Source organism: Rhinatrema bivittatum, chromosome 8 (assembly GCF_901001135.1).
Source record: "Rhinatrema bivittatum chromosome 8, aRhiBiv1.1, whole genome shotgun sequence".
In the NCBI taxonomy this organism is placed as follows: Eukaryota; Metazoa; Chordata; class Amphibia; order Gymnophiona; family Rhinatrematidae; genus Rhinatrema; species Rhinatrema bivittatum.
Genome location: NC_042622.1, coordinates 239,774,624 through 239,896,519, shown reverse-complemented (window position 1 = coordinate 239,896,519; position 121,896 = coordinate 239,774,624). Strand labels below are relative to the sequence as shown.

General features: G+C 45.1%; 2 protein-coding genes and 1 long non-coding RNA gene across 5 annotated transcripts; 2 read left to right on the top strand and 1 right to left on the bottom strand.

Annotated features, from left to right (window-relative positions):
- Positions 1-1,939: 1,939 nt before the first annotated feature.
- Positions 1,940-75,642, top strand: ATCAY (ATCAY kinesin light chain interacting caytaxin). Of its 3 annotated transcripts, none has more exons than XM_029614298.1 (12): positions 1,940-2,076; positions 2,905-3,083; positions 34,508-34,569; positions 54,801-55,022; positions 55,466-55,651; positions 56,250-56,352; positions 56,942-57,073; positions 58,009-58,095; positions 58,935-59,033; positions 67,198-67,233; positions 70,585-70,620; positions 75,300-75,642. In XM_029614298.1, exons 2-12 carry the CDS (start codon positions 3,001-3,003, stop codon positions 75,307-75,309), a joined length of 1,056 nt encoding a protein of 351 aa, XP_029470158.1. In that variant the 5' UTR covers positions 1,940-2,076; positions 2,905-3,000; the 3' UTR covers positions 75,310-75,642. The 3 variants fall into 3 exon arrangements, with proteins under 3 accessions (XP_029470158.1, XP_029470160.1, XP_029470161.1); XM_029614300.1 differs by lacking the exon at positions 1,940-2,076 and adding an exon at positions 2,145-2,217; XM_029614301.1 differs by lacking the exon at positions 1,940-2,076 and having other exon boundaries at positions 2,829-3,083.
- Positions 54,874-96,934, bottom strand: LOC115098025. The gene is made up of 4 exons (XR_003858392.1): positions 96,581-96,934; positions 84,393-84,465; positions 56,997-57,117; positions 54,874-54,991 (listed from the first exon to the last, which is right to left on the bottom strand). It is a non-coding gene; the product is annotated as an uncharacterized LOC115098025 (long non-coding RNA).
- Positions 96,224-116,471, top strand: NMRK2 (nicotinamide riboside kinase 2). The gene is made up of 8 exons (XM_029614302.1): positions 96,224-96,396; positions 108,964-109,054; positions 110,396-110,444; positions 110,626-110,782; positions 113,503-113,574; positions 115,124-115,230; positions 115,847-115,932; positions 116,014-116,471. Exons 1-7 carry the CDS (start codon positions 96,371-96,373, stop codon positions 115,930-115,932), a joined length of 588 nt encoding a protein of 195 aa, XP_029470162.1. The 5' UTR covers positions 96,224-96,370; the 3' UTR covers positions 116,014-116,471.
- Positions 116,472-121,896: the final 5,425 nt, after the last annotated feature.

Sequence of the window (121,896 nt, the reverse complement as noted above, 5' to 3'; positions counted from 1 at the left end):
CACTTGAATTGTAAATGCATCTTAAGCAGGGTATAGCACTATAAAAAACAAATAAGTATAATAGAAAACACAAATACAATATGGCAGTCATAACACAAAATCCATAAACAATACCACAAGGCAGCATTAAAAATAGAGAGGTCCATATTCAAATGCCATTTGGATGATTAAGTTAATAGTTATCCATCTAAATAACTTATCCAGGTATATTGAGTGCTTATTCAGCTAACTAATTACCTGGCTAGAATTTAGCCAGATAAATCAGGGGCATTCTTGGGGCAGGCAGGAGGTACTCTGGGGAGGAGTGAAGTTAGCTGGATAAGTTAACTGGCTAACTCTGATATTTGGATTTAGCCAGTTAACTTATGCGGCTAATTCTGGTTGGGCCATAGAGTTATACAGAACTGTCTAGCTTTAAGATAGCCAGGTATATGCAGTGGTACAACTGCGCTGCTGAATATACCCTGTTAGTTAGCCGTATATGATAATCCAGCTAACTAGCCGAGCCACTCAGTGGCTGAATATTGCCTCATATAGTATCAGGAAACTCAGTAAATAAATCAATCTCAAAAGCTGTTTGAAACAAAAATGTTTTCATTGACTTTTGAAACCAGTCAAAAAGATTTGAACATGTGGACTAGGGCAATTTCAGTTGCCTTGCCAGTGATCCAGATTTATCCAAGTCTGAATGACCGGAAATAATTCAGTCCATGTAGTTTGCCCTACTTCATCTCTAATAATTCAAAACCCTGTATGGATAAGGTTCAGATTTAAATTGAACTGGTTTGTTTATCCCTATTTTTAACACTCCTGCAAAGCTTTACTTGTTATTTCCCCAGGCTTGTAAATTAAATGTAACACATAAAAATCATGATATAAATATACATAGGGCTGTCTTATGAAAAAAGACCAAGCAGGTTAGGAGCTGGAGAAGAGAGGACTGAGAAGGGATATGATAAAGGTTTATAAAATCATGAGTGGGGTAAAACAGGTAAATAGGAACTTGTTATTACTCCTTTCAAAGATTACCAGGATTAGGGGACACTTCATGAAAGGAGCTGGTAGCAGATTTAAAACAAATATAATATTTGTTTTTAGTGAATGCACAATTACTCTGTGGAATTTGTTGCCAGAAGATGTAGTCAAAGCAGATAGTAGAGCAGGATTCAAGAAAGGTTTGGACCAAGTAATCTGGGGATCACCACTTTATTTCTGGGAGTGCACAGCAGGGAATGGATCTCCCCATAAGAATCTGCAGGATAATTCCAAGAGACCTGCGTGGCCACTGTGGACGACAGGACGCTGGACTCCATGGATCATTGGTTTCACCCAACATGGCACTTTTTGTGTACTTTTGTTGTAACAAGGACCAGAGCCAGCCGGGGGCTAAAACTGAAATAGGATATGTAAATAAAGGAGGGGTTAGCTGGACAGATTTTATATGCCAGAACTGGCTCTTGTTTCCAGGTGCTGTGTTTCAGCTTCTGTAGGAGGAAATAGTATTCTTTTTCTGTTAGGGCCTAACTACTCCATTTAAATCCCTTTTCCCCATATCTTGCTGAAGAGGGTTTTGTAATTGACATTTTGCCAGTAATCCGTCCAACCAGAGGAGATTTGACACTGAAAGGGGAGTGGTGTTTTGAGTTTTTCATAACCTCTCGCCACTGGCTCCACCCCATTCCCCCCCACCTCAAAAGCCGTGTAATTAGCAATCTTTAAAGGATAAGCGTCGACCAGCTGGGAGCAGTAGATAAATACAAAATCCGGGAGGAAGCTCCAGGAAAGTGATGCTAGAGCCAGCAACACCAGCATGAGGCTGGATGAAGGCAGCCTCCATTTCCCCAGGAAGAGAAAAGTGAAAGCGGAGAGCTGCAGCTGCACAGCCTTGCCCCGCAGTATGTAGGGCTCCGTCCTGCCCCCCCCCCCCCCCCCCGCCTGTAACGCGCAGCTGGCTCCTGCTCTTCTCTCGGCGTCCAGAGAGTTCCATCGCCAGAAGCCCTCCCCGAGCCAGTCATGCACCGCTGGAAGGCAAGGGGGCTCTCTATTGTTCGTCGGGAACAATAGGCGGATTGCACTGTAAGTAGGACCTTCCATGACAATGACGTTTGCCAGCTGCATGGGGGGAGGATCGGGGGCTGTTTCTCGTGGGCTGATGCTGTTTTGAAATGGTCTGGGGAGAAAGATGTGACTGAGCGGCTGCTGCCGTCTTCCAAGCAGGTGGGAGAATACCGAGTAACAGCGCCGGAGCGATAAACCCAAAATGGGCGATTACATTATAGTATCTGCGGCTAGGTTTACGTAATGCGATTCACTGTGTATCCGTGCAATGGAAAAGAGCAGGTTATTGAGGTCTCCGGGGAAGGGAGCGCATCTGGAGCAAAGGAAGGGGCACAAAAGGGCAGCTCTTAAAGCTTGCTTTGTCGATCGAAGGCGTTGGGGAGTATTGCTTTGGTAAAAACGCATCTGCCTGCAAGGAACACATATCCTCTTGCCTTGCCTCCCGAGATCAGAAAGATTGAGGGAGGGAGGGAGCGAGGAGGAAAGATGGAGGAGGGAGACGAACTGGGTTTCAGCGAAAAGAATGCGAAGATAAACACGGGCACGCCTCCTCCGCAGTGCGCGTTATCTATTCGCTGAAATACGCGGGCAGAGACGCGCAAGCAGGGTTGGACAGAAGTATTAATTACCCCCCTCCTCTTTGGCTTTGGTTTCGGAAGGCACTTTGTTTGTGATACAGATCTGACATGGGAGCCTGTCCCTTTTTCTGGGCGTCCCGATAAAATATTTCATGCGGGTGATCACATGGCCCTTTGGAAGAGGGGGTCGTGGTTGCCCCACTGCAGTGGCCTCCCACGTAAAGGCTCGCTGCTCTCTCCTCTGAACCCGTGTTTGTTTTGGTCCTAGCCGAATTCCTCTTGTGCTGGTTCTGGATCCGCCTCGCCCTTCCGTGGATCGCTCAGCCCCCCCTCTTCTCTGCCTCCCGAATCAAGCTGAAGCTCCATGGGGACCACGGAGGCCACTTTAAGAATGGAGAACGTGGACGTGGACGTGAAGGAGGAATGGCAGGATGAAGACTTTCCCAGGTGGGTTCTTGCCTGTGGATAATAATCTCTAAAGACATTTTTCTCCTTTTCAAAAAAAAACAACCCCTGAAACGCGCAACCAGTGGTGAAGACGAGTCCTGGTTTCTTTCTGGTGAACTACTGGATCTGAGTTCAGGAGGAATTGCTCGTCAGGGATGGAGCAATATATCAGAATGCCATGGGACCCGTTTCTTTCTAGCGAGTTGGGAAGGGTCATGCCGGTTAGCTGGTGTTCCGGATTAGTAGGGTATATCAGAAAAAAATGATATTGTGGTTCCTATCCCGGGTTAGAGATGGAAAAAAGATGTATTATTTATAATTTCCCTTTATGTGCTTTTTCACCTTATCCGCCTGTGTTGCTGGAAGGGAAAGTTACATCTCTAAGTCCCCCAGCATTGAGAAAACAGATGTGTACATAATGAGTGCCTTTGTAGGTATTCCATAGAGTACACCTTTCCAATCTCGGTATATCCTTTACGGAAGGTGGATGAAATAACTTTTGCAGTAAGTTAAATTTTCTGTTCCTCTATGATGCAACTGTGCAATCTTGTGCTCCGGGAACAAAATTTCGATCTGGCATAAACGTAGATCCCGTCAGGTCTGTATTCTCCACGCACCTGTCAGCATCTCCCTAAAAGTATCCCCCTATTCTGAAGGCTCATCGGAAGACCCTGTACTAACCGTGAGCTTATGTCAGAGACTGGTTTGATTCAAAGATCTAGGGTAGATCCAAACTTGATTTATCTTTTTTTTTTTTTTTCCAATTTAAATGTTATAATCACCGACTTTATCTGGAACATTAAACTAACTTTGTGGACCTACTCAGGAGCAAGAGGCATTAGTTCCATATTAAATTGCTGTGAAGCTGCAACTAAGTGCTCAGGAGTAAAAAAAAAAAATAGAAAAAGAACAAATCTGTGCATTTATTTGGCCTCTAATTTCCCATCTGCACATCCTTATGAGGAATTCGTCGATTTCTTGGACACAAGTCTGTTCAGACACAAGACTGTAAAGGCAAATGTTATCATATTGTACAGAGACCGCAGTGATAACAGTATCTCACAATGGCATTTATGGTTTAAATACATGCTTATGTTTCATTATCTGGCATTGCTGTACACTCCACTCCGTGCATAGCCTTATGTGTTTCAGCATGCACCGCACCTCGTAAAAATAACGAATGCGTTCACCTTGTGGCAGGCAGTGATTCAGAACCCTGGACAAGGTTTATGTAAATATTGTAGGGTCCTCCCGTAGGCAAGCTGGAGCAATGGATCTCAAGCTTTTTTTTGTCACGATGCACCTGACAGATGATGCTCATGGCACACTACATTCTGCAGCTAAACTAAAAAAAAAATCTAAGTACTATTTTATTTTTAAAAATGATGCAAGAGAAAGAAAATATTCTTTAATTTCAAGAACTGCTGGTAAAAAAATAATTATTTTATTTTTTCACATAAGTTTTTAACCTTCATTTCATCAGTGAGAAATCTGGGACTAATGTGTAGACAAATTCTTGTGCAGTTCACTGTCATCTTCAAGAAGTTCTGAGACCTTTTCTGGAGTGTACACAGAGCAGAGCTAGACGTTACCCCTTTCAACTCACCATACGAAAAATAAATAAAAATGTGGTATCCTCTCAGGGTTAGTACTTCAGCATCTCTCCACTGCCACTTTGTGAAATAACCTGCAAAAAAGACAGTCAGAAGCCATTTAGCAAACCTGCCATACCATCAGAGCACTAACACCCGGGACCATAACAGCAACAACCCTAACTATGAAAAGACAACACTGCAAATATAGAACATAGAATGCTTCCTGTTGGAATAAACAAACCAAACTGGACTGCTAAAGAATAGATCCCTACACAGAGCCTACCTGCTGGCTAGCAGGATCCCTCACCTCTGTCACACTTGCAGACTGACCCTTACCTATTACAGAGTAAAGGACCATGAATTAAAAACAGAAACATGCACATATTGAAACTGAGAAGCCAGGCACTCTAGGGCAGCTTTCAAATTGTGTGCACAGAAGTATAAAGTCTGTGGGTAGTTTTCACCCACAGATTTTATGCCAATTTCCAAAGGGAAACTATTGCCTTTTGAAAAATGAGTTGGAAAAAGTCCATGCACAGACTTGCACCTGCTATTTGTTCAGCTACCTTTTCAGACTAAAAAACACACCGATTCTCCTTGATCTGCATTCTCCTGATACAGAAAGCATAGGCTTGCTCTGTCAACGTTTTTGTAATACACCTCCTACCTCTTGGTGACACACTGGTAGAGAATGCTGCCATAGCTCCCAGTTAATCTCTGACTTTTCCCTAACTTCTTTGCACTCGGAGATCTCCTGTACTTGTCTCATGCTTTCTTGAAATGTTGTTTTTTTCTCTAACCTGAGACAGTGGACAGTGGTAGCCTGTATGTCTTAAGGAGGTCCCTGCCTGTCTAAAAGCAATAATTCAGGAATCTGGCCAATATTTTGTACCTGAGCTGTTATTTTCCTGTGCTCAGGGACTGAGGAATTGGGGGTGATATGGGTTTCTAATGTACATTTTCAGTTTGGTCTGTCATTTACACTTTCCCCCATCATACAGACACATTTCTGTCAATCAGATTTTAGCATAGTTTTATTGGCATTTAAAACACCTGCACTATTCTTTTGTAGCCATAGGTCCACAGGTTGAACTTCTGGCATGGTCAACTTACCCCAGGATTCATCATTCTGCTATAAATATAGCGGAATAATGGCTCGCGGGAAAAAAAGGGGCGGGTTGAAATTATGCAGCTGGCCGCATTGTGGCGATGCGTTTTTGCCCACCGCGGATGCAGCAGGGCCGCACACTTTCACCCCCATAGCGCCACGGGGAAAGGTGTTATTTTCCATGGTCCTGTTGGCAATAATGTGGTAAAAATTATTGCTCCACCCAAACCCCACCCACACTCCTCCCCTTCCCGATTTAAATTGTACCGCCATGATGCGGCCAGTATCGCGTGCGTTAGGGCCTTGTTGCGCATGATAAAGCCCTAATGCATGTGATAATGGCACATCGCAGTTTAAAGAATGACCCTGTAAGTTTGTCATTCTTCTTCTAAAGCAACTAATTCAATAATTCGAGATATGTAGAGCATGGATGAAACCTGATGTGTGTTTTTGTGGAAGGAGCTTCCCTATGAACCTTCCAAAGGCCTTCTCTCTTTACAGACTCCAGCTGCACAGTCTCTGTCGAGTACCTTTTTCTTTACCCCCACTTACAGTTCTAAGATTCACATCTACCTTTATCCCTCAATTTCCTGGGGAAGTGTAGAGTAAATAGTTGCAGCTTAGAGAGTAGAATAAAAAGCAAGACCCAAGGAGATTGCGGAGGAAGAGAGGCAGGTGCACTTTTGTTGGCAGACATCTTTAAATATTCAGTCTTGTTACAGCTGCAGTGTCACTTGCCTCTACCAGTGAAGAGTCACAGACACCCTGTGTTTGCAGTACAGTCGGATTATTGTGCAATTCAGGTTGAGGGTAATGACCTTGCCAATTGAACCATTTAATTGAGGAAATCATGTAGTAGCTAGCTGTGTGATAGCATGTTGTTCCTCTATTCATTGATTGCTGGGCTCCATTTATGAAGGACCCAGCTGCAGCACCAACCTAAGTACCTCTGTCTTGTGTCCCTAGCATTTTTTATTTTGCTTGTTATGCAGGCCATGCATTAACTTAAGAGTCAGTCAACTAGCTACCTGTGTCTCTGTATTATTGAAATTATTTTTCTTATTGCCAGAATGTTTATACCACAATACTACAAAATATATATGAATTATTTACGTTAGAGGTGGCCAACTCTGGTCCTTAAGAGCCATAAACAGGTCAGGCATTCAGAATATCTACAATAAATATGCATGAGATAGATTTGCTTAGTGGAGGCGGTGCATGCAAATGAAAAGACAGCACTGCAAATATAAAATATAATATGCTTCCTGTTGGAATAAACAAAACAAACCAGACTGCTAAAGATTCCTACACATAACCTACCTGCTAGTTAGCAGGATCCCTCACCTCTGTCATATATGCAGAGCACAAACTGACTCTTACTGTGAAGAAATATTTCCTGATGTTGGTTCTGAGTCTTCCCCCCTGGAGTTTCATTTCGTGACTCCTAGTTCTACTGTTTCTTTTCCAATGGAAAAGATTTGATGTTTGCATCTTAAAAGCCTTTCAGGCATCTGAAGGTCTGCGTCAGATCTCTCCTGTACCTCCTTTCCTCCAGGGTATTCATATTCAGATCCTTCAGCCTCTCCTTATAAGTCTTCTGATACCAACCCCACACTAGTTTGGTCACCCTTGATGTGGAGTCTGCATTTTGAATTTTACATTTTGTGGTTGTGCATACCAGAGTTAGAATACTATTTATTTATTTAAAAACGTGTATATTCGACTCAAATACGTAGTTCAGAGCATAACACATTAATTCAAAAGCAAACACTTGGCTTTTCCCTTCAAAGGATAATTTTATTCTTGAAGACTCCCATTTCTGAAGATAAGAAGGTAAGAAATGTCATGCTGGGTCAGACCAAGGTCAGTTAAGCCCAAAATCCTGTCTCTAACAGCAGCCAGTCTGGGTGAACGAGTAAGCGACAGGTCCCAAAAAGATCTATTCCTTGTTACTCACTCCCAGGGATAATAGTTTACATAAGAACATAAGGCTTGCCATACTGGGTCCGATCAAGGATCCATCAATCAAGCCCAGTATCCTGTTTCCAAAAGTGGCCAATCCAGGTCACAAGTACCTGGCAGGATCCCAAGGGGTACACAGATTCCAAGCTGCTTATCCCAAGAATAAGCAATGCATTTCTGCAACTCCATCTTAATGATGGTTTTGGACTTTTCTTCCAGGAACTTGTCCAAACCTTTATTAAACACAGCTACACTAACAGGTTTCACCACATTGTTTGGCAACAAATTCCAGAATTTAATTATGCATTGAGTAAAAAAAAAAATTCTCCTAATTGTCTTAAATGTATCATCTAGTAACTTCATTGTGTGTCCCTTGGTCTTTGTACTTTTTGAAAGAGTAAACAATCTATTCACATTTACTCATTCTACTCCACTCATTATTTTATAGACTTCTGTCATATCTCCCCTCCAGTCTGAGAAGTCCTAACCTCTTTAGCCTTTCCTCATAGGGGAATCATTCCATCGCTTTTATCATTTTGCTTGCCCTTCTCTGTGCCTTTTCTAATTCTGCTATATCTTTCTTGAGTTGTAGTGATCAGAACTGCACAAGTACTCAAGATGAGGTTGCACCATGGATCGATACAGAGGCTTTATGATATTCTCTATTTTATTCTCCATTCCTTTCCTAATAATTTCTAGCATTCTATTTGCTTTATTTGCCAAGTAGAGTAGGCTTTCCCTGTACTTTTACTCCAGGAACTTGTTGAAGCCTTTTATAAACCCTAAATTGTGCATTGACTGAAAAAGTATTTGTTCTAAATCTGCTGATTGTCAATTTCATGGCATGTGACCTCTTGATTTAGTATTACATAGAAACATAGAAACATAGAAATGACGGCAGAAGAAGACCAAATGGCCCATCTAGTCTGCCCAGCAAGCTTCACCCATATTTTCTCTCATACTTATCTGTTTCTCTTAGCTCTTGGTTCTATTTCCCTTCCACCCCCACCTTTAATGTAGAGAGCAGTGATGGAGCTGCATCCAAGTGAAATATCTAGCTTGATTCGTTAGGGGTAGTAGCCGCCGCAATAAGCAAGCTGCACCCATGCTTATTTGTTTTACCCAGACTATGTTATTAGCCCTTATTGGTTGTTTTTCTTCTCCCCTGCCGTTGAAGCAGGGAGCTATGCTGGATATGTGTGACGTATAAGTCTTCTCCCATGCCGTTGAAGCAGAGAGCCATGCTGGATGTGCATCGAAAGTGAAGTATCAGGCACATTTGGTTTGGGGTAGTAACCGCCGTAACAAGCCAGCTACTCCCCGCTTTGTGAGTGCGAACCCTCTTTTCTTCTCCCCTGCCGTTATTTGTTATGCCCGTCAGTCGCAGATGGCTGCGACCGTGCGTACTTTTTTCCTGCATTGCTCTCCTGCCCTCCCCGGGGCTGCTTGCGGCTCAGGCCAGCTTTCACCGCTGTGTTCCCCAGGACTCCTCATGGCGGCCTGGATGCTGCCGCCATCTTCCTCAATTCTGGGCCTTCCTAGGCGCGTGCACACTCCACTGGTGTTATAATTAGTGAGGTTTGGGTAGACCCTTGGACACTGTGGCAGCTGACCATGCCCAAGGGGGGCAGTCCCGTGAGGGGCCACAGGTCAGGCTCAGCTTAGGACACACAAAACAGAGATTGATCTTTTATTAGATAATGTGATGAAGCCACCAGAGGTCGCAGTAGTGAGCAGTTGAAGTAGCCTGACTGGGCTAGTATCCCTCAGGCGCTGGAACAGCGACTCCTCTGGTAGCAGTGCTGTAGTGGAAAGAACTGAGAATAATGAGTACAGTGGAATAAGCACAAGCCCCAGTATGGAGAACCCCAGGATAGGGAGAGCAGGCCCTCGAGGAGCGAGTACCTGATCCCTGAGAGCTGAGAGGCTTGAAGGTATTGTACTCACACAGCAGTTCCACGTAGGAGATGGCACAGGGATGGAACAGAGGCAGGCCCTCGAGGAGTGAATACCTGGTTCCAGGGAACAGCTCTGAGGTGAAGATGGTAGTACTCACTGGTGTTGTAGATAGCGAATCCTTCCAGGCAGAAGAGAAGGTAGGAGCAGCCAGCAAGTCAGGGAACATGATGGTCTAACCTCGCCATCTCCTTCACTGATTGTTCCTGTATCAATAAAGATGGACAATCAAGAGTTCCACACCTTGTTCCCACCAGCCCCTGGTGAACTCCGGGGCCGGTGGGAACTTCATTCTAAAGCAGCTTACAGAACATCTTCAGATCCCTATTATCTAGTCTTCGGTACCCCTACTTCTGTCCTCGATTCATGGGAAACCTCTTCCTGGTGAAGTTACCCACACTACAGCTCCCATCCACTACAGCTCCCACACTACAGCTCCCATCCACTACAGCTCCCATCCAACTACGCACTGGGACCTTGCATGTGGGGACCATTTTGTTCCACATCTTAGACAAGGCCATCCATCCCGTAGTATTGGGGCTGCCTTGGCTTCAACAGCACACCTCACACTTTGACTGGGCCACCCTACAGCTCTCTCATTGGGGTCCTGCTTGACACAGGAATTGTCTGGAACCCGCTTCACCACTGCCTTGTATGGTAACCACAACCACTCTTTCTGGCCTTCCGCCGCAATATGCATCCTTCTCCGATGTATTCTCCAAGAAGGCCGCAGATACACTACCTCCACATCACTCATATGACTGCGCAATCAACTTACTACCTAATTCGGAGCCTCCACGGGGCAGAATCTCTCTCACAGATGGAGACTCAAGCCATGTTAGAATACATTCGAGAAAACTTGGCCAAGGGATTCATTCAGCTCTCCAAGTCTCCTGCAGGCGCAGGGTTCTTCTTCGTAGGCAAAAAAGATGGCTCCCTGTGCCCTTGCATCGACTACCGTGGCTTAAATGAAATAACCCTCAAGGATCGCTACCTGCTGCCGCTTATCTCTGAGCTCTTTGACAGGCTTCAAGGAGCTAAGATCTTTTCAAAGTTAGACCTCCGCAGGGCCTATAACTTGGTCCGGATCCGCAAGGGCGATGAGTGGAAAACCTCCTTTAACACCCACGATGGACACCGAGTACCTCATAATGCAGTTTGGGTTGTGCAATACACCCGTGGTATTTCAAAACTTGATAAACGAGGTTTCAGAGATATGCTATACCAGTGCGTAGTCATATATCTTGATGATATACTAGTTTTTTCACAAGACCTCGAAAGTCATCGCCGGGACATCTCTCGAGTTTTACAGCAGCTGTGGGAGAATCTGCATCCCTTTTCTGGGCTATGTGGTATCTAGTCAGGGGTTTCATATGGACTCTCAGAAACTGAAGAGCATCCGTGATTGGCCTCAACCTACAGGCCTTAAGGCCCTCCAGAGATTCCTTGGCTTCGCCAATTACTATCGCTCTTTTATCCACCATTACTCCACTCTGACTGCACCACTCACAGCCATGACTCGTAAGGAGGCCAATCCCTCTCAATGGACACCTGAAGCTGTGATGGCTTTTCAAGATCTCAAGGCCACTTTCCTTAAGGAACCCTGTCTCTGTCATCTGGATCCTACACGTCCGTTTGTGGTGGAGGTCGATGCCTCCAATGTTGGCATTGGAGCCGTATTAAGTCACTACTCCACTACTCATACGCTGCACCCCTGTTCTTTCTTTTCTCAACGATTTTCGCCAGCAGAACGCAATTACACCATCGGGGACAAAGAACTGCTGGCCATCAAGTTGGTGTTTAAGGAATAACGATCCTGGCTTGAAGGGGCATAGCATCAGATTACCGTATACACGGATCATAAAAATTTGGAATATCTGCATCAGGCCCAGCGTCTAAACCACCACCAGGCCTGCTGGTCCCTCTTCTTCACACGATTCAATTTCATATTGATTTACCATCCTCGGGGTTGTGCCTGCAGCCTGAACAGACTGTCCGCACCTCCCACTCCTCGGGACCACGCTTACATATCACAGTGCCTGCCAGAGCTTCCCGCTCCTCGGAGTACCGCTCTCCGGCTTCCCTGGGGCTTGCATGCTTCCCCGCTTCTTGGGGGTGCACCTATGTACTACATTGAAGCTGCCTACACTTCTCCAATCCTCGGGGCGGTGCTACATCACTAGTGGCTCAACTCAGGCTTCCCTGTTCTGTGGGCTAGCCAATGGCATTATGTCTCCATCCTATGCTGTGTAGCTCCTCCCTTCAGGGTTGCTTCCGGAGTACCTCCTGATTGACCAAAGCCTCACACTACCCACTCTGCGGTCCTCTTGCATTCCTTTCCTCAGGATCCCTGCTCAGGCATACCCTCCAGTCTACTCTCCACGGGGGGGGCCTCTCCTAGTGCCGTGGGACATCTCCATTGCCTCACCCAGAGCTCTCCGCTGTCTCTGACCTCGCCTCCCGACGGTGAAGACCTGTGGGGGTCCTTCCCACATGTAGTAACAACTTGCCCCTCGGGCCAAGGGCCCACATACCCACAAATCATAATATTATTTAAAAGGGCAAATAACTGTCTTTTATCCTTACCATCCCACTCATGATTTTATAAACTTCAATCATGTTCGCTATAGTCATCTCTTTTCCAAGCCAAAGAGCCGTAATCTATGTAGCCTCTTATCATATGGGAACTATTCTATCCCCTTTATTATTTTTGTCACCTTCCTCTGCACCTTTTCTAATTCTGCTGTCTTTTTTGAGATGAGGGTGACCAGAACTATGCACACTACTCAAGGAGTAGAGGAGAAGCCTAATAGTTAGATCAGTAGGCAGCAAACCAGAGAAGCCAGCGTTCAAATCCTACTGATGCTTCTTGTAACTTTGGATAAGTCACTTGACCCTCTATTGCCACAGGTATAAACTTAGGGGTCTATTTACTGAAGACTTTCTCCCATTTAATTTCTAAGGAAAAAGTGCTTACTAAATGGGACCATTAGATAATAAGCTTTCTGGAATAGGAAAATATTTATAATCCTTGAATGTAATCCGCTTTGAAGTGATAGAACATAAGAACATAAGAATTGCCATACTGGGTCAGACCAAGGGTCCATCAAGCCCAGCATCCTGTTTCCAACAGTGGCCAATCCAAATCACAAGTATCTGGCAAGTACCCAAACATTAAATAGATCTCAAGCTACTTGTTGCGGTCTCCACCGCTTTCCCCCTTGTTGCTGTACTCAGGGCTCACCTCCGATGCCGGGAACGCCGCTCCCGCGGCTCTGCTGGGCCTTTGGGGCGTCCGCCATTACTGGATCATCTCGCTGCTGCCACGCACACGCGCGAGGACGCGCATTATGGTCGCACGGTCACCGGAAGTCTGGCCCCGCCTGGACTAACTACGCCACGCCCCAAGCCTGATTTAACCGGCGTTCATCTGCCTTCTAAATATGATTTGTAATGAACCCTTAAGGAAGAATATACTGCAGTTTGGTCAGTCAAGGTCTTAGATATTTCCTTCCTATGGCAAGCAAGAAGGAAGCGTATTTTCCTCCTAGATGGCTGCTTCATTTTAGTGTTTTTGATCCCAAACTGCCACAGCAAAATCATAATAGTTTTTATTCCTCTTGTGCATTAAAAGATGTCCAGGTGGAATATAAGTGAAGGAGGATGCAGAGTCACCCCCACCCTGGACTAGCCCAGTGTGACTGTGATGATACTAGAGAATGGCTGAGCACAGCTACCTATGCCAAAAACCTTCATCTTCCTCAGTGCACTGCACACCATTCACAAGCAGGCAGCAGGTGCCATATGTGGCAAAACTACAGTGTCATGTGATCAGCACAGTCCAGAATGATGAGACCTGACTGAGCCTTAAGGGACTGCTTTATTCAAGGAATACTGCGGGCAGACGCACAGGCAGCAGTGCTGACTATACCAGCTGTCCCCTGGAAATGAAAACTATAAAGAGACTCTTTTTTTTAAATTATTTTGGAAGGAGTTGTTTTCCCCTCTTTCAAACTGTAATATTAATGCACTCACTGATATCCTTAACTCTTTGAAGCCCAAACACTTTCATACCTTTCAGGGAATTAGGGTTGCCAACTGTTCTGAATTTTTCCAGACTGCACAGATAATTGGGGTACTGTATGGAAAAAGAACAAAAAGGATGAGCTAAAATGTTCAGAAATGTCCTGATTTTAGCTCTCCACCTGTAGGTTAGCATCTGATCCTCCCCTGTACAATGTACTATGTGCTTTGATAGCTACTCTATGTTCCATATGTGTTGGATGCATTTATTTTGTGTCACTTACATAGGCTTCAGTTTGTGATTTAATCAGAGGCCTAAACATTTTTACAAACCTTTTTCAGTGTAAAGAAGTTCTAGAACTACAGGTCATGATAAGAGGCTCTGAAAAGGGTAGACTCAGGCATGACACCAGGAAATATTTCTTCATAGAAGGGTTGCTGGATGCATGGAACAACCACCTTGTAGAGGGGATAGAGACAAAACCAATAACATTTCAAGAAAACACGGGGCAAGTTCAGAGCATCTTTAACCGCAAAGAAGTTAGGAGAAAGTCAGAGATTACCTGGAGTCTATGGCAGCGCTTCACAAACAGCGCGTCACCAAAAATTCGACATAGCAAGCTTATGCTGTCTGCATCTGCTGCTTGAGGAGAGTGCAGAGCAGGGGGTATCTGTGGGCTTCTTAGTCTGAAAAAAAGTACCTGAACAAATAGCAGGTGCAAGTCTGTGCATGGATGTTTTCCAACTCATTTTTCAAAAGGGAATACATTACCTTTGGGAATTGGCATAAAATCTCAGGTAAAACTAATCCCAGACTTTATACTTCTGTACACAGTTTGAAATTTGCCCTAGAACATGGACGGCCACAAACAGGCCTGGTTTTCAGGATCTCCACAATGAATATGCATGAGAGAGATTTGCATGTGGTGCCTCCATTTTATGCAAATACATCTCATGCATATTCATTGTGGAGATCCTGACAACCAGGTCTGTTTGTGGCTCTTGAGGATCGGGGTTGGCCAACCCTGCCGTAGAAAGTCTGGCTTCTTGGGGTTTCAGTATTTGCATGTTTCTGTTTTGAATTTATGGTCCTTTATTCTGTAACAGGTAAGGGTCAGTCTGTGCTCTGCGTGTGTGACAGAGATAAGGGTTTCTATTAACTAGCAGGTAGGTTCTCTGCAGAGATCTTCAGCAGTCCAGTTTTTTTTTTTTGTTTTGTAATTTATAATTTTATTGAAGGTCAAACAATAAAAACACAATATACAATCTTCACAACATTTTAAAGTAGACATTCAGTTCACTTTTAACAAGAACATCACCCTCCACCCCTCGCCAACAGCTAATGTTCCAGATAATAGGTTATTCATGAATTCTAATACTAAAAGATTATACTTAGTCTACATATGGGGAACAAGTGACTCCCCTGTTTAATATCCAACCCAGGCTGTAGTTATATGATGTTAGGTTCCATATTAGGAACTACCACCCAGGAAAAAGATCTAGGCATCATAGTGGATAATACTTTAAAATTGTCGGTTCAGTGTGCTGCGGCAGTCAAAAAAGCAAACAGAATGTTAGGAATTATTAGGAAGGGAATGGTGAATAAAACAGAAAATGTCAAAATGTCTCTGTATTGCTCCATGGTGAGACCACACCTTGAATATTGTGTACAATTCTGGTCACCGCATCTCAAAAAAGATATAGTTGCGATGGAGAAGGTACAGAGAAGGGCGACCAAAATGATAAAGGGAATGGAACAGCTCCCCTATGAGGAAAGGCTGAAGAGGTTAGGACTTTTCAGCTTGGAGAAGAGACGGCTGAGGGGGGATATGATAGAGGTGTTTAAAATCATGAGAGGTCTAGAACGGGTAGATGTGAATCGGTTATTTACACTTTCGAATAATAGAAGGACTAGGGGGCATTCCATGAAGTTAGCAAGTGGCACATTTAAGACTAATCGGAGAAAATTCTTTTTCACTCAACGCACAATAAAGCTCTGGAATTTGTTGCCAGAGGATGTGGTTAGTGCAGTTAGTGTAGCTGGGTTCAAAAAAGGTTTGGATAAGTTCTTGGAGGGGAAGTCCATTAACGGCTATTAATCAAATTTACTTAGGGAATAGCACTGCTATTAATTGCCTCAGTAGCATGGGTTCTTCTTAGTGTTTGGGTAATTGCCAGGTTCTTGTGGCCTGGTTTGGCCTCTGTTGGAAACAGGATGCTGGGCTTGATGGACCCTTGGTCTGACCCAGCATGGCAATTTCTTATGTTCTTATGGGTCTAAGCCTTAAGATGTCCGGTCCCAATAAGATACAAATGTATAAAGTATACATAATTGAAAAAAGAAAATGATGTAGTCACTCCTACGCCAGGAGATGCCTTCTCTTCAGTTTGCTTGCTATTAAAATGTATGTGATGTCTCATAGACCTACACCCTATCCCAATCTAAGAGCCGCTAGGCAAGGTTGCTAAGTCCAGTTTGTATTATAAAATACAATATACTTCCTGTTTTTCCCAACAGGAAGCATATTGCGTTCTATATCTGCAGTGCTGTTTGGATCCTGGGTATTAGTGCGCTGATTGTATGGCAGGTTTGCTATATAGATTCTGAGTATCTTTTTCTTGCGGGTTTTCATGTTATTTCACAAAGTATCTGGCAGGGGAGGGATTTTGAAATGCTGTTACTGAGAGGATTCCAGATTTTGAATATATTGTTTTGTATGGCAAGTTGAAAAGAGAAACCTCCTAGCTCTGTTCTTTATAAACTCCTGAATAGGTCAGAACTTCTTGAGGTTGACAAGGTCATTGCAAGTCCTGTACAATGACATTCAACCCTGTATGAAAAAACTGTGAGCAGCACAGTAGAGTTCTCACTGATGAAGTGAAGATAACAACTTTTGTGAAAAAATAAAACAACTTTTTTTTTCCAAGTAGTTATTAAAATTAAAGAATATTTTCTTTCTCTTCCATCATTTTAACAATAAAATAATTAGAGTCTTTATGTTCAAGCTGCAGAATGTAGTGTGCAGTTTGTCGCACATGTGAGCATCATCTATCAGGTGTGTAATGACAGAAAATAGATTGAGAACCACTGGTCTATGGTACTGTAACAAGAAGTAAATTGGGCAAACTAGATGGATCCGTATCTGCTAATATATTCTGTATTTGCTTTTTTTCTAATGGTGAATAGTGGCAATTAAAGTCACATGTGTGTAAACACCATCAGCGAAGATATTAAACAGCATCTGCAAGTGTTTGGAAATTCGACGGTTCAAAGTTGGCAACCCTACATGGAATCCTATCAGTGTTATTATAAACAAATGCCAAGCTTGTAAAACCAAGTGAAAGCTTGGTGTTTGTAGTGTTCAGCGTCATCTGGAGATGACTAAGTGAAGTATCAGACACCAAGAGTTAAATCCCTCCTTTCCCATTTGAACCTAGAAACATGCTGCTGCATCATGCCTAGAGAGAGAGCTGAGCATACAAAACTTAAGCCAGCGAGGCACCTCAAACTGTATGATTACCATGCTGGGCCACCTGCTAGAGGGCATAACTCAAGCAAGCAAATATCCATCGTTCTTAGAAGTAGGACTGAGCTATCATGGCTACTCAGTGATGTCTGAACCATGCCCAGTCCTATGGCCCTAGGCAGACCAATGTAACACCCAAACCCACCCTGAGTTGAAAGCGCCCCTCTTACAGTGGGAGATATATAAAGTGATGCAGGCATGATGAATGCATTGCCATTTTCAGCATTTGCAAAATTCACATTTGTGTAGTACGCGTGTATGAAAATCTACCTATACGGGTTTTTCCAGTAGACACAAAATGGGAGAAAAGCCTTAATGAATCTGGCCTTAGCCAGTTAATTCAACTCCTCCCAGTTATCCCATTGGAATGCCCCTAACTTACCCCATCATTCCACTATAATTAAAGCAGAATGATGAGTCACACACAGAATAAGGGGCGGGGTGATAGTGTGCACCCGGCCGCATTGCGGTGCTGTGTTTTCGCCCACCGTGGTTGTAGCTATGGCTCACACTATCGCCCCCATACCGTCAATGGGAAAGGTGGTGTTATTTCCGGCATTATTGCCGGTGATAATGTCTGAAACAGCAATACCGGAATAAAAGTTTTTCTCATCCCGCCCAGCCCTGCCCCTTTCCCTAATTTAAATCTTTCCATGGCGATAATGGCCCATCACGTTTTAATGAGTGACCCTGTTCACCGGATAAATTCTAGCCGCCTAACATTTTGCATATGGACCTCTATATGTTGAAGGGGAGGAAGCATTCTACTGCCCAGACATTTCAACTCATCAATCCAAGACCTTTCATTTAAATTTTATTTTTATTTCATGATTCAGAATTATAAGTAAAGAACACAAGTGTACAGATTCCATTATTCCTAGTGCTTTTATAATTCATCAGTCTTAATTTACTCTAAAACCAATCTCCTTCCCTCATTATAGCAATTTTGTTTTAATTTGGTGTTATAATTAATAAGGCAATTACACATTGCAAGGTTGGATTATTGTGTTTGTTGCTAGATCACTGGAAGTTGCATTAAACCATGGTAGTGCTCTAACACGCATTAGTGCATATCGCGTGATAGAGCACAATTGTGGCGATATAAAGCCATATATGTGATATTTTGCATGTCCCCACCCTGGCTCCCTCCCCTATTACAATGACTTTCTTTGCATGCAATTTGCATGCATGAATAATGTAAATGCATGCAAAGAAGGTTTTTATTAGGCAATCTGATGCCTAATATTGCAGTCAGTCAGTGGTCAGCCGCAGTAAAATAACTACATCTATTTGAAAAGCAGTAAATGTGAAGTGGGAGGCCTGGGACCCTAACGTGGGTGCAGAGGCTCCCACCTCACATTTAAAGAGTTGGCCTCCAAAAAAAATTATAGTGGCAAAATGGGGAAGTTCAGCGGGGGTCAGTGTGGCTTGTGTGGCCTTGTGTTGACCAAGGGCCGCCACACAAGTTTAAAAATAGATGTGTCCACGCGGCAACAGCGCTAGCCCCCCCAAAAAAGGTGTCTGAAAATAATCAGTGTTGGCTCAGTGCCCTCCTTCCCCCTCCCTCGTGCTCTCCCCACTCCAGCCCCCCTTCCACACCTCTCAAAACTTTCAAAGGAATGTGGGATCCTGCGCTGGGGCCCAGGGAGCCCCCTCTCACCTGGCCCAGTTGGCACCATTTTTCAAATTGGTGCCGACCTGACCTTGCCCCAGCCATGTAACTGAGGCAAGATCCGGGGATCGGACCTTGGCCATGTGGTCTGGCTCTGATCCCTGGACCTTGCTCCAATCACTTGGCTGGGGCAAGGTCAGGTTGGCACCATTTTGAAAACTGACGCCACCCAGGCTGGGTGCAAGGAGGCTCCCTGGCCCCAGCACAGGATTCCACATTCCTTTGAAAGGTTCAGGGAGTTGGGGCGTGTGGGGCACAGGAGGCGCCTCCACCTATTATTTTTAGACACCCTTGGGACAGGGGTGGAGAGCCGGGGCCATTGCCACTATTATGTTTTGAGGTGTGGCCCCTTGGTTGCTGCAAGAGATGGCACCTCCCACAGGGCTCCGCCCTGTGGGGACTTGCAGTGATAGGCTAGCTCCAGTGCAGATTCAGAACTGGAGCGATAGTTCTCACTCTGATGCTGGTAGTTGTAGTAGGAGAGAACCCCCAAGGAGCGGAGGTCCGGGACAAAATAAGGCCCCTGAGGAGCGGGTACCTAGGTGTCCTTGAAGCTCGTAGGCAACCCCAGAGGGTAGACAGGAGCGAGGCAAGGCCCCTGAGGAGCGGGTAACTTTGGCATCCTTGTTGGTAGCAGGTAACCTCGGAGGGTGTAGAGGAGCAAGACAAGACCCCCGAGGAGCGGGTACCTAAGTCGTCCTGGAGCGAGAGAACACAGAGTGGCAGCATCTGGTAACACAGAAAGATCAGCATGGAGGGTTCCTTGCTAACTCATATTAGGAATCGTGAATGGAGTTTAAATACCAGAACTCATGAGGTTCCCGCCATGACGCACATAAAAACTGGGGCTGCACGAACGCACGTGCCCTAGGTTAGAGACTTCTACGAAAACTAAAAAGTCATGGGATAGGAGGCGATGTCCTTTCGTGGATTACAAACTGGTTAAAAGACAGGAAACAGAGACTAGGATTAAATGGTCAATTTTCTCAGTGGAAAAGGGTAAACAGTGGAGTGCCTCAGGGATCTGTACTTGGACCGGTGCTTTTCAATATATTTATAAATGATCTGGAAAGGGGTACGATGAGAGAGGTTATCAAATTTGCGGATGATACAAAATTATTCAGAGTAGTTAAATCACAAGCGGACTGTGATACATTACAGGAGGACATTGCAAGACTGGAAGATTGGGCATCCAAATGGCAGATGAAATTTAATGTGGACAAGTGCAAGGTGTTGCATATAGGGAAAAATAACCCTTGCTGTAGTTACACGATGTTAGGTTCCATATTAGGAGCTACCATCCAGGAAAAAGATCTAGGCATCATAGTGGATACTACAATGAAATCGTCAACTCAGTGTGCTGCAGCAGTCAAAAAAGCAAACAGAATGTTAGGAATTATTAGGAAGGGAATGGTTAATAAAACGGAAAATGTCATAATGCCTCTATATCGTTCCATGGTGAGACCACACCTTGAATACTGTGTACAATTCTGGTCGCCGCATCTCAAAAAAGATATAGTTGCGATGGAGAAGGTACAACCAAAGTGATAAGCGGGATGGAACGGCTCCCCTATGGGGAGGGGCTGAAGATGTTGGGGCTGTTCAGCTTGGAGAAGAGACAGCTGAGGGGGGATATGATAGAGGTCTTTAAGATCATGATAGGTCTTGAATGAGTGGATGTGACTCGGTTATTTACACTTTCGAATAGTGGAAGGACTAGGGGGCATTCCATGACGTTAGCAAGTAGCACATTTAAGACTAATCGGAGAAAATTCTTTTTCACTCAACGCACAATAAAGCTCTGGAATTTGTTGCCACAGGATGTGGTTAGTGCAGTTAGTGTAGCTGGGTTCAAAAAAGGTTTGGATAAGTTCTTGAAGGAGAAGTCCATTAACGGCTATTAATCAAGTTTACTTAGGGAATAGCCACTGCTATTAATTGCATCAGTAGCATGGGATCTTCTTAGTGTTTGGGTAATTGCCAGGTTCTTGTGGCCTGGTTTGGCCTCTGTTGGAAACAGGATGCTGGGCTTGATGGACCCTTGGTCTGACCCAGCATGGCAATTTCTTATGTTTTTATGTGACTCTGGAAGAAAGATGGTGAACGCTATCGCCCATGCCGGACCGAGGACGCCGGAGGGGTCGGTGTGACCCTGGTCAGCAGGACCAGCTAACCCTTGGCACTGGAGACTGAGGCGAACACGGAGACGATGAAGAGACGAGAAAAGGCGCTGTGTCTTCACCACTGGTGGTCTGCGGTCCCCCCGGGAGGAGCCCGTAGGGACCCGACTGCTGGGACTTAGGTGGACTTAGGGAGATCAGGGTAACGGTGCAAAGGCCAACTGGAGCTTTGCCCTGGAAGCCTGCGGATCCCCCAGGAGGAACCCGTAGGGACCCGGGCCGCTGGGACTTAGGTGGGCCCTTGGAGACGGAGTCTTGAAGGAGTCCTAGGTCGAGTGCCAGAGGGTCGTCACTCACCAGTCCGAAGTCGTGCACCAGAGAATCACCGCTTGCCAATCCAAAGTCAGGAACCAGAGAATCACCGAAGCCACTCCGAAGTCAGGAACCAGAGAATCACCGTAAGCCAATCCAAAGTCAGGAACCAGGAACACCAAGACAGAACAGGATCCAAAGCTCAAGGACTCACCGAAGCAAGCAGACTGGACAGCGCTGGAGGACTTTGCCAAGTCACTGGATGAGCAGAGGAAGCTGCCTCTTATACTTCCCCTGCCCTGGCTGATAGAGAACAGGTGAGGCCATTTAAAGGGATGGGTCCCTTTAATTCTGTGGAGGGGGCGTGGCCTCGTGCTTAAGCATGGCGGCGGCCATTTTGGATTTCCTCCGCGGAGGGGAGACGCCACTGGGGGGAAGCAGGACGGCTTCCCCTGCAACGGGCAGCGCCGGAGGCTGCACGGGCACGATGGCCCGAGTCGGAGCCCTCCCCCGGGGCTCCTGCGGCGAGGGAACACCGCAAATCAGGTAGGGGGCCGCGGTCATGAGGCGCCACAGCTGCGGAGCACAACAAATGCTCCCACAGTCTTACATGTGATGGTCAATTAAATATTTAAAGATTTCCTGCACAATAACATGGCCATCTATTTGGATGACACCCTCATCTTCTCCAAGACACTAAAACAGCATCAGTCACATGTGAGACAGGTCTTGCAATGATTGCAGCAGCACCAACTCTATGCCAAGCTGAAAAAGTACTCCTTTCAGCAGAGGGAATTATCCTTCCTGGGTTACATCATGTCACAGACTGCACTCTGTTGTGGAGGTGGAACCTTGGCCCAAGGTAGAGTTGGCGCTACCCGTGGGGAAGGCCCTCATGGGTCTCCACCATCAGGAGGCAGGGCCGAATGGGAAGTGAAGGCCGACTGGAGGTTTGCCAATACCAGCCCTTGTTCCCCGCAGGTTGAGTCCTTGAGTACCGGGACCAGCTGGTCTTAGATGGGCCTCCATGTGGTTGATCCCGGAGAGAGTGTCCAAGGCAGGGAGCCAGGAAATGGCGGAGACGTAGGGTCCAAAGGAGCAAGGTTGAAGATGAGGCCAGGTTCCAGAGGCCCAGATAGACAGAAGCAGACAAGCAGTTAGGAACAAGTTAAGTCCGGGCTTGCGAGTAGGCGGGTGCCTAAGAAAGGCCAAGTCCAAGGCAGTCAGCTGGAGATAAGATCAGGTTCAAACGGGCAGGTGGCTGGAAACAAGGTCAGGTTCAAGCAAGGATCAAAAGCCAAGGAATCTGTCCAGAGCGTGGTAAGGAACAAGCGAAGGTCAAAGTCAAGGAATCCATCCAAAGGGTAGTCAGGAAACAGGAAGCTGGAACTGGAGCACAAGGACTGGAACAGGAACAGGAACACTGGAACAGAATCAGATACTGGAACAAGAACACGAATGAGAGGCAACTAAGCACATGATAGGAAGCGTGGAGACCTGTTGCAAAGGCAAAGACTGAATGGCAGAGCCTGCCTTAAATAGTAAGGCTGCGAGGTGTCATCATCTGGGGCCACAGGAAGGTTTCCCGCCGCGGCCCTTTTAAAGTCAGCGAAGTTGCATGCACGCGCGCCTAAGGCAGGCAAGCTGGAACTAGGAGATGGTGGCGTCTCCGCTTGACACACATGGGGAGACCCGACCGGGACAGGAGGAGGCTGCGGAGCCTGGGAGCATAGCAGGAGCACAAGCACGTATGCGACTGCCTACCATTGCCAAGGAGGAAGGGCCAGGTCCAGAACCCGGCGTTGGGGATGAGTGGAGCTGGCTGCGGGCCTGCGGCGGCCAGGAAAAGCAATACACTCTGTATGGACCTGGAAAAATTGAAAGCTATCTTGGACTGGCCTTGACTGGTGGGACTCGAGGCATTGCAGTGGTTCCTAGGCTTCACCAATTATTACCACCAATTCATCCACTGCTACTCCTCCTTGGTGGCACCACTCACAGCTCTCATGAGAAAGGGAGCAGATCCCCGCATCTGGAATGAAGAAACCGTGCAGGCCTTTTCATACTTAAAGCATGAGTTTACTCGCAACACCCACATCCCACCAAGCCATTTGTCATCGAGATAGATGCTTCCATTCTCAGAGTGGAGGCTCTCCTCTTGCAATATGACCTATATGGGGCTCTGGTGTCCTGGGCATACTTCTCAAGGAAGTTCTTTCTTGTGGAGCAAAATTACACCATCAGGGACCAGAAGTTATTGGCCATTAAACTAGCCCTTGAAGAGTGGCATCACCTACTGGAGGGGTTCGCCATCAAGTGACAATCTATACCGACCATAAAAAAAGCTCAGTGGATGAATTCCTGGCAAGCCCAGTGGTCATTATTTTTTAATCATTTCGATTTTGAATTGCGGTACCAGCCCACAGAGAAAAATCAAAGTACTGATGCCCTATCGCACTCATTCTAGGCCAAAAGCTGCCCAGACCTGCTAAGTCAAATCATAGACCCAGGAAGGATCATGTTGGATACTGCCATGACCACAAGGGAAAACAGTGGTTCCATGGCTCCTTCGGGAACAAGTTGTAAGATAGATGTATGACTCCTGCTTGGCAGGACATCCAGGATTCGGTAGGATGCTAGAGTTGTTCACCCGCTATTACTGGTGGCCTCGTCTATGACAAGATGTGAAATGCTACATGGAGTCTTGCTTGACTTGTGTTGCTAATAAGAGCCATAGAGGGCAGTCCTGGGATCTGCTACAGCTGCTGCCCGCTCCCAAAGAACCCTGGATAAATCTAACTACGGATTTTATCACTGACCTTCCTGCCTCAACTGGAAACAGCACTATTTGGGTAATGATAGATAGGTTCTCCAAGATGACCCACTTCATTCCACTCCCAGGATTACCCTCTGCATCCGAATTGGCCCAGCTATTTATCCAACATGGTTTCCGACTGCATGGTCTACCCTGCTATATCCTTTAAGACCGAGATATCCAGTTCATGCATACTATTGGCAAGGCGTATGCAAGACATTTGGGATCATGTTAGACTTCTCGTCTGCCTACCATCCTCAATTTAATGGACAGACTGAGTGGTTGAACCAATCACTCAAGTCATTTCTACACTCCTTTGTAAATCAATGCCAGGATAACAGGGTCTCTCTGCTTCCCTAGGCGGAAGCCTGCCATAATAATCACATTAACAAATCTACTGGTTTCTCCCCTTTTTAAATTAAATTTTTGATTATTATATAAATAAAAAATAAGGAAAAAAGGTCAAATACAACCACATAAATCCTCAGCAATCAAATAAAAGGTAAATTATCTGTTATCCCTTTCAAATTCACATCAAAGAGGATGGATAGAGGATTCTTAACTGTGCAAAATTAACTAATATTTATTTATGACCTCATATCCCTCCCTTCCCATCTCTTTCTAATCAGTTTTTCTAACAAAAACGCTCCAAGTGAGAGAGTTCCTCCCCTTTTTACCTGGTCTATGGACAGCATCCCCAGATACCCATGCCTTTAGCATCTCAGTAAAATGCCCAGCTGCCAACATAAAAGGATAGGAGTTACTCAATGTATGGCATTCAATGCACCAATTTCTGGATCAAGTTGCTGAATGCTCAAAAGTACTAGTGAACAAGAAGTGGCAGCCGGCACATCAAGTCCGACCAGGGAACTTAGCCTGACTAAGCCCTCGAAACTTGAGGCTTCGTATGCCATCCCTCAAGTTTGCACCATGGTTTATCGGACCTTATAAGCTAAAGCTACCCCCTACACTTCATATTCATGACGTGTTTCACGTCTCCCTGTTGAAGCCAGCTGTCTTATCCTGACCCTTGAGACCTCTGCCTCAACCTGCTGACATCCTCATGGAAGAAGATAAGGAGTACAAGATTGCCAAGATTCTGGTCTTAAGGAGGATCCAAAATAAGCTACAATACCTCATAGCCTGGAAGGGATATGAACCTGAGGAAAACTCTTGGGAGGCTGCCTCCAACCTACAAACTCCTCAACTAATCTGGGAATTTCACCAACGGTTCCCCACGAAACCCAAACCTGGGAACTTGGAGAGGAGGTTTTGGAGAGGAGGTACTGGGATCCCAAGGATCCCAGCTGCCTTCCCTGACTCACTGGTGTTCATCTCCCTCCTCCTTGCAGAATGCCATCATTATGCCACACATAAACACACCTACAGCAGGGACCCAGCAACAGATGTGACATCACCTGTCTTTGACTATTTAAGCCTGCTCAGCTCCATGTTCCTTGCCTCAGCAACAGGTTGTCTGGGTGATCTACTCTTCAGTGCATGTTGCTACTCCTTGCACTGTCTGACCTTGCGCCTATTAACTGAGTTCCTGTATTCCTGCCTCCTGTGCTTTGGTCTATGTTCCCTGCCCAGTCCAGTCCCTCTGTGTTGTTATCTGTCTCTGTCCTAGCCTTTGTCTTGCCCCGTCTCCCCTGGCTTCTTGGCTATGACCCAGCTTGCCCTTTGAATATTCTAATTACCCCCTGGATTTTGACCCTTGGCTTTGGACCTGACCATGCTTGTCTACTGGCCTGGGGGTTCAACGACTTCGGAGATCGTGCCGGAGGAGATATCCCGGATGCCTCGTTGCACGACCGCAGATCCGCCCGTGCTGGTAAGCTGAGCCGGTCGTACGGCTGCATGGCCGCGCCGCGCAACAGTACCCTCTCTTTTAGGCCTCCTCCCAGGAGGTCTGGGTTTCCGGGGATAAGCACTGTGAAACTGGCACAAGAGATTTTTATCAAGTATGTTGGATGTAGGCTCCCAAGTATTTTCTTCGGGGCCAAAGCCTCACCACGATATGAGATACTCCCAGCAGTTCCGGAAATGATGAACGGCCAAAATTTCTTGAACCTCAAAGATCTGATCTTCCTCAGTTGACACTTGGGAGGGTTCAGGTTATTTGCGAGAAGGCCAAGAAAGAATGAGAAGTTTCAACAAGGAGACGTGAAAGACATCATGTATCTTGAGAGAGGACGGTAATCGCAGCTGGTAGGAAACTGGCCCCATGCGCTGCACTACAGAAAACGGGCCAGTATAGAGTGGTGCCAACTTATGGATGGAACTCTAAGGCGGATGTTACGTGTGCACAACCAGACCTTTTCTCCGGGATGAAATAGGGGCGCTGGTCGTTGATGGCGATCAGCTACCTTCTTGGCCCGTAGGCCCGCTTTACGAATCAAATCTTCAGTCTGTCTCCAGAGATTGTGCAGATTGACCGCTGTCAATTGAGCGACCAGGGAGGGTACAGAGAGGGGTAAGGGAAGGGGGGGTTAACGGTTGTCTCCCATATACTATCTGGAAGGGAGAAGTGCCTGTAGAGGAACTGAGGTGGAAATTATGAGAGAATTCCACCCACGGAAGAAGATCAGCCCAATTGTCCTGATGAGTATTGGTAAATGTCCTTAAGAAGGTTTTAAGGGTACGATTGAGTCTTTCCACTTGCCCATTGGCCTGGGGGTGATAAGCACTAGTGAGACCCAGCTGGATATTGAATTTCCGGCAAAGGGACTGCCAATATTTAGCCGTAAATTGTACGCCTCGATCAGAGATGATGTGACAAGGAAGTTCGTGCAAATGGAAGACATGGGAAATAAACAAACGTGCCAGCTCTGGTACAGATGGGAGGCTGGGAAGTGCCACAAAATGAGCCATCTTCGAGAATCGATCCATGACTACCCAGATGACAGCACAGCCATTAGATGTGGGAAGATCTATAATAAAGGGAGCAGGTAAAGGTTGCAGAAGTCCCCACGGTCGTCCTACAGGTGGTTTGTGTTGGGCACAGATGGGACAGGATTCCACATAGGATTTTACATCGTGTGTCATAGATGGCCACCGGTAATATCGTCTGAGTGGGTCCAATGTACAATGTTGGCCTGAATGTCCTGCTGTTAAAGAATCATGGGGCCACTTCAAGACTTTCTGGTGATGCCTAGAGGGAACTGCAGTCTTCCCAGAAGGTATAGGTAAGGTCGCAGCTAGTAGAATCCAAGCTGGATCTATGATGTATGCTGGTGGGTCTGGGGTTTCATTGGCTTCAAAAGAGCGGGAGAGCGCATCTGCCCTGGCGTTTTTTTTGGCTGGCCGATAACGTAATTCAAAATCAAATCGGGCAAAGAAAAGTGACCATCAGGCCTGACAAGGATTAAGACGTTGTGCCCGAATCAGATATTCGAGATTTTTATGATCTGTGAAAATCGTGATTCGATGATGGGCCCCCTCCAACCAGTGTTGCCATTCCTCCAAGGCTAACTTGATGGCAAGGAGTTCTTTATCCTCTATGCCGTAGTTACATTCAGCGGACGCGAACTTCCGTGAAAAAAAAGAACAGGGTCGTAAGGTCCCGGAATCTGCCCTCTGGCTTAGCACTGCTCCCACTCCCAGAGAGGAAGCATCCACTTCCATAATGAATGGGCGTTCTGGATCAGGGTGCCGGAGGCATGGTTCCTGTAGAAATGCTTGTTTAAGTCTTGTAAAAGCTAAACATGCCTTGGGTGGCCATTTCTTGGCGTCAGATCCCTTTCGCGTAAGTGCTGTTAGAGTAGCTACCAGTTGAGAAAAATGTGGAATAAAATGTCAATAAAAGTTTGCAAATCCTAGAAATCTTTGAAGACCCCGGAGGGTGGATGGTTGGACCCAATCTTGGATGTAACGCACTTTTTCAGGGTCCATACGGAAGCCTCGGCAGGACACGATGTAGCCCAGGAAGGGTAGACTCTCTTGCTCGAATGCACATTTTTCCAGCTTTGCGTAAAATTGGTGGGCTCGCAGGCATTGTAACACCGTTCGTACTTGTTGTCGGTGAGTCTGAAGGTCACGGGAAAAAATAAGAATGTCATCAAGATAAACAATCACTGAATCATATAGGAGAACTCTGAAGATCTCATTCATCATATGCTGGAACACTGCGAGAGCAGTACATAGGCCAAAAGGTATGACGAGGTACTCGTAGTGGCCGTCCCAAGTATTAAAGGCCATCTTTCATTCGTCCTCTGGCTGGATACGGACGAAGTTATATGCTCCACGCAGGTCCAGCTTAGAAAAAATTTTGGCAGCTTTAAGACAATCTAACAGTTCTGTGATGAGTGGCCAGGGATATCTATCCTTTTTTGTGATGGCATTGAGTCCTCGATAATCTATACATGGCCTTAAGGAACCATCTTTTTTCGTAACAAAGAAAAAACTCGCACAGATTGGTGACGAGGACGGTCGAATTAATCCTTTTTCAAGGTTTTCCTGTATATATTGGGACATGGATCTGGTTTCTGCTGGAGAGAGAGGATACATCCTTCCCCGTGAGGGAAGAATGCCTGGTAGTAAGTTAATAGCGCAATCAAAACTTCGATGTTCAGGCAGGATCTCAGCTTTATTTTTGGAAAAAACGTCTGTAAAATCCTGATACTGTGGTGGAAGATCCACTGAGGTGGTAGCTAGGGTAACGATTTTTGGAGGATATATGGGCTGTAGGCATGTTTTGAAGCATTGAGAACCCCAGCTGGCAAGCTAGAGTGTCTTCCAATCAAGCACAGGAGAATGTTGCTGAAGCCACGGTAACCCCAAAACCATGGGATGTATCGCTCTGTCCAGGACATAGAAAGAGATCTGTTCCTCGTGCAGAAGTCCGTTGCGGAGATATAAAGTGCGGAGCGGAGATATAAAGTCTCAGTCATAAATCCGATATGTCCCGGCAGAGGTTCTCCATAGATAGAAGAAATGTATGGAGGATGGTCTTGAGCGCAGAGGGATAGCTGTAGTTCTTCCACCAGGGCTCTGGTGTCAAAGTTCCCACCAGCCCCAGGGCAGGAAGCAGGCAAATAGGCTGGTTGGACAATCCAAGTCAAAGGCAGGCAGCAGGCAAGCAGGCAAAGTCCAAAAGGTAATCCGTATCAGGGCTGGCGGTAGGCAGGCAGGCAAAGTCAGGCAATCCGGGTCAGAGGCAGGAGGCAGGCAGGCAGGCAGAATCGGGCAGTCCAAGTCAGAGGCAGGTGGCAGGCAGAGTCAAGCAATCTGTGTCAGAGGCAGGCGGCAGGCAGGCAGAGGCAGGCAGCAGGCAGGCAGGCAGAGTCGGGCAGTCCAAGTCAGAGGCAGGCGGCAGGCAGGCAGGCAGAGTCGGGCAGTCCAAGTCAGAGGCAGGCGGCAGGCAGGCAGAGTTGGGCAGTTCAAGTCAGAGACAGGCGGCAGGCAGGCAGGCAGAGTCAGGCAATCCGGGTCAGAGGCAGGCGGCAGGCAGGCAGGCAGAGTCGGGCAGTCCAAGTCAGAGGCAGGCAGGCAGAGTCAGGCAGTCCAAGTCAGAGGCAGGCGGCAGGCAGAGTCGGGCAGTCCAAGTCAGAGGCAGGCGGCAGGCAGGCAGGCAGAGTTGGGCAGTCCAAGTCAGAGGCAGGCGGCAGGCAGAGTCAGGCAATCTGGGTCAGAGGCAGGCGGCAGGCAGGCAGGCAGGCAGAGTCAGGCATCCAAATCACAACCAAGGCAGAGAGATAGCTAGGCAGGAAGACCTGTTGCAAGGCAAAGACCGGCAGGCAGGTCCCAGGCTTTAAAGGAGGCTGTCACTGATGTCATTTCCTGGGGCTGGGACACTTCCTGATCCCTGGCCCCTTTAAGAGGCGGGGCGAGCGTCTGGAGGGCTGCTCATGCCCGCGTTCAGCGACATCGGAGATCGTGCCGGAGGAGATGTCCCAGATGCCTCGTTGCACGACCGCAGATCTGCCCGTGCTGGTAAGCTGAGCCAGTCGTGCGGCTGCAGGGCCGCACCACGCAACACCAGCCAGCGGAACCCAAGGGCTCACCCTGCAGGGGAGATGGTTGGTACAGGCAAAGTTCGGTGTGGACTTTACGGGCTTGCTCATTTGGTAATGCCAACCACACCACAGCACAAGAGTCCACATTCCTAACAAAATCCCTCCTTGAGCCACAAAACTTCCATTTGGTTTTACAATCACTGATTTTTAACAACATCACCTATTGTAATTCATTATACCTTGGTTTACCAGCTTATCAGTTACGGCTACTTCAAGCAGTACAAAATGCAGCAGCTTGGCTACTTACTGGTACAGAACTACATGATCATATCTCACCCATTCTATACACTCTTCACTGGCTTCCGATCATCTTAAGGGTGCAATACAAAGTTATAATGTTAATTTATAAACTGTTACAAAATGAATCATCATTATGGCTAAATACTGTTCTCTGACTTTAGAAGTCTACCAGACAGCTACGCTCTTCCATCAAGAATCTTTTAGAAATCCTCAGTCCGAAACTGGCCAGACTAGATAACACCAGGCACCATGCCTTTTCAGTATCAGATCCTTACCTTTGCAATGCAATACCTGATGCTCTACAAAATGATTCCTCTACTTTGAATTTTAAGAAGGCTTTAAAAACTTATCTTTTTCAATGGCGTTTACCTAATTATAATTCTCCAAATTATGGTTTAGTTAGTTATTTGTTAGTTATTGTCATCTTTTATTATGATTGTACCTCAATGCCTTATGTTTATTTTAAATTATGTAAGTTTTTATTTTTGTTAGCCACCTCAAATTCTTGTAGAGTGTGAGATATAAACTTTTAAAAATAAATAAATAAAATGTTATGGAAGTAGAGGCAGGATTCGGTGTCGTTGGAATTGCTGGAAGGGCCATCACTGGAAGTAAGGTCTTTTTAAAGCACAGGAGTTGCGCCTTACCAAAGACTGATGTTCCTGTCCTGCAGAGAGGGACCGAACTAGCACGTGTTGTTCTTTTATCTGAGCTACTGTTTCTTTGAACTTTTCTCCAAAATGATGGTCACCCAGGCAGGGAATGTCTTCCAATTTGTTGTGGACATCATTGCAGAGGCTACTGGCTCTCAAGCAAGCCATGCAGTGTGCTCTGATGGCAAATGGTGAGGAGCATGCCATGGTATAAAACACTTCATAGATGGATCGAATAAAATGGCGAATATACCCTTCAGCATCCAAAAGTGACTGAGGGAATGCTTTTCTGTCTTCAGAGGCTGGAAGAAAAGATTTTAGCTATTGAATATAATCATGTAAGTTCTGAACCATATGGAATTGGTGATCAGAAATTTTTTCATTAAGCATAGAGTTTTCAAACATCTTTTTACCCAAAATTGTCCAGGAGCCTGGGCTCTTTCCCTAATAGAGTACTCGAGTGTATCCTTGTTTTATTTGACTTTTAAGAGCCGAGTCTACCACAACTAATTGATGGGGCAATTGCATTATTATAAACGCCACAGATTTTTGCCCTCTATATTTTAGATCTAGGTTCCTTCCCACATTTGAGGGAGATAGAGATCATAGTAGAGAGCTCGGTCCCCTCCAGGGTCAAGATCTTGGAAAGATGGAACAAAAAATTGGCTATACTCCACGTTTCATATTGAAAACAGCCTTGCCCACATAGGCTGGGCTAACTTTCACAATCAGGGCGGGGAGAGAATGGAACTTCCTTTTGTGGGAGTAAATAACCATCTTTAACTATTTATTAAGATTGAAAACCAGTTACAACAGAGATAAGGAGATTCTCACTATTCCCTAGCTCAGGGAGTCATATTACTATGACCATCAGCTTAGAGCTATGGAGGAGATATAGCCCTTGTAAGTCAGAATAGACCCACCCAAGGCGCCCATACTGAGCTCTAGGAGAACTCTTATCTTTGCTGCCTTCTCATATCCAGGTCATCAATATAGGGTGAAGATTATCAAAATAAAATGGAGAGAATATCTATGTCTTTTATCACCCTTGTCAAAGGACTCTCAGGACTTCTGCGCTGATGGCTCCTAGGGACTTTTTCATTGATGGTCCCTAGGGACTTTTGCATTGAAAGCTTCATGAGTGCACAATCTTTGATGGTATCATGATTGCCACAAGCTTCAATGGAGCTGCTCTTATGTGGACAGTGCTCAGAGCAGCATTTGTGTCGATGGCACCATGAAAAGATTGCAATTTGATATTGTTGATGGAGGTGCTTGCATCAGCGGCAATGAGAGGCACTTGCTTTGTTTGACAGTGTTGAGAGGCACTTGGTTTGGCAGGGCTGAGCAGATTTGCATCAACAGCACCAAGAGGCTTTTGATTCATTGGCACAGAGAAAGAAAGACATTTGCTTTGATGGTGCCAGAGTCAACAGTGCTGTAAATGGTGCATGTGTCAATGGCACCTTAAGTGATGCTTGCGACGACACATTCGCCAACAGTGCCACCACAGGCAAGAATGACACACATCTCACAAGTGTTGCGCCTCAACAGCACCCTAGGTTGGCTGTAAAACAAATGGCTCCAGCACAGGCTGCTGCTGCAATGGAGCTCCATTCATTGTTGCTGGTCTATGGGGCTGAAATGTTGGTGGTGCTGGTGCCTCAGATGTGCTAAACACTGGAAGGTGCACTGTGCTCCCACAGCCTGCTCAACCATGAGGCCAAGGCGGTTCTGGAATTCAGCGCCATGGGGAGGGGAAGCCTTGCACGTGGAGCTCCATTCGACATAGCAATGGGGAAGCTGGAAGTCCCAGGTGAAGAATCCCAGAAGCCACTGGGAACTGTCCACTCATATCCACTCTTCTTGCTTCTTGTCGTCTCATTTTTCTTTCTTCTATTTATTTATTATTTATTTTTGGTAGGAGGGCAGCACAAGTGTTGCAAATGGGCTGCTGAACAGCTAAGAAAACATTAAATACAAGCATGAAGGCCAGAAAATAAGACAAGAGCTTTTTTTTTTAGGTATTCTGAGGAGAAAATCTTTCTTCTGTTTTTTTTTTTTTAAGTAGCACTGAAAAGTTTAGGGATTGCTGATGCAGCGAGGCAACTAAGATTTATTTTATCAAAATTATTAGAGAAATAAATGAGAGCATTAGAGATACACATCAGTGCTACTGCTTGGATGAATAAAGACAGGTGTTCACGAGGCAACGCCTATGCGGGAATTCCCACACATGCTCAACAGATCAAAAATTTCTACTAGCTAAGAGAGAAGGATCTAGTTGGTGCTGCCAGATGATGTTACCCATATTTCATGCCTAATTTAGCCCTGCTTAATGATGAAAAAATGAAGCTGTAGAATTAAGGAACATGATATAAAGCTCCAAGGCATAGACTCAGGAATGCCAGGAAACATTTTTCATGGAAAGGGTGGTGGATACCTGGAATGCTCTCCTGGAGGGGATGATGGAAATGAAAATGGTAACAGAATTCATGAAGGTGTAGAATAAACACAGAGGATCCCTATTGGTACAGAGTGGCAGTTACAACCCTAAATGCCTTGCTGGGCAGACTGAATGGGCCATTTTGGTCTTTATCTGCCATCATTTACTATGTTATGTCTAACTTTAGGGCAACCCTATGGCCCGACCAGAGTTAGCTGCGTAGGTTAAGCAGCTAATTCTGAATATCGTAGTTAGCCACATAACTTATGTGGCTAACTCTGCTCTCCCTGGAAATGCCTTCTGCCTGCCCCTGGAACACCCCTGACTTATATGGCTAAATTCTAACCGCATAACTCATTATTTAGCCGAATAAGGAGATGAATACTGCCAGGTAGCCATTTAGACAGATACATTTCCAGTTATCTGTCTAAATGGCTTTTGAATATTGACCTTTTTATTTTTAAAAATTTATATACATCATAAATCAAACTTATAGCACTAGGCAGGAAACAAGCAAACATATATAATCATCAAATACATCTAAAATAAACATAAAATCAAATTAAAATAACTTGAGACCACAATAATAAACATAATAAGTACTCAGATTCTTATATTCACAGTTTCTCAATTTCTCTCAGTTTAGTGTCTGCCAATGGTGAGTTTTTTGCTAATGGCAGGCTAAATGCATAGACATGAGTAATTAGGTGTGGATTGATGGTTCATTGAGTGCTGTAGCATGGTTGGGATACCAATATGTTCCAGCTGATTAAGACTCATAGTTATAAAAGGACACCTTCTATTGTGTGTAGTACAGATGCATTTGTGAAATTCAGTAAGAGGTTACAATGTACTATTTTCTTTATCAGATATATGGGATAAATTCTGATAACTCTCTTTTGTTATCCATATGTGTTTATCTGCTTGGAACTCATTTCATGGTTTATTGATGGTGATGATGATGGTGCTCGTCTATAGACCTCTTCCCGAAGACACAGGGATGGATTCACTTTGCAGTCCAGAGGATGAGAACACATTCTGTGAGTACTAATCTCTTTACACATACAGTATGGATTCTGAACTATTATGGATCCAAATAGCATTATGGCAAATGAGCATAGGTGTGGGTGTATATACATTCACAATATATTTGTCATTATTCAGGTCAAGCCCTTAAAAACTTCCAGCTATACTTTTGGTTTCAGTTCCTCTTTTATATTCTTTGATAGGTGCACATTCAGTATAAAATTTCTGACCACAGCCAAGTTTCACAAACCCTGTGGCACTCAGTCTCAGTTCATAACTATGGCTAACGGATAGCTTGCTGAATTTATCATAAAGATTCATAGATTAGAAACAGAGAAACACAAGTCCCATAAATTAAACCTTCTTTCTCTTTAGTCTGGTACTGGCTTCGTGGTACTTGGTTTCCCGTGGGCCAAGTGCACTGGCTCCTGAATCCTGCACAACGTGTCACGTCAGGGAAACTCTACCTCCATGTGCAAATATGAACAAGCTCAGACTCTCATTCATATTAGAGATGCCTCTTTATCACAAAGGTCATGCTACTCACCCATTGTTAGAGAAATGAATGTAACTAGTGAACAAAATGTGGCACAATAACTAAGAAAATGTGCTCCGTAGAGACATAAGAGAAGCATATGGTGTATACTTCAAGATGTAGCAATAAACATGGTCAAAACTCTTTATTAAAAAATGAAATGCCTCACTCTTGAAAGCTGTTTTATACTGACTAGAAGGCTAGCGCCTAGTTGCTGAAAAAGCTAAGTGTAAATGTATCTTTTGTTATGAGTTACATATGGAACTGACCACAAATTCATATTCTCCTAGATTATAATATACCTGGTAGATTATAATATACCTGGTAGAAATCCCTTGTGTGTCAGGGAAGACTATAGTGATAGGGGTATACTACCGTCCACCTGGTCAAGATGGTGAGATGGACAGTGAAATGCTAAGAGAAATTAGGGAAGCTAACCAAATTGGTAGTGCAGTAATAATGGGAGACTTCAATTACCCCAATATAGACTGGGTAAATGTATCATCGGTTCACGCTAGAGCGATAACGTTCCTGGATGGAATAAATGATAGCTTTATGGAGCAATTGGTTCAGGAACCGACGAGAGAGGGAGCAATTTTAGATCTAATTCTCAGTGGAGCACAGGACTTGGTGAGAGAGGTAACGGTGGTGGGGCCGCTTTGCAATAGTGATCATAATATGATCAAATTTGATTTAATGACTGGAAAAGGAACAGTGTGCAAATCCAAGGCTCTCGTGCTAAACTTTCAAAAGGGAAACTTTGATAAAATGAGAAAAATTGTTAGAAAAAAACTGAAAGGAGCTGCTACAAAAGTAAAAAATGTCCAAGAGGCATGGTCATTGTTAAAAAATACCATTCTAGAAGCACAGTCTAGATGTATTCCACACATTAAGAAAGGTGGAAAGAAGGCAAAACAATTACCGGCATGGTTAAAAGGGGAGGTGAAAGAAGCTATTTTAGCCAAAAGATCTTCATTCAAATATTGGAAGAAGGATCCAACAGAAGAAAATAGGATAAAGCATAAACATTGGCGAGTTAAATGTAAGACATTGATAAGACAGGCTAAGAGAGAATTTGAAAAGAAGTTGGCTGTAGAGGCAGAAACTCACAGTAAAATCTTTTTTAAATATATCCAAAGCAGAAAGCCTGTGAGGGAGTCAGTTAGACCGTTAGATGATCGAGGGGTTAAAGGGGCACTTAGAGAAGATAAGGCCATCGCGGAAAGATTAAATGATTTCTTTGCTTCGGTGTTTACTGAAGAGGATGTTGGGGAGGTACCCGTAATGGAGAAGGTTTTCATGGGTAATGATTCAGATGGACTGAATCAAATCACGGTGAACCTACAAGATGTGGTAGGCCTGATTGACAAACTGAAGAGTAGTAAATCACCTGGACCAGATGGTATATACCCCAGAGTTCTGAAGGAACTAAAAAATGAAATTTCAGACCTATTAGTGAAAATTTGTAACTTATCATTAAAATCATCCATTGTACCTGAAGACTGGAGGATAGCAAATGTAACCCCAATATTTAAAAAGGGCTCCAGGGGCGATCCGGGAAACTACAGACCGGTTAGCCTGACTTCAGTGCCAGGAAAAATAGTGGAAAGTGTTCTAAACATCAAAATCACAGAACATATAGAAAGACATGGTTTAATGGAACAAAGTCAGCATGGCTTTACCCAGGGCAAGTCTTGCCTCACAAATCTGCTTCACTTTTTTGAAGGAGTTAATAAACATGTGGATAAAGGTGAACCGGTAGATATAGTATACTTGGATTTTCAGAAGGCATTTGACAAAGTTCCTCATGAGAGGCTTCTAGGAAAAGTAAAAAGTCATGGGATAAGGTGGCGATGTCCTTTCGTGGATTGCAAACTGGCTAAAAGACAGGAAACAGAGAGTAGGATTAAATGGGCAATTTTCTCAGTGGAAGGGAGTGGACAGTGGAGTGCCTCAGGGATCTGTATTGGGACCCTTACTTTTCAATATATTTATAAATGATCTGGAAAGAAATACGACGAGTGAGATAATCAAATTTGCAGATGACACAAAATTGTTCAGAGTAGTTAAATCACAAGTAGATTGTGATAAATTGCAGGAAGACCTTGTGAGACTGGAAAATTGGGCATCCAAATGGCAGATGAAATTTAATGTGGATAAGTGCAAGGTGATGCATATAGGGAAAAATAACCCATGCTATAATTACACAATGTTGGGTTCCATATTAGGTGCTACAACCCAAGAAAGAGATCTGGGTGTCATAGTGGATAACACATTGAAATCGTCGGTACAGTGTGCTGCGGCAGTCAAAAAAGCAAACAGAATGTTGGGAATTATTAGAAAGGGAATGGTGAATAAAACGGAAAATGTCATAATGCCTCTGTATCGCTCCATGGTGAGACCGCACCTTGAATATTGTGTACAATTCTGGTCGCCGCATCTCAAAAAAGATATAATTACGATGGAGAAGGTACAGAGAATGGCTACCAAAATGATAAGGGGAATGGAACAACTCCCCTATGAGGAAAGACTAAAGAGGTTAGGACTTTTCAGCTTGGAGAAGAGACGACTGAGGGGGGATATGATAGAGGTGTTTAAAATCATGAGAGGTCTAGAACGGGTAGATGTGAATCGGTTATTTACTCTTTCGGATAGTAGAAAGACTAGGGGGCACTCCATGAAGTTAGCATGTGGCACATTTAAAACTAATCGGAGAAAGTTCTTTTTTACTCAACGCACTATTAAACTCTGGAATTTGTTGCCAGAGGATGTGGTTAGTGCAGTTAGTATAGCTGTGTTTAAAAAAGGATTGGATAAGTTCTTGGAGGAGAAGTCCATTACCTGCTATTAAGTTCACTTACAGAATAGCCACTGCCATTAGCAATGGTTACATGGAATAGACTTAGTTTTTGTATACTTGCCAGGTTCTTATGGCCTGGATTGGCCACTGTTGGAAACAGGATGCTGGGCTTGATGGACCCTTGGTCTGACCCAGTATGGCATTTTCTTATGTTCTTATGTCACATTTTTATGATGAGAATAATAAAATATACACTTACCTGCTCCTGTTCTCAGTTTAAAAGCACCACTACCCTACAGAATTAATTAAAATGTGATTTACCATGAAGAATTCAAAATACATGTAAGTCATTGACATTATTCATTTAAAACTTATCTTTTTGGACTGGATCTCAATACATTGTATTGTGTGGATTAAGAAAGTCTGTGAATAATACCAGAAAAAGGCTTGCTTTCTCTGGGTCTGATATCCCCTAGCTACCTGACCACACAAGTTGGCTGGATAAAATTATCCGTCTAATCTGGCTGAGATATTCAGCGGAATAAACTATGCCAGATAAAACTGGCTAAACTAAGCCAGATAATACTGACTACTGGCGTTTATTTGGCTAAGTTAATTGGACAAGTGGCTCTGCCTGGGAATGTCCTCATTCTGCTTCTCAGTTAGGAGGTTATTCACTAAGGACTGGATTTGAAATCACTTACGCGGGTAAAACCCGGACCTTACGCGCACCAGGCCAATTTTCAAAGGACCCGGCCACGCGCGTAAACCCCTGGGACGCGTGTAAGTCCCAGGGTTAGCAAAAGGGGCGGTCCGGGGGCGGGGTTGGGACTAGAGGCGCCCGGCACAGCGGCCATTTGTCGCTGTGCCGGGACGCTCAACTTGCTCCTGCTCAGAAGCAGGAGCAAAAGGTAGGATAAAGAATTTGGGGGGATTTAGGATAGGGATAGATGGAAGGCAGGATAGGGGAAGGGGAAGGGAGGTTAGGCTAGGGGGGGTTGGGAAGTTCCCTCCCAAGCCGCTCCTTAATTGGAGCAGACTGGGAGGGAACTGGGGAAGGCCCTGATGTGTCGCTGCGCAAATTTGCAAAATTATTCCCCCCCTTGCGTGTGCCGACCTGGCATTTTATAACACGCGCACATGGACACGCGCACACAATGTTTTAAAATCTACCCCTAAAGGTTTTCTCCCATTTTGTGTCTAAGGGAAAAATGCTTTGGAAATGACCCCCTAAGTTGGCTAACTTTTGAGTTGAATAAAAAGTTAGCTGGCTAAATGGCAGTCACTGATTGTGCCCAAATATACAAATGGCACCACTTAGCCAGTTGAGTCCGACCTTAACCAGCTAAGTGGTGCTGAATATTGGGCCTTCTGCTTTTTTTATTTTGTGGTTCCAAGTTATTGTTGTCATGAGTTAAATACTCTACTTCAGTTTGGCCCCAATTTCCTCTTCAATTGTGCAATCAAGTGTTATGGTTATTGGTGTTTGGGTGGATCCTTGGACACTGTGACAGCTGACCACGCCCACGGGGGGCAGTCCCGTGAGGGACCACGGTGTCAGGCTAAACTCCGCACAAACACAGATTTGAATCTTTTATTAAACAGTATATGGAACCACCAGAGGTGGCAGTAGTGAGTAGAGGTGTAGAGCCCGGCTGGGCGCGTCTCTCACAGAACGCTGGAACAGTGGATCCTCTGTAGGCAGTGATGTAGTGGAAAGAAACTGAGAGTTATGAGCACACAATAGAATTAGCATTCAGAGTCCCAAGTAGAATAGGAGAGCTCCGAGACAGGGAGAGCAGGCCTTGGAGGCTCGAGTACCTGATCCCTTAGAGCAGAGATACTCAGCAGCATTGTACTCACTAGCAGTAGCAGAGATTCCACTAGAAGAGAGGTCTGGCACTGGAGGAGAGGGCAGGTCCTCGAGGAACGAGTACCTGTTCTGGTGAAGAGATGTTTTCTGTACTCACAGATGGTGACTGTAGTTAGTTCTTCCAAGTAGAAGGCAGAGGTTGCAGGCAGCGACACAGGGAACATGGGCCCTCGAGTAGCGAGTACCGGTTTCCTGATAGCACCTGAAAGAAGCAGAGAGGCCCCCGAGGAGTGGGTACCCCGTTAGTGACCCCGAAGGTTAGTAAGAGTTCCAGTTAGAGCTAGAGTGGCAGAGTAGCTTAGGAACGGAGAGCGAATCCCATCCGTACGAATTCCATTGCTAACTCAACAAGCTAGCAAATGTAGTAGGCAGATATACCCTGGAGTCGTGACGTCAGAACAGGGGGACACCCCTGAGGTTCGCGCCAACGTGGAAATAAAGATGAGGGCATGTGCGTGCGCGCGCCTTAGAGGTACCTTGAATGGGAATGGCGGGAGGCAGCACCATAGGTGGTCTGGGGACGCTGGAGAGGTCGGCAAGCAGACGCTGCGGCGGCCATCAGTCCAAGGTGAGCAGGAGGAGCCGCAAGTATATAACCATACTTATAACCATCACCTGCTACTGTAACAATGCTACTGTAAATATTCATTAAGTTATTGTTATTAAGTTATTAAGTAATTATCCCTGTACAAATCTTTACGGCCCACCATTCCTTTTTTTCTCTCTCCCAGTTATCTTATCCCTGTTTTTTGTAACTGCTTCCCCTTGCACAAGTTTAGTTCTACTGTTCTATGCACCCCTGTTACTATGTAAACCAGCATGATGTGACTTGTTCATGAATGCCGGTATATAAAAAACCTAAATAAATAAAATAAAATAAATAAGTAGAGAGAGGTAGGTAGGGCGAAGCCATCGAAGACCGACGGACGCAACATCAAGATGGAACTTGTTAATGCCATTTCCCCACAATGGGAAAATGTTGACTTGAGAGGCCTCTACTGACAGCATTTGCTAGAAGGGGCTTGATGCACTAATCATTCAATGAGATCTATTGCCAGCTTTTCCACATAGCAGGTCATCAATCTTTGCTATCTCACCTGCAGTTGCTAGCAATAGAGCCTACTTGTGCACACATTTCCTGATTTTGGCTTTTAAAATTCACCTCATAGTGTATGTAGGCCAAGACCAATCAACAGCTTTGCCTAGTGTTAATTAATGTCTTGAGTCTGTTGCTAAATGATTACATGATGCAAGATTAAAACTTAACCCAGATAAGTTGTCTCAATTAAGGATTTGTGGAAGAAACAGAGAACTTTCTGTGTTTCCACAGATTTTTGGATTTAGTCTGAGGTTAACGTCACTGATGACTAGGCTGGGGATGAAGTGTGGTGACTGATTATGTTCCACAGATATTGATGATAGTCCATGCTGTATTTTGTCATCTTCCACTGATTTATCGATTATGCCCTTTTTTGATTAGATTTAGCAATTTTACTAGTAAAATAATTATTGCAACTCCTTTTACTTGGGTTTACCACAGACTAGTATTAAACATGACCAATTATTACAACAGCTAGACTAATGGTCGGTGGACATAGGAGGGATCATATTAATCCAATACTGCAGCAGTAACACTGGAAGCCAGTGTTACTGCTGCAGTATTGGATTAATATGAGAACTGCCTTAAATTTTTTAAGGAAAGCTATTCACAAAACAAATCTTCTGTTGTGTTTTCTGATCAATAACAAAGACATTTTTTTTAATTTGGAGGAGTCCAACCCGAGTCTGTTCTCTGGCTACCCCAAGACCATTCACATGGCACAGGAAAATGTGAAGCGTGTGCATGGATGTCTATCAGGGCTCAGAGGTACAGATGCTTCAAATTATTCTCTAAAGCATCTTCACTTGAGGAAAAAAAAAAAGCATAAAAAAATGAAAAGGTCAGTTTCTTCAGAAAAGGGGACTAGATTTGTCTTCTTCCTTTTCCCATTCACATAAATCATCTCATTTATCGGGAATGGCTCATTCCCTGTGAGAAAACTGTTTCAGTACTGTTGTCGATTACTTCTACAGCACCGAGCTACACAGCACCAAAGTTACCGATACCAGTACCAGAGCCAAGACCATCATCGGTGCCAAAACTATCCAGGCACCAAGGTTGTCCAAATTCTCGGCGCTGACATCAAAATAAGATTCTAGAAGAAAGAAAGAAAGCAGGAGTCAAGTACTTCTTGACACACATTACGTTCTCCATCAGTATTAGTGCTTGAATTGGATTTCTCTTCTTTACATTTTCCTCCTCATTGAGAGGCACCAATTTGTTCAGAAAATGTGGCATGACTTTGTGAAGCATTATATGAAAGAAATCCTAGCACAAGAAAAATCCCCTTGAGTACTGGAAAAATGATCACATAGACTGCAGTCATTATATTAGGATTCTGTGATGTCAGAAGAGGTGTGAACCTGGGCCGAAGTGAGAGATGGTACCGCCCACAGGGAGGAGCCCGTGAGCCTCACTGTCGGGAGGCGAGGTCTCAGCAGAGGAAGGCTCAGAATGAATAGAGTCTTTATTAAAGAGATAGAAGCACTACCCATGGAGCGGGGGTGCCAGAGAGAGAGAGAGTTCACACAGACCCGGAGACACAGGGTCGATGAGATAGGTAGTGCCCTGAGGGAATACCTCTGTAGCGCTGGTAGTAGTCCATGAAGCGTGTACACCAGAGAGGTCTCCTGCAGAGATGGTAGTGGCCCGCGAAGTGGGGTACACCGAGGAGACCTTGAAGGAGATGGTAGTGGCCCGCGGGGTGGGGTTTACCAATGATATCCTCAGTACAGATGGTAAAGCCTACAGAGTAGGAAATACAGATGAAGTCCTCAGAAGGGGTGACAGCGGTCCATAGAAAGAGGAGCACAGTCGAGGCCCTAGGTGGAGGTGGTAGTGGCCCACAGCGCGGGCTACACTGGTGAGGGTCCTCGGTCGGTCTGGTAGCGGTCCGCAAGGCGGGGTGCATCTGTGAGGTCCTCAATAGCATGGTAAAGATCCGTAGAGCAGGCACTTCTAACGGAGCTCTCTGTAGTGCTGGTAATGGCCCGCTGCGCGGGGTACACCCGATAGGCGCTTGGTAGGTAGAAGGTGATCCGCAGGGCGGAGTACTCACGAGGAGCGAGTTGGTTCCAGGAAGCCCCGAGGAACAAAGCAGACAGACTTCCAGGTGTCAGGCCTTCCAAGGAGTGGGTAGCCAGGACGAGAGATAGGCCCCCAAGGAGTGGGTACCTGAGACATCCACGTTGCAACTGGAATTGGAATGCAGGATCCCCGGGAAGCGAGGCAGAAATAGCAAGGATGTCACTCTTTGCCAAATCGTCTTTGGAGAGGGCCAGCAGGTTTAAATATTCACAGATCCTGACGTCATCTGGAAGGGACGCCCCTGAGGTTCCCGCCATGACATGGATAAGACTGGCCTGTGTGTGTGCGTGCGCCTAGAGAGCTCAGATGACAAGATGGCGGTCGGCAGCGTCCGTGTCGACCCGGGAGGCCTGGAAGCGGTAGGCAGGTTGTAAGTAGCTAGTGGACGCTGCCAATCTACCCCATGGAGTTAGGGAGGTGAAGAAAGAGGTGAGCAGAAATGGTCACAGCCGTCTGTAACCAACGGGCGTAACACATTATTATTGATTCCTGTTTACCAGGAACCAACAAAGGAGGAATACAAATCTCATTTGAAATACAGACCTCCAGTAGACATTGGATATTCAGATTCAAAATCCCGTGAAAGTTTCTCTGATCACTTCCCAGAAAAACCTGGAAATACCACCAGATCCATATCCAGAAGCAGAAATTCCATCCCACCAGAGGATCTTTCCTATCTAGTGTTCATCCAAAAGATGGCTGAATCGATTGTTTGAAATCCAAGATGAAGCAGATCAGACAGAAGAATATTCTGGAATACTAACATTTATAATGGTACCAAAGCAGCCAGCAGCAGTACCAATGAATAAAACATTGAAGAATCCACAAACAAAAATATGGTCCACACCTCTTTCGATACCACCAGTGGCACAGAAGATTGATCTTAAGTATAGGGTATGGGATTGTCCAGGCCATAACAAGGTACAATTACCTCATGATTCTGTAGTGGAATCAGCATTATGAAGGGCAAAAAACAACAGTTTTATTCCTATACTCCTCCAGGGAAAGAAGATAAAATGCTCGACACAATAGGTAATTTAAGTGTCATTTTTGACTTGTCGCTTACTTTTTACCACAAGTAAAATCTGTTGTAAAAATTCCTTCTATAAATTAAATTTTCTGCAATGACAAATATTTTCTAAATATTGATGACTTCCTCTCCATTCTTCAGACCTTGATTCTAACTTGCCTAGATTATTACAATACTATTTATATCGGATTGCCAGCTAGTATATTAACGGCATTGCAATCCCTATAGAATGCAGATGTTGGGATACATAAGGGGTGCCTGGTGCAGTGATCTTCTTTTATCGTTTTCATTTTTACACTGACTTCCAATCTCCTGGTGCATTAAATTTAAAATACTAACAATGGGGCAGATTTTAAAAGCCCTGCGTGCGCGGAGCCTATTTTGCATAGGCCCGGCGACGCGCGCAAGCCCCAGGACGCGTGTAAGCCCCGAGACACGTGTAAGACCTGGGGCTTAAAAAAATGGGTGGGGCGGTCCGGGGCGGGGGCATGGCCAGAGGCCTCTCCACTGCTGCTGGGCCTGGGGATCGTGCGCACACATCATAGACCCTGCTAAGGTCATCCTGGCTGCTAATTACCCGGTCCCACCTAGTAAGACGGTGGTTCCACGCCAACTTCGCCAGAGAGTGCTTTGCTGGGGCCATGACTCCCTCACCGCAGGACACCCCGGGCAGGCCAGAACCCTGGCCACACTTCAGCGATTTTATTGGTGGCCCACAATGTGGAAGGATGTACAAGCTTATATGGAGTCCTGCCCTACTTGCGCTCACCATAAACCTTCCAGGGGACGCCCGGTGGGCCTCTTACAACCTTTACCAATTCCTAGTGAGCTTTGGACCCACATTGCAACAGACTTTATTGTCGACCTTCCATTCTCTGGAGACAACAACATCATCTGAGTCATTGTGGACCGCTTTTCTAAAATGGCCCACTTTGTTGCTCTGCCTGGCCTTCCATCGGCTCCACAACTTGCTCAGCTATTCATGTGTCATGTATTCCGGCTCCTTGGCCTTCCTAAGCACATCCTGTCTGACCGTGGAGTTCAGTTTACTGCCTGTTTTTTGGAGGTCCCTCTATAAGAAATTCAATGACTCTCTGGACTTCACATCCACTTACCACCCTCAAGCATAACAGATTGCTAGCTCCTCCCTCCAGAGGAGCTCGCACATAACTCCTATCTGCTTGCTCTGCCCATCCGGCATCAGATTCATAACAGATTGCTAACTCCTTAGCAAAATCCATAACACCCTGTGCTACTAGTCTCCAGGCACTGGCTACAGCGGGTTCCCGCTCTAGCTCCTAGCCAGCGTACTACAGTTCGTGTCTCTGCATCTGCACCTCCTCTCCTCGAGACCACTCTCACGTGGTCCTGCTGTACTCCCTTCAGAGCTGCAGTGGCCTTGCACTCCCTGAGACTCTTTCTCCTCCTCCCTCCAAGAGTGCTCCTGTCTCAAACTGTGCCTAACCTCTCTGACACTCTCTGCACTCACCCACCTACCCTCTTTGGGACCAGCCACACAGGGGCGCTCTTAAGTCCTCCTAAGTTCTGCCAAGGGCTCAACCTGCAGGGAACGAGGGTCAGCTCAGGTGAAGTTCCAGCTTGCCTCTGTTCCCGGCAGCCTCACCTCCTGACGGTGGGGACCTGTGTGGCCCAACCCTTCAGGTAGGAACAACCCCACCTCAGGCCAAGGGGCCACAAGTCCTAACACTGTTAAAAGCGGTATAGAAGAAATTTTCAAATAAATAAATTCCTGGATATTCCACTCTCGCAGCTGCTCTCACCACCTTGATAAGAAAAGGCACAGACACCCAGAGTTGGCCTCTGGAAGTCATCAATGCCTTCCAGGAACTTAAACGGGCTTTCTCTCAAGGTCCTTGCCTGAGACATCTGGATCCTGTACGTCCCTTCGTGCTAGAGATAGATGCCTGGACTCTAGGGGTCAGGGCTGTCCTCAGTCAACATAATGCCAAAGGGACTCTCTTGCCATGCTCCTTCTTCTCCAGGAAGTTTCCCCAGCTGTGAGAAACTACATGATTTGTGGACTTACACGCGTCCCAGGGCTTTACGCGCGCCGGCGGCCTATGCAAAATAGGCGCGCCAGGGCCCTGCGCGCGTAAATCCGGAAGGATTTACGCGCGCGGGCCTTTTAAAATCCGCCCCATGGCTCCCTTTTGATGGAGAATGTGAGAGTCATCATTGCTTCTGCAACTCCAGCTCCCCGTAGAAAAATGGTAGTACCTAAAAGGCTTCAGTAAAAAATGTTAAGATGGGCTCACGATTCCCCCCTCGCAGGACATCCTGGAGTAACCCGCTCTCAAATTGTTTCAATGCCATTACTGGTGACCACAGGTGAAGACAGATGTGAAAAACTACATGGATTCTTGCTTGTCCTGTCTGAGTGCAGCATAAATCTGCCCATGTCTGTCCCTGAAAGCTGTTACAGTCAATGTCAGTCCCTAAGGAACCCTGGACCCACCTCTTAACAGACTTCATTGTGAACCACTTTCTCTGATATGGCTCTACTGCAATATGGGTCATAGTGGACAGATTTTCTAAGATGGCACATTTCATACCTCTCCCTGGACTCCCTTCCACTTCTGAGTTAACCCACTTGTTTATCCGCCCCTATGTTTTTAGATTATACAGGTTACCTTCTCATATTCTATCTGATAGGGGCATCCAATTCATGGCCCACTATTGGAAGGGACTCTGCCAAAAGTTTGGTATCACTCCTGAATTTACTACGGATTACCATCCCCAAGGCAACGGGAACATGGAGTTAACTGGGTCCTCAAAACCTTCCTCCAGTTATACATCAATAAGAAGCAAATGACTGGGCCACCCTCCTACCCATGGACTGAGTTTTCATATAACAATTATGTGAGCAGCGCAACAGGCTCCTCCTCATTTCAAATAGTCTTCGGCAAACACCCATGAATTCCTATACTACTTCCTCTCTCAGTGGTCTGCCCCACAGCCCAACTTACTGCACAAGAACTTTGGGACCTATAGGTACAAACAAATCAACTTATATCCAAGGCAGCTGCCCACATCAAGAAACATGCGGATACCAGGCCAGCTCCTCAGTTCCGCCTCCATAGTCCATCTCTTCGCCTGGCATCTCGCTTCATAGGTCCTTTCCCTGTTCTGTGTAAGATGGGACCAGTGACCTATACATTCAAACTTTCCACCACGTTAATAGTACACAATGTGTTCCACATGTCACTGTTGAAAGCACTGGTTCTCTCCTGGCCATCTTGACAATCTCCCAAACCTACCAAAGTCGCCTCCTCTGAAGATACACAGTTAGAGGTTAAGGAGATTTTGGGTCTCGCAGACTTCACAACAGATTAGAATACCTAAGGATGAGAAGAGAATTCATGTGAGCCAGCAGCCAACTTCAATGCACCCCTTCTGGTGAGGGAATTCCACCAGTAATTTAGTAATTTCCTCTGAAACCAAAGCCTCAGATCTTGAAGAGAGGGCCTAACAGGGAGGGTACTATTAAATTTTGTGGCTTGTTGGTAGGCCCCATGAGCCACAACTCTTACCAAGATGTCCTGAGCAGCTGGTCCCCTTCTTCGCGGCAGGATGCTGCCATCACCGCTCCTCCCACAGGCTTCTCTAGGTTCGCGCACTCTGGATCACATGCTACTTAAAGGGCCTGCGGTGGGAAACTGCTCGCGGACATCATCCCTCCAGCCCTATAAAGGGACCTCCAGGGCACCCATTCTTCACCTCAGCAACAGGTCGACAACTTTGTAGTGTGAGTTACTGCATCTGCGTTCCTGTGCAACCTACCTCAAGTCTCCAACCCAGTTGTCTCAGCCAATCCAATCCCTGTCCTTACTTCCATTGTGTACCCCCAAACTGACTCCTGGACTCAACATCAGCTTGGTTTCTGACCATTCTTGTCTTCTGCCTGCCTCTGACTTCAGCCTGGACTCTAACCATTCTTGTCTGCCAATTGCCTCTGACCTAGTCTGACTCTGGACCTATGATTTAGCTTCCTGCTGTTAGTGTTTGAGGTAGTTGAGGGTGGATCCTTGGGCCTGTAGCAGATGACCACGCCCCCGGGGGAAGATCCCGAGAGGGACCACCGGTCAGGCTCAGAGTATGGAGACAGACACACACTAGTTCTTTTATTAAACAGTATATTGAACCACCAGAGGTGGCAGTAGTGAGCTGAAGTGCCCGGCTAGGCTTTAGTCCCTCAGATACTGGAACAGCGATCCTGAATAACTGAGCTGTAGAGAAACTGTATATAGTGAGTAGGCAGGGTATGCAAAGTTCAGGAACAGAACCTTGATGGTAACACTCACACAATAGTTTCATGGAAGCAGCCCAGGAGCTGGAAAGAAGCAGGCCCTCGAGGAGCTAGTACCTGGTTCCAGGGAACGCTCTGAGAGAGAGAAGGTAACTCACTGATGTTGTAGGCAGCGAAGACTTCCTGGCAGAAGTGTATTCAGTAGCAAGTCCAGGAACGAGGGCCATCGAGGAGCGAGTACCGGTTCCAAACTGCGATCTGAAAAGCAAAAGAGAAAGCGAAGCCCCCGAGGAGTGGGTACCCCTGGTAAATCTGTGGAGGCAGAGTAGCTTAGGTAGAGTAACCCTTGCTAACTCCATTAGTTAGCGATTTCAGAAACCTTAAATATCCGATGCGAATGATGTCACCTCAGGGGGACGCCCCTGAGGTTCGCGCCACTGCTGGTACTTCAGTCGGGGCCGCGCTGCGCGCACGCTCTTAGGCTCCAGGGAAACATGGTGGTGTTCAGCGTCTAGCCGATCCAGGGACGCCAGAGGAGGATGGCAAGAGGATGCCGCGGCAGCCAAACTTCCAACAGGTAAAGAGGGAGTCGCCAAAGTGGTAAGGTGGGCGTAGTGGATACATCGGGCAGCGACGGTCGCAACAGTACCCCCCTTCAAAGGGCGAATTCCTCTGCGGATACCAGGCTTGGGTCTTGAAGGATGTGCGAGGTGGAACTGACGAAGCATCTCTTTGTCCAGAATATTGGTCCGAGGCTCCCAAGAGTTTTCTTCGGGGCCGAAACCTTCCCACTTCAGAAGGTATTCAAAAGTATTGCCTCTTTTACGAACATCCAGGACCTCTTCGACTTTGAATTCTAAGTCGTCTTCTGCATTGATGACAGGTGGATCTTGAGGTTTGGAAGAAAATTCGCTGAGAATGAAGTTGCCTCCTGCCCCTGAATCCACCAGGGCAAGAGTCTGAACCGTGACCGGTCCATAAGTCAAAGAGACTGGAAGAGACAGCGGAGGAGAGGACGCGGTATGGCCTAAGAACAGTCCTCCTGCAGGACTTAGGCCCGTCCATTTTCCGGACGAATGGAGCATGTAGAGACATTATGGCTGGGCTGACCACAGTACATGCAAAGACAGCGCTTCTTCTGAAGTCTTCTTTCTTTGGAAGTCAAATGTCCATGACCAAGTTACATCGGTTCATCTTTATCAGCAGCAAGAATTACTGGAACCATCCGAGGTACGGATATAGTACTAGCCTGTTTCAACCCAGGTAACACCTTAGGCCGGAGTTCCTTCACTTTGTCCTGGAGCCGGTGATCAATCCGAGTGGCCAAAGCTACTAATTCGTCCAGCAAGTCAGGTGTTTCGTGAGCAGCCAGCTCGTCCTTTAAATGGGTATCCAGGTCTCTGCAAAAGAGTGTCTTGAGACATTTGGGGTCCCAGCGGAGTTCTGCCGCAAGAGTTTTGAACTCGATGGCAAATTCAGCCAATGATCTGTTGCCTTGCTTCAATTCCACCAAAGCAGAACCGGCTACAGCAGTTCGAGCAGGGTCATTGAAAACGGATTTAAACAAGTCCATAAATCCTTCTATATTCTGCAAAATGGGGTCCTTGTGCTCCCACAAGATAGATGCCCAAGACAAGGCCTTACCATTCAGGTAAGAAAGGATGTAGGTCGTCTTAGAAAGAGCCGTAGGAAATAAAGATGGCTGTAAGGCAAAATGCATGCAGCACTGGTTTAAGAAGCCCCGGGTCTTCTGGATTTCAACAGAAAAGCGGATTGGAGCCACCAGTGGTACAGCAGTTTTTAAAGTTACCTCCTGTAACTGACCTTCATGGTTGGAAGCTGTGCCTTGAACCTTCTGTGTGTGTAGCTGATCAAACGCTGAAGTAAGTTTCTCCAAAGCGTCTTGCTGCTCCACAGTGCGCTGGGCCAGGCCCGGTATGGCCTGCAAGGCATTGAGTTGTGCCAGATCCATGGAGTTAGCAATCTGTTAGTGTTTAAGGTAGTTGTGGGTGGATCCTTGGGCCACTAGCAGATGACCACGCCCATGGGGGAAGATCCCGAGAGGGACCACATGTCAGGCTCAGAGTATGGAGACAGACACACACTAAGGGGCAGATTTTAAATACTTGCGTGAGCGCGTACTTTTGTTCATGCAGCAGGCGTGAACAAAAGTACGCTGGATTTTATAAGATACGCGCGTAGCCGCGCGTATCTTATAAAATCCAGAGTCGGTGCACGCAAGGGGGTGCACATTTGTGCAACCTGCGCGCACCGAGCCCAGCGCGCGCTGCCTGTTCCCTCCGAGGCCGCTCCGATTTCGGAGCGGCCTCGGAGGGAACGTTCCTTCGCCCTCCCCCCACCTTCCCCTCCCTAACCCCTCCTTACCTTTATCGGCAAAGTTACGCCTGCTTTCAGCAGGCGTAACTTTGCGCACGTCGGCCGGCTGCCCCGCTCCGTGGTCCAGTCCCGGGGGTTGTTCCGGAGGCCACGGCCACGCCCCCGGAACGCCCCTGGTCCGAAACCACGCCCATGTCGCCGCCCTCGAAACGCCGCGCCCCGCCCCCTAAATGTCGTGTCGTCCCGCCACGCCCCCGCCACGCCCCCGACAGGAAGCCCCGGGACTTATGCGCGTCCTGGGGCTCTGCGCGCGCCAGCGGCCTATGCAAAATAGGCGAGCCGGTGTGCGAGGGCCCTGCGCGCGTAAATCCTTCCGGATTTACGCGCGCAGGGGTTTTAAAATCCGCCCCTAATTCTTTTAATAAACAATATATTGAACCACCAGAGGTGGCAGTAGTGAGCTGAAGTGCCCGGCTGGGCTGTAGGCCCTCAGATACTAGAACAGAGATCCTGGATAACTGAGCTGTAGAGAAACTGAAAATAGTGAGTAGGCAGGGTATGCAGAATTCAGGAACAGAACCTTGATGGTAACACTCACACAATAGTTTCATGGAAGCAGCCCAGGAGCTGGAAAGAAGCAGGCCGTCGAGGAGCAAGTACCTGGTTCCAGGGAACGCTCTGAGAGAGGGAAGGTAACTTACTGATGTTGTAGGCAGCGAAGACTTCCTGGCAGAAGTGGTATTCAGTAGCAAGTCCGGGAACAAGGGCCCTCGAGGAGCGAGTACTGGTTCCAGACTGTGATCTGAAAAGCAAAAGAGAAAGCGAGGCCCCCAAAGAGTGGGTACCCCTGGTATGTCCGTAGAGGCAGAGTAGCTTAGGTAGAGTAACCCTTGCTAATTCCATTAGTTATTTTATTTATTTATTTATTTATACAACTTTATATACCGACTTTCAAATATATGTCAAGCCGGTTAACAATCATTGAATTTGCAGTACCAAATTCAAAAAAAACATTCTTCATAAAAACTAATCTAACTTTACATACTTTTCTTAAAAAAATGCATAAGTAAAAACAATAAAAACACTAATTTAAAACTAGCACATTTAGAAAAATAAATGAACAATACATAAACCCATCAGCCTCAATTACCCACCAAGAAGTTACCCAGTCATCCCACATCCCACATCACTATTCCTTCAATGCCACATTTCCCCAAATCACAGAACCTAACAGGAGATCAATTGATTTGGCTAAAAGTTAGCGATTTCAGAGACCTTAAATATCTGATGCAGATGAATTCACCTCAGGGGGATGGCCCTGAGGTTCGCGCCACTGCTGGTGCTTCAGTTGGGGCCGTGCCGCACGCGCGCCCTTAGGCTCTGGGGAAACATGGCAGTGTGCAGCGTCTAGCCAATTCGGGGACGCTGGAGGAGGATGGCAAGAGGACACCACGGCAGCCAAACTTCCAACAGGCAAAGACGGAGTCGCGAAAGCGGTAAGGTGGGCGTAGTGGAGACGTCGGGCAGCGACGGTTGCAACACTCACCTAACACCTGCTAGCCCCCGGAACCCAAGGGCTCAACTCAAGGGGAATGGGCAGGGCTGGTGCAAGGGGATTAGGCGCCCTAGGTACCTTCTGCCTTGTGCCCCCCCCCAGTCGTGCCCCTTAATGGTTGGCGCCCTAGGCCCAGGCCTAGTTCACCTAGTGCTTCCTCTGGGCCTTCCTCTGGGCCTAGGAATGGGGCTGGTATAGTTGAAGCTCCTGACCAGTCTCTTTCTCATCCAGGTCTGCCAGCTGTCAGTGGGGACCTACAGGGCCCTTCCTGTAGGTTGAACCAACCCCACCACAGGAACAAGGGTCCACGGATCTTACTCTCAGCTCTTTATCTCCTATAACTCTAGTGAAACATGTCAACCAATAGGAAAACAAACAATGTTTTCTTGGCTATCAGACTGTATTGCTTTTTATTATGTTCAGGAGTTCATACAGATGGAAAAGTAAAAATGCATCAAATAAGAGCAACTGCAGCAACAATAGCTTTCAAAAATCAGTTTCCATCAAGGTCATTTGCAAAACGGCAATATGGGCTTCCATCCACACATTCACAGAATACTATTGTATAGATAAAGATTCTCAAAAAAAAAGATTGCTTTTAGATAAGCAATTTAAAAACATTTATTTAAACTCTGCCTCTATTCAACTGCAGTTCGCATATATTTTTAAAAGTTTACTCTACTCATTGCAACCCTCAGCCTGGAGGTCTTCATGTGTGTCTGAATCTGTTCTGCTTGTCCATGGAGAAGGTGTTATGAACCCTGCCCGCGGAGCTAATCCCTGCGAGCAGGCACTCACCTCTCTTCCCATGCTGCTGCCCGATGCGGCCGGACGCCGCCGAAGTTGGGCCTTCCCGCACGGCTGGAGCGGTGGACTCAGTTTCCGTTTGTGGCCCAGAGGCCGCCCATCTTGTTCTGCCTTCACCGCGGCCGAAGCCGCGGACTTCTCCGCTTCAAACGCGGCACAGAGCCGCCGCCGACGTCCCAACCATCACCAGGGCTGGAGGCTGCAAGCCCCAAGCTGGCTTGGCGGCTGTATCCGCCCTCGGGGCCTCCTGCAGCGGCTGGAGCCGCTGCCGTCATCGGGGCCTGCTTCCTGGCCCAGCCCTGCTTCTAATCGCTGATGTCGGTGCAGGGCCGCTGTCCACGGTCCTGCACAGCTTCCTTCCTGCTCCTAGGCGCGCGGCCGCACCTCTCGTCAAGATTTAAAGGACCCACAGCCGGATATGCCCTGGGCCCACCTTGAGACTGTTTCCTGTGCTATCCCTATAAAAGGGCTGTTGCTGCAATTCCTCTTCGCCTTGCATCGGAGTTACTTCCATCCTGGAGGATTCTGCCTTCCAGCGCTCCGACAGGTCCTTGTGTTCTTCGTGGAGCTTCTCGTCTCATCTCGCCTGCGTCATGCCAAGTCTTCGTTGCCTGAGGTCCCCGTCCAGATGTCCTGGTGTCTCATCTCCTGATGTCTCGCTTCCTGGTGTTCCAGCCCTCTTTGGTGTTGTTCGTATGCTCATGAGCCTTCTGTTCTGCCGGCCGTGGATCTCCAGGTGACGCTTCTCCATCTTGGGAGATGCCGGCAGTGGACTGGTGTCCTGTGCTCCTGAGACGTCCTGTCCTGCCAGCTTTTGTGGTGCTTAGGATGACATCAGCTTTGTCGTCGAAGTCCCGCCTTGACTGGATCCTCTCCTGCACTTGTCCCACTCTCTGCGTGGTCCCTGACCAGCCTCCTCGGGCTGTGTAGGGCACACAGTGGGACAGGGTGGTCCGCGACCAGCCCAGTGGGTCTGCCCATGAAGGTGTAGGGTGCCCTGAGAGACAGTGCCATTGTCTACCTTCCCAGCTTCTCGTCTCATCAGGACTTCGTCAAGTTCCTCGTCTTGTCTCTGATGCCGTCGCATCAGCCTTGGTGTCATGTCTTCGCATCAGCCTTGGTGTCATGTCTTCACCTTCTCATAGTCATGTCTTCGTGTCAAGGCCTCCATCTGCCCTCATTTTCAGGCCAGCCTGCTGCTCCATGCCGATACAAGCGGCAGGTCCGAAAGGGCTTGGAACGGTCGGAGGACCGTTCCCCTACCAACATCATACTGTTGTTGGCTCTGGGAGCTTGCAGGCCTGGCGGAGGGTAAGACCGTGTTCTGCCATGCTGGGACACGTCGCCAACCCTCGGTTCGGTCCTGGATCCGTCTGGGGTCGGGCTGAGGCTCAAGGGCACACTAAAACCAATGTCACACAACAGAATGCAAGGCCTTCCGAGGCCGTCCGTGTCACAACAGAATGCAAGGCATTCCGAGGCCGTCCGTGTCACAACAGAAGGCAAGGTTAAGTACCTGTAATGGGGTTTTGCCATGGACAATAAGGACATATCAGACACCCAATCCCACCTTCCTCCCTCATTGAGTTGAATATTAGCTAGGAAAGGACTGAGGAGGCTTGCTCATGCGAGTGGGTCATGTGTGTGGGAATTCCCATGCATGCTCAGAAATTTACTTCTGAGCTCAGAGAGAACTGTCTGGGGCTGGCACCATCAGATGACATCATCCACTTGTATGTGTGATATGTCCTGCTATCCATGGAGAAACCCTGTCACAGGTAAGCAATCTCATTATGCGCATGGATAGGAGGGTGCAGGAAAATATGTTAGTGATTTTATTTCCACTTTTTGCAGCACCGCCAACCACGTTAAATATTAATGGATCACATCGCAAGAAGAAGACTCTCGTAGCTCCTGAAATTAACATCTCACTGGATCACAGTGAAGGATCAATCTTGTCTGATGACTTCCTTGACACCCCCGATGACCTTGACATCAACGTTGATGACATTGAAACTCCAGATGAAACAGACTCCCTTGAGTTCCTGGGAAATGGAAATGAGCTAGAATGGGAAGGTAAAATTTAACTAACCAAAAATATACTCAAGTATATAAAATATATATAAAATAAATAAATAAATAATATATTTTTTTGCAAGTACATCAAAACAAAACCTATTGTATTGTTATTATTTATCAAGTCATTACTGAAGGATAGTTCCAGTTGAACGTCTGCATAAATGACATATGCGTGTATTATCTATATTTCTATATTTCTGTATTTCCTTGGCACTTGCATTTTAATACCACTGGGTCATCAGTTCTGTGTAAAAACTGCAATGTTTAGAAAACACCCAAGATTTTTTTTTTTTGCTAAAATTCACTTTTGCTAATGCACAAGATTAGCTAAAACTCTTCAACTCAGAATGAGACTGCAACCTTGGTTCTGGAAGTAGATATACTTCCTTTTTCTGTTTTCACTAACAAATGTAGCAGTGCTTTTACTTTTCTTTTTTTAGACGATACTCCTGTGGCCACTGCAAAAAACATGCCAGGTGACAGTGCAGACCTGTTTGGAGATGGGACAGTAGAAGAGGGCAGTGCAACTAATGGCCGCCTGTGGAGGACAGTAATTATTGGGGAACAGGAACATCGCATTGACCTACAGATGATTAAACCATATATGAAGGTGGTGACGCATGGAGGTGAGGGGTAGACAATAATGCCTCACAAATCTAACTTTTCATCAATATGTCATGCATCAATAAATGAGATTCAGGAACCAGCAGATCCCATAGTATGGTGGACATTTCACAGTATACACTGAAGTCCCATGAAAATATCAAAATACTCAGCTTCCATTTGAAACAGCAATTGGGATTTACCAGTATGCAATAGGAGAGAGTGGTAAGCTCTGGTTCAGAACTGCTGAACATAAGATATCCACAATGAAAATCTATGAGAGTGACCTGCCATGGCTCTAGGTCAATGTTAATCTACATATTTTGGGTATCCTGAATAGTAGCCCATGACCAGAATTTTCCCATTCCCAAAACTCTCTGTCAGCTTCCAGGGTTAGGTTTCCACTGATTCTCGCTTCACGTCCAATTCTGTATCTGCTCATCAGACTCACTCGCCCTTCCGATCTCCCTTTCTTTGTCTCCCTCACTTCTTTTTCATCTCTTTCCTGATTTTTCCCTCCTGATCCTTTGTCGCCCATTTCCATGTGCCTCTTTTACTTTCTTTTCCCATCCTCTTTCCTCCTCCCCTCCCTCCCTCCTTTCTCTTTTCTCTCTCCTTCAGGATACTATGGTGAGGGTCTGAATGCCATAATTGTCTTTGCTGCCTGCTGCCTCCCAGACAGTAACTCTGCAGATTACCATTACATCATGGAGAATCTCTTCCTGTAAGTGGATATGCCGAGCTGAATGAGGAGGGGAAGGAGAGGGGGACATAGAAACCAGCAAAGAGAAAACTCCCCCCTTTCCCCCAAGTACATTCTCCATAGTCATAGCCAGAGGACACCTGAAAGAAAATCTATGAGTAAAAGAGCAGCAAAACCAGAAGCTGTAGTGTAGAATCAAAGAAAGATGTGATGAAAGTCCCACTAACAGGCTACGGAGCTGGCGTAAGTTTCCCCCGGGCAAAGTGGCCTCCAGCTCCGCCTCTCCCTGCCCCCCCGGGGGCAGGGAGAGGCCTGGCTCGTGTGCATGTAACGGGGGTTACATGCGTGGCCGGGCCTTTTCTAAAATGCGCACAAGTCCCGGCCACATGTGGTAACCCCCGTTTTTTACGCGCAGGGTTATTTTTAAAATCAGGCCTAAACGGCATAAACAGCAATGTGGAGGATCAGGGAAAACAGGAAAATGAGTGGGGTGGTGATAGCTTCCGGTCAAAGAGCAAAAAAAAAAAGTCATATTTCTCCTCTCCCCTTACTGCAGCCATTGATTTCTCATTGAAACCACTGCCATGATTGTCATTGCACTCCTTCACAGATACGTAATCAGCAGCCTGGAGCTGCTGGTGGCTGAGGATTATATGATCGTGTACCTGAACGGCGCCACACCTCGCCGGAGAATGCCAGGCCTGGGCTGGTTGAAGAAATGCTATCAGATGATTGACAGAAGGCAAGTAATTTTGGATGGTGCAGAGGCAGACAAGGTGACCAAGACTGTTGGTAAATAACAGGGAAACAAAGATACTGTTGACGATAAACAGGTATTCAGAGAATCAGATAACTTCACGAACACCATTCATTTGTATGCAGTTCTGTTATTTTTAACTGGTTTTTTTTCAAAGAATTTGGGAATTCGTCTGAATATGCTAATGTGAATTACTTAGCAAAGTAAACATAATTCTACTGAATGTACAGTTTCTGGCATGCAGAAATAGAGGTGAGTCAAATTCTGTTAAGAGCAGATTGAGGAACTTTCGTGTAGTGCTGGTTCTACCAGTAGAGGGCACTCCCTCTGCAGATACCAGCTCCTTGTCACTTTCCCCATCAGGGTACAGATTTTACAAACAACTTGGTTCAATGTGCAAATACAGGGGATATATGCAAAGTGTATGAAATGGGCCCTGCTTTCAGCCTTTTTGTTTTTATTATTACTTTTTAGAAAGGTTTGTAATAATTTATTGCTGTTTATTTAAAAACTTTAAATCTATTTGAAAATGAATATCAGTACTTTTTTTTCAGAAGTTTTGGGATGGACCTTAGAGTTGTTAATAATTAAAAGCAAGTCCAGTTTTTAATTTAGTCTACTGAGGTAACTATGAGAAAAAGCTACAGACACACATTTTATGATATTGATACAGCATAATGTGTTTTCATTTCTTTTGTTACTGTTCTCAGAGACAAGCTTATGTGTTGTGCATTTAGATTTTGCGAGAAAATCAATATGATCCTACAACCAAATTACCAATAGAGATTTCCCCTTTTCTGTGCTTGGCTAGAGGGGCCACTGATGGGAGACCTCTGTGGCACTTCGTTGCAATGCACTGATAAAATGTAAATTCCTAGGTGAACAACCCTAACTTGTTTCCACCCTCTGCTTTTCTACAGACTGCGGAAGAATCTGAAATCTTTGATCATTGTTCATCCTTCTTGGTTTATTCGAACAGTGCTGGCCATCTCCAGGCCCTTTATTAGGTTGGCAACCCTAAGCTTTCAGTTGCTTTCTCTGCGTTTCATGGAGGTACTGTAGAGCATGGCCTGTGTGCGCTGTGGCGGATTTTCTTAAGCCAGCTTCTTTCAGCTGGAGCCACACCAGAGTATGAGATGAGGGTAATAGTTGTGAGAAAACATATAGCTGGAGAGATTGGTGTACTAATGCTGGCTGTACAATTAGAGAGCCCAAGCTTATAACATAGCACTTAGGCTGAAGTCTGCATGCACTTTCATCCATAATTTTCAAAACGGACTTATACTCATAAGTCCGCTTTGAAAATTAGTGGGTACGCGTGAACCTTCGCATGGCATGCATGAGCATATGTATGCCTGCATGAGAGCAGGTGTAAATGTTCACACATACATTTCTGCACATATTTTTTATTTCAGAGGACATGTGCATAAATTGTTTCTCCGCCTTAACTCCACCTTTCAAGTACACATGAAATTGCTGTCGCGTGTACCTTTACACATTTTCAAAAGGCCTCTATATTTGTGTGCATATGTGTATAACTGAGTTTTATGCAGATATATGCTTTTGAAAATTCAGTCCATAGGGATTAAGCATACTGTCACGGACTTTGGGGGAGTTTTCAGATACTCCAGTGTCTGCTTCTTGTTGTATGGACTCATACAGGAGTGTTGGCTATAAAACTATAGGGACTTCTGAAAAGAGTGCTAGGTAATGGCACAGGACCACTAATTGTGGGAGATCTCACTGCTCCTCCAATTTCAGTATCCCCTGTGCAGGTTACATCTGATTACAAAGGAAGGGAAAGGACAGAATCTGTTGTAACCAGTTTGCTTTCTTTCTTTGCCAGTGTCAAATTTATCAATAAAATCCAATATGTGCACAGCCTAGAGGAACTGGAACAGATTATCCCCATGGAGCATGTTCAGATACCCGACTGTGTACTACAGTAAGTGTCCCAGAGATCCAGGGCATGAAAAGAAAGCTGCTCTACAATTTTACAGTCCCCTAGGCCATCCCCAAAGACTGTATATCTAATTCCACTGGAACTTGAATTAAACTGATCCCAAACCTTTGATTTACACAACCCTTAATTATTATAAGAACATTCTGTGCATGATGGGCAATAGCCTTGTATTAAGACACAGGTTACCTAAAAGAAAGAAAGAACAACATAAAAAATATTTTGCAATTATATATTTACTTCCTGACCTATAAAGAAGGCTCTGTTTATCATACCTCAGACAAACTTTGAAACTTCATATGGTCAGTAGCTCCATAATAAACTTGCATATAGCGTGCAATTGCAGCTCAAGGATGGTAGTGCTGCTCCTGAATCAATGGGCCATCTCTTCAAATCTCTACTGGTTGAAATGTGGAAGGAGATGAAATGTTGGTACTAATCAAGTTTTTTTAGCTGGGTTATTTACACTTTCGAATAATAGAAGGACTAGGGGGCATTCCATGAAGTTAGCAAGTAGCACATTTAAGACTAATCGGAGAAAATTCTTTTTCACTCAACGCACAATAAAGCTCTGGAATTTGTTGCCAGAGGATGTGGTTAGTGCAGTTAATGTAGCTGGGTTCAAAAAAGGTTTGGATAAGTTCTTGGAGGAGAAGTCCATTAATGGCTATTAATCAAGTTTACTTAGGGAATAGCCACTGCTATTAATTGCATCAGTAGCATGGGATCTTCTTAGTGTTTGGGTAATTGCCAGGTTCTTGTGGTCTGGTTTGGTCTCTGTTGGAAACAGGATGCTGGGCTTGATGGTCCCTTGGTCTGACCCAGCATGGCAATTTCTTATGTTCTTATGGGTCTCTTTGGCAGGCCATGCAGGTACGTGCAAATGCCGCATGAGGCTGCAATGATTGAATTCAACTAGCAGCTGGATCGATCTGGCAGGCTGCAAATAAAACAGATGCCTAAATAGCTGGGCTTTTCTGGCAGATTATGCAGGGGACTTACGGGCCCAGAATTTTGAGCAACAGCCACACTAGTATTGGTAGCTTTTTAGATCATTACAAAGCTTGTGGTTGGACATGGGAAAAGAGGGGAACTAGGTGTGAATTAGTATTTTCATCTGCCCAAGATGATGGGGCATAAATAAGGAAAATAACAAAACTATCCTGGACACATTGAAATCATCGGTTCAGTGAGCTGCAGCAGTCAAGAAAGCAAACAGAATGTTGGGAATTATTAGAAAGGGAATGGTGAATAAAACGGAAAATGTCATAATGCCTCTGTATCGCTCCTTGGTGAGACCGCACCTTGAATACTGTGTACAATTCTGGTCGCCGCATCTCAAAAAAGATATATTTGCGATGGAGAAGGTACAGAGAAGGGCAGCCATAATGATAAAGGGAATGGAACAGCTCCCCTATGAGGAAAGAGCTGGAGAAGAGACGGCTGACGGGGGATATGATAGAGGTGTTTAAAATCATGAGAGGTCTAGAATGGATTAATGTGAATCAGTTATTTACTCTTTCGGATAATGGAAAGACTAGGGGGCACTCCATGAAGTTAGCATGTGGCACATTTAAAACTAATCGGAGAAAGTTCTTTTCACTCAACGCACAATTAAACTCTGGAATTTGTTGCCAGAGAATGTGGTTAGTGCAGTTAGTATAGCTGTGTTTTAAAAAGGTTTAGATAAGTTCTTGGAGAAGTCCATTACTTGCTATTAATTAAGTTGACTTAGAAAATAGCCACTGCTATTACTAGCAACAGTAACATGGAATAGACTTAGTGTTTGGGTACTTGCCAGGTTCTTATGGCCTGGATTGGCCACTGTTGGAAACAGGATGCTGGGCTTGATGGACCCTTGGTCTGACCCAGTATGGCATGTTTTTATGTTCTTAAAGAGAGATATCTTGCACCTTCTGGAAGTTTAGCCCCACTGTTGAATATTGGAGAGCGAAGGTGCAAATAGTGGTGGACCTTGAACAACTGTGCTATGCTTTACATGGTCAGTCCTTTAAATATGATGTAATCTGGGATGTTTATCATCAACACTCTGCCTAGCTGTCTTTCCCATTTTGTTCTCACTATTTTGGTTTTGTATTTATGCTGCTCCCTGACTATACATATTGTTTGGTTGGGAACCTGTTTTGTTAGTCTGTATGCCATTTAAAGTATACTTGGCAAAACTGACTAAATAAAGAGTTATAAAAAAAAAAGAGAGATATCTTGCCAGCAATCACACTATAAGGGTTGGTGGCTAGAATATGTGTGTTACGGTCTCCACCGCTTCCCCCCGCTTAGGGCTCAACCCTGCCTACCTCCGCTTCAGGAATCGCTGCGTTCCGCCCGCTCTGGACCCCGGGGGCTTCTCTCACTCCACATGGCGGCCGCCATTACGTGCCTGCTTCTCCTCCGTCTCGCGCGCGCGAGGACATCCGTCTTGAGCGCTCAACTCCCGGAAGCCTGGCCCCGCCCATGCTGCTGACGTCAGGCCCAAGTCCCGATATAACCGGCGCTCAAACTCTCTCATTGCCTTGCAACGAGGTTCACAACTGCATAGTTGTTCTTAGTTGCGTTCCTGGTGATCTCCACGTTTCCTGCTTCTGACTCCGGTTTGCCTCTGACTCCGCTTCAGCCTGCTGCCTGCCTCTGACTCCGGTTTGCTTCCGACTCCGCTTCAGCCTGCTGCCTGCCTCTGGCCCCGGTTTGCTTCCGACTCCGCTTCAGCCTGCTGCCTGCCTCTGGCCCCGGTTTGCTTCCGACTCCGCTTCAGCCTGCTGCCTGCCTCTGGCCCCGGTTTGCTTCCGACTCCGCTTCAGCCTGCTGCCTGCCTCTGACTCTGGTTTGCTTCCGACTCCGCTTCAGCCTACAGCTTGCCTCTGGCTCCGGTTTGCTACAGACTCCGCTTCAGCTTACAGCCTGCTTCAGCTCCGGTTTGCTACAGACTCCGCTTCAGCTTACAGCCTGCTTCAGCCTCCGGTTTTGCTACAGATTTCGCTGCCGCCCGCTGCCCTGTCTTCAGCTGGCCCTCGGCCCTGTACAGCCGGTTCCCTGCTTCCCGGGTACCTTGGACTTCCTATCCTTCCTGTTTACTCTGGTCCCGGACTAAGCCCATCTCTGCCTCTGGACTCTCTGCCTATACTCCAAGTCCCGAGGTCCCAGTGCCCTACGGGCTCTTCCTGGGGGGTTCCTGGTTCCCGGGTGAACACCTCCTGCCTGTGGCTCCACCTCCCGGCCTACCCCGTCACCCTAGGTAGGCCGGCCCAAGGGTCCACTACCTCGCCAGCAGTGTCCGACTGCAACAATGTGTTTGCATTGTGGACAGAAATAATAAGGCAGATTGGATGGGTCAGCTGGTCTTTTTCTGCTATCATCTACTATGTTACTATAACTTGAAAATGTTAAATCTTGAAACAGCTGCCAGGCATATCCACTGTTCCATGCTTATGGGAGTAAAGCTTTTTATTTTTACAATATGTGATGTAATTTGTGATACTCTTATCCATAGGAGCAGGTGGGGTCCACCTCTTATATAGTTATGTATGACCTTGTGCCCCCCTTGTTTGTTCACATAGAACATTGCCACTTGGTTGTTGGTTGGATCAGAATTCTCTTTCCCTAAAGGAGATATGAGAATACTTTCAATGTATGTCAAATGGCTCGTAGTTCTAAGATGTTGATCTGAAATATATGTGCTGTCGCCGACCAGATCCCCTGAATTCAGTAGGAGCCTGTGTATGTGTGCTCCATCCTCTGGTGGACCTGTTCGAAGAGGAGCATCTATCTCCAAAGAAGCATTTTCATCTCCGTGGTGATCTTCACAGGGTGTGATAAGGTCTAAAATAGTCAATCCCACTGTGCGCAGAGGCCCCATTGTAGAACTCTTATGTTGAGGCGTGTCATGGAGACACATGCACTGCTTCAGCCATATGCCCAAGGATTGCACAAGCCAGGACCTGTTCTCACTGCAGAATGTCTGGACCAGTTTTTGAAGAAAAACTGCCCAATCTGATAGGAGGAAAGCTTTCTCCTCCAGTGAGTCTATACGTGCCCTGATGAACTTGATTCTCTGGGCAGAAATGAGGTTGGACTTGGCAAAGTTGATTATGAACCCTAGCAACTGAAGGAGCTGGATCATCTTCTGCAGGGAAGATCCTGTCACCAGCCAGTTGTCCAGATAAGAGAAGACATAAATCACCTGGGAACGTTGGTGTGGTGCCACTACTACTAGGCATTTTGTGAAGACCCTCAGGGCTACCAAACTCTCAAAGGGAAAACCCTTGTATTGGTAATGAGAAGAATCCACTATGAACCTGAGGTATTTCCAGTGAGATTGATGAATGGGTATGTGAGCATACATCTCTTTCGGATCCAGAGGACACAGTCTCCCACTTGGATGAAGGGCAGGACTGAGTTTGTTTTGAACTTTTCATGTTCAGTCTTCATAAATCCATGATGGGTCTTAATCCCCCTGGCTTCTTGGGGATAAGGAACTAGCAGGAGGACAACCCATGATTTTTGGGAAGGACAGATTCTATCACCCACTGGCTAAAAAATGACTCCACCTCAAGATGGAGCTGGGTCGAGTGAGATGGATCAGGTTTGAAGGCTAAACACTAATGCAGCGCAGGGGCATAGGAAAAGCGTAAATGGTACCTAGAGTTCACAGTTTTAGAGACCCAACAGTCCTTGGTGATCTTCCACCATTTCTTGAGAAACAGGTGAATCCTTTTTCCTACTAGAGCAGTCATAGCTTGAGGATCAATTCTCATCAAAAGCTTGGACCAGTCTTAGGCAGGCCTGTTATGGAGTTTTAGGTTGACATCTTTCACATGGGCATCCTGATGCCAGAAGTTGCTATTTCATTAGCACAGGTAGGGCATGGTACCACTAGAATTGGCAGAAGGGTCATTTCGGGAATACTTATAAGTGAAGTAAGGACATCTAGAGGAAGAAAACTGCTTGGCTCCTGCTGACAGGGACTAAATGGCCACATGCTACGCCTTAATCTTGGCAACAGTTTTTTGACATTGTCCCTGAAAAGATTGTTTCCCAAACACGGAATGTACGCTAAGTTTTTGTGAATATCCTCACGCAGCTTGCTGGTTCTCAATAGGCCATTTGGTGTGTTCCAATTGCCTCTGCAGAAGATCTTGCTAGGGTATGAAACAATTCATACACTGATTGAAAGAGATGATGCTCACACTCTTACCCATCCAGAAGGGCCTGTTGATAGCTTTTATGCTCCCTGGTGAGAGACTCCACCAGGGGCTTTAGCTTATTGATACAGTTGTGTAAGTATTGTACCATGTATAGCTTGTGGGCTACAATGCAAGCACTGAGCATAAAGCTCTGGAAGCCTTTCTTCTCAAAGTTGTCCAACACTCTATAGTCTTTGCCTGGGGAGGGGGGGTTAAAAAATTCTATTTTTTGGCCTGTTTCAATGTCGTTAGTGTTGCGACCTGAGTAGTGGACCCTGAGTAGTGGACCCCTGAGTAGTGGACCCCTGGTCTGGCCGAGCAGAGCGATGGATGAAAGGCACATGAACTACGCAGAGACAAGAAGGCCAGAAGGCAGTACGGAGCTGAGAGACCTAGCCGAGACTTCACCCTGGAAGCCCGAGGTCCCCCCGGGAGGAGCCCGTGAGAACCCGGACCGCTGGGACTTAGGAGGGGTCTCCCGGAGTAGCAGGACAGTAGCGGAAGCAGATCCAAGGACTAAGCTGGCAGCAGACAAGAAATATCAATTAATATCAGTGGCTATTTCCTAAGTAAATTTGATTAATAGACGTTAATGGACTTCTCCTCCAAGAACTTATCCAAACCTTGTGGGGTCAAATACGATATTCTGGACAAGAGAGGTTTAAGAGTGCCCTCCTTTTCACTGGCTGCCATTGAGGTAAAGAAAGTCTTCACCAATTTATTCACCTGGATATGAACTGAGACATGAAGTTGGAGAACAGATATCCTCATCTGAAACCAGTAGTAAACAGTCATCCACTTGAAATACTCATGCTGGATTCCTTGAAGAGACACCCTCCTGGGTTAACTGCATTGGTGGCTGCATAGAGGCCAGGGCCACAGTGGAGGATATCAGATCTGAAGTCTCCAAATGAAATGCATGGGCAGAAGGAGCTCCAGAAGATCTAGGATCCAGACTGAGGAGATGAGATGGAGGAAGGCAAGGGTAAGGAGTATTCTTCTGGACCCCCCCAATGCTTGTTCTTGCACTGAGTGTGTTAAGTACACTGGGGACCGGTGTGCCAATTACACTGAGATCTGGTGCGTTAATGGTTCCTCAGGCTTATGTGTTGACAGAGTTGTAGTCTCGTGCATCAGTGGTGCTAAGGCACTGCTATATGTTGATGCATGCTTCAGTGCCAACTTCTGTTTCAGCAGCACCCAGTACACCACCAGCTCTGGCAAATGACACTTTTTGCTTTTGTGCTGAAAAAAACTGTGGAGAGGAGTAAGAGGCCTCCAGGTATTGCCGAGGAGCTATCTGGCTTCTTTGCTCAACAGTTCCGCATCTGGCTAGGCCCCCAGAGCCGCAGCTGGGGGAGTTTTGCCCAAGGAGGTCCTGCTCAACTCTGCATGGAGGAAGCCTGAAGAAGCTCTGCTCTAGTAGGAAGAATGGCTCTGACTTTTCACCAACCTGCAAAGTTCCTCCATCTTCCAGTCCCTGTTCCTCTGGGATCTCACTTACATCCGACCACAGTCATAGCAGTTAAGCCAAGTCATGGTCAGGACCAAGGTATTTACAGCAGACATCATGGCTGTCAGTGATGGAATCTTGCAGCCACAAACACTAGAGGCGGCCTTCTTAGAGACGGACATTTCAAATTATTTGGGGGGGGGGGGGGGGGCAGTAGCACGGAAAAGTTCAGTTGAGGTTCTGCCAAGGCAGTAAGGCAACTTGAAGGAGTTAGTAAGGTAAACACTTCAAAAATGTTGAAAAAAAGGATCAAAAAAGTAGAGAGTGAGAGAGTGCACATGCCCATGCAAAAGCTCAGACATAAAGAGGTCCATATTCAAAAGCCATTTAGATGGATAATGACATAGTTATCCATCTAAATGGCTTATCCAGCTATATTCAGCCCTTATCTGGCTAAATTCTAGTCAGCTAATAAGTTAGGCAGCTGGAGTTTAACAAGATAAATTAGGAGTGGTCTAGGGGCATAACTGGGAGGAGTTGTTAGCCGGCTAAATTTACTGACTAACTCCGATATTCAAAGTTAGCCAGATTACTTAGCTGGCTAAATCTGGTCGAGTCAAAGAGCTATCCTAAAGTTAGCCAGCTATAGTTAGCCAGATAACTAATTAAACTAGCTGGCTATATTCAGTAGTGTGGCTGCATTATTGAATATTGCTCCAAAGTTAGCCAGATAAGTTTATCCAGCTAACTTTGCTATCCGGACTATATCTGAATATAGACCTCTCTATGACTGAGGGGCTCATGTAGCAGCATGTGCACAGGAACTCCCATGCATGCTCAGTAGTAAAAGTTTACTGAGCTAGCAGGATGGTAAGAACATGAGATTGTGTGGGATAGAAATCTACTAAATAAATAACTAAATAAATAAATAACTCCTCCTCATGCCCTTAATACCACATTTGCCCTCCTCTCTTCCTTAATCTCCCCCACCAGACCCAACCTCTCTTCTTCCCCTCAGCTCATCCCCCTACCCAGTACCTATCCAATCAACTCACTACCTGATCATCTTAATCTTCATATCACTTGATAATGTATCACTAACCCACTGTCTGTATTGCTCCCAAGAGTTTTTACTTACCCTTGTTTATATCTGATATATTTGTAAATATGTTAAAGTATGTCTATGTTTCTAACAGTTCTGACATACTTAGACCTTTAACAGGTGTTTGTATATATTCTTTATAACTTTAACTCTTTTAAAGCTGTTCATCTGACTTCAATGTATAGCGTTGTTATAACTGTAAACCGGAGTGAAGGCCCCTGCCAATACTTCGGTATATAAAAACGTATAAATAAATAAATAAATAAATAAATAAAAGATCACCCACATATCTTGACTAATCCAGCCCTGAGTCAGTGGAGAAACACTGCAGTCTCTACAATAAGCAAAGTTCTGACTGAGAGAAGGCATTGACAGGAGGCTATGATTTTTTTGCAGGTATGATGAAGAAAGAAGTAGGGCCCGAAAAGAAAGGTTAGTTTGTTTCTCTGTCATTCTAGCTAAAAAACTGCTTTAATTCAGCTAACAGAAGCTAAGGGATGCTTTTCTCCAGCACTGGCAACATGAAAGGGGCAATTTTCAAATCAGCCCATCCACAGATACTTTATCTGAAACAAAGGTAACGTGCTCTTTTCACGTCCAACCTAAAAAAAAAATTTTGAAATCATAAGACTTCATACCCATCCAACCCTTGAATGGAAAATTGTGGGCATTAACGCTCGTGATAACGCCATAACGCACGCGATAGTTATCGCCATGCATTTCAAATGCAAATTTGTCAAATTTATTCAAAGGGGTGGGATTGAGGAGGGGTTTGGGTGGGGTTAATGAAAATGAGGGGCATTATCTCACGGTGCGATAGCGTAACGCACGCTTTTAATACTGGAAACAACTACACTTTTTTCCCTAGTGTTAAGATATCCGATATGCCTGAAAGGCAATTTGTGTAATGCATGTTTTTAACGCTGTGTTAAGGTTTGTGGGTATGTGCTCCCTTGGCCCAAGGTGAGAGTTGTTACCACCTGTGGCGAGGTCAGGCACAGCAGGGAGCTCTGGGTAGACTGTGGAGGGGTCCCGAGGAGCCAGGACGGAATGTGCTAGGCAGGCCGCAGAGCGGGAGGTGTGAGACTGGCTGTGCAGGAGGTACTCTGGAGAGGCAACCCCGATGGGCGGAGCTGCGCAGTGAAGGAGGTGCTAATGTAATGATGTAGGCCAATCTGTGGAGCAGGGAAGCGCGTCAGGTCTCCGATCATGATGTGTGCTCAACCCCAAGGAGCGGGAAGCACTGACAGTCTCTGTATAGCACAGAAGCACTGCCCTGAGGAGCGGGGAAACTCTGGCAGTCTCTGTATAGAACAAAGTTGTGACCCCGAATAGCGGGGAAGTGCGGACAGTCTCAGTATAGCACAGAAGCACTGTCCCGAGGAGCAAGGAAGTGCTGACAGTCTCTTGTATAGCACGTAGGTGCAGCCTCGAGGAACGGGGAAGTGCTGATGGTCTTCTACAGCACGTAGGCACAACCCCAAGGAGCAGGGAAGCACTGAGGTAGAACTCCCGAGTGGTAAAGGTGTTCCAGGGGGCAGCCCTGAGGAGCGGGGAGCCTTGCAGGGTAGGACTTCAGGAGGGCGCAGGGCCAGCCCGAAGAGCGGGGGAGGCCAGGAGACCAAGTCCTCGTGGAGTGCGCACACTGGCCCCCGAGGAGCGGGTACCAGATAAAGTCCAAGTAGTCCGATAACGTAGCCACAGGAGCATGGAGGCAGGAGCAAGTAGAGACGTTCGGAACTCGTTGCCAAGTTGGCTAGCTGGGGGCAAAGGTGGAGCTTAAGTACCTTGATCCGATGACGTCGTCAATCAGGGATGCCCCCGAGGTTCTCACCAAAGAGGCTTCAAAGGAGGGCCTGGTAGCGCGCGCGCACCTAGAAAGGCCCGGAGTTGACGTGGGTGGCTGTGGCGTCTCAGCCGCCACGAGGAGACCTGGGGAATGTGGTAGTGGAGACTAGCCTGCGCCGCAAGGAGGCCAGGAGAGGGTAGGAGAACGGTGCAGGATGTGAGTAGACGCAGTCGCAGCCGTCTGCGACCGACGGTCATAACACACTGGAAATAACTACACCTTTTCTCCTAGTGTTAAACTGTGTGATATGCCTGAAATGCAATTTCCAATAAAAATTGCAAATTCCGTTTGGGATTTTTTGGGGAGGGGGAGAGGGGAGTAGAGTAGAGTAGAGAGAGAGCCTCTGCAGTGGCACATCTAGTAATCAACTCTTTATACCACTATAGGGGGGCCAGCTAGTAACTCGAGGTGAGGTTTTGGTGGTGGTCTAGGGTTTTGGGTCCAGTTTTACATGCAAAGTGAATCGTACGAACAGAACAGTAGATTTCGGTGAAGATTTGATGTGATTTGGAGTGAGGAAAGTCACACAAAGGAGATTTCTACAATGTTCTCTCGCCCTAAGTTGATGGACTCTCTACCACCACCAAAACCTCACCTCGGGTTACTAGCTAGACCTCCTATAGTGGTATAAATAATTGACTACTATGAAAGTCTTTTAAAGAGCTTCTCTCTCTCTCTCTCTCTCTCTCTCTGAAAAGTATCACATTTTGATGAATCTAGGGTTATCTTGTTAAGTGACAGGTGCATTCCCCATAAACATTTTTTTAGGTGGGAAGTGAAATGTGTTATTTGTGATAATGTGGGTGGATCCTTGGGCCGGTGGCAGATGACCTCGCCCCGGGGGAAGATCCCGAGAGGGGCCACCGGTCAGGCTCAGAGTTGGGACACAGACACACACTAGATCTTTTATTGAACTGTATAGTGAACCACCAGAGGTGGCAGTAGCGAGCTGGAAGTTGTATCTGGGCTGTAGTCCCTCAGATACTGGAACAGTGATCCCAGGATGGCTGAGCTGTAGAGAAACTGAATATAGTGAGTAGGCAGAGTATGCAGAATTCAGGAACAGAACCTTGATGGTAACACTCACACAATAGTCTCTTGAAGCAGCCCAGAGGCTGGAATGGATTAGGCCCTCGAGGAGCAAGTACCAGGTTCCAGGGAAAGCTCTGAGAGATGGTAACTCATTGGTGTAGTAGGCAGCGGTGACTTCCTGGCAGAAGTAGTATTCGGTAGCAGGTCCGGGAACATGGGCCCTCGAGGAGCGAGTACCGGTTCCAGACTGCGACCTGAAAAGCAAGAGAGAGAGCGAGGCCCCCGAGGTGCGGGTACCCCTGGTAAAGTCCGAAGAGGCAGAGTAGCAAGGTATGCGGAGAGCGAATCCCATCCGCAGCGATACCTGGAGGAATCTCCTTGCTAACTCGAATAGCTAGCAAAAACAAAGACCTTAAATATCCGGTAAGGATGATGTCATCTCAGGGGGACGCCCCTGAGGTTCGCGCCACAGCTGGTACTTGAGGCGGGGCCGCGCGCCTGCCCTAAGGCCTCAGGAGAACATGGCGGAAGGCAGCGTCTAGCCAGTCCGGGGACACCGGAGGAGAACGGCAAGATGACGCCGCGGCAGCCAAACTTCCATCAATCAAAGAAGGAGTCGCAAAAGAGGTAAGGTGGGCGTAGTGGAGACGTCAGGCAGCGACGGTCGCAACAAAATGAGCATGTTATATTTTTTCAGATTGACTGTATGGGATTGTTTTAATGTGAAGTATCCCTCTGTTTTTTGTTTTGGATTTAAATTTGAATAAAAAGGTAGCACATTCTCAAACAAGTTAATATATTGTGTGATATCACGAGAAGGACGAATGGCACTGATTGCTGCCAGCCAGCTCCATGAATCTTCACTATAATTAAACTGAAACATTATTTTACTTTTTTTCCAGGTCAGAAGAGAAGCCAGAAAATGTGGCAAAGGAAAGGTAAGGAAATAGATAGAAGGTTGGAAGAGGAAATTATTTTGACTGCTTTGGTTTCTGAGAGTAGAGCTATTGTTTAGCAGTGTCCTTGACCTAAAAAGATCATCTTTATGCTGTCATATCTGCCCTATAGAGAAAAAAAGCTACAAAGAATGATGGAAACAAATAAATCCTGTTATCTGTGTCGATACATGTTCCTGAAGGAAAGTCAATAAACCATTATCGTGGTGGACTTTGGGAAATCCACTGCTTATCCCTGGGATAAGCAGCATGGAATTTATCAACCTTTTGGGATCCTGCCAGGTACTTGTGACCTGGTTTGGCCACAGCTGGAAACAGGATACTGGGTTTGATGGACTTTTGGTCTGACCCAGTGTAGCAGATCTTATGTTGTGTTCTTAATCCCAGAAACTGGAATAAAAAAAGAATACTATCCCTGTCAGGACTGAATTACACGAGGTTCCATGTTGCATATGCATTAATTGGCTCCATTCATAGGACATTTAGGGATTTTTTGTTAAGTAACTTTCTCTGGAAGGAGGAAATGGGATCAATGGTTTCCAACCTGTAGGTCAAAGAACATTGCTAAGAGAAGAGTTGCAAACCCCTACTGAAAAATCAAGTTTAAGAAGCAGGAGAGCAGTTTACTGTGGGATATGTAACATAAGTGTTGCGCTGGAGGTGGACTCTTGGCTCAAGGTGGGGGTTGACGCTACCCGCAGGGCAAGCCCTACAGGTCCCCACCATCGGAAGGTGGAGTTGGCTGAGTGATGGAGGCCGACTAGAGCTTCACCAATACCAGCCCACATTCCCCGCAGGTATCACCCTGCGGGGAATGTGGGCTGGTACTGGTCAATCCAAACGTGGTCTTAGGCGGGCCTCTGTCTGATGACTCCCAAGAGACGAAGTAGTAATCAGCCAAGGACCAGGAATGGTAACAGGAAGGTTGAAACGGATCTAGACGAGGCAGAGATCCAGAGACCCGGGCACCAATGGGGAACCAGAGGCAAAGACTGTTGCGATCCCCCCTGTTGCTGCGCTACAGGAGGTCTCTTACCTGCCTCCGGAGGCCGCTCTGAAGCCTGGGCCTCGCCTGTGTTCCATCCGGGACTTGCTCCAGGGCCTGAGAGGCCTAGCTGTGCCTGTGGCTTGCTTGCCAGCGTTTGGACTTTCCTTTTGGCGACGCCCTTCTCCTAGGGGCTGGCCCGCAGCTCTCCACCTGACTTATAGGCCCAGCGGTGGGCGGTCCTGGCAAGCTCCTCCCAGGGAGTTGCCTTCTACCTCCAGTATTTAAGGACTTTCTGTTCACTTGCAAAGGGCCTGCAGATCGAGCACTACAGTTGCCTGTAACCTCCTCCTCGATCCAGGTCATCCGTGGTCATATCTGCTTTTGATGGTTCCTTGTCCTGTTTCTGTCCTGATGTCGGCCTTCAGATCAGGTCCTACAGTCGTCTGTATACTTGCTGATCCAGGTCTTCCGTGATCACATATGCTTTGATGGATCCCTGTCCAGTGTCTCTGCCTTGATGTCTGTTTCTGACCTTGCCTAGATGTTTGTTCCTGTTTCCTGCCAGCCGTAAGGACTTCGGATGTCAGTATCCCAGCATCGGAGTTCCTGTTCGCCTGGGTCTTCCCCGCACCCTCCTTTCCTCAGCGTGGTCCGCGACCAGCCTTCCTGGGCTGTGTAGGGCGCGTCTGGGACGGGGTGGTCCGTGACCAGTCTAGCTGTGCTGGCTGAGTAGGGCGCCCTGATGGACAGTGCCATGTTTCCGTCCAGCCTTGTCTACAGTGTCTGCTTCAGCCCTTGCCCGGATGTCTTCCTGTCTCTGCCTTGACCTACGTCCTTGTCTGGTTCCTGAGCCTTCTGTCCTGTTGGGCCCTGGAGTGGCCAACAGGAGGAATTCGTCCCACGGGCTCTTGAGCTTCTGCCAGCCGAGGGGGCTTCGGATGTGAGTATCCCAGCATCGGAGTTCCTGCTCGCCTGGATCCTTCCTGTGTCTCGCTTCAGCCCTTGTCCTGATGTCTCCGTCTTGCTTCAGCCTGCTTCTGCCCCGTCTGATGTCTTCTGTTTAAGGACTCTGTCTGCCCTCGCCTCTGTCCGGCCTGCTGCCCATTGCCGTTCCCTGCGGCAGGTCCGAAAGGGCCGGGAACAGTCGGAGGACCGTTCATTAGTCAACTTCCCCGTGTTGGCTACCATGGGCATGCAGGTCCGGCTGAGGGTCGGACTCCCTGCTTCTGTTTCTGCCTGCCTGGCTCACCATGCCTGCTCAGCTCACCTCCCACGGTGTGGCTTGGGGCTCCTCCTTGAGTCCTGCCGTGGCCCAAGGGCTCACCACCACCCGCTTACGACGACCGCGCCCGCGCGCGCTCGTAACAAAGACAGGTGGCGCCTGAGTAATAGTAGGCCGGAGCCTGAAAGGCCAAGTCCAGGGTGATACCAGAGGAAGTGGTGGAAAGAAGGCTGGCGTCAGGGCAGGCAGCAGACAAGGAAAGTGCCTCAGGGATCTGTATTGGGACCCTTACTTTTTAATATAATGATTTATAAATGATCTGGAAAGAAATACAACAAGTGAGATAATCAAATTTGCAGATGACACAAAATTGTTCAGAGTAGTTAAATCACAAGCAGATTGTGATAAATTGCAGGAAGACCTTGTGAGACTGGAAAATTGGGCATCCAAATGGCAGATGAAATATAATGTGGATAAGTGCAAGGTGATGCATATAGGGAAAAATAACCCATGCTATAATTACACAATGTTGGGTTCCATATTAGGTGCTACAACCCAAGAAAGAGATCTAGGCGTCATAGTGGATAACACATTGAAATCGTCGCTTCAGTGTGCTGCGGCAGTCAAAAAAGCAAACAGAATGTTGGGAATTATTAGAAAGGGAATGGTGAACAAAACAGAAAATGTCATAATGCCTCTGTATCGCTCCATGGTGAGACTGCAACTTGAATACTGTGTACAATTCTGGTCGCCGCATCTCAAAGATATAATTGCGATGGAGAAGGTACAGAGAAGAGCGACCAAAATGATAAGGGGAATGGAACAGCTCCCCTATGAGGAAAGACTGAAGAGGTTAGGACTTTTCAGCTTGGAGAAGAGACGGCTGAGGGGGGATATGATAGAGGTGTTTAAAATCATGAGAGGTCTAGAACGGGTAGATGTGAATAGGTTATTTACTCTTTTGGATAATAGAAAGACTAGGGGGCACTCCATGAAGTTAGCATGTGGCACATTTAAAACTAATCGGAGAAAGTTCTTTTTTACTCAACGCACAATTAAACTCTGGAATTTGTTGCCAGAGAATGTGGTTCGTGCAGTTAGTATAGCTGTGTTTAAAAAAGGATTGGATAAGTTCTTGGAGGAGAAGTCCATTACCTGCTATTAAGTTCACCTAGAGAATAGCCACTGCCATTAGCAACGGTAACATGGAATAGACTTAGTTTTGGGGTATTTGCAGGTTCTTATGGCCTAGATTGGCCACTGTTGGAAACAGGATGCTGGGCTTGATGGACCCTTGGTCTGACCTAGTATGGCATATTCTTATGTTCTTATGTTCTTAAAGGCGGTCAAACGAGTGAGAGTCAAAACCAGAAGTCAGTCCAAACGTGGTCGAGCTTAGCAGGGGTCGAAGCCAGAAGTCAATCCAAACATGGTCAAGCGTAGCAGGAGTCAAAGCCAGAAGTCGATCCAAGCGTGGTCAAGCATAGCAGGGGGTCTAAGCCAGAAGTCAATCCAAACATGGAAAGGCAAGGACCGGGTACAGATCAGGAACAGGAACGTAGACAGGATCAGGAAAGAGCAATGAGCACACGACAAGCGTGGAGACTTGTTGCCAAGGCAAGGAACTAATGGCTGGGCCCTGCCTATATACCAGGGCCTAGTGACGGCATCATCTGGAGCTGTGGGTTGGATTCCTACTGCGGCCCCTTTAAAACCCGGCAAGGTGCGTGCGCACGCGCGCCTAGAGGGCAGCATGGCACTGGACGGCGGCATCTCCCCGCGGGACATGCGGGGAGACCCGCCAGGGAACAGAAAAGACAGCGGAGGAGCCAGGGATGGCAGAGAAGGCTCGGATGCGCAGGCGGCTGCCCACTGCCATGAGGGAGGATGAACCGGGAGTGGGAGCTGGAAGCCGAGGGTAAGTAGGCCCAGACGCGGGCCTGCCGCGAATGGGACACGCAACAATAAGCTAAAGAAGTTGTTTTACAAATCTGAGGAATTTTAGTTGTACAACATTCATAATAGAAAACATGGGGGGGGGGGAGGTGGGAGAGGGGTGAGAGAAGAAATTATTAAAACTGTGATGCTTATTTATTTATTTACAAGTATTTCTATACCGTCCCTCCAAACAAAATGATCAGATCAGTTTACAATATTAAAATGTACATAAATTTAAAACATCATTGTAACATCAGATACAACAGCATTGTATTAAAACTATTGTTAAACTTAAAATATCATTATATCCTAAGCTAAAACAATATTAAATCCTATCTTTAAATGATAGATAGATGCGATTTGTGGTTGGTTTTTAGATTTTGTTTTTCATTGAGTGCACTTCTGGCAGTAAATATCTAGGCACCACTAACCAAGATACAATGCCTGCTATTTGTTGGGAGTTTGTTTTTCAATATTTCAGACTAAACTAGAGCATATTTTCTTCTCTCTTAGGATGTCATGAAGGTAAACGGGGTATGAGTGAGACACCAAATTGAAGAAAAAGCTCCAAGGAGAAAAGCTAACCTTGCACTCCCCCCCCCCCCCTCACCTAACGCACCCATTTCCGGAGTAACATCCCCACACCTTCTCTTCTGCTTCCTGGGAGGCATCTAGGGATGCAAAGATGTAGTGCTCTAATCATCAGGGCTTACAAAACATTATTCATCTTCAAAACGCAATGTGAGGTGACATTCCCAAGTCAGGACCCCCAACTGTGCAGTGATGTTTTCCAATGAAACTGGTGTATATTCACCTATTATTTCTTCCACTTGAGTAAACTTGATTTCTACTCTCAGTATATTAATGTCATTGGACAAAAGGTATAACTGTATTTATTTGTCATCTTTCACCAGTCTGCTGCTGGCCAGCGTTATGCAATTTCAGTTTTCAATGAGGAATGGAAAGATGTTTCAGAATCTCCAGCCAATGCAGGGAGGGCCAGCTTCTCTCTCTAGCAATCACAAACATTTGTGCTACTGGCTGTTCCCAACACACTGCTCTTGCATTGTGGGGCCCTGGTTCTTAATTCAGTATCTTTCTCACTTCTCCCCCAGGCCACCTCACCTACCACCTCAAAGTAATCCAAAACTTGCTAATAGTAACAATGTACTTCTTTGGTTCTTCTTCACGCTTCACTGTGAGGTTTTCTGTGTACGGCCTTTTGTTGCAGAATCACTGTGTGTTTGCTGCCAGCACCATGGATCTTTACTACAAGCATTTCCTGACACCACAGTAGAGAGAGAGTTATTCCCTGATGCAGGGGTCAGGAACCTTTTTGGCTGAGAGAGCCATAAACGCCACATATTTTAAAATGTAATTCCATGAGAGCCATACAATATGTTTAAAACTAAATACAAGTAAATGTGTGCATTTTATGTAAGATCCCACTTTTAAGTACAATAAGTCTCTGAAAATATTACACCAGGCCTTAAGACACCAATACATCTCCTATTAGGAAAACGGACCAAGTCAGGCTGCTATAGAGTCCTACACAGAAACAACACGCCAGCAGAAAACCTCACCTGAATCACGTGCTGTCCCTCACCTAACATAGAATAAAGAGACCAAAACGCATAACAAGAAGCATGCAGAAAAAACTGAATTGGAAACTGCAACAAGCCAGAGTCTCTGTATGCAGTGTAACAAAGGAAAAAAGAAACATCACCCATCCTTATAAAACAAATCAAGAAATATAAAATCATCAGCAGTAAAACTGTACTAACAAAAAGAACATATTTCGAAACAGCTGATGAGAGGAATATCCAATAATTAAAACTCATATAAAACATTTCCAGATACCAACAAAATATTTCAAAATAGCAGACACAAAGATCCAGTAATGAAAAATAATAAGGATACAAAAATTTTTTTGCTCTGCATACCTGGGAACGTTTGATATCCAGGTGTCCTGAGATTGTTCTGAATTAGCAGGAGGTGGGGTGGTTTGCTTGGAACTTTCTCCTCTCTCAGTCACATACCAGCGCTCTCTCTCACACTGGCTCTCAATGACACACCTATACACACTTGCTCTCAGTACTCACATATACACGTTTTTTCTCACTCACTTATATAGGCTCTTAATTACACATTTACACACATGCTGTCTATCTTTTCACGCTTACACACACACACAGGCTTTCAATCACATAAATACATGCTGTCTTTTTCTCTCACACACAGACTCTCATTCACATGCTTACAAACATGTCCTCTCTTTCTCTCATTTACACACAGGCTCTCAATCACATACTCACATGCTCCCTCACCTAAATCAGCTCTCAATCACACACAGACACACATGGTCTCTCTCTCTCATTTAAACACAGGCTCTCAATCACATACTCACATGCTCCATCACCTAAACCAGCTGTCAATCAGACACAGACACACATGATCTCTCTCTTACTTATACACACAGGATCTTAATCATACATACACATGATTTCTCTCACACACAAAGGATCTCAATCATACACACATACTCTTTCACACAAACAGGTTTTCAATCACAAACTTACACATACAGGTTCCCAATGGTAAACTTACATTCATGCTCTCTCTCTCACAGGCAGGCTCTCAATCACAGACATACTCTCTTTCACATACACAGGCTCTCAATCATTCACATACATGCAATCTCACTCACACACACAGGATCTCAAACACACACGCTTGCTCGCTCATTCACTCTCTCTCTCCCCCACCCCCACCCCAGGAACTCGCGGCAGCAGCAGCCTCCTCCCAACACTAACCTCCTTCATTTTCAGCCCTCGCGGAGGCGGAGTCCCATCGGCCGCGGTTGAAACTCTTCATTTTCCTCCAAGCCGCGCTGCAGTCTTCTTCCCACAAGCATGGCCTCTTCTTCTCGCGCAGGCACCCGATGCTCACCACTTCCTCTTCCGGGCCGCGGGAAGAAGAGAGCACGCCGGTGCCGCTCAGCACCGGCGTGCTCTCTTCTTCCCGCGGCCCGGAAGAGGAAGTGGTGAGCATCGGGTGCCTGCGCGGGAAGACTCCCGCGCAGGCACCCGATGACTCCAGTCGTGCCGCTGCCGGCGTGCTCTCTCCTCCTCCTCCCCCCCCCCCGCGGCCCGGAAGAGGAAGTGGAGAGCATCGGGTGCCTGCGCGGGAAGAAGAGACCACACTAGCGTGGTCTCTTCTTCCGCGCAGGCACCCGATGCCCACCACTTCCTCTTCCGGGCCGCGGGGGGGGGGAGGAGGAGAAGAGAGCACGCCGGTGCCGCTGACTCCAGCTGTCCCGCCGCGTTCCGCCCGGGCTGACAGCATTTTAAGCCCGGGCGGCGGAGGACCGGGGAGCAGCTGGGTCAGCGGGGAACCGCGAAGTGTGGCGACACTTGTCTGCGAGCCAGATGCAGCCCTCAAAAGAGCCATATCTGGCTCGCGAGCCATGGGTTCCCGACCCCTGCCCTGATGGGAAAGAAAATCTGTTTGATGGAGTCCATGGCACCAGGCAATTTCAAATACTTATCAGGCCAAAAGGGATGCTGCACTTTATCGCCCTTCACGGCTTCTTTCTTTCTAGACTGAAAAAACTCCAATGTTCACGAAGATGTAATTTCTTAAGGACAGCACAAACCCAGGTTTTGAATGCTGAGAATATATTTAATGGGACCCACTCTCTTGACTGGTTAAGATTCATGGCCGGCCTGGCAACTCAGTGGCAGTGTTGTGTACTGCCATGTGGAAGGTCCCAGATTCAAACCCCAAGTTGGGTCTTCTGCTCCCTGTGGTGCCTGGGAACGCTGCAGAGGCAACATTCACAGTCCCCACTCCAGAAAGGGAGGGAGTCATGGTCATCACTCAAGGGTGGCACCTAGTGGCCATCTTCAGAGTCTATGACTACAAGGTCCTGGAAGGTATCCCGATGCATGATTCCCAGCCAGCAACATCACTGCAATGACCAGATCGGAAACATTGGACTAGCAAGGGGGAGCGATTAATAGGGGGAAAATTCCTGGGTAGTTGAGAATGGAAGCTCATGGTGCCAGATTCCTAGCTCTGGTTCCAACTGAGCTAGAGGCCCAAAGGAGCAGAAGGAAGCTGCTGGCCCATGAACTACAAAAACACAACACAAAAAAAACCTTTGAATTGATATTGCAGTATTAGAAAATATTTATTTTACAGGTGATAGGGGATTTTCTTTTGAGGACGAGTGAGTGTATTGAAGGAAGGTGCAATAAGTTGGCTTCCCAGTCTCCAGTCCTAGTGTCTCTAACTGGCGTAACCCTGGATACAATCAGTGCTACACTTTTTCATACTGCACACTCAGTTTTAGGTTACCCCAGATCAATCGCTGAATTTCAGTAACATGGAAAGATTTAAATACAGGGACCTTATCTGCGTCCCAAAAAGCAGGTGTGCAAATTGTATCTATGCATACTAGCCATGTTGGGCTAATAGCGATTAGGCTCCTACAAATTCAGTTTCTTTCTAGAATGGACAGGCTACATACTTTGCTTATTGAAAAAAATAATCTTATAGTTTTTAGTTTGAAAGCAACTTTATGTAAACAATATTTTTCCATTCTCTCCCACTACTGCATATTCTCTAAAAGGAGTGTGATAGTCCTGCATGCTTTGCCCCATTTAGGCCAATGCAATAAAGTGCGCCCAGGTTAAAGAGCGGCTGGATGCACGTTTTGGACGTGCGTCCATAACCTCCCAATGCAATAAGGGGATCAGAGCCTCCAAAAACGCACGTCCAAACAGAGGCATAGCTAATCGTGCTCATCACATGTAAATGCCATGCAGATGGGGCTGTTACCTATTACCACGCGATGCAAAACATCACCGTACACACAAGGCACACTTTTTAACCCGTCAAATTTTACGCCTGCCCTGGAGCAGACATAAAGTCTTGCCGCGCGTCAAAAATACTGTTTTTCCTTGGTTCCTTCTACCTAGAATCGTCGCACTACAAGTAGAAGGAACCACAGAAAGCAGCATCCTGGGGGGAAAAAAAAAGGCTTGAGGGAAAAAAAAACAATGCAATAAAGTGCGCCCAGGTTAATGAGCGGCTGGATGCACGTTTTGGACGTGCGTCCATAACCTCCCAATGCAATAAGGGGATCAGAGCCTCCAAAAACGCACGTCCAAACAGAGGCATAGCTAATCGTGCTCATCACATGTAAATGCCATGCAGATGGGGCTGTTACCTATTACCACGCGATGCAAAACATCACCGTACACACAAGGCACACTTTTTAACCCGTCAAATGTTACGCCTGCCCTGGAGCAGACATAAAGTCTTGCCGCGCGTCAAAAATACTGTTTTTCCTTGGTTCCTTCTACCTAGAATCGTCGCACTACAAGTAGAAGGAACCACAGAAAGCAGCATCCTGGGGGGAAAAAAAAAGGCTTGAGGGAAAAAAAAACATTTCTGGGCGCACAATACACACACACACACAATATACACGCTCCAGGCCGTGTATATTGTGCCAGTAAATTCGCTGCCGCAGGATAAAACAAACGCTCATCTCCTGGGTGCCCGAAGCCAAGGATGCACTAGGGACGCGCAATTTATTCCTAGCACGTCCGTTTTAGCACAGTAGCTCATTTTCATATTGCATTGGGCACCCAGAAGAGGTGGATATGCGCGCGTTAAAAAACGGGCATCCAGTTTGGACTCATGGTTTTTACACGTACTTTCTTGCATCAGCCTGGTTTCTTAGGGTTTGCGGTATATCAGGCTGCTGCTACGGAGTGTGAGGCTTAGCCCTTTGAGAGTAAAACTCCTTCCATTGCTGATTATGGATTACATCTGCCAGCCTGTTGGATGTGAGACTTCCCTTGCTGCAGTGCAAAACTGAACAGTCTGTGTCATTGTGTAAATCATACATCTGTTTCACATGTAGTGCAGTATACATTTTACAAAGAACTAGGGCGATTTGCAATAAATATTCACATCAGAGTTACATATTTAAAATTATTGACACTTCACATGCGGGAGTGTGTAATCTGTGTTTTTTTTTGGGGAGTAGTAAGACAAACTACACAAATTACTGACAGATTCCCTGCTACTGAATTTCCCCCGTTGGGTTCCTTGTGAGCGTATCCTCACTGGTGCACATTCTCGCTGTGCTCTTTATTTTAGCAGTTTTTAAAGAACTGTTTCTTTAGAAATGGCTCTGCGAGGTGCTGGATGCAATGCAGCTAGGTTTCTGGTTTTGGAGGCAACGTTTCCTAAAATATATTGAACCTTCTTGAAAAAGGTAAAGGCGCAAGCAAGTAGTGACCTTTTCACTAATCAAGAAAAGGTAGGAAATTTCCACAGCACGCCGCCCTTGCCAGATACAATCACCATGGGAAGTGTACCAGTGAATATGCGTTCTTTCTGCGAGCATTCTGTATGCCACCGAGGGGCAGAACACTCCCGGCCACATTGCCCACAGACGCAGTCGTGCAGCACAGCAGCATGCAATCCCTGACTGCTTTCTGACATCCTTTTTACAGAAGGGTCTTATCCGCTGCACTGTCAGCCTTTGTATGGCCCAGGAAGTTGTAAGACAAGTAGTGAACAAAAATCTTATTTGTGGTGGTGTGTACCGTTTCAATCGGATGTGCCACAAACAACCAAAGCAGTGTGGTCACCTCTGGAAACTTGTTTTAAGGATCACGTGTTGTGGCCAAGAGGAGACACGCTGCAACATCTCACTGAAGCACTAATTTCAATGGCTTGTTTGGAGGGATGGAGCATTTTTAACAAAAAGGGACGGCAGGTCACCCTACATCAGCATCAAACCAAACTGTCGGGCCGATTCAGTAAAAGTCGCGGGAGAGCAGGCGAGCGCCCACTCTCCCAGTGCGTGCACAGGCCACTCTCCTGTGCATGCAATTCAGGGGGGAAGAAGATGCGAATTAGGGCCCGTGGTAAAAAGAGGCGCTAGGGACACTAGCGCGTCCCTAGCGCCTCCTTTTTGACAGGAGCGGCAGCTGTCAGCGAGTTTGACAGCCGACGCTCAATTTTTCCGGCGTCGGTTCTCAAACCTGCTGACAGCCACGGGTTCGGAAAACGGATGCCAGCTAAATTGAGTGTCTGTCTTCCAACCCGTGGGCCAATTTAAAATTATTTTTTTTTTATTTTTTTTAAATTTTGGGGCCTCCGACTTAATATCGCTATGATATTAAGACGGAGGGCGTACAGAAAAGCAGTTTTTTCTGCTTTTCTGTACACTTCCCCGGCACCGGCAGAAATTAACGCCAGCCTTTGGGCAGGCGTTAATTTCTGAAAGTAAAATGTGTGGCTTGGCTGCACATTTTACTTTCTGTATCGCGTGGGAATAACTAATAGGGCCATCAACGTGCATTTGCATGTTGCAGGCGCTATTAGTTTCGGGGGGGGTGGGGGGTTTGGATGCGCGTTTTCCGACGCGCTATTACCCCTTACTGTATAAGGGGTAAAGCTAGTGCGTCGAAAACGCGTGTCAAACCCGGGCTAATCCAGATTTGGACGCGCGTATCGGCCCTTGTGATAGGAGAAATGAGCTTATCGGACAAAAAGTCAAATGGCAATTCTCCCCAAAGCTCAGTCCCCATTGCTCTTCCAGTACTTGAGCTAAAGCATGACGAGAGGGGAAGGGGTCATGGCTCCTTTGCCTCGATCATCCTAGTCTTTGTAAAGCACATGCTGCCTCTTCAAAAGCTGGCTAGTTAGAGATGGAGCAAGAGGCTTGTCAGCCAGCCACGCTCCTGTGCATGAGCGCCCGCAGAGATTATTTCAGAGGGTGAGAGAGAGAAGAAACAAAAGCAGGGAAATCCTTGCAAAAACAATTAGTTAGAAAATCCAGATGAGGGAGGCAAATGATTCCCTTTGAGCTGCTCTGTGGGCATCCGTGGTCCTGTGGAATGCGTCTCACTGAACAAACTCGGTGGAACTAATTTAAGTATTACAGACTCAGCACACAAATGGGAAGAATACTCTCGAATTAGGCTTGCATTCTCCAGCCTGGCATGAAGCTGCTACTGCACGCCACTTGGATGGCAGGAAAGATATAAGAGATTGCTTTAAAAACATGCACCCTTTTTTTTTTTTTTCATATAATTGTTCCTAACTGGCACTCAAAAATAGGGTGACAGTACATTGTTGTGAACGTGAATTTAAAACTAGACTATGGCCAGGGAATGCACCCTATGCAGTCATTTCTTTCCCTTTGCAAATGAGCCTTCCAGTCAGGCCCCTACCTTGTCATTTTTCTAGAGTATTTGCATTACTCAGAATGCTGATGCTAAAGGAGATACATTATTGTTAACAAATGTCATTTTTGCTTTGTATGATAACCTGAAAAAATTATGGATATTTCATTAAAATCAGATTCACCCCTATGCTTTTCCTTTATCAGGGTAACTATCTTTTATTTGCTTTGGCCAATAATGTGGCTTGTGTTGAAAAAGTGGTGCGTGACTTGCTGTGAAACAGAAATTGTATCTTGGCAACCTGCAATGTAGGAATTTCATTCCTAATTATACAGCTGGATTATTCTGGTTCTCCGTCTCCGTATACTCCGGTATTTCCCAACCCTCTCCTGGAGGCGCACCTAACCAGTAAGGTTTTCAAGATATCCATAATAAATATGCATGAGAGAGATTTACATACACGAGGTCACTCTGTCATGCATATTCATTCTGGCAATCCTGCCTGGATAGGCAAGCCTCCAGGAGAGGGTTGGGAAACACTGGAATAAGTTGTCTTTTCTAGAAGCTTCTCATTGCCCCCTGCTTCTGCATATACTCCTCCTCCCTTCTGCTAACTCTGGCTCTCAGAACTTCCTTTTCTTCTCGTTCCCACTTTTTCCAGTTTGTTTTTCTCTGGCCCTGCATACTGCAGCCTGTCTATGTAAGAGCTTCCTGCTCTCCCTGAAGACACTATTACTATGTGGCTCGTAGCTTCAGACACATCCATCTTGAGTTTAGAGATAGCTCTGTGGGCCTGCTAGACCAGTGCTCCCCAGTCTTTTTAAGCCCAAGGAACACCTACATTAATAAAAACATTGTGTGGCACACCAGTCTCCACGGAGCAAGCAGTGTGGACATGAAGTGGAGACATATGGCCAAAAGTATAGTGAGGAAAGCACTGAGAGCCCCAGTCTTTCTTCCAAATTTTAAAACAAGGGGAGAGAGGAGACACAGACACACGTGGACCTGTTAACAGCAGAGCAGCTTTCCAGTGACTTCAAAATTTAACTGATGGGGATATAGGGCCTAGTGGTTTGAGCTGAGCTATCCATGTCCTGTATGCTACTCATTTCCCACATTCGGGCATGGGGTGGGGGGAGAAAGAAGAGACATACTGGGCTAGGAAGAATGCATGCAAGACTACACATGCGCTCAGAAAGGAATTCCTGCACATTTAAGAGCCAACACTGGTGATGCAAGGTGCTGGTCTGATCTGGCCATCAGGCAGAGGTGGCCTTTCCAGAGCACACCTGATCAGGTCTGAAGGCGCACTGGTTATAAACAGTGTTCTAGACCCTACAAAGGCATCCATGGCAAAGATCCATCAAAAGATACAGAGGATTATGCTTTCACTTACTTCAGATATTATTTTGCTATGGTGTTGTCTTTGGCATCCAAAAATACATGCATCTCCATGTACCGAAAGGTTCCTAATGAAAAGTGTGAACACAAAGTTAGACAGAAGGCTCCATACAATCAGTATCCCTAGCAAAGTTTCGACTTTGTCAAATAAATATGATTTAAACCAAGTTACATTCAAGGCATTCATCCTTTGTGACAGCTCAGGAGAAGTGAAGAGCAAGTTTGCTTACCATAAAATGGTGTTTTCTGAAGATAGCACAATAAATTAACCATGATTTCTGGATGATGACATCTGGTGGCTCTGAACGGACTTCTCTCTCATGGTTAGTAGAGCTTTTTAGCGCTACTGAGCATGTGTGGGAATTCCCGCATGCTCATTGCCCTCCAGTCTCTTCAGTCTGTAACAAAGCTCTTGAAACACTGTAACTTGGTCTCCACGGAGGAGGGTGGGTTGCTCATACTAATTCATCTTCTAATTCATATCTACAGAAAACACCATTTACGGTGAGCAAACTTACGCTTTTCCATTGATAAGCAGCCTGAATTAGCTATGATCTCTGGGGAGTCCCAAGCTAAGGGTTGCAAAGGAGTGTGACTGCATGATTGGTAGAGATACCTGACATGCTCCATTCCCTTGTTTTCCTCCTTTTCTTTTCTCTTTTTTTTTTGAAACCTACTCCCCCCTTGAGGTGCCGAGAGCAGTTTAGTGTGGAAGAACTTGTGACAGCACTGCTTTTCCCACATCGCTATCTGTCACCACTTGTTTGTCAAGACAGTAATGTGAAGTGAAGATATGCACTGCCAACCATATTGCTGCTTTGCAGATATTCTCAATTGGTATGTTTTGTAAATTTGCAATTGAAGTCGCTGCTGCTCGGATTTGGTGAGTATGCACTGGGCCAGTGAGTTGCAATTGTGCTGCATCATAACAGTGATGGATGCAACTAACTAACCAATTTGCCATGATACGCTTCATCACTGCTATACCCAAGTGGTTGGGGGTCATAGGACACAAAGAACTGTGACGTTAGTCTGAGGGAATCTGTTATCCTCTTGTATTATGCAAGCGCTTGCTTGCAATCCAATTTGTGAAGCTGCTTCTCCCCTTGAGCATGAGGTCAAGGATGGAAATCTGTAAGGATGATTTACTGACGTGAAATGACGTAAAGCATATAGAAAGACATGATTTAATGGAACATAGTCAACATGGATTTACCCAAGGGAAGTCTTGCCTAACAAAACTGCTTCATTTTTTTGAAGGGGTTAATAAACATGTGGATAAAGGTGAACCGGTAGATGTAGTGTATTTGGATTTTCAGAAGGCGTTTGACAAAGTCCCTCATGAGAGGCTTCTACGAAAACTAAAGAGTCATGGGATAGGAGGCGATGTCCTTTCGTGGATTACAAGCTGGTTAAAAGACAGGAAACAGAGAGTAGGATTAAATGGTCAATTTTCTCAGTGGAAAAGGGTAAACAGTGGAGTGCCTCAGGGATCTGTACTTGGACCGGTGCTTTTCAATATATATATAAATGATCTGGAAAGGAGTACGACGAGTGAGGTTATCAAATTTGCAGATGATACAAAATTATTCAGAGTAGTTAAATCACAAGCAGACTGTGATACATTGCAGGAAGACCTTGCAAGACTTGAAGATTGGGCATCCAAATGGCAGATGAAATTTAATGTGGACAAGTGCAAGGTGTTGCATATAGGGAAAAATAACCGTTGCTGTAGTTACACGATGTTAGGTTCCAATTTAGGAGCTACCACCCAGGAAAAAGATCTAGGCATCATAGTGGATAATACTTTAAAATCATCAGCTCAGTGTGCTGCAGCAGTCAAAAAAGCAAATAGAATGTTAGGAATTATTAGGAAGGGAATGGTTAATAGAACGGAAAATGTCATAATGCCTCTATAGCACTCCATGGTGAGACCACACCTTGAATACTGTGTACAATTCTGGTCGCCGCATCTCAAAAAAGATATAGTTGCGATGGAGAAGGTACAGAGAAGGGCAACCAAAATGATAAAGGGGATGGAACAGCTTCCCTATGAGGAAAGGCTGAAGAGGTTAGGGCTGTTCAGCTTGGAGAAGAGACAGCTGAGGGGGGATATGATAGAGGTCTTTAAGATCATGAGAAGTCTTGAACGAGTAGATGTGACTCGGTTATTTTCACATTCGAATATTAGAAGGACTAGGGGGCATTCCATGAAGTTAGCAAGTGGCACATTTAAGACTACTCGGAGAAAATTCTTTTTCACTCAACGCACAAAAAAGCTCTGGAATTTGTTGCCAGAGGATGTGGTTAGTGCAGTTAGTGTAGCTGGGTTCAAAAAAGGTTTGGATAAGTTCTTGGAGGAGAAGTCCATTAATGGCTATTAATCAATTTTACTTAGGGAATAGCCACTGCTATTAATTGCATCAGTAGCATGGGATCTTCTTAGTGTTTGGGTAATTGCCAGGTTCTTGTGGCCTGGTTTTGGCCTCTGTTGGAAACAAGATGCTGGGCTTGATGGATCCTTGGTCTGACCCAGCATGGCAATTTCTTATGTTCTTATGAGGATACTACTTTCGTAAGAATTTTGGGTTAGAGCAGAGCACCACTTTGTCATGGAAGAATAACAAGTACGGTAGTGGATGAGAGCTTGTAGTTCACTAATACATCCTGCTGACATGATGGCTTCTAAGTAAGGAACTTCAGCAGTGCAGAGTTGAATGGTTCAAATGGTGGAGGCATGAGTTTTTGAAGTACAGTATTAAGATCCTACAGGGTTGCAGATCATTTAACTGGTGGGTTAATATGTAGCAGACCTTTCATAAACCAAGTTACTAGCAGCTGTGCTGCAATGGAATGGTTGTCAATGCGCTCATAGTAGGCCTCTATGGCGCTCAAATGTACTCGAACAGACGAGGTTGCAAGACCCCGAGAGGATAGATAATGCAGAAAAACTAGTAAAGATCTGGATTAGCATGAGCAAGGGTTGATATTATGATTCTTGCACCATGACCAGTGTCGTTTCTACTTGAAGACATAGTTTTGTTGAGTGGAAGGTTTCCTGGCTGCAAGGAGTACATCTTCCACCTCTGCAGGGAAATGTAGCTCAGAATTACTGAGCATTCAACATCCATGCCAACAAGTAAATTGATGAAGGATCTGGAGAAAGAAGATGTCCGTTATCCTGTTTGAGTAACATGAGTCCCTTGGCTAAGGGAACTGGTGAATGCAATGATTGTGTTACTACATACACATACTATTTTTGTCTGGGCCATGCCGGAGTGACCAAAATCATACGAACTTTGTCTCTAATTAGTTTCTGAACTGTCCTGACGATCAGTGGAAAGGACAGAAAAGCATACATGAGATTTGACCCTCAAACTAGCAGAAATGCATCCTCTGTGGGCTCCATCAGATTGAGCAGAATTGATCTAGTTTCTGATTCACCTCTGATGTAAATAAGTCTATTGCCAGCTGATCCCAGAGTCGAAAGAGTCTGTCGACTGTGGTTTGCCTAAGGGACCACTTGTGAGGATTGAAGATCCGGTTGAGATAATCTGCTTGCGTGTTCTCGAGACCAGGGACATAGGTTGCTTGCAAGGAGATCTGGTGGTCTAGCGCCCATTGCCATATTTCCATAATCTCCTGGCATAATGTCCAAGGACCTGTTCCATCTTGTTTGTTGACATAAAACATTGTGACTTGGTTGTCTGTTCGAATGAGGACATTCTTCTCTTGCAGAATGTGTGAGACCATATTTTATGGCCCTCAATTCAAGGCGGTTGATATGAAGGTTCTTTTCGAAATACATCCACGTTCCTTGTGTTTGGTGAGTCAAGACATGTGCTCCCCATCCAATCGTTGGTGCGTCTGTAGCAGGGATTATTTGATAGGACTTTGGAGAAAGCTGTTTTCCCATGAGGATATTGGTTGGTTGTAGCCACTGATAGGTCTGCTTTCATGTCTTTCGTAATGGAGTATGTTTTGATAAAGAGGCTGTCTTTGTTGATCCCACTGGAATCTGAAATCTCACTGTAGATGACACATATGCATCCATGTATGGGGCACCATATGAATTGCATCCACCATGTGTCCTAGAGTTACCAACAGTTGATGGGCTCTTGTCCGAGGTTTGTTTAGAAGGAAGCTTGTGTAATGGTGGACACTTAAGTGTCTGACCTGTGGCAAATATGCTCTGGCCTTTTGTGTGTCTAGCAGGGCTTCTATAAATTGAAGGGATTACAATGGGGTGAAATGTGACTTCTTGAAGTTTATGAAAAATCCTAGATCCTGGAGAAGCTTGATGATCTTCTGGTGGAATATTACATCTCTGTTCAGGACAGAAAGGATATCAACCAGTCATCTAAGAATGGGAAGACTTGAATTCTTTGATGGTGAAAATGTGCTGCCACAATAAACAGACATTTGATGAAAACCTGTGGAGCTACTGAGAGGCCAAAGAGAAATGTTTTGTATTGGTAATGGGTCCTGTCCATCTGGAATCAGAGGTACATCCAGCAAGATGAATGAATCAGAATGTGCACATATGATTTTTTTAGGCCCAGAGAGCGCATCTAGTCCCTTTGCTGAAGGAAAGGTAAAATTGTGTCCAGGGAATTCATTTTGAACTTTTCCCCCTGAAGGAAAGTGTCCAATTGTCGTAGATCCAAGATGGGTTGTAGACCCCCCGTTTTTTTCAGGATAAATAAGAATCGGGAGTAGCAGGGATGGTTCTATAATGCAGTCAAAAAAGGATAAGGCCCTGTGTCTTGCCGGCGGCAGAATAGAGGGCTCGTGTGCGGCCAGTGGAGCCCATCTGCTAGCAGCAGGACAGGAGTTGCACACCACCAGTCACTGAAAAACTGGAGGCTGCTGGCAGCAGAAGTTAAAGATGAGTCGCGTGCTGCTGAGAGAACAAGGACAGAAGGAGTCAAGCGCCATGGGCCGAGCACAACTTGGCAGCAGCCAAAAAACTAAAGAAGCCTCAGACAGAGCCTAACTCACCAGCAGGGAGACCAGGCCACACTAGCAATAGGAGACCTGGTTGCTCCACTCGGGAGGACATCAGCTGATGCGGAGGCTGGGCCCCGCTATTAAAATAAGACCTGGCAGCCTCTCAGGACACTGGCTGCTGGGGGCGCTGGGCCCACCAGCAAAAGAAGACTCAGTGGTTCTGTCGGGAAGTGCATAAACTGCTGGGCAGAACAAACCCCAACAGCCAACAAAGAGCCAGAATGGAGGAGAGAGGGGAGGGTGCAGGGGTGGATTGGCCTATTGGGGCTTCGGGCTACTGTGCGGCTGGTGTTGTTTGCAGCAGCTCCGCGAGCACAGGGCTGCTCTGACCAACACTAAGCCACGTGATTGGCCAGATCAGCCCACTGGTAGTGATTGGGCCCCAAACAGTGGTAGAAGGCTTCATGGGTATCAATTACTGACAATTGCCCACATGTGCAGGCCTTTTCGGTTGAAACATTTTGGATGCTTTCAGTTTCTTCTTTCTTTCTTTTTTTAAAGTAACACTATTGAGGGGATGCTGAGGCAGCGAGGCAAAAACTGTAGAGAAAAACTTAATATCACTTTGTTTTTTGTTTTTTTTTTGAGAGAGATAGAAAACCATCCATGCTCCAGTGTGGACAAAAAAACAACTGAAGAGACTGAAGAGCAATGGCTGCATGGGAATACCCGCACATGCTCAGTAGAGCTAAAAAGCTCTACTGAGCATGTGCGGGCATGCTAAAAAGCTCTACTAGTTATGAGAGAGAAGTCCAGTGCTGCCAGATGGCAACACCCAGAGACCATGGCTAGTTCAGACTGCTTATCGATGGAAAATACTCTCAGCACCCAGAAATGGGTAGATAGAGGACAAGAAAAACAAATACAAAGCTGACAGAAACATCAATCAGCATGGAAATAAAACACAAATACAAACTAAAGGTTTCTCTATATTTATTGTCACATGACAAGTATGATTATATGGTGATTCTCATATATAAATGCTAGCAATTCATAATGTGAACTAACAGAGGTCACAGAATGGACCTAATGGTGTCTGAAATTATAATCATCTATCACCCAAAATAGACCAATTTTTTTTTAATTTTGTGTTTAGAAAAACAAAACATGCCAGGACATCCAGGAATATTTCTGGCAAACTGTTCATCCCATTCAACTTTATCCTTACTAAACAGCAAGCATTATTCTAGTATAGACTAGCTAGTATAGACTAGCCCCTCCCTGATTTTTTGAGAGGCCTGGAAGTTTCCTTTTTTTTCCCTTTAATTCTCTTTTGTACTTCCAGCTTAATTGGAACTGGGTGTTGCGGACACGCCTTGTGGCTATGTATTCCGTGGTGAATGCGAGCAGGAAAGCCCTGGGAAGGGGCATAGAGGCGTGATCGCTTGCTCCTGTGTGAGTGTGAGCCCCTGGTTCACGAGACAACTCAGAGAGGAGCCCCAAGATACCACAAGGATAGGAAAGCAAGTGTGAGCTTGGACACAGTTCAAATTCATGAAGAATGGAACCGGAACAGGGAACTCTTGATCTGAAGAGCTAAGAGTCAGAGTTCATAGAAGAAGGAGATTCCTGGAACTTGGACTAGATGAGGACTCCTGGACATGGACGAAGAAGAGGTGTACTCTTGAAGACGAAGACGAGACGAGACTCTTGGAGAGGATGGAGAGAGACACTCTTGAGTACGAAGAAAGACAAGATGAGACTCTTGGGGACGGTGAAGAGGAACACTCTTGGGTACGAAGAAGAGACAAGGCTCTTGGAGTAGAGAAGAGACAAGACTCTTGAAGTTAGGGAGTGCTATCCCTCAAGGTGCCCTACACAGCCCAAGGACTGGTTGCGGACCACCTTGTCTGCTGCATGGCCTACACCACCCGGAGGCTGGTCGCAGACCACGTTAGGAACGGGAGGAGCACCAGACGGAGAGGAGTCGGACAGCACTCAACAAAGTCCAACGGAGGGATTCCAATCTATCAAGCGTAGACTGATTGGAGAGTCCAGGGAATGCCAAGATCTGCTGACGTGTTCTCCAGGATAAAGAGGTGTAGTGAAGAGAGAGGTACGCAGAGGGCAGTACCTCAGAGAAGCCATCTTGACATCAGGAAACCTGGACATCTGAAGAATGGGCCTCTGCTTAGGGTAGGACATCTGAAGAATGGGCCTCTGCTTAGGGTAGGATCTGGAAGTCTTTGATAGAAGAAGATGGATGAACATCTGGATGGAGGACGTCGAAACACCAGGACATCTGGAACTCAGAACAGGTGGACCTCTGGACGTCAGGACATCAAGACATCGGAGCATCAGGGACATCTAAGAATAGACGAGGGATCCCAAGGCTTGTGGAAGGAAAGCCTGAGACTGGAACATACCACGAGGAAGGTTGACGACAGGGAAGACATGGACGTTGGACGAAGACATCATGAAGAGAGATGACTTGAAGACGAAGTCTTCTGGACAGGAGCTTAAAGATAGCCACGTTGGAACAGTGGAACTCCGAGGATGGAAGCTGGAGATGATGGAACTCAGAAGATGTACTCTGTGGAGGATGTTACTCCATCCGAAGACACTGAAGGAATGGAGCAGTGCCCTTTTTATAGAACAGGAGCAGGAAGAGCCCTGAAGGAGTCTTCTGGGAGGGTTGAAGATGAACTTCCTGCTTTGTCCCTTTAAATAGAGAGAAGAGCCGCATGGCCAGCCCCTAGAGGGAGCCCTGGAGAACAGGGGGTGGAGCCAAGGCCTGCAGCAGCATCGGAGATGAAAGAGAAGGCAGGAGGCGGCTCCTGCCGCTGAACAGGAGCAGCGCTGGGGCTGGACCGGCCCCGAGGAAGAGGAGACGGCGTTGGCGGCTCCCTGCCATGAAGAGGAGTCGGCGGCAGCACTCAGGCTGCAGTGAAGGGGAATCCCAGCGAGGAGATTCCCCCGAAGCGGAGGAGCTCCGGTGGTGACACAGGCTGTGAAGAGAAGAGATTCCCGGCGGGGGGGGGGGGGGGATTCCCCCGAAGATGGACGGAGGCGCGGCTCCAGCCGCACAGAAGGGCCTGCAGCACAGCAGCAGGCCACGAAGAGAGGAGGCAGCGCAACTCGGTGACAGACCAGGACGCAGAAGAGAAGGTAAGGCCCTGTCCGCGGAGCAGCCGTGGGCAGGGGCGCAACCCTGGGGCTGGGATTTGGTGCCATAAGCCTTTAGTTTGCACCAACCAAGGGATTATTCCTCTACTTTATATGCACTCTCAACTTAGCCCAGTAATCATAAGACCTATATCCAATCACTAGGTGTCCCCGTTGCATGATGATTCCCTCCCCAAGCAATTATGGCATCCCCATGCCCAGCCAGCCAGGGGAGCAAAAGAACCTGACTAAAATTAAGCCTTGCTCCGCATGGCAGTGTGCAACACTCTACTGAACCACCAGGCCAGCCTGGCCCAGCCTCTGATTTTAATGATATATCGGGATAGAAGGTAAGGTTTGTCTTTTTGCGGATGACACTAAGATCTGCAACAGAGTGGACACGCCGAAAGGAGTAGAGAGAATGAGATGGGATTTAAGGAAGCTGGAAGAATGGTCAAAGATATGGCAGCTGAGATTCAATGCCAAGAAGTGCAGAGTCATGCATATGGGGTGTGGAAATCCGAAAGAACTGTATTCAATGGGGGGAGAAGGTCTGATATGTATGGAGCAGGAGAGAGACCTTGGGGCAATAGTCTCTAAGGATCTGAAGTCTGCGAAACAATGTGACAAGGCGATAGCTAAAGCCAGAAGAATGCTGGGCTGCATAGAGAGAGGAATATCAAGTAAGAAAAGGGAAGTGATTATCCCCTTATACAGGTCCTTGGTGAGGCCTCACCTGGAGTACTGTGTTCAGTTCTGGAGACCGTATCTCCGAAGTCACATAGACAGGATGGAGGCGGTCCAGAGTAGGGCAACCAAAAAGGTGGAGGGTCTTCATCGAATGACTTATGAGGAGAGATTGAAGAATCTAAATATGTACACCCTGGAGGAAAGGAGGAGCAGGGGTGATATGATTCAAACTTTCAGATACTTGAAAGGTTTTAATGATCCAAAGACAACAACAACCCTTTCCGTTGCAAAAAAATCAGCAGAACCAGGGGTCACGATTTAAAACTCCAGGGAGGAAGACTCAGAACCAATGTCAGGAAGTATTTCTTCACGGAGAGGGTGGTAGATGCCTGGAACGCCCTTCCGGAGGAAGTGGTGAAGACCAAAACTGTGAAAGATTTCAAAGGGGCGTGGGATAAACACTGTGGATCCATAAAGTCTAGAGGATGTGAATGAAGAGAAGAGGCATGGGGGTGGCTTGCTTGCGGGAATGACAGCTACTACCTGGAGATTAATATCCTTATTCAATAAACATACACATGGTTAATGCGACTCCAACATTGCTCTATGCTTCAATGGCAAGAGGAAATGTGGAAAAAATAATTTGCATCCACAAAAAAGCAGGGGAGTAGCTTGCTCGTTACGGCAGTTACTACCCCAAACCAAATAAGCCTGATACTTCACTTTCAATGTATATCCAGCATAGCTCTCTGCTTCAATGGCAGGGAGAATGAAAAAAAGATGATTTATATTCAGACAACAACCACCAAGGAATGAATTACATAGTCTGGGTAAACAAATAGGCATGGGTGTAGCTTGCTTGTTACGGCGGTTACTACCCCGAATCAATTAAGCCTGATACTTCACTTGGAATACATATCCAGCGCAGCTCACTGCTTCAACAGCAGGGGGAATGAAGAAAAGATGATTTATATTCAGACAACCAACAAGGACTGAATTGCACAGGCAGGGTAAACAAGCATGGGAGTAGCTTGCTTATTACGGCGGTTACTACCGCAAACCAATTAGCTAGATACTTCACTTAGATGCAGCTCCAGCACTGCTGTCTGCATCGATGGTGGGGGTGGAAGGGAATTGGAACCAAAAAGTTACTTATAAGGGCCAAGAGTAACAGATAAGTATGAAAACAAATAGGTGTGAAAGCTTGCTGGGCAGACTGGATGGGCCATTTGGTCTTCTTCTGCCGTCACTTATGTTTCTATATAGCAAATCTTGTGATTCTTATTTACTACCTAGAAACATTATGAAAGATCGAATTGTAAAATTTCCTTCATGAAATATAGTTGAGATTTTTCTTGTTAGACTAAGCATAGGTTACAACAAGTACTGGAAGTAATGGGAAATCTTTTGGAAACAAGTAAAAGTATTTGTGTTTTCTCAGTGGCTGACTGAGGTAAAAACTCTATCAGCTGCTGGCTCATACCAACATCTCTTCATAACAAGGTCGTGTGTGATTAGGATCCAGTTACAGACTTTGAATGGTTACAAGCAGTACTATGATATTCTGCAGCTGATGCCCCTACTTTGTCATCAAAACATCTGATGCACTTCTGATGGAAAAGAACTGGGAACAGGGAAGAAAGTTTTGGTTTGAGTTCTGTAAGCTCAAAATACAACCAGATCACATGTTATAGACACATGAAAGCTCTACATGTTTCATTGAAACTGTCCCCAGAGGTATAACAAATTGTTCTAACCTAAAGATTAAACTTCCAAGTTCCAAGGCAGCGACAGGAGTGGATGTCACAGTATTTTTCCATGAATCACATTGTGCCTTGTCGCTAACATGTAGCTTTGCCTTCTAATTTGAGGGATAAAAAAATTGGTTGCATTTCTTTCAGCCATGATTGTCATTACTCCAGTAATCAAAAGTATAGATGGTAGTATGCAGATTCTGTGGTTCAGAAAGCCCTGAGGCCAAAACAAGTTTGTTTTTCTCCTGTGACAACGGCAGCTGGCAACTGTCATGTTATAAAGCTTTATAGTTATTAAATACTGTGTGCTACTTTGCAGCTCCACCAAAAAAAAAGATTTATATTAAGAATTGTAAAAGATAAAAAGGAAGAATCACAAGGAAGAAATTAGTTAAAAATTCAAAAGATTAAAATAGTTTTGTGATTTTGGAGAAAAGGAAAGAATCAATCTGCATTATTCCTGCAGCTGTTTATGAATAATTTTTTTAAAGATATTGCTATAATTATCATGGTAAACAGGGGTAAATAACTTCGGTCCTGGAGTGCCACAAATAGGTCTGGGTTTCAATAAATATACATGAGGTAAATTTGCATGCATTGCATGTCCTGAAAACCCAATCAGTTCGTGTCACTCCAGGACCGCAGTTGCCTACCCTGAATTAAAGAAAGAAATTACAATTGCTCTCCACACATCCTTAAATCCACTACACAACAACTTAATACACGCGCATCTAAATTGTCTTCCCCCGAAAAAGGTATTTTATAAAATAGATAATGGTAGTTTTTTGCTATAGCACTTTTAAAAGTCTCATTTGGTTACTCATACTGCAGTAATGCTTAGTTACGGGTATTTGTAGAAAATGAAAACAATGCTGGGGAGTAGACTTGAGTACGACCAAGAAATCTCACAAGATTAGGATAACATTTTGAATATCCCATTTTAAGTGAAATGCATGCAATTATTTTTTTCTTTTGACGTTGGTTCTTCCCAGCGGACATGGAAGGAGGTCACATTTACACCTGTATTATGACTAATTTAGGAAAGACGAAGCCTCTGGACATATATTTATAGCTGCCCTGAGGGAAGGAAGTGAACAGGTGCAAAGCAGTGGGCGTGGTCCAGGAGAGTGGAAACTGCAGTGGGTAAGGTTTGCGCCGCTATAGGAGCTCCGTAATGATTACAGCATAGAAGCGCGGCCAATCCGAGCCCTTCCGGCGGGTGGGCGGGCCTTCAGGTAACATAAATTAAAAGCGCCGGCACTGCTTTAGTCCACTTTGTCAATGAAATTGGGAGGGGGGAAAAGAAAAAAAAAGGGAAGATCCATGGTTTAAAGACTCTTTGCAATACCCATAACCAAAGAATAAGCCCTTGTGCGAAAAGCTCCAGTCTGTGCTGCGAGGAGTCCGGGAGAAAATGAAGTACATCATTGGGATCGGCGGGTGAGTTTCGTTCGGGGAAGGCGGGGATGTTATTCGTAGCCCTTTTAATTCATTCGTTGGAGCATTACGCCGGGGAGACGCTATCGGGGCGAGAAGAGGCACGGCCGGAGCCCCTGGTAGTGCTTTTCAGATCAAGCTATTTAGCCATTTAATAACAATTAAACGATATAAGGCGATACCTCACCTTATTTTTAATTTGTTTCTTTTATTTCCTTGCATTCAAGCAGGCGACCTTTACCCGTTTAAAAACCCCTCGAGAAGGGTCCGCGGAATAGCGGCTTAAGGAAGTAAGAAACGTCAAAAGAGGCTCCTTTTCAACGCCGCCTTTGTGCGTGGAGAGGCGGAATCTTATTTGTTGGTCCCACGCTCTTAAAACTTTTTAGTGGCGAACCCGGTCTATCCTATGTGAGCTGCTACCGGCCGAGTGCGCATCTGTGCGCCAGCCGAACCGCGTTCAGGGGTGGGGCCAAAAGGGCGTGTGTGCGCGTGCGTCTTTTATGGGGCGGGGTTGAGCAGAAACTGTGCCGGTGATCTCGGGCTTGGCAGCGGCGGCTGTATGACGTGGGCTGGCGCGCACTCGTTCGCAGTATATCGGAGTTGCATACCTGTGACTGGCGTTCTCCGTGGACAGCAGCACAAAGCAGCCCCCCCATTACGGGTGACGATACCAACGGCAGACAAACGCGCTTTCCTAGCTCCTAAGATTCTGGATAAAAATCTCAGGCGCATGCATGGTAGCATGGAACGGCCCTTGCAATCCTGTGTTCTTCAGTCTGTTTAAAGCTAATACTAAAACAATATATCAACCATTGGGAGGCGGGTGGGAATGTGTGGCTGTCTTGTGCTGCTGTCCGCGGAGAACTCCAGTGAGAATATGTAACTTCTGACTTCTCCGTGGATGCGCCAAAACAGCCTCGCATTATGGGACTGAAAAGCTCGGTCATAAAATATTTTATGAAGGGTTGACATTTAATTTGTCGCAACATGTAGTATTGTTGCATCTATATTGTTCCTGTTATCACGATGAGGGGATATATAGAAATGAGAGAAGTATTGAATGACGACCAAGTGGCTGCTTTACAAACCTGGGAAGGATCGACTCCATTCAAATCTGCCATCACAACATATGCACAGTTACTCGAAGCTAAGGAAACAGCTTGTTTCTGATAACAACAAAATGTAATGCATCTTATCTACTTAGACAGTCTGTTTCGTAACTGGTTTTTCTATAATCACTGAAGTGAGAGAAACAAATAGCTGAGTTGTTTTTCTTATGCATTGTGTCCTTTGAAGATAATGTATTAAAGATCTTTTATAATCTAAAATATGTAGAGTTTGCCCTTTTCTTCTTGTGAGGTGGTGGATAAAAGTTAAAAGATCAATTGCTTGATTCAAATGGAAATCGGAGACCACTTTCGGCAAGAACTGAGGATCAATTTGTAGGCTAATTCTGTCAGGAAACGTTTCAGTGAATGGTGGGTACGTTACAAGTGCTCGTAGGTCACTTATTCTTCTCACTGTGATCGTTATTAAGACCGAAGACTTCCATGTTCAGTGGGTTCAAATGGGGGTTTATTTAATGATTTTTGTATAGCGGCATTCATGTAAAAACATATCGCGTCAGTTTACATCATACAGCAAATGTTAACACATTTGCATTTTAAAATAAATTAAAACCTAAAACATTTCCATTTCTTGATAAAACTATTGATAAATTCCATTGTGGTACTGGTTTCCTAATAGGTTTTAATTTTATATAGACCTTTTCATAAATTTTGAAATATCTGGATGTAGTGCTACAGATTTCTCTTTTGAAAAACATATGATATGTAACTTTGCTACATGAATTGCAGTATATAAAAATGTTAAATAAATAAATAGCACTTAAGTGGTTTTTAATGGCGTTTGTCTTTAAACCAGCATTAGAAAGATGTCATGTCCTATCTCTTACATGTACTACATCGGCTGTGACTGGATCAACTCGCAATTTTTGACACCAGGAAGAGAAACATTTCCACTCTAGAGCATAAGCTTTCCAAATACTCTATTTTTGTGTAGCCTGTATTATATTTGTAATTTCTGCAGGATAATTTAAAACTTGATTCTCCATGTCATGAGATTGAGAGGCTAAATTGCGATGCAACAAAGTTCCCTGTTGAGCAAGTTAATGGCAACATTATGATATTCTTTTTTGCTGCAGCTTGCGGTGATGAGAACAATATCTGTCGGTGCCATGCTGGAGCAATCAGAATTATGTTGGCTTTGTCCTGTATTTTGGGAATTACTCTAGAGATTAGAGGAATTGGTGGAAAAGCATAGAGATTTTTCCAGTCCATTAGAGAAGCATCCCTTGTTATCTCTTTTCTTGTGTAAATTCTTGAATAGAATGTCTCTAATTGGTTGTTTTTGAGGTGATGCAAAGAGATCTATAGTCTGCCCCCAATGGACTTGCTCGTTGATCTCCCATTCGTGTTGACTGAGACTGTATTACATTCTTTGCCTGGAACATATTCTGCGGATAGTATTTTGTTCCGGATTAATGTGTTCCATAAATTGATTGCTTCTACACACATCTGTAAGGAACCTGTTTCCCCTCTTGTTTGTCCACATAATACATTGCTACTTGGTTGTCTGTTGACCTGCACAGATTCACCTTGAAGCAGGTGAAGAAACACTTTTTTTTATCACTTTGTGAATTGCCATTAATTCCAACAGATTTATGTGCAGTCTTTTCTGAGTCCATCGACTTTGTGCAGAGATTCTTTATATGTGCTCCCCAACTGTTCAGAGGCATCTGTCACTAAAACTTCCATTGCTGGAATCGGCTTGAAAGGTTTCCCTATATTCAGGTTTTTTGTTTTTAACCAAATTAAATCTCTTTAGCTTGATTGATTGCAAATAAGAGATGAGAGGTTTTGTGTAGCCTGATTCCACTGTGAACATAATGTCCATTGAGCTATTCTGAGATGGGAGTCTCTCATTCGGAGCTGTGTGAATCGCTGCTGACATGAGTCCTAGCATTTTCATAAAATGTTTTGCTGAAACTTGTTGGTTCTGAACCAGAAAGCTTACTGATGCTTGTAATTAATTTATTCTGGATCGCAGTAAGAATGCTTTCTGAGAAATGGTGTCCAGTTTTGCTCCTATAAAGTCTATCTTTTGACAAGGAATCAATGATTTTTTTCCCACTTTATTACCCAACCAAGAGATTGTAAGAGTTATTGCCTTTGATAGATCTACAATAGCAAGTCCATCAAACAGTGGTGCTATCAACCAGTCATCTAGATTTGGAAGGACAGTAATCTCTTGTTTTCTTAAATAGGCCACTACTGCTACCAAGAACGTTGTAAAAACCCTTGAGGCATACAGTCCAGTCTGAAGGGAAGTACTTTGAACTGATAGGTCTTGTTCTGGAAACGAAAGTGCAGGAATTTAAATCTATGGAAGTTAGCCAGTCTTTTTTTTTTTTTTATAAAAAGAATTGTTCCTAAGGAATTCATCTTTAATTTCTCCTTGAGTATAAATTTGTTTAGATGCCTTAAATCAAAGATCGGACTCATTTCTTCTGTTTTCTTCGGAACCAGGACTAAAAACTTAAATGTTCTGCTGAATCACTTTTTTCTGAAGTTCTTTTATTTCCACTTGTAGATGCTGGAAATGCTGATCTGAGAGCAGTTCGTGGGGGGTTATTTTTGTAATGGAACAGTGTGAAATCTTAGAAAAGAACCTGAGAATCTTGTGATTTTTTTTCTTCATTCATTGAAAGTTATTCTCCCCCCCCCCCCCCCCCCAACCAGAATTTGAGAAAAAATTGTCAGATTGTGAAACCTTCCCGAAATTCTGGGAAGATCTGTATGTTCTTTCTTCTTCCTCTCACGGAAATCGAATTGAGATTGCTGCGATGTAGTTTGTGGGTAAGAACATTGCCTAAAAACTGGAATTAGTCCTGTTGTAGAAACCAGAACTGTTGTGTGTCCGGTTGCGTGGGTGCCGTGACCGGGCCTGCTCACCTAGCACTGCCCTCCACTAGCTCTGGTCTTGCTGCTGCTGCCAGCTCCCAGCGTCCCCGACCCTCACTGCGGCCTTCTCTGGCTTCCTCCACGCTGCAGGCCTCACAGTGCAGCTCCTGTTGGGGCTCCGCATCTTCGGCCGCCTCTGCTCCGCCCCTCGGCACGCGCGGCCGACGTCCTCAATTTTAAAGGGCAAGCACGGGAAAACAGATTCAGACGCAGAATGATGACACACATAAAGCCTTATAAATAGCAGGGCCCTGTCCCTAGGACCTCGCTTTGGCAATCTGGTCGACACCGTGGTGTACTAGTTTGCCTACTCCCGTGTTCCAGCGTCTGTGTGTTCCTGCCTGTGTCCTACTCAGGTAGTACCTTCTCAGACTGATCTCTTACTGACCCCAGCCTGCCTGACCACTCTCTTCGTCTGCTGACTGGAACTGACTGTTGCAACCTTCTCTGCCCGATGGCTTCACTCAAGTCTACCTTTCTTTTTCGGCGACTCTGCCTGCCGACCTCTCCGGCATCCCTGGACCGGCTTGGGCACTGCCTCCTGCCATGCTCCTCAGGTACCTTAGGGCACATGCGCAGCGTGGCCCTCATTGTTGTTTCCTCGGTGCGAGCCTCAGGGGCGTCCCCCTGTGATATCACGCTGCCCGGATATTTAAGCCTGCTATTTATTGCTAGCCGTTGAGTTAGCAAGAGGATTTCCTATGGATAGGATTTGCTCTCCATACCCAGCTACTCTGCCTCCAACTTCTGTTTCACTCTTTGCTGTTAACGAGGTACCCACTCCTCGGAGGCCTCTCTGCTTCTTTCAGGTCGCTATCAGGACCCAGTACTTGCTCCTTGAGGGCCCCATGTTCCCTGACTCGCTGCCTGTGTCCATCTCCTCTTCTACTTGGAAGAATTCGCTACAGACACCATCTGTGAGTACAACTATCATCCACTCCTCAGAGCTGTTTCCCTGGAACCAGGTACTCGCTCCTCGAGGGCCTGCCTCCGTTCCAGCCCTGTGCCATCTCCTACTTGGAACTGCTGTGCGAGTACTTGCCATGAGTCTCTGCTCCCAGGGATATGGTACTCTCCTAGAGGGTCAGCTCTCCCTATCTCTGGGCTTCTCCATACTGGGGACTCTGTGAATGTCTTATTGTACTCATTCTCTCATTTCTTTTCACTGCAGCACTGCTACCACTACCTCTGCTGGCTTCACAAACTGTCTAAATAAAGATATAATCTGTTTTTTTTGTGTCCAGAGCTGAGCCTGATGTGTGGCCCTCCCCCCCCCCCCCCCCCCCCCCCCCCATGGGCATGGTCAGCTGCCACAGTGTCCAAGGGTCCCCCCAAACCCTACAAAACATAACACTGACCCCTGCCTGACTACTCTCTTCATCTGCTGCCTGGAACTGACCCTTGTTTGCCTTGACTATTCTCAGACTGACCTTGGTATTGACCCCTGCTTTGGCTGACCACTTCTGGATGGATACTCTGGCTTTGACCCTTGCACTTCACTCGGACACACTCTTCTGGCCTAATGTGGCATTCACCCAACTAGGCCTGCAGGCGCTGCCTGTCTCACCCGGAGAACCTTCCTGGACTGTTACCTCCCTGAGGTCTCCAGAGCTTCCAGTTCGGGCCTGATCCATCCTCTCCGCTACCTCTCCAGGAGACCATCCGAGGCCCACCTAAGTCCAGGCGGTCTGGGTACCCAAGGGCTCAACCTGCAGAAACCCCGGACTGTTATCGGCAAAGCTCCAGCTAGCCTCTGTCTCCTCGTGTGGTCCACCTCCTGGTGGCAGACGCTCTCTGGGTCCGACCAGAGGGCCGTACCAATCCTGCACCAGGCCAAGGGTCCACCTCCAGTGCAACAATAACTTCTTCCTCTGAAATTAAAAAACCTTTTCAGTTGAAAAAATCAAAAGATTTTTGTAAAGACTGTAACACTACAATTCTTTCATTTTCAGTATAGCCTCTTGCATTTTTTGACCGAATAAATTTTCACCTGTGCATGGCACATCAGCAATTTTATCAAGTGTTCTTTTATTTGAAGATTTTAACCATGCAATGCATCTAGCTGCTATAGAAGCAGCTGATGTCCTGGCTGTGGAATCAGATATCATACGCCGCTCTTGTTAAATGACTAGTTGCTTCCTCCAACAATGTGATGAAGCTTATGTTTATCTTTAAGTAAATGCTGAAAATCGTTCTTTATAGCTTGCATGATATTAAAAATATATTGAACCATTTGAAGCTGGTGAGCAGATATCCTTTCTGTTAACATGGAGGACTGAAAAACTTTCTTTCCTATATTGTCAAGAAGTCTCATGTCCTTTACAGGAGGGACAGTTTGATAAGCTTTGGATTTTTTATGCTTTTTTTAACACAGACTCCACCACAGAATCATGAATGGAGATTTTAAATGCACTACACTATTTTGTATACGCAGTCTGGTACTGAATGTGGAATTGCCCATAATTTATCATGCACATCTTCCAACATTTTATGGATAGGCACAGGTTTTCCTTTTGTGTTTGGTTGAATACATTTAAGAGTGCCTGGCAGTTCTTGCAACTGCTCTTCAAGTTGAGTAGGAAAAGGTACTTTGAGCACCATTTTGTCGTCAAAAGTTGGATAAGATATCTGGAGGAGAAACGGCTTTTTCAGACGGTGATGAATCATGTGGAATACCAGTCTATCATGCCTGGTCCGTATCCTGTCTGATATAGAAGCATCCATATCTTCATCAGGCAGATGCTGCATAATATCCCTACTCTTAAGTGGATTTAAAAGATCAATATCTTTAAACAGAAATCTTAAGAACTTATGCCATTATTCTTGAATAAATTGTTTAGCAAAGGTAAATTTTCCTCTGAAAAAATATTACCAGCTTCATCGGGTGTTTGGAGTAGGTGAAGAGTCTTTTAAGACTGTGCTTAGTCATACATAGTAACTACAGGTATTTGTGATGAAATAATCTTCAGGCATATTCTTAGAATCAGAGCAAGATCTATCCGAAAAATCTTCCAAATCATTAAAATCCTGAACAGATCCTTCTTGGGTTCTTGAAGGAATTCTTCACTGTCAGAAACATCTATCCTTGACTTTTGTGCATGTTTTCTAATTCGCTGGCCAGATAAATCTTCTTTGTCTGTCATTTGTTTACACAGTGAAACTTGATTATCAACATTCTTTGAAATATCTTGAGAAGAGCTTGGAAAATAACATAGCTCTTGGCTATGTGAGGCAATTCTATGCGGCTGCTGTTACCTACTGGATAAAGATCTTCTACCTTATAACACGGAGAAACTGAAACACTTCTTTGACACCGTGTTTTGAAATGGTGTGGAAAAACTGCCGTAGACTCTCGGTACCATGCACCTTCATGGCACGGTGATATTGTAATTTTGTTCTCGGCGGTGCACACTTTATCAGCACAGCAATGCGGTGTTTTTCTCTCTGCACCATGATTCCTGCTGGCACGGCAAGTACTCAACTCGTTGCCTATATTGTGCGGTGATGCTGCAATTGGCTTCATAGCAAACCAGTACAGCACGGAGACAGACTTACACTTTCTTCTGAGATTCGCGCCTTGAAATAGAATCATTCCTTTGCCTTTGCAAAATCATTAAATTTTGGCGAAGGAACATGTGTGCCATTTGAGCAACTTTCCCTGTCCACAATTTTTATTCAATTTATGTAGCTTTAAAGAAACAGTATTAACAGCAAAAATGCAGTGGACATTGATGTTAGTAGATATGTCTATACATTCACCTTCCTCAATAGAAAAATCACTGAAACTGTGGCAAATCCGAATTTTTATTGGTTCTTTTCAACTTTGGAGATTCATTAGACTCCATACCTTTCCTTTTAACTGACAGATTTATTTTCATCCAGCTCCATCTGGAACTTATATCTATATTTTAAAGCCCTAGGAGACATTCTCCCACATGAGCCACAATTTGGGTCATGATCTGAACCCAAACATCTAATGCATACTGCATGCAAATACAGCACTCATGTGCTTCAGACAACTCTGACATAGTTTGAATGGAGCCTTACCTTTCGAATGCATTTCTTTCTCTTTTTAAATAAAATGTGCTAGTTTCTCTCTTTTTAAATTTATTTTCAACACAAATAACAGAATTGAGTTTCGTTACATCCACTGACGAGCAGAAAACATTGACTGAAGAATACAGGCTTGCAAAGGTCATTCCATGGTATTACACATCCTCCTGAGATTTTTATCTAGAATCTTAGGAGCTAGGACAGTGTTTTGTCCAGTCAGTGATGTCACCCATAATGTGGGGCTGTTTTGGGGCTCCACAGAGAATCCAGTAGTCTCATGTTAGTGGCTGTTCTCCGTGAACAAACATGTACAAATAGCAGGTGACGTAATCAATGGTGTTGATGCAAAAAAAGAAGAAAAAATTGCTCGCTCCTAGCCTGAAAGTTCTGGAAAGCTTTCTGAGCATGTGCGTTTCTTCCCTTCTACCGCTATGGTGCAAGCTTAGCTCTACGTTTTCTCATTCACTGAGGCGTGCAAGTTGCTTTTCCATTTTCTCACACCATTGACCTGATTTTTCAGGGGCTTTTCATCACTTACAGAATATGCTCACTGTAAATCTCCTCAGTTCTATTCCCCTCATTTTCGTTTTTTGAGCCAAAAGAAGAATCGGAGAAATCTATCACATCAGGTATGGCTCTATTCAAATAGTGTAAGGTGTTTGCAAATAAAATGACAAGTCAGAATTTACATTGTTATATTTGGCTCCTTCTCTCAACCCAACAAACTGGGTCATTCATCAAAATGAGTTATGACATTAATATAAAAACAGTACTACTTGGTGTGAATGCAAATTTTGTAAGGGGTGGGATTTAGGCAAACGAGGGGCAATATCACACTATGCAAAAGCATAACGCATGCTATCAGTTTTAACGCTGAAAATTATTCCTTTTTTCTTGGTGTTAAGCTGTGTGATATACCCAAAATAGCAAGATATAAATACTTGACTACTATGAGGGCCTTGTAGATAGTTTGTCACTCTGAGCGCAAGATGCGAAAATACGAGTTATCATGAATGGGATATGTTTACCTCACCACACGATACTACAATGCAAAGCTGTATGTTATGTGGTGCGGTAATATCCCTAAACATGCCTCTTTTATCTTTGGTATTATTAATACGTTACTAACGCATTTTGATTAATCTAGGGGTTAATGTGGCCCATGTGACGCCTCTCAGGGCATTGAAATACCAGCATATGAAACTAAAACATGGAATCGGCATATTAGTCGGATAGTCTTCAAAGAAAGATGTACCAGAATAGCTAAGCAGTGAGAATTCTAATGAAGGGGAAGATTTACTTCATAGAAAACAATTTCAAATGGAAAGTTGAGACATGAAGAAACTACAGGTCATAAACTGAGAGAAACATACCAAGCTGAAAAGAACACTGGCGCACAGGTGCATTTTGCACCAAGAAGAGTGGAATCGTCCTGTGCTGACATTTAAGAAAGGAACATTGGCACAGGAAAAATGAGTAGTCGTTGGCATGAGAAACAATGCTGACATTGGTGCGAGGACTGGCACAGACATTGATATGAGAGAACTTTGGCAAATCTCACACCAGAGCTGAGAAGCAATAAATTACCAAAACTTCCATTAGGATGTTCTAGAAAGAAGATGCAGACAAAGTCAACAGATGTATCACCACCAATAGATATCAGAGAGCCAATTTACCCCAGGGAATGCTTTCCCAAGCATGTCTCACCTACTAAGTCTTTAATACGGTCTATATGGGAAAATTTTGTGTAAAAATGATGCAACCCTTCTCTTCAGAACAGAGAAAAGAATGTCTACCCATTATTACCAAATAAAGAATCAAGATCATGCATATCAGTGGGAAGTGACTATCTAGAATCCCTGATTGAGGAATCAATAAAATCTGAAGATTGTCTGATGCTCTGGTGGAACATCTCTATCTTCAAAGTGCTACTCCATCAGACATGCCTTACTCAGCATTTCTACAGAAAATATATCATTTAAGTTGGAAGACATAGAAGCTTTATCTGAAGACTTTGCAGTGGTCTTAAAATTTTCAGCCTGCCAATTAAATAAAGGCTTTCTATTCATAAAGCTTTGCAGGATCTTTAGTTGAAGATATGGAAAACCCCCCATTAACAGGTCTACCAGAAGCCAGAAATAGAGTGCAACCATACCTAAGTCATGAGAAGAGGCAGTTACTACATGACGCCATAGTGATTGCTTTTCTTAATGCTGATTCAGCCACCAAAAGAGCAAAGACTGGTTGCTGTGGCAAAGAAACAGTATCTGTCTGCAATGCTTCAAGCACAAAGAGCAGCCCATCAACTTCAAATGGTACATTACTTATTTAATACAATACAGAAGTTGAAAGAACATACAGAAAGTTTACATCTTTAAGAACAAAAGATATTTGTATATCTGATAAAAGCTGAAGAATATGCAAAACATGTGAAATCCAGTGCATGACATCTGATACTTCCTCAGACAGCAGCAGTAGTATCTATTGCTACAAGGAGACTAGCTTGATTAAAAGCATTGGGCCTTTGGAAACATGTTTGAAAGAATTGCAGATGCACCATGTTTAGAGGACAACTTGTTTGGGCAGAAAGTAAGAAACAGTAGATGTGATAAAGGATCGATGTATAGCAATACAGACATTGGCATCGGTATTGGCAGGACAATAGATTTTCAAATTGGTATAGATCAAAAGAAGATCCTTTCATTTATTTAAATTCTTTTAATATACCGATGCTCAAGACGAGGTCTTATCGTACCGGTTTACAATGAAACTAGGGGAAACCAATTAACTATATAGAAGATAAAGTTACATTAAACAGGGAGCATAAACATGGGCTTTGGAAGAAAGGAAAGATTTCAAACTAATACAACTGGAGAGTACTGAAAATAGTCAGCGAAAAACAATTAAGTAGCGAGGCACATAAAGGTTAACATAATGTTGCTGAATTCGGCTGGAGATTTATCGCAGGCAGTTATTAGCATAGCATTTTAGCCACTCTTCTTCAGTGCACTTATACCTATCCAATTTCAGTCTTCAAACAAATTTGGTAAAAATCCATTTAAGCATGATAGTATACCATCAACAGATTCATGATTGATAACTATTTCTTAAAGATTATTTCATCTCTGATCCCCCTTAAAGAAACAAACACATTTATATGGAATATTAACTTGGTTATAAAACAGCTGGACAGAACCTTTTGTTTGAATCAATCGGAAGGTCAGAATTAAAATGTTTTGATATGGAAGATGGTATCAGCATGCAGAATTAGTGAGTTTCCAGCTTTATCTATTCACCTTATACACAAACATTTCCTACAGAGATCTTAAGACTGCATGCAAAACTTTTTACCAAAAGTAGTTTTATGGTTTCAAATAAACCAGTTGATTCTACCTACTTTTTTCCCCTTGAATTATGTAATATTAAAGGAACAAATACTGTGCAAGTAGATTTCAGGAGAGTTGTATTTTATCTACACAGAACAAAAGAAATAAGCAAGTCTTCACAATTATTTGTTTTGTACAAAAAGGTAACTAGACAAGTTATTGACATGAATCTGTGTACTTCTGGTATTAAAGGGCAGCAATTTCTCTTCCGTTCCATCAAATGTGCAACAAATTAGAGTAAAAGCAACTTCAATTGCACAAATGAATGGAGCATCCATACAAGGAGATCTGTAGAGTGGCCACATGGATTAACTTTCATACTTCTATACTAGAACCAATCTAGCCAATGGGTACTACACAATTTAATAAAATAGGAGCTTCAACTTCTCAAGTGGTTCATGGGCTGCATGACTACATATGGGATTTTTAAAATTCTCTCAGCCCTTAACCACACAAATGGGGTCTCCCAAGCTATTTGTACATGCTTGTCCTCAGAAAAAGTGGAGTTGCTTACTTATAACAGGGTTTCTCTGTGGATAGTAGTACTAATTAGCAATCCCACCCACTTCCCAGAAGTTGAAGTGCAGATGGTGGAAACATGACTTGGGTTTGCCAAAGGCAGTCATGTGGCAACACATGTGTGCTCAGTTTTTTCCAGAACTTTCGGAGCTTGGAGAGAACAAATGCTTTCGGTATTGGCACTGTTGAGGACATCACTCACTTGTTTGGCTAATTTGTATTGTTCAGAGAACCCCCTGTTACAGGTAAGCAACTCTATTTTTAGGGTGGAGGGGATGGGCGGGGGCCTCATACGCCAGCAGTCTGGCACTCCTTGACTGCGTATGGAGGAGGCGTGGCTGAAAAGGTGCATGCTTGCTGCTAGTAGTTAACTGTTCCACATGGTCTGTCATGCCAGTTCCTGCTTGTTGATCCTGGCAGGGATCGTGGTCATCAGTTGACCTGCCCCTATAGTACTACCCTACCTCTTGCCCACCCTCTCTCAAAGTATGTCTGGAGTGACTGCAACACTAAGCAAATCTTATTTTTAATCATTTGTACTACTTTTACACTAATGGACTTTCTACAAATCTTGCTTAAAATTTGTGTAGTGTGACCAATGGTGGGAAAACCACTTTGACCAAAAGGCTTGTCAAAACCTTACCAGCCTGTTGTGTTGTCCATCAAGATAACTTTTACAAGGTAAGCGGACATTCTCATTAACTATCTGAATTGCTAGAATGGGTGCATAGTTTTAGATAAATGTTAAGTATTGCCAGGTGTCTACCAGTTGGTCATAGTACCCTTATGTAAACATGGGAAGTGATTTTGGATTTAGTGTAGATTATCCAAGCACGTTAATTGCTTAGTTTTGTCTTGTTCCTCTTGCTGAACTATTCTGTGATTTGTTTAGAAAAGTTTTGATAATTTTGCTGAAATAGCTTATTGAAATCTACTGGTACGCATTGTGACTCTTTGATCAAATCAATGTAAATATATTGCGTACATTTTTTAGTAGATTGCTTTGATATCTATTACATTATAGTATTAGATACCATTCTAAGCAGTTTTTCATAATTTTTTTTTTCAGTATTTTATTCTGCATTAACATCTGAAACAGTGGGATTGACTTTGAGTAGCCACATACAGGTCAGGTTTTCTGGATATCCCCAATGAATATGTATGAGAAATCTGCATGCAGTATGCTTTCAAATCTCATGCGTGTTCACTAGGGGAGGTCCTGTAAACTTGACCTGTTTGTGGCCTTTCAGAGCTTGGAGTGAATGCCACTGTCTTAAATGAATAGCAGGCACAGGGGTTAGGTAGGGTACTGCTATTTTGATCCTCTTATTCACTATTATACAAAATACGTATATGCCCCTTAACTGTCAGATGACGTGCTATAGGACAGAAGCTGAGTTTAAAACTGGTTCGGTAGTCAAAAGCGTTTTGGTTTTTTTTTGTTGTGAATGCTAGAGTAGAAGTCCTGAGCAACCCCCAGCCAATCAAGCTTACAGGATATGCATGAGGTATTTGCATATGCTGCATCCATTGCATGCAAACTTCTCATGCATATTCATCAGGGATACCCTGAAAACCTGAAGGGGGGGGGGGTGTCCCTCAGGACAGATTCGGGAACCACAGTGGTAGACATGAAACCAAGCACATAATCTATCCAACGTTCCTATACTAGTGTTTCCCAAACCTCTCCTGGGGGCACACCTAATCTGTTTAGTTTTCAGGATACCCTTAATGAATATGCATAAGAGATTCGCATACACTGGGTCTCCATTGCATGTAAATCTATATCATGCATATTCACTGTGGCAGTCCTGACTGGATAGATGTGTCCAGGGTTGGGGAAACACTGCCCTATATGATTGACTTATGAGGGGGGGGGTCCATGCAATAGTTTTATATAACAAGACAGTTAAGTGAACATTTGCATGGAGTGTGTGTTGCAATAGATCATGGTCAAGTTGAGATCGGATCTGCGGATCACCCTGCATTTGCAGCAATGTTTTATTGCTCACTATATTTCAGCCACAAGATCAGATAGAAGTCGGGGAAGACGGCTTTAAACAGTGGGATGGTAAGAATGGTGTTTACTAGAGGAAGCAGTAAAGTATATCCTAAGTACTTCCTTTTAACTCTCTGTATCTCTTTAATGTATATCTTAACATTGAAGCTAACAATTTAATATTAAAGTTAATACACATTTTCCTGTCAGTTTGCCATTTCTTGTTCCTTATTTCCTTTTGCTCTTTAAATAGTGATCACTTCCATTGACATGGAATCCATGGTGAACACTGTCAAAGCCTGGCTTGAAAATCCAGTGAAATTTGCCCGTTCTCATGGTGTGAACATTTCCTCAAGCTCTGGGGAGATGCACATATTAATAGTTGAAGGCTTCCTCCTCTACAATAACAAGTAATTTCTTTTTTTTTTTCCCCAATACCATTGGGAGGCTCTTCTGTTGTACTATCACTCATTTCGGGCCAGTGTTTCATTTCTTTTCAACTTTTTTGGTAGCATAGTCTGAGCTCTGAGAAGGGTACCAGAAGAATTTCAGTTTTTCTGGTTTAACTCCACTGTGAAGCTCTATCATGAAAACATGAGAGAAAAATTCCTTTGAAAGGCTAGTGAGGGATGAGGCAGTAAACACGTAACTATTACTATGACTGAGCAAAACGTCACTCTCCTGAAGACAGGAAACATGCTGACTCCAGCTTTTTCTTCTTGCAATTTAACTTTTATTCACAAACAGCAAATAAGTCGTAGACTGCCTACCTTTGCAGTGTACTTGCACTTCCACCAAGCTAGGTCAGATGTTTACAGGAGCCTCCTGATCCCAGATGGGTTCACAAGCTTATTCCCCTCCCAGCAGGGTCCCACCCGCAGAGCTCTCTCCCTCTATAGGAGGTAAGATGGAGCAGGCTAAATGCCTGGTCCTCAACATGCAAAAAGGGGGAAAATAGGTCACTTCATTGCATACCTCCCCTCCCCCAGCTTGCACCCATTGGTCCAAATGTTTTCCACTCCCTCTGGATCCCACTCAGGAAAGTGCCTCACATTCCTGATCCCCCTTCATCTGCCCTCCATCAGTTAGGCTTGGGATCAGGGTTCTAGGGTCAGGCTCACCTCTGCACATTAGGATTAGTACCATCACCTAGTTGCACCCCCAGTCTTGAGTTCATTGCTGGTTTGAGTTCCAATTCCACCCTCTTCGGACTGGCTGTGGGACTTGTAGTTAGAACTCTTCACTCCTCTGTGCAGTGAGTTGTGCCTCCTCTTCAGCATCACAATCACCACCCTCTGGCAATTCCACCACACCTCTCTCTGACTCTTCGTCAGCGCCACACATTAGATCCTCTGTAGCCCATCTCCATGGCCTCTGCAGCCCTTCCATCTGGCCCCTTGGTAGTGCCTGTCTGAGGTTGTCATGCTGCCTGTCTTTGGCCACTCAGTGCTGCCTCTTGCAGGCCATTTAGTACTGCCCCCTTCTGGACACTCCATGTTGCCTCTCTCTCCTCAGGCCATTCCTTTAAGCTCTTCCATGAGCTCTCTGGTAATAGTCTTTTGCACTGCACTCTGCTGTATCTTCTCTGCATTCCCAGTGGTCTCCTCAGCACTTTGCTGCAACTTGCTCGGCTCTCTGCCAGCATCTCATCTAGCTCATCCACAAACTGTTGGCACTCTTTATCCGGCTGCTCTAGGCATTTACTTCTCTGCCTATCCTGGATTCTTGGGAATGGATTTTCTAGCTCCATCAACCTGGCTGACCTCCAGCCTCAGGTTCTCTCTTCATCTGGCTCTGGAGAGGTGGGAACACCCACCAAACAATAGTATATGGTTGCTCACTTTTCCCAAGCCCTCTGGCTTCTCTTCCTTCACCTGTACTACAGTACTCCACTGGCTTCAGATGAGGATTTCTGTAGTACTACCCAGGCCTCTGGCAGCCACAGTCTCTTTAGGGACTGCACTCTGTTTCTGTACTGCTGCTGCTTTGAGCCACTATTTTCTTCTTTTTTTCTCTGCATAAAAGGAAAAAAAAACCTCCTGCATGTCCAGCACCAACTACACCGAAAGCCCTAATTCCAGATGGAGCTGATCTCCTTAACCTGCTGAAAAATCTTAAACCTGACTTTTTCAGGCCCCACAGACCACTCTCTGTTTAAAGGCAGTTTCAGCATTTTTTTCTTGTGTGCTCTTCTTTGAGCCAGCCAGCTTTTTATGTTCAGTGCTCTACAGTCCTAGCAGCACTTTTTTCTTCTGTCTCAGCCCCCTTCCAAGGCAGGGTTACACAAACGTTTGGTTTTTCTGCTTTGCAAGTGTGTGCTTCCTGAGCCACACAATTTTCAACTGCTTTAGGTCTTGTGCTCACTTCTGAGAGAACTGCTTTGCCACCAAACTTCTTTGGCAGTCACCACAAACTTGCTTTTACTTTTCTGTTCTCCCCTGGAGATTTTTTTTTTTCTTCTGTGCCAAGCTTAGGGGGGAAAAACCCCTGACCTGACACCATATGTGAGGATGACTGAGCAAAACGTCACACTCTGGAGTCAAACATGCTGACTCCAGCTTTTACAATTTTTTTTAAACTGTTTTTATTAAATTTTTTAATGCATACATTAAACTGAACCATGAGAGCTTTTGCAATTTAACTTATTCACATAAACAGCAAATAACAGTAGTAGACTGCCTTCCTTTGAAGTGTACTTACAGTTCCACCAAGCTAGGCCAGATGTTTACAGGAGCTGCCGGGGCCTCCTGATCCCAGCTGGGCTCAGTCTTATTCCCCTCCCAGCAGGGTCCTACCCACAGGGCGCTCTCCCTCTGTAGGTGGACCAGGCTAAATGCTTGGTCCTGCAGATGAAAAGGGGTCACTTCCTCCCAATTTCTAAGTATGGTCTTCTGTAGTGAACAAAGGGTCTTTACTATATAGTAATAAGATTCTTACATTGAAATAAGGTCTATAATGTTAGCAAAAGGAAAGTTTAACTGGCCATCTGAGGTGAAGGAGGAGGACAATTGCCTTTGTTACAGATACTCTTCTATAGCAGAGGAGAGTAGCCTTCAAGTTTTATCCCTGCTGCCAGGGTGGAACATTCTTGGAGATAAGACAACACCACCATTTTTTGTTTTTATTCCAGAACAATGGCTGACCTGTGCACTCATCGGTACTACATGACCATTCCTGCTGATGAATGCAAGAAAAGGAGGGGGTAAGCACACTGCCTTGTTTCATTCTGCACCTCCTCTTTTCTAAAGCAGATGACCATGTAATGGGAGTATAATCACCAAATCATTACACTTAATAAAGGGCACAGCTAGAATGGCCATTATGGTTAGAGACTGGCATTTTTGCAAAACATGAACAGTCACAAGTGCTTATGTGCCTCTATCCACCATCCGACCACTCCAGATCCTCTAGAATGCGGCTGCCAGAATACTCACTGGAACTAAAAAAAAAAAAAAAAACACAATCATTACTCCAACACTTATCACTGCACTGGCTCCCAATAAAATTCAGGATTGAATACAAAATACTATCCTTACTACACAAAATAATATACGAAAAACAAAAAAACTGGCTAAGTACATCCATAAAATTACTCTCCAAACAGAAACCTACACTCAGCAAACAAAGGTCTATTAAAGAGCCCACCTGCTCATTCCAAACAACTTACCTCAACTCGGATGAGAGCTATATCCCTAGGAAGTCCCAAACTTAGAACACAAGATTTAAAAACATTCAAAAAAAATTAAAAAGCCTACCAAAACACCCAATGACTCTCAGATATTACCTCACTCCCACTAGCCCTATGCAAACATACGGAACCAATGCAAACACGTAATACAACATAAACTGAGTCCATTTAATTTAACAGCCAAACCACGTTTATAAAACCTAAACTGGGAAGAGATGATGAATTTGAAAAGAATAAAAGGTCTGAGGGACCTGCCCCTCCCCGATGTCATCTCTCACGGAACTGATCCGTTAAAAGCGCCGCGTGCCGTGCGTCGCACCCCCAAAGGGGTGCAACAAAGGGGCATTCCCCTTTGTGCACCCCTTCATGCATCCCCTAGTTTTAAATATTCCCCTTATCTTTTATCCCTTGTTAACAAATTTCTAGCGGACAAGAGAGAACTCCGGCATGCTTAAGTCAACAAATAGCAGTTATCCCTCCTTTATTATTTTTCTCATACCTAAAGATTAATTTAAGAGTACAGTATTCTCATATGGATATCCTATTCATATAAATGGAATTTCCAATCCACAATCCAAATAGCATATATTTGAATCATGTAACCGAAACTTTATTGGCACATACTAGCTAATTTATAATCCTAATCAGACTTATGTGCCTATCTGTAAACCGTTGTGATGGTATACTACTAAACGACGGTATAGAAAAGTTTTTAAATATAATTTGTTTTACATTTCTGACAAAGGTAATGTATGCTTTTTAGTATAATTTGATTGTTCTATGTAACGCTCACAGGCGAAGTTGTTTTATTGTAAACCGGTGTGATTTGTATTTTATACATATAAAAGGTATATAAAAGTTAAAAATAAATATGTTAATCACAGGATTCTTTTGGAAACTGTTAAACATCGAAACTTTATAAACAGTTGTGATGGTGAAACCAAACAGTATATAAAACTCTATGGATAAATAAATGGAACCTGTTATTGTCCTCCTGCATAGCACTGTTCTAATAGCATCGCTATAATGGAAGCTTTTGAATCTGAATTTTATACTTTTACAGTGGACGCAACTATCCAATACCTGATCCACCTGGTCTCTTTGAAGGACATGTCTGGCCGATGTACCTGAAGCACAGGAAGGAAATGGAGGATAGTGGGGTTGATGTGGGTAAGCTCTGAACTGCATCATATATAATTAGCAACTGGCTGGGTTTGGAGACCACGGTTTAAGCTCAAACATCCCTTTAAAAATTCTAGGTGGCTCATTCAGCCATGTGAATGGTTTTGGGTTTTTTCTTTTTACCAGAGTTATGGGCACTGATTCCTGAACTACTTAGTACTGAGCAGGGCCTCCCAGCATCAGTGCATGCATATCCTACCCCTATGTGGTATTAGACACTGACATCCCTGACCTGGCTCAAACATTCTCCTATAACAGGGACCCCTCTTAAGCTAAGTTAGCTGAAACATGGTGTTCAGCCATGGTGGTAATTGTTTAGCTGGGACAATAAACCAAGCTGATTTTTAAGCACAGCCTCTCTAAGTCCATAAATGGTTTATTGCTGAAATTTGAAACTGCAGGAATATTGGATTTAGAAAATGCTACACATGAAATCTGACAGCATTCTTGCTGCATTCTGCACTAACACATAGCGGTTGTTAGTTTAATACCCCTATGTCCTGGTTTGAAATCTTCATGACAAGCATAAAGCAACTGCAGCCTAGGATCAATTGAACCAGCCTGCTAAGAATCAAAATGTCTTAATGAACAATTTTTATTTCAGTTTACCTGGATGGACTAAAGTCCAAGGATGAACTTTTCAAACAAGTATATGAGGAGATTCAGAACAAACTATTAAATTTTTCTTAGGTAAATATCCTTTCCTATTCTAGTATAGTTGACTCATCCCATAGATAGATAGATACTAAATCTCTTTTTTTTGTTTTCCAGAGTCTGTGGAAAAGGCCAGGCTGTCCATATACAGATTATATGTAAATAGTATCAGAGTTGTATGGGTGTTTAACTATGGCAGGTTTAACTACTGGAATAACGGACATGTCCTTGAGAGAACTTTCTGTATATAATTGAAAAATGAGGATTAATTTATAAAATCTCCTGTCTTGGATTGGTTTAATTTAGTAATTGTACTACAATACTGTCACTTCATGTATGAATTTTATATCCCTTACACACACTGCCTTTTGTAACAAGTTTTTTCGACTGTAACATGTTAACATCTGGAATTGGAGCTGCCTTTGCCATGTTCCCTCCTTACCCAACAAAGGTGAACTTTGACTGTAGCCAGAAATGATTGATCCTACAGCAGGGTGCTGCCTACTGTTCCCATTGTCTAAAAATATACAAAACTATTCCAAGGGAAGTGAAATAAAAGGCTTGAACTATCTAAACTGCTCATGTAAATCACTTTTGCAAAGAGACAAATCCTGTGTGAGTCTTACACTTAAGCAGGACATTTAGGCATTTTTAGAAAAATCTTGGTATGCCCTGAATTTCAGCTGCTTTACAGCAAATGGTGTTCTAAACTAGGAAATCTCAACCAGATTTAATTTACACAAGTTGTACTTCAGGGAAAAACTGCCTTAAGATTAACTGATGTATAGAGGATGACTTATTTAGAAAAGTATGGGATTCTGGTACAAATAAATCCAGTGTTCGGTGGTTAGGTTCCAAGTGTTTTTTAAAACTGGCAGTGGTTTGCCCATTAAAGAAAGATGTACTCAAATCAGATGTGACTTATCATCCTATTTTAAATTTGTGGACTCTCACGAAGACTTTAGAAAAATGGATGAATCTTAGATAACTTATCGGCTGGGCTTTCAGAGACTCTGCTGGACCACTTGCACTGTGAACTGGATTTGGGTCATTCAGTGCTTAGTCCAGTTGGGTATTGCTGCAGCCTTTGACTTTAGTGACTTAGATATTTTGTTATCTTGACTACAGTTTATTGGGATTTCTTCTGTCCTAACATGGTTTGCTTCCTTCTTGTCTGGTAGAAGGCAGCAGTCATGTTGGGGAGCAGGTGTTCTTCCTGCTGCTCTCTTGTGTCTAGTGTGCCTCAAGGGTCTTCCCTCTCCTCTAGTCTTTCTAATGTCTTTGTATCTGATAGGCCATCTTTTTCAGTCTTTGAATGGGATCCATTGTATTTATGCTGACTATCTGCTATTTTGTCCTAGATTCAATGGGGATGGCACATTGCCAGTGCAGCGTTTTTCTGAATGTAAACAAAACAGTAGTACTTTGTCTACTTACCCAAATCGGGCCCCAATCCTTGTCTGATTCCTCTTTGAGGATCATCTGCTTCTAGTTGTTGCAGAGAATTCAGGTGTGCTCCTTGACACAATTAACAAGAGTAGGAATTAGTTAAGGGAATGGGCTACAGTTACTAACATCTACTCTGTTTTATAAGAGTGAAGCACTGCTTATATTGTACTAAGCAGTTGTGATTAGTTACAGGAGCTGGATGCTACCTGGTAGGGACAAACATGTGGTTTGAATCTGCCTTTCACAATTTTGCTATTTCTCAGGTGACAGTGTACATTGTGCATTAGGTTACAGATGTGTACACCCTTAAACTGCTCTTTCAGGTTTCCCTATACTGTTAAGACTAAATCTTCAGTTTGCATCTCCAAAAAGTTAAACTGCTATGTGCTGTTGAGCCTGGTGTAGTTGCCACTTCAAATAAAACTTCTGTGGCAGTAGTGGATAGTGCATACATTATACCTGTACCAATTGTTTTCTCTTCGAGCTGTTGACTTTATTCGGCATGAACAGCTAGACTTCTTCTATGGCTCGTGAGGTAATCTGTCATATGGGCCTATATCAATGCAGAAAAAGCTTCCTTTTGGGTTGCCTTGACTAGAAAATAAAGAACAATCCTTCTGCATTTCGTAAGCCTTCACATTAGGGTAGGATTGCAGGCTGCTGCTATGATACAATTTCCTTATCCTTTCCTGTCTTAACTTTGAGCCCATACCAAGTCATGGCTATTTGGCAATCATACCAGATACAATCCTTCAGCAAAGAACAGTACTACATGTAGAAGCTGACCAGGCACAAGATATGATTAAGCAGGACTTCCAGAGTAAAGGGGTCTGACAACAATTTCTTACACAGTTCATCCAAGTGCATGATTGCTTTAGTGTACTGGATCTGTACTGAAGTAATGGTCAGGTCTGTGACCTTGCATGATGGGTTGGAGGAAGAAAACTCTTCTAGAATTGGGAGAAAATACTGGGCCTGTAGCTTCTTATGTAGTCATACAAGGACCTGAACTGTTAGGCTAGGGCAGCCTTAATCAGCTCATGTCCTCACCCAGCCAACTACTGGCATGTTTCTGCTCCTTTTGCTAAATGTAGCAACTACTTTTTATGTGGCCTCTCTGAAGAGTTGGCAGTAGGGTCTAGATCTTCAGTCCTGGATTCATCCTGCTGTTTGGATGGACTTGTAGTCTTGCTTTTGTGAGATAAATCAATAAGGATACCAGAAATATGCCTCTGCATAGTAAGGTAAAAACAGGGCTGGATCAATCTGTTCAGAAAATTAAGAGGTAGGCAGCATCCCTATCCACCACCCCAGGAGTTAAAAAAAAAAAAAAAAAAATTAATGCTTCTAAGTCTGATTTTGTCCAAGCTCCACATTGAATGAGTAACTAGATTTTAACAGTAGGTCAGCATCTTGCGACCTACAGTGCAGCTGTTAGTGACCAAATTAGTTAAAGGGAAAGTAGTGCATGATTTACTTGTCATGTGGCAAAGACAGATGCCCAACTGCCAGTTGAATTTGCAGGGTGTCTATATACAAATTTCTCATGTACATTCATTATAATCGGGTTCTCCAATGCATGCAATGTGTGGATATCCTTAAACACAGCTGGCTGTGGGTCAGCAGGATAGCTTTGGGAAACGCTAACTTAAAGAACATGTCAGATAAGCAGAGGGCAAAAAGCATTAAACAAAATAAGGTCATTTGTAGTCACAGCACAAGCTCCAGTCTTGACTTGAATGAAGAATTAAAGTCCCAAGATTGTTTACCTGTTATTTTCACAGTATAAGGCTAAGATGTAAAAGTGGGGTGGTAGGCTCTATTGCTGAAACCTAGTACAGAGCCTCTACTCCTTTAGACTATAGCATTCTCATAGGGTTGCTGCTGCCATTTTGTATGCTTTTTGATATCCAAAACATCGGCCTGCCCTAATCACAGAAATTTGAGAGTTAATACACCAAGGGGGTCCTACCCTGTAGCAGTACTATGCATTACAATGTATAAAACCTGGGCTTTGCTGGGCATGCAAAGCAGAGGTAGTGCTTAAAGAACCTGGCATGGGTGCAAGTCCTAGCTCTCATGCAGTAGTGACACTTAATGGCTGGATTTCAGATTCAGTAGTCTGAAGGGAGCCTTGCTGCATGGCCCAGGACTATTACTGCACTGACTGTACTAAAGGTGGGAAGGGATATAAAATGGAAATCTCCCCACTCCTTTGCAAATAAAGGCTCAGCATGCTCAACAGACCTAGAGACCAGACTGGAACAAGAAGACATGGCCAAGCCCTGAAAACACCCCCCCCCAAAAAAAAAAAATTAAAATAAAAGTGGTTAGCAAGTCATGGAGGCTGTTGCCACAGGATGATGTGAAACCAAATCTTCTAACTGGGTGTAGAAAGGGACTGGGAATTCATGAAGACCAGGCTGTCAGACACATCAGTGAAGGATATTGGCCCAGCTTTAGGACCTCATTGAACTGACTGCTAGAAACGAAGGGGATGCATATTTGAAATCTGGAAGTATGGACAAGAGCTTCCTCTTCATCCAGCCAAAGCAGTCCAGAGGTCTGGGTTATATTTCCCAGCCAGCAGCTGCAGAGAGAACAGACTTCACGATATCACCCCTTATAGGATTTTGGATGGGCCTCAGCCTGACAGTATTCTGTCCCTAGCAGCTAATAGGCATGTGAAGTTAGGGCAGGTGAAGAAATGGAGTGGACTGGACTGCTCCTGTGCTGAAAATCCTTGGTTTCTTCTGCTGGTTGAGCATAACCCTGTGACCAGGGGGCTTCCCTTAGATAAGACCCTGTGGGTTGGTCTGGACTTGGCTTCCCTTAGATCAGATTAAGAACATTCCATATTGGTCTGGGAAATATTCTTCCTCTTTCCTCCTTTCTTGGCCCTATCACTCTTTTTTTGTGTGGCTCTCCTGCTGAGGTAAAAAAAATAAATAAAAACCTTTTTTCTTCCATTTCTCTCCTCTCTTGCAACAGTAGTTGTGCCATGTTAAAGTTTAAAAAAAAAAAATGTGGAGTTTTGGGGGGGAGGGAGAGAGTTGTTACCTCAGTACTTGCATGTGTGCTCTTGCAAGGAGAAGGGACACAGGTTGACAGCATCCCATGAGGGCCCAAAATGAAGTCTACACCATGTGTGGTTCATGAGAGCACGGCTCCAGCAGCCAGCTGTTTTGGTGGTGGGCTGTTTCAGCAGAGTTAGTTGGCTGGCCAGCCCATTCCTGCCTGTGTGCTTACTGCCGTGATGGGAAAAGCAGTCATCTTGGAACCAGGGGAACATAGAGTGGGGCCTGCCTTGCTGGTTTCTGCAGACTTGGATGGGGCTGTGGGCCCCTGCTGAAACGCAGGATCTGGGGTGTTTTAGCCAAGTGCCTTTCTTTCTTCCCTGTGGGTTGGTCTGGACTTGGACCGACCTTCCTGCAGGGTCTGTTTCTTCTGAGTTCCTGAAGTATTTGTATCAGGTCTCTGTTTATGGGGTAGGTTTTGGATGCAGGAGGTTCTCCCTCTTGGAAAAATCTGTCTCCTCAAGAGAAAAGAGACCTAAAAGAGAGGCTGAAGAAAAGCCAGAGAATAAGAGGTCCTCTAGATCAGATACTTCCTTAATGTTTTCAAGAAAGCCAAGGGTAGTACTAATGAGAGAGAGCTGGGGGAGGAATATCTTCCTAGGGAGGAAGATGATTCCTTCAGGATTTGGCTGTTTCATAAGGAGGAGCCCCTTTTCCTCAATTATTTATCTTTGAGGACTTTGAGTATTGCAGAAGAGAAAGGGATAGCAGGTTCCGCAGAGGGTTCCTATCATGGCATGTTTGCAAAAAGTATCCATTGTCTTTCATCTCCATAGATCATTTATAAGTTGATTTTAATGGGAAAATGATTGATTGTTCAGAAGCTAAATTTAAGGGGATAGGGTTATAGCCAACATAAGAAACTGCCATGCTGGGTCAGACCAAGGGTCCATCAAGCCCAGCATCCTGTTTCCAACAGAGGCAAAACCAGACCACAAGAACCTGGCAAGTACCCAAACACTAAGAAGAACCCATGCTACTGCTGAAATTAATAGCAGTGGCTATTCCCTAAGTATAATTGATTAATAGCCATTAATGGACTTCTCCTCCAAGAACTTATCCAAACCTTTTTTGAACCCAGCCACACTAACTGCACTACCCACATCCTCTGGCAACAAATTCCAGAGCTTTATTGTGCATTGAGTGAAAAAGAATTTTCTCCGATTAGTCTTAAATGTGCCACATGCTAACTTCATGGAGTGCCCTCTAGTCCTTCTATTATTCGAAAATGTAAATAACAGAGTCACATCTACCCGTTCAAGACCTCTCATGATCTTAAAGACCTCTATCATATCCCCCCCCTCAACCGTCTCTTCTCCAAGTCCCTTTCAGGGGCAAGAAAGGGAGTTGATCTCTGTACTCAGCCAGTAAGCAGTGAGCCTAGGTAAGTTTAAAAAAAAATTGCCTCCTGATTCAGAGATGTTTGGTGGGGTTTTTTGTAAGACTTCCTCTGGTTTCCTTGCTTGGAGTGCTG

What these genes read in the sequence shown, in the direction of transcription:
- ATCAY (XM_029614298.1), top strand. Translation starts at nt 3,001, where the DNA reads ATGGGGACCACGGAGGCCACTTTAAGAATGGAGAACGTGGACGTGGAC. An exon ending in GAAGGTGGTGACGCATGGAG is followed by an intron (nt 55,652 to 56,249) that starts GTGAGGGGTAGA and finishes TCTCTCCTTCAG; the next exon opens with GATACTATGGTGAGGGTCTG. An exon ending in AGTAGGGCCCGAAAAGAAAG is followed by an intron (nt 67,234 to 70,584) that starts GTTAGTTTGTTT and finishes CTTTTTTTCCAG; the next exon opens with GTCAGAAGAGAAGCCAGAAA.
- NMRK2 (XM_029614302.1), top strand. Translation starts at nt 96,371, where the DNA reads ATGAAGTACATCATTGGGATCGGCGG. An exon ending in TACATCATTGGGATCGGCGG is followed by an intron (nt 96,397 to 108,963) that starts GTGAGTTTCGTT and finishes AAATTTGTGTAG; the next exon opens with TGTGACCAATGGTGGGAAAA. An exon ending in GAATGCAAGAAAAGGAGGGG is followed by an intron (nt 113,575 to 115,123) that starts GTAAGCACACTG and finishes ATACTTTTACAG; the next exon opens with TGGACGCAACTATCCAATAC.